The sequence below is a fragment of the Bombina bombina genome, chromosome 2 (genome assembly GCF_027579735.1).
Source record: "Bombina bombina isolate aBomBom1 chromosome 2, aBomBom1.pri, whole genome shotgun sequence".
NCBI classification, from domain to species: Eukaryota; Metazoa; Chordata; class Amphibia; order Anura; family Bombinatoridae; genus Bombina; species Bombina bombina.
Window position 1 is genome coordinate 712,453,241 of NC_069500.1, and position 144,179 is coordinate 712,597,419.

Below are 144,179 nucleotides of genomic sequence, written 5' to 3' on the forward strand. Positions count from 1 at the left end.
CGATAATCGGATTGCAGATGAGTCATCTGTCAATCAACTGAGGACTATGGCAAGCAGAGGAACAGCACTTATCATTCTGGCATTAAAATGTAAAAATCTAAAAAGATTAGGATAAATTTACCAATTTCATGAATCAAAGTCTCACTCATTTTTTAAATTATATCCTATAACTTGAGTGAGTATGCTCAAGTTTACATTCATTTTAAGGTTGCTGATTAGAGCCAAAGATGGGTTAGGGTGAATAGGCCTAGTCTTAGTAAGCCCTCATCCATTAGCATATGGAACGCCCAGAAGAGTAGTTTGCTGTAGGGCTTATTACCTTGATGTCTTAAAGGCGTGAAGTCCCCTTGGTTATATACATAGTAATCTCATAGCAGCGGGAGGTCATGGCCCTATATTTTTTGCGGAGCCCTTAAGGGTGACAGTTGGGTTAATGGGCGGGGTGACATTCCCCGCCCCGAGGGTTTGCTGGCTGAAGATCCCCAGGGCATCTAAATCACTATAGTGGGTGTTAGGCCCCCCAAATAACTTTGCTTCAAGGACCATTGCCTCTAACTATATTGCCGCCATCATAAGTTAAGAAGTCAAGTTTAAATGTTAAAAGTTATTAATTGACATGACCATGATGTGGTTTTATACCCAGCTCTTAGTGTTGTGTATTTATTCAAAGGGTTTTTAAGGGGGAGGTTGTTTATTGTTTTAGGTTTGAAGTTACCACATGAGAGATCAGCACTTATGACTCATTGCACTTCATAAACGCATGTAAAACAATCCACAATTGGAATACATTACTAAGAGGATATTAAAGTTCCACTTTAAGGGCAATAATACCCAAATGTTTAAACACTTGAAAGTGATGCAGCATAGCTCTAAAAAGCTGACTAGAAAATATCACCTGATTATCTCTCTGTAAAAAAGAGAGATATTTTACCTCAAAAGTTCCTCAGTAGCCACATCCCATTGTAAAGGATTTCTAAGCAGCATATTAGTATGTCTGTCCTGGGACAGCTGAAAGGATGAGCCTCGTGCACTCTCATATTTTATTTCCCTATTCAGATTAGGGAAGTTTACAACGAAATCTCATGAGAGTTAAGTCAAATCTCATGAGATCACAGTAAAAGAGTTCATGACCTTAGCACTGCTGATGCTGATTGGCTGCTGTTCATTTCTTCATCTTTTTTTATTTTGTTTTACCTGCAGCTGGGAGCAGGTGAACTATAACTTTTTACACAGAACTTACTCTGCTGAGCTGAGGAGATTGTGAGGTAAAATATCTTCTTTTTTTACATAGAGATGCTCAGGTGATATTTTCCTGTCATCTTTTTACAGTTATACTGCATCAGTTTCAAGTGATTTAGCATATGAGTATTATGTCCCTTTAAGTGTAAAAAAAAAAAAGTTTTATGATTCGGATAGAGTATGTAATTTATTAACCATTCCAATATACTTCCATTATCAGAACTTGCACATTCTTTTTATGAGCACACTTTCTGAGGCTGCAGTTCCTACTGAGCATGTGCAAAAGTGCACAGTATCTATGTATATGCATTTTGTGATTGGCTAATGGCTATCATATGATACGGGGGGGGGGGGATTGGATTAACTTTGCAATTTACCAGAAAATATACTACTGCTCATTTCAAATTCAAAGTAAGTGCTATTGCTTTGTCATTTTATTGTGTATTTTTATCAATTATTCAATTCTTCTGTATTTAGTGGTCCTTAACAGCAGTTACATTTATACTAACCGTTAAACATGCCATATTTACTTCACTGCTACCTTTATCACTTTTTATCACAGTTGTATTTTGGGCATTTCAAAGAGAACATTTTTTTTTGAAGATTAAATATCTACTTCAGATTTTGTAATGTCAGAATTGATATACAACAAGATATGCAAAGCCATAATTACCATTTCCAATACACGTAAATAGGGATAAACCAGATACTTGTCTGTTTCTTTTAACTCCAAGATCCAATTTAGTGAGTGTAAGTATATATTAATATAGAATATAGTGTAGCCCATAAGTACTTTGGGTACTGACACCTTTTTCTCGTTTTCATTCTATTCTCCAGCACATTATCCAATTAACCATTGTTTCAAATCTAAAGTGCAGGCTGTCAACATTAATTTGAGGATAAGAGCATAAAGTTTCATTTAGCTGAGACAGCTATCTTTGGGATCCTTTTGCAGTGCAATATTTTTTCTCTTCTACCTCTAACTCAGTGGGCTGTGGTTTAAAATGCAAAGGGTGAGGGTTCAAGAAGGAAGAGGATAGGAAGAAGAGTTATCTTGAATTGCTTAAAGGGACAGTATACACTCATTTTCATATAACTGCATGTAATAGACACTACTATAAAGAATAAGATGCACAGATACTGATATAAAAATCCAGTATAAAACTGTTTCAAAACTTACTTAGAAGATGTCAGTTTGGCTCTGTTGAAAAGGTAGCTGGAAAGCCCACTGCAAGTGGCAAACAAGACACTCCCCCCTCCCCCTTCTTCTGCATATGAAAAGACCCTTTACACAAACAGGAGCAAGCTGGAGTAGGTAGCTGAGCGTATTCACATAAAACTTTGGGGCTTGGTTAGGAGTCTGAAAATCAGAGCAATGTTATTTAAAAATAAGCAAAACTATACATTAATTAAAAAAAAAAACTTTATGGGCTATATAAATAGATTATCTACAAAACATTTATGCAAAGAAAAAATGAGTGTATAATGTCCCTTTAAGGGACCTCCTAAACACAGTAAAATATCATAATCAATAAATGCATGATAAAGAGACAACACAAAAGCACTTGAATTTTAATTAAGCAGTATTATTATATTATTATTTTTTCTAACATTTCAAAGTTAGTTATATTTTCCTTCCTAATGCATTATGTGACAGCCATCAGCCAATCACAAAATGCACATATGTATATCCTGTGAAATGTGCACATGCTCAGAGCTGGTGCCTCAAAAAGTGTGCACATAAAAATACTGTGCACAATTAGATACTGGAAGCGAATTGGAAAGTTGTTTAAAATTGTGTGCTCTATCTAACTCATAGTTTTATTTTGACTTGACTGGCATTTTAAGACATTCTCAACTCATAAAATGTCCCATTATATTTTGTAATGTTTATTAGCTCACTAGTGCTCATAGGACTTACTATTGTGTTGGTTGGAGGCAATAGAACGAGCAGTTTAGGCAACTCCAACTTGTGATGTCAAGATGTTGCAGTGCAGCACAAACATAATTTTATTGTCACATCAAAATAATAATAAAAAAATGAAGATGCAAGTAATAATTTAGCTTTATCCCCTACCATTGTAAACATTAAACATTATTGTATACACTTTTACAATTGCAAGTATTAGTACCCACAAATTATCTTGTTGTTAAAGAGATTGTAGTGTAGAGAATTTGGCATAAACATTGCTTTTCAATGTCCCTTTCAAATTGTTTATACAGTGATAATTTTACGCAGTTTAATGGTTGTGAAGGTTTCATTAGAGTTCATTGTGAAGGACAGACTTATTCGTTCTTTGTTATTTAAATCCTTCTTTCACGTCTTCCTATTGCCTTAATTATCTCTTCTTGACAGATTGTTTAGAAAAGAATTTGTATGAAGCTATCATAAGTAACAAATTAGGTCCACAAAAAGGCTCATTGAAGGGACAATAGACCCTGTTGTGAAAGCTGAAGGAAAATGGAGGCAAACAAAACAGACACATAAAAAATATTTGTACATAATCAGATGTAACACTTTTTTATTTCTTTTTTATAAAGTTTTTTTTTTCAGTAGATATATTGTAATATATCCCTAGCATATGTTTTGGTTAATAAAAACAGGTAAAAAGTTTTGGAGACCGATTTAGAAAACTCTCCACTTTACAAAATTGTTTTAATTTTTTTATTATTATTTTAAACATGATTGGCAGATGTTTATACAATGAGCTAGATCCTATGTGAACAGTTGCTGATAGCAACAGAGTCGCTGCATAGCAACATCAATGTTGACATCAGTAGCGGTGAGCAGCGATCACGCTCAAACTGCAAAAAGTAAAGCAGTTAAAGTGCAGAGGCAGCTCACAAGTAATAGCTATTCATTTAGCTACACTATCCTATGACTGTTGTTATTATATAGTACCACACTAAAAAAAATTCTGACCATGATCTTGTCCACCTGAAATTCAGATTGGTTAATGTAATTAAAAATTCATGATTGACTAATTTTCCTATATACAGGAGAGAGTCTCTTCTAATTACAAACCCACGGCAGGGATGCCAAAAAAGGATCTGCAGTTGTGTGCTCTTGCAATTACAAGATATTTCTGTTATTCTGATATAGAATAACATATCAGCCAAGTCTTAACATTTTTAAAACAAATTAACATCCTTTTTACTGCAAAAATGTTTCAATAGCAAAACTCCACCCACCATTTGCCTTATTTGTAGAAGCCAATCTGTCAATAAGGATAGCCACTGATATAAAGTTAATATAAATTGCATTGTTTTTCAGTTGTTTTTATCTGGTAAATTCAATTAGGGTCAGGTATGTAGCAGGGTTAACCATGAAAAGTTAGCAGGGTGCATTTAAAGTTCTGATAATTAGAAATTTTTCAATTTTCAGAGCTAAATTTATATGAAAAAGGAGCAAAATAAACAATGAAAATATATTACACAGTTGTTTCATGATGCATAAGTAAAGCTTTTAAATAAAAATATTAGGGTGTTTGCTGTCCCTTTTTAAATGCTGAGGGTAATTGTGATGATGGAATTTTGGAAGAGGGTAATTAGGTTTAGAGCGGTAAATGTGAATGAGGGATCATGTAGAGGAGTTAAAACTGTAAGGAGGCAGGCGGGGCTAGCAACCAGATGTAAGTGGCTACTATTATTTAGTGGCGACCTGAATATAGTGCTATTTCTATAATTGCAGTAATATGCTGATTTGTTTTTCTTTTATTAGCAGCGCCATTATAGCAGCAATGCATAGAATCTAGCCCAATGGTTCTACACAGCTGTTTTGCAGCAGGGGTAACTTTACTCTGAAATGATTGCAATCACCTTTATGCTTTATCTGGGCTGTACCTGTACAAAACATCATTATACCAATATAAAACTATTTTCTCTATATATTGTCTTACGTAGGGCTACAAAAAAAAAGTGTGACTCCAGTGTCCAGTCGTCGCCTTCAGTCCTGACAAAAGAAAAGGAATTGTGTTATATTGAACCTTTGTATAACAAAAATGCAGTAATACAACACAGATAAATGAGTGAAATTCCCCAAATTAGCTCAAATTGGAAATATTTTAATATACCTGTAAAGCAACCTAACCTATGGATACAGTGCAGACGCATGGAGAGAAATAGAGGAAAGAGAGTGGGGGAGAGATTAGTCCTAAACAGGATTATACAGTAAAATAATGTGTCATTTTGTTGCCTCTGGTTCCTGGAGTAATGTGCAGTGTCTGTTTCTGTTTCTTTTCTGAAATCTCTTTGTTTGGCTTCATACACTGCCTTGTTCTTTGTGATTTGTCCTCCTCTGCCCTCCCCCATCCCTGCTTTGTCTTTTAATCCTGCTCTTTTGAACGCTTTTCATTTATCTTCTCTTGTGTCTTCACTGCCACTTTGTATAATGCTCTCATGGCTTTCTCTGACAATTATCTGATAGAAGTCTTGACAAATTACATTACTACCTAAATTGATCTAATAAGCCCTCTGTTGTATTTTTATTTTTCTATATTTTTTTTACATATAATTTAAATTTACAATTCTTCAAAGCAGATACCAGATGAACTGTGTAGCCTGCTTGATACAAACTTTCAGTACAAACTCTTGTAGAAAAAACATATAACTGAAATTAGAATATGTGTAACTTTAATGTAAATATCAAATAGCTGCTGTTATGCACTATACAGGGAGTGCAGAATTATTAGGCAAGTTGTATTTTTGAAGATTAATTTTATTATTGAACAACAACCATGTTCTCAATGAACCCAAAAAACTCATTAATAGCAAAGCTGAATAGTTTTGGAAGTAGTTTTTAGTTTGTTTTTAGTTATAGCTATTTTAGGGGGATATCTGTGTGTGCAGGTGACTATTACTGTGCATAATTATTAGGCAACTTAACAAAAAACAAATATATACCCATTTCAATTATTTATTTTTACCAGTGAAACCAATATAACATCTCAACATTCACAAATATACATTTCTGACATTCAAAAACAAAACAAAAACAAATCAGTGACCAATATAGCCACCTTTCTTTGCAAGGACACTCAAAAGCCTGCCATCCATTGATTCTGTCAGTGTTTTGATCTGTTCACCATCAACATTGTGTGCAGCAGCAACCACAGCCTCCCAGACACTGTTCAGAGAGGTGTACTGTTTTCCCTCCTTGTAAATCTCACATTTGATGATGGACCACAGGTTCTCAATGGGGTTCAGATCAGGTGAACAAGGAGGCCATGTCATTAGATTTTCTTCTTTTATACCCTTTCTTGCCAGCCACGCTGTGGAGTACTTGGACGCGTGTGATGGAGCATTGTCCTGCATGAAAATCATGTTTTTTTGAAGGATGCAGACTTCTTCCTGTACCACTGCTTGAAGAAGGTGTCTTCCAGAAACTGTCAGTAGGACTGGGAGTTGAGCTTGACTCCATCCTCAACCCAAAAAGGCCCCACAAGCTCATCTTTGATGATACCAGCCCAAACCACTACTCCACCTCCACCTTGCTGGCGTCTGAGTCGGACTGGAGCTCTCTGCCCTTTACCAATCCAGCCACGGGCCCATCCATCTGGCCCATCAAGACTCACTCTCATTTCATCAGTCCATAAAACCTTAGAAAAATCAGTCTTGAGATATTTCTTGGCCCAGTCTTGACGTTTCAGCTTGTGTGTCTTGTTCAGTGGTGGTCGTCTTTCAGCCTTTCTTACCTTGGCCATGTCTCTGAGTATTGCACACCTTGTGCTTTTGGGCACTCCAGTGATGTTGCAGCTCTGAAATATGGCCAAACTGGTGGCAAGTGGTATCTTGGCAGCTGCACGCTTGACTTTTCTCAGTTCATGGGCAGTTATTTTGCGCCTTGGTTTTTCCACACGCTTCTTGCGACCCTGTTGACTATTTTGAATGAAACACTTGATTGTTCGATGATCACGCTTCAGAAGCTTTGCAATTTTAAGAGTGCTGCATCCCTCTGCAAGATATTTCACTATTTTTGACTTTTCTGAGCCTGTCAAGTCCTTCTTTTGACCCATTTTGCCAAAGGAAAGGAAGTTGCTTAATATTATGCACACCTGATATAAGGTGTTGATGTCATTAGACCACACCCCTTCTCATTACAGAGATGCACATCACCTAATATGCTTAATTGGTAGTAGGCTTTCGAGCCTATACAGCTTGCAGTAAGACAACATGCATAAAGAGGATGATGTGGTCAAAATACTCATTTGCCTAATAATTCTGCACACAGTGTAGCTTGATTATGATGAAATTATTAAATCTATAGTACAGCAGACCGGTATCAGCACAGGAGAAATTACCATTGGTGCAGTGGTATTGGGACCCAAGTACTGCGGGGGGCATAGCAGCCAGTCTATACATAGGCATAGAATACATACTCATACAGAGCAGTGTACTCATCAGGGTATAGTGTATAGAATCCCACATTATTATATTGCACAGTGTGCCCACTGCCAGTCTATAAATAATCTGTATCATTATAAAGTGCAGTATGTTCATTATCAGTCGTGGTGGTGGTAGTGGGGGGGTTTGCACCAGGACCCTCTGTTGAGTAGGTCTGCTACTGAGTATCAGCAATAGTTAAAAAAACAATATTGACCAATCCCATACAGCAAGATTTCTGGACTCCTATTCATTTGTCCAACCCTGAAATGCTGATTATTGACCATAATAAGACAATAAAAAAAATTTGTACTGTAGATATCCGTGTGTAGTTTAGTTGATGTAAGGACAGTTCTTCATGAGGACTTACTGAACAAATTAGTAATTTGATTAGATAACTGATTCTTAATGGTATTTTAAGTTATCCTTGAAAATGAAAATAAAACTATCGCCTAGATTACGAGTTTGGCGTTAGCCTTAAAAAGCAGCGTTGAGAGGTCCCAACGCTGCTTTTTAACGCCCGCTGGTATTACGAGTCAGGCAGGAAAGGGTCTAGCGCTCACTTTTCTTCCGCGACTCGAGGCTACCGCAAATCCCCTTACGTCAATTGCGTATCCTATCTTTTTAATGGGATTTGCCTAACGCTGGTATTGCGAGTCTTGGAAGAAGTGAGCGGTAGACCCTCTCCTGTCAAGACTTCTACCGCATTTAAAAGTCAGTAGTTAAGAGTTTTATAGGCTAACGCCAGAACATAAAACTCTTAACTAAAGTGCTACAAAGTACACTAACACCCATAAACTACCTTTTAACCCCTAAATCGAGCACCCCCCCACATCGCAAACATTATAATAAAATTATTTAACCCCTAATCTGCCGACCGGACATCCCCGCCACTTTAATAAATGTATTAACCCCTAAACCACCGCACTCCCGCCACGCAAACACTAGTTAAATTTTATTACCCCCTAATCTGCCTGCCCTAACATCGCCGACACCTACCTACATTTATTAACCCCTAATCTGCCACCCCCAACGTCGCCGTTACTATATTAAAGGTATTAACCTCTAAACCTAAGTCTAAACCTAACTCCCCCCTAACTTAAATATAATTTAAATTAAACAAAATAAATTTAACATAATTAAATAAATTAATCCTATTTAAAACTAAATACTTACCGATAAAATAAACCCTAAGCTAGCTACAATATAACTAATAGTTACATTGTAGCTAGCTTAGGATTTATATTTATTTCAAAGGCAACTTTGTATTTATTTTAACTAGGTACAATAGTTATTAAATAGTTATTAACTATTTAATAACTACCTAGCTAAAATAAGTACACAATTACCTGTAAAATAAATCCTAACCTAAGTTACAATTGCACCTAACACTACACTATCATTAAACTAATTACCTAAACTACCTACAATTAATTACAATTAAATTCAATAAACTAAATTGCGGAAAAAAACAAACACTAAATTACTGGGAAAAAAAAATCACAAGAAATTTAAACTAATTACACCTAATCTAAGCGCACTAATAAAATAAAAAAGCCCCCCAAAATAATAAAATGCCCTACCTTATACTAAATTACAAATAGCCCTTAAAAGGGCCTTTTGCGGTGCATTGCCCCAAAGTAATCGGCTCTTTTACCTGTAAAAAAAAAATTACAATACAACCCACCACCCAATTCCCCCTTAAAAAAACCTAACACTACCCCATTGAAGATCACCCTACCTTGAGCCGTCTTCACCCAGCCGGGCACAAGTGGTCATCCGATGGGGCAGAAGAGGACATCCGGACTGGCAGAAGGCTTCATCCAAGCGGCATCTTCTATGTTCTTCCATCCGACGAGTAGCGACTCCATCTTGAAGACATCCAGCACAGAGCATCCTTCCAGCACGACGGACTAAAGACGAATGACGGTTCCTTTAAATGACATCATCCAAGATGGCGTCCCTCGAATTCCGATTGGCTGATAGGATTCTATCAGCCAATCGAAATTAAGGTAGGAAAAATCTGATTGGTTGATTTAATCGACCAATCGGATTTAAGTTCAATCCGATTGGCTGATTGGATCAGCCAATAGAATGTGAGGTCAATTCTATTGGCTGATCCAATCAGCCAATCAGATTGAACTTCAATCCGATTGGCTGATTAAATAGACCAGATTTTTCCTACCTTAATTCCGATTGGCTGATAGAATTCTATCAGCCAATCGGAATTCTAGGGATGCCATCTTGGATGACGTCATTTAAAGGAACCGTCATTCGTCGTTAGTCTGTCGTGCTGGAAGGATGCTCCGCGCTGGATGTCTTCAAGATGGAGTTGCTCCTCGTCGGATGGAAGAAGATAGAAGATGCCGCTTGGATGAAACCTTCTGCCGGTCCGGATGTCCTCTTCTGCTCGGATAGGATGAAGACTTCTGCCGGTCTGGATGTCCTCTTCTGCCCCATCAGATATCCACTTATGCCCGGCTGGGTGAAGACGGCTCAAGGTAGGGTGATCTTCAATGGGGTAGTGTTAGCTTTTTTTAAGGTGGGATTGGGTGGGTTTTAGAGTAAGGGTGTGTGGGTGGTGGTTTGTAATGTTGGGGGGGTATTGTAATTTTTTTTTACAGGTCAAAGAGCTGATTACTTTGGGGCAATGCCCTGCAAAAGGCCCTTTTAAGGGCTATTTGTTATTTAGTATAGGGTAGGGCATTTTATTATTTTGGGGGGCTTTTTTATTTTATTAGTGGGCTTAGATTAGGTGTAATTAGTTTAAACTTCTTGTAAAAAAAAATTCAGTAATTTAGTGTTTTGTTTTTTTTCCGTAATTTAGTTTATTGAATTTAATTGTAATTAATTGTAGGTAGTTTAGGTAATTAGTTTAATGATAGTGTAGTGTTAGGTGTAATTGTAATTTAGGTTAGGATTTATTTTACAGGTAATTTTGTACTTATTTTAGCTAGGCAGTTATTAATTAGTTAATAACTATTTAATAACTATTGTACCTAGTTAAAATAAATACAAAGTTGCCTGTGAAATAAATATAAATCCTAAGCTAGCTACAATGTAACTATTAGTTATATTGTAGCTATCTTAGGGTTTATTTTATAGGTAAGTATTTAGTTTTAAATAGGATTAATTTATTTAATTATGTTAAATTTATTTTGTTTAATTTAAATTATATTTAAGTTGGGGGGGTTAGGGTTAGGTTTAGACTTAGGTTTAGGGGTTAATAACTTTATTATAGTGGCGGCGACAGATTAGGGGTTAATTAATTTAAAATAGTTGCGGCGATGTTGGGGGCAGCAGATTAGGGGTTTATAAGTATAAATTAGGTGGCGGCGGTGTCCGGAGCGGCAGATTAGGGGTTAATAGTATAATGCATGTGACGACGATGTTGGGGGCGGCAGATTAGGGGTTAATAAGTGTAAGATTAGGGGTTCATGTTAGGGTGTTAGGTGCAGACATATTTTTTTATTTTCCCATAGGAAACAATGGGGCTGCGTTAGGAGCTGAACGCTGCTTTTTTGCAGGTGTTAGGTTTTTTTTCAGCCATCTCAGCCCCATTGTTTCCTATGGGGAAATCGTGCACAAGCACGTTTAGCCAGTTTACTGCTACCGTAAGCAACGCTGGTATTGAGGTGAGATGTGGAGCTAAATTCTGCTCTACGCTCACCTTTTTGCGGCTAACGCCAGGTTTAAAAAAACCTGTAATACCAGCGTTGGCTTAAAGGAGCGGTGGAAAAAAAAGGAGCGTTAGAGCCGCAAGCCTTACCGACAAAAACTCGTAATCTAGCAGTATATGATTTAGCAGAAACAGCATTTTGGAATGTGTTAATATAAAGTGTTATATATGAATGAAATTGTGTTGACTCATATCTACACAGGATTGTAGATCAATCAGATTTTATCCACTTGTTTTCATTTTAAAGGGCTATAAAAGTATTTTTATATTTATGCAAAGTGTTTATCAGCTTAACAAAAGATCAGCAAATAAAATGTGTTTTAAAACTATCCTTTTTGATATTACTTTTCTCCTTTGCTGTGACAAAGGAGCTCCTATGTTGTTTAAGCAAGCACTGTGCAGAATGTTTTAGTTCAGCGTTCATAATATTTCTGGATCCACTACAGTCTATACATTTCAGGAAAAGTACATCAAATACATTATTACATTTTTGAATGTCTGTATCTTAGACCAGTATTTCTCAACTGCAGTTGAAAAGTTGCGCTGACAGTTTGGATTTAAAGATCAAGACACAAATGTGATGTGTATCACAAAAAGCAGAATTAATTACACAGAAATACAAAAAAAAAATGTTTAGCACCAAACCAGTTAAAAACCATTATTGTTTGTGTGATTTTGTCAGGGGAAGGCATTATCTGTGCTGAAATGTATACATATACTGTATATGTTACGGGTAAAGTCAGATATCCGGGTAAACTTAGGTAATGTCCATTTTACCTGGATAATCCTAAGTGGCTGTGGGTAAAGCCCGATGTATTGTAATTCCCCCATGTACACTATTTTTTTTGCCTCCACCTCGGGGGTTCAAGGAAGGCAACCCGACGATCCTCTGGCATCCAACTTGGGGAATACGTTTTTTTGCCTCCGCTCCCCTTGAGGCAAAAAAGATAGTGAAGATGGGGGAATTACAGTTCATCGTAGATATATTTTTGATGCAGCGACTCCGCACTCTGAGTGAATTTATGATCTTACATTGGGCTTTACCCACAGCCGCTTGGGTAATGTCCGTTTTATCCGGGTAATCCTAGGATTACACAATATCTGACTTTACCCATTACTATTATTATTATAATTATTTTAGCATTTTGTTATCTGTATTTGCTGACCCTTTAGTCTCGCCTCTGTTTCTCCATCATACTCATATTATATGGTAAGGGTCTGAGGTTGTGAAGGAATATTAGAGCTTACTGAAGTATTCGGCAGTCGTTTGGAATAAAGACCTGTTTTGAATTTTATTCAAACCTCTCTTGTGCTTCTGAAAATGATTTTCACAGACATTAATATTGAAATAAAAAGATTTGACACTATTTCTGGCTCCTATTTTTTGTCTACTCTGTGTTCACAGCCAGCACAATGAATATTGATACAAGTGTTATTTTATAGTTCACTATTTGTTTTGTTTACAGATAACACCTGGCAAGTTATTAAAGGGACACTGAACCCAAATTTTTTTCTTTCATGATTTAGAAATAGCATGCAATTTTAAGCAACTTTCTAATTTACTCCTATTATCAATTTATCTTTGTTCTTTTGCTATCTTTATTTGAGAAAGAAGGCATCTAAGCTAAGGAGCCAACCAATTTTTAGTTCAGACTCTGGACAGCAATTGTTTATTGGTGGGTGAATTCATCCACCAATCAACAAGAACAACCAAGGTTGCTCACAAAAAATGGGCCGGCATCTAAACTTACATTCTTGCTTTTCAAATAAAGATAGCAAGATAATGTAGAACATTTGATATTAGGAGTACATTAGAAAGTTGCTTAAAATTGCATGCTCTATCTGAATCACAAAAGAAAAAAGAATTGGGTTCAGTGTCCCTTTAACTGTTCTTCAGTCTTTATACAGTTACCTTATTAAGCTTTGCTTTCAGAACTCATGTGGTTATTCTTCTTTATCTTGCTGTGCTCTGTGACTCTTATTGTTCCATCAGCATAAGTCTCACCAACCATATTTGTTGCATGACATTGATAAGTGCCCTCATCTTCCTTCATTAGTGGGTTGATCTTAAAAGGAATATAAAAGTGACAATTGAAACTTCCATGGTTCAGAAAGGGTTAAGAAACGGGGTTTTTTCCATTATCAAATTTACTTCATTCTCTTAGTATTCTTAGATGAAAGTTTAAATGAAAAAGACCTGTTTTTTTCTAATGGATTTTATAGACTTAGAGCAACACATTCTGTGACTATAGAACAACATTTTTGTGATGGATTGTCATTTAAAATTGTTAATAATGTCCATCTGTATTCATCACTTCACTCAGGTACTGCAGCCAGGCTTACACTCTACCAGATGCATGTGAAACAGGGTCACCTTTAACCCAAACACATAAGCAAAAGATATAACAATTAGCACCAATGTTATAAAACAATGTAGCTTTATTCAGTCCATTCAGGCACAATTACAAAACATTGGTGCAGTGAAGTATATGTTTTACTTACCTGTATTCATAAGCTAATGCTACTCCTTTTGAAGAAAAAAAAGGCTACATACACAAAAGGTTTTAAAGAAAAAAAAACTCACATCTATGAATGAATCATAACTAAGAATCTATAGTTAATGAAGTTTGACTCACCAGAACCCAGCCAGTAATTTCATGGCGGGATGGACCACCACGGACTTGGACTGCCACATTTACTCTGTCTCCAGGCAACTCCTCAAAGAGCTTTGTTCCTTTGGGAGACTCTGTAACCTTCAGAATGAATAAGTGTTAATTCAGGGCATCTTTAAAGGTTTTCATATGCTGCACATTTTAAACCAAAGTAAAAACCATATTAAATATATTTATTGGCTAAACAACTCGCTTATAGAGATGATAAAATCTAAAGTTTTTCAAAACTGAAATAAAATATTAAATTCAACAAATTCAAAAAGATTTAAATTATTTTAGCTTGTTTAGGAGATCTACTCATTCCCTTTCTTCTGCTTTTCTACACCCATCATGTCACTACTCCCTATAGGAAGCAGATTTTAATCTTAAGCTCCTGATCTTTGATCAAATGAACCACTATTATAAGCAAGCAAAATATTATTTTTTTGTGAGTGTCCTCTTAATTAAAGGGACAGTCCAAAAAAAAACTTTCATGATTTAAATAGGGAATGCAATTTTAAACAACTTTCCAATTTACTTTTACCACCAATTTTGCTTTGTTCTCTTGGTATTCTTAGTTGAAAGCTAAACCTAGGAGGTTCATATGTTAATTTCTTAGACCTTGAAGGCTGCCTGTAATCTGAATGTATTTTTACCACTAGAGGGCATTAGTTAATGTGTTTCTTATAGATAACATTGAGCTCATACACGTGAAGTTACCCTGGAGTGAGCACCGATTGGCTAAAATGCAAGTCTGTCAAAAGAACTGAAATAAGGGGGCAGTTTGCATAGGCTTAGATACAAGGTAATCACAGAGGTAAAAAATGTATTTCTATAACAGTGTTGGTTATGCAAAACTGGAGAATGGGTAATAAAGGGATTATCTTTCTTTTTAAACAACAAAAAATTCTGGTGTTGACTGTCCCTTTAAGACCTGGGCTGCAGGTCCAACTACTTGGGACATTTAAACAAGGAAATAGACAACACAATGATCAGAAAGTCTGTTGTGATCCCAGAGTGGTGCAAGCTGACATCTTAGGTTCTATTTGTGCTCCATTGTTATTCACAGTGAATTACCCTCTGCACGCTCGACTCTTTACCACATAGATCACTGAGGCTTTGTATGTAACTAATTCCCCCCCCCCCCCATTCACCGGGGTAATAAGCGAGTAATCATTACCAAGCTTGCTTGTGAGATCAATGCAGCATGTGTAGTTCTCAAGTGTGTTACTTCATAAGTGTAGGGAGTTATAACAAGGGAGTTAGACAAAGGAGTGTACAACACAGAAACAAGTGCATTTAAATCTCCCTAAATTAACTGCAAACATGCTACACTTTCTAATGTCTGCATTAACCTTTTCCTCCCTTCTCCTTAAAGTCACAGCTCTTCCTTTCATGAACAGCACTCAGACAATTCATATTTCTCCTTCTCTTCTACCTTCCCCCCTCTACAACACACATGAACTCTATTCCTATCTCACATCCCTCAGCCAGCCATGCTTCACTGATTCTAAACTTAAACACTTGCATAAGACAAATTCTCATCTCGTTTCGCGCACCATATTTCTTCTTCTTGCAGCTGGGGATGTCTCACCTAACCCAAGTCTACCCTCTGCTTTCCACAATTCACTACCCCAAATGACACCTCATACACCTTGCGCACGTAACCCTCTAAACCTCAATAACTGCACGCCTGTAAGTACAATTCTCTTGTGCCCAATGGAATTCACGCTCTGTATGCAATAAGCTATTCACAACCTATTTATTTCACATTCACTTAACCTGTTAACCCTCACTGAAACTTGGCTTTTCTTCTCTAACACAATTGCTGTAGCATCTCTGTCCTATGGCGGCCTGCACTTCAGTCACACTCCCAGACCAGGAGACAAACAAGGAGGAGTAGTAGGAATTCTCCTGTCTCCACACAGTACCTTTTACTGCATTCCTTCACCCTCCTCTCTTTCCTTCTCATCTTTTGAAATTCATGCTATCCGCCTCTTCTCCCCTCTAGCTCTTCGTGTTGCAGTTATCTATCGGCTCCCTGGCCCAGCATCACAATTTCTGGACCACTTTGAAGCCTGGCTTCCAAATTTTCTCTCTTGTAATTTCCCTTCTCTCATCTTAGGGGACTTCAACATACCCGTTGATAATCCTAAAATGCCTGCTGCCTCTAAACTTCTATCCCTTACCACCTCTTTAGGCCTGTCCCAGTGGACATCATCTCCAACCCACTGTGAAGGCAACTCCATAGACCTAATCTTCACTAATCTCTGTGCCGTTTCCAACTTCCTTAACCTCCCCTTTCCTCTCTCTGACCAACATCTACTAACTTTCTCTCTTACTCTAGCTACTATATCTTTGCAAGCCCCCAAAACACTGCTACCTTCCAGGAATTTAAATGACTTGGATCTCACAGACTTTTCCACTCAACTGAATCCTCTGCTCTCCAACATTTCATCCCTCTCTTGCCCAAACCTCGTGGCTTTACAGTATAATTCGGCACTAAAATCAACACTTGACAAAGCTGCACCCTCCACTCTTCGACGTATATCAATCACTTGACAGCAACCGTGGCACACCAAACAGACCAAATATCTTCAGCATTGTTCACGGGCTGCTGAACGGCAGTGGAGGAAATCACGCACCTATGCTGATTTCCGCCATTATAAATTCATACTTAAAGGGACACTGTAACCAAAAATTTTCTTTCGTGATTCAGATTGAGCATGACATTTTAAGCAACTTTATAATTTACTCCTATTATGAAATTTTCTTCATTGTCTTGGTATCTTTATTTGAAATGCAAGAATGTAAGTTTAGATGCCGGCCCATTTTTGGTGAACAACCTGGGTTGTCCTTGCTGATTGGTGGATAAATTCATCCACCAATAAAAAAGTGCTGTCCAGAGTACTGAAACCAAAAAAAAGCTTAGATGCCTTCTTTTTAAAATAATGATAGAAAGAGAACGAAGAAAAATTGAAAGTTGCTTAAATTGCATGCTCTTTCTGAATTACAAAAGAAGAAATTTGGGTACAGTGTCCCTTTAAGTCCTACAACTCTGCGCTCAGCCTGGCCACTATACATCCTCCCTTGGAAAACTTATAGCCTACTTTGGATTCCAGTACCACTTATATGCTGATGATACCCACATCTTTCTTTCCTCTCCTGATATCTCTCCCTCTTTACTCAACCTGATTTCCAACTGCCTCTGTGCAATTTCCTCTTGGATGTCTTCACACTACCTCCAACTCAATCTGTCCAAAACTGATCTGCTTCTTATTCCCCCCTCTTCAATACATCCAAAACCTGACATTTCTCTGATGGTTGGAGACTGTATTCTCAACACCTCACCCCAGGTCTGCTGTCTTGGGGTTACACTTGACTCAGAACTCACATTCAACCCACATATACAAGTGCTTACCAAATCATGCCGTTCACACCTACGCAACATTTCCAGAATTCGTCCCTTTCTTACTCAAAAAACACAAAATACTTATTCATTCCCTCATTTTGTCACACATTGATTATTGCAATCTACTTCTTAATGGCCTTCCAAAACACAGCCTCTCCTCCCTCCAATCTATTATGAATGCTTCTGCTAGACTCATCCACCTAAGTTGCCGATCTACAACAGCTGCTCTGGCAGTCTCTACACTGGCTCCCCATACACTCCAGAATACAATTTAAAGTATTAACCTTAACTTACAAAGCACTCAACAGTCTAACTCCCAACTATATTTCTTCTCTCGTTAAATATTCCCCATCCCGTCCTCTTTGATCAACCTCTGACTTACGTCTCTCCACTCCTGTTATTTCTACGTCCCACTCCTGTCTCCAAAACTTTGTACGTGCTGCTCCTGTCCTCTGGAACTCTATACCCCACTCCATAAGACTGTCTCCAACCTCGTATAGCTTCAGACGCACCTTGAAAAACCCACCTATTCAGAGATGCTTACCATCTCTCCTCCATCTCTCATCCTAACCAAACTAATATATGAACTGCCTTATGCACTGCTGCAACTACAACCAATGTGACAAGCTACCCCCAACCTTATGTCTCTGCACCCTAAACCTGTAGACTGTGATCTCTCCTGAGCAGGGCCCTCTTCCTCCTGTAATATATTTGTTTATTTTTATTATGTTTTGTATTTGATCACAAATCCTTTTCATTGTATACCCCATCACTGTACCCAGCACTACGGAATTTGGCGGCACTCTACAAATAAACGATAATAATAATGAAATAATAATTACCGCTATAATCACGCTCACAAATGTGTAATATGTATTCAGCCACATTACCTTCTGCTTTGGAGAGGCAAATCTCAAATATGCTATGTAACCTGCTAATCTCAGTGGACAGTCATCAACTCACGTCACTTTCACTGAGGAGTTGAAAGCTGCTATGGACCCGCTCCAGAATATACGATCGACATGCGAGACCAAGGATTACGACAGCTCCGGTAGCCCAGACACACTACAGCAGTCAGGAGATGTGACTCAAAGTACAGATGAGATTACTGCCAACGCTCACTGTGAGAGGGGAAATCACTCCAGCTGCCCTACTTCTTCAGGCTTGTGGCAAGCCCCAGAAATGCCACACATGGAGGATTTACCTCTCTGGTCTAATCTTGTTTATACAGCCAGAAACCTAACCCTGCCTATAACCTTGACTGGGAACTCTGTTTATGCTGCAATGGGTGTTTGTACGTGGGACAAGCCTGGCTGGCATTTTAAATATCTTCCCTCATACAGGACTATCAGCCATTAGCTAAATCCTATAATGTTAAGGAAGGGGTTTTATAACTGATCTGTCCCTACCTTAGCCCCCTAGCCTACAAGGTGTGACAATCAGAACTAGTCCTTATGCGTCTGAAGTTAAGTTTTCTGTATAAATTATTGTGCTACTTTATTTGCCGAAAGACAATTTATTTTGTTTTCCTTCGAGCACTTATGGTCATGCTTAGCACTACTACTTTCTATACCTAAGTTGCAGGACTGTTTCAAGCACACATTTCACTCATGCTCGCCATAATGTGCAGCACTATATTGTGTTAACCTGTTGTGTCTGTTCTTATTGTATTTTGTACCTGATCTTATAGTATGTGCAGTCAATCCATTAACAGGCTGTTACACATCTTTTCTCTTACAGACAGAGGGAGGTTTTTATTGTAATGTGACAAATTAAACCTTATTATCTCCCTCTATTTACGTATACAAGCATATTTCCTCTCTCTCCCTCAGCCGGCGGGGGAGAGTGTGGACCTGTAGCAGCCAGTAGCAATAGTTAATAGTTTTGACGGCCTACCTGATATTATATAACATTTATTACTGAGCTGATGTTAGATCTATATGGAGGGTCTAGCCAGTTTTGCAATATAAAAACCCTTATACACACAAAATTGGTCATATATCCCTTTTAACTGTTGTCCATATGATGTCCTATAAGAGATATCCCGAATATGCTTGAGTTTTCAGTGAGCAGGTAGGTGGCAATATTCATGGTAATATGTTATGGGTACTCGTCCTCACCTTTTACACATATTTATAGTAGCATATACTCATTTTCTTTATCATACCCAGATGTCACAAGAGTATTTTTAATATGTTAGCTTACTATTCTATCATGGTCCAACAGTGGCCGTATATATCATTGCTATTCCTCTATGAGTGTTTGTTTTTCATGGGTACAAGAGAGACCCGTTATAGCATAAGGGGAATAGTTAAAGGGGAAAAAAGAGGTTCCATCCTAGTAAACTGAGCTGTTATTATTCATACTGTCTATCACAGGCACTTGTCTCTCAAAATATTGGCCATACATAATGTAAATCTTATTTGACATTATTGTTTCATATTGTATTATGCTGTTATGTTTCCAAAAATTATCATTCCTACTTCACTTGTGCATTCTAAATCGTGACCCCCAAATACCATTATTGATAATCCAGCCATAATCAAACTACTATTGTTTTTGTGCCTACTGACCTGTTGAAAGGTTACATGTTGTATCTAAAGCAGAATTTATACAAATTACACATTAATTCTCTACACTCTAATTTAATGAGCTTCTAGTGTGAAATACCTGGCTACCAAGATCTATTTAATCCCTTAATGTATTTATTATTTATACAGCTAACTTTCCTCCCCCATATTACTCATATTAAATTAATTCATTCTCAACATCATGAATAATTTTAGTAACACTCACATGGAATTATTTTTAATTTACTTGCATCATGCTGGAAATATGATACCTAGAATTTGAAGAGAGTTTATACTAGTGATTAATTAGGTGTCACTTCTGCTACCTGTTTCTGATATATTTATCTAGTAAATCTACTTGCAGATAAAATGATGTATGAGATAAAGAATATCTAAATACAGGTAGAAAACCCTTTATCCAAACTGCTCTTGACCAGAAAAGGTTTTGATTTTGGAATATTTGTATATTTGCATCTGTAAAATGGGAATAATTGGAGAGGAGATGGGACCAAGCGTAAACAACATGTGTTAGTTAATATATTATTATTTGTATTTTTCATAGCCATACTTCTATATGTATCCCTTAAAGGGCCATGCTACCCACATTTTTTCTTTCATGATTTAGAAAGATAATGCATTTTTAAACATCTTTCTAATTTATTTCTATTATCTAATTTGTTTTATTCTCTTGATATTCTTTGCTGAAAAGCATATCTAGATATGCTCAGTAGCTGCTGATTGGTTGCTGCACATAGAAGCCTCATGTGATTGGCTCACCCATGTGCATTGCTTTTTCTTCAAATAAGGATATCTAAAAAATGAAGCAAAATAAATAATATAAGTAAATTGTAATGTTGTTTTAATTTGTTCTATCTGAATCATGAAATAAAGATTCTGGGTTTAGTGGCCCTTTAAGGCTTCTAAAATATTTGTTTAGTCCGCTATGTGTTAGGATGTTAGACATCACTGATCTAGAAGAAGAATAAAAATTAGTTTTTTTTTTTTTTTCTTTTTAAAAAAAATGCATGTTCCAGTTCTGAGTAAGTCAGTGCTTTTGTGTTGGGTTTACAAAGGTATATCCTTTTCCACCATCAGTGGGAGATGTCCTTAAGAGACAATGAGCATTATATTAGTTCCAATTTTATTTGACATTTCTACATGCAAATATATATTTCCATCATGTATTATGGCTACTATTTCATATGCATGATAAAACATTTATGAGGACAATTTATATGTAAATATGCAAATGTCTATGCTTATATTTGACCACATTATGGACATGTGCCATAACATACCTTTCTCCAGGTAATGCTGGGAGTTGGAACGGCCTTCACCTCACACGATAGGTACACCTGGGCTCCAGTAGCATTATGAATTTTTTTGGGTGAGACAACAATAACAGGAGCTGCAGGAAGACAGAACATATAGGCATGCATAAGAGGCTAATAACATGGCATTGCACTATATTTTATGTAGAATATATATATATATTATTTTTTTACACACACACACACGTGAAATATGCCGAGACAAGAACACTATAAATTTTGGAGTCACTATATGCAAAACTTTAATACACAACTATGTATGTAGTTAAAATTAATGTCTTTATTGAGACTCCTAACTTATAAATTAAAATAGGAGTATATAGTTGTATTTAGTGCTTTGTTTATTTGATCTGTTGCATTATACAGCTATAAAGAAGCCACCAATCAACAAGCGCTATCCAGTGTACTGAACCAAAAATGGGCTGGCTCCTAAGCTTCCATTCCTGCTTTTTCAAATAAAGATTCAAGAGAATGAAGACACATTGCTAATAGGAGTAAATTATAAAGTTGCTTAAAATGACATGCTCTATCCGAATCATAAAATAAAAAACTTGGGTTTAGTGTCCCTTTAAAGGTTTACTTTTTCACTTTTAAAAGCAGAAAATGATAGAGCATTATGTAGAAACAAGATGTATTAGATAAGTCCCACGCTGTATATAACGTCTGTGATACATTTTTTTATGGACCATGGCTGTTAACAAGCATTTAGTTATGTGTAATACATGATCCTTCCATCAAGAAAATGACAGCTCATTTCTGTTATGTAACAAACAGATTATTTTTTATAGAAACAGGATGTATATATCAGTGATAAACACTTATTGATTATTGATTGTACATCAATGGGTTTTGCACATAGAGGATAAAGTATAGCTAGAGGAGTAAATATAAACTTCTTAGGTAAGGTTATTTTATTCCAAATATCCTTGTACTAAAATAATGTAGTCCATTGGTTCTTAACATTTTTATGATTACAGATCCCAAATGGATTGCCCAATATGTCCACATACCCCCTTTGCCAGACTGTAGAAATAATCATTATTACCAACCAGTCCTATTAGGTATTAGTATAAATTCAATATATATAAATTGCTTCGTTTTATTTTAAATTTGGATTGCGAAGAACAGAACAGCCAAAAGAAAATCATAGGAATTTTATCATATTCAATTTATATAAATATACAAACTATCTAAAATTAGTGGTATTTTTCTTGTTGTTTTGTGCAATACAAATGGAATCAATCAGAGATGCAGTCCTATACCCCAATCATTTGATTTCAATACGCCCAAGTTGTATGGATACCCCTGAGGCAGTCCTTGTTATATAAGAACAATAAATTAGGAATGAAACAAGGCAAAAATATGCATCTCTGTCTCAATCTGTGTGCTTACGAAACGGCAATCTGACATAACCCACTTATTTTAGAGTGAACAACAGCCCTTCTATTATTCCCTATTTTTGTATTATTAATAAAATCAGCAACATTTTAAATATTCTATTGAATATGAATATATCATTAAGACAGATTTTTCTTGGATGGCTCATTATGCATGTGCATGATTATCTGCTGACATTTCTCTGGGGGTTAGTGAAGAACATCTCTGTGGATAAGCAAATTTATAGTTTTAACAACTACCCCAATTTTTAATACTACCTCCAATTTGAAAGATTTATTTCTTCTTTCATATTAGGGCTCTTGTGATGAAAAGGTGTGCAGAGAAAGATACTTATTTTAGGGGACCTCCTACTACTAAGAATCTGGTGTATAATACTCTACGTAATTGCACTTTAGACACTGATGAAGCGCTATTTAGATAAGCAATGTATGCCTCATTTGAAAGAGTAAAGTCTCCTCTTTTAAATAAGTGTCTCATGAGTGTATGGATTTACTTTTGGTTGAGATAGAGGCACAGTTTTAGAAGACTTCATCATTTATCATTCTGTCTATATTATAACCAGAAAGTCAATTGAACACCTTAATTAAAGAGGAGATTGTGCTATTTCCAGTGAAGAGCCATATGTCCATCTAAGTTGCACAAGGTTAAATTAAGATCTTTTATTCTGTCTACCTCCATGATTAGACTTTAGACACGTGCATAAGCCAGAAAGTAATTTGCCTCTCTTTTTGTTCTCTGTTCTTTGCTACACACAAAAGCTAAAGAATACAAAATAAATTTAGTCAAATTAGTATGCAATGTTTAGTAATGATTTTACAGGGATTGTTTTAATACTTTAATAAATCTGTTTCTGTATCTTAGACATCATACTTTACATTTCCCCTTGATATTCAAAGAAATGTAAAATGTCTGTACTAGTAATCCATTGTGGTCATCCATTATATTTGTCAATGTCTTACATGTAGTGCTTAGTTCTGTGAGTGTAGTATATGCACATAGAATAATGAACAGTCTATACAGGAGCCAGGACTCCTGCAGGCAAGAAGACAGCTGGCAGCGGTCACATCATCTCTATGAAATACATCATGAAGAAAGAAAGACCATCTGGTATAGGACAAGCTTTGTGCAAATTTACCATTGAAACAAGTATGTCTGTTTCTGTAAGTGCGTAATTGACTGTTTTGGAAGCTAATGTACCTCACACAAAACCCTCAAATTGTTCCCTTAGGGACAGTGCATTAATACCTGCCAAGGGCCTTCTGCGTCTTATTGTTGTCATGATTATACAACATCAAACAACTCATATAGGCCAAACACCTGAGCTTCTTGCATTTAACAAAATTGTGCCAATTTGTTGTCTTTGAACTTGTGTATTTTTTTTATTTTACATTTGCTTTATCCCATGCAATTGCTTATCATTGTTCAAATAGCTTCTATTATTTGCAATCATCCTTGAATAATCCATTCCTAATATGAGAACGTGTAGGTGTTTTAGAATACAAAAGTGATAGTCATGTTATATAAACCTTTCTACCAAACTCTTTAGATATCAACTATAAAGCAATATAATGAGGCCTACTTATCAAGCCGTCAACTGTGCTGCATTCGACGGCACCAATATGCTCGCCTGACATCGCCTAACATCGCGGCGCTCTCCATATTTAACAAAAAAGCTGTCAAAAAGCTGCACACCAAGTACGGGGCGATGAGCAGCGGACTGTTGTTAATTAACAGTCATCGATCTCGCTGCTATTCGGCTTTTTCACAGCTTTATTTGTATACTGTCACGAAACACCGCCACTATACTAAACGGTTTAACCCCTATCCCGCCGCTCCCGGACCCCGCTGCAACTCTAATAAACTTATTAACCCCTATCCCGCTGCTCCCGGACCCCGCCGCCACCTACATTATGTTCTTAACCCCTAATCTGCCGCCCCCTACACCGCCGCCACCTACATTATGTTCTTAACCCCTAATCTGCCGCCCCCTACACTGCCGCCACTTACATTATGTTCTTAACCCCTAATCTGCCGCCCCCTACACCGCCGCCACCTACATTATGTTCTTAACCCCTAATCTGCCGCCCACTACACCGCCGCCACCTACATTATATTATTAACCCCTATCCCGTCGCTCCCGGAGCCCACCGCAACTAAATAAAGTTATTAACCCCTAAACCGCCAGTCCCCCACATCGCCATAAACTAAATTAAACTATTAACCCCTAAACCTAACAACCTGCTAACTTTATATTAAATATTATATCATCCCTATCTTATAATAAATTTAAACTTACCTTTAAAATTACAATAAACTATATTAAACTAATAATTAACCTACCCTAACTATTATCCTAAAATTACATTAAACTATATTAAACTATTAATTAATCTACCCTAACTGTTATACTAAATTACATTAAACTATATTAAACTAATAATTAATAAACCCTAACTGTTATACTAAAATTACATAAAACTACAAATTAAAATAACTATGTTATATATTTAAACTCCTAACCCTACTCAAATAATTTAAATCTACACTAAAAAATGACTAAGTTACAAAAAACTAACAACTAAGTTACAATAAATAACAAACACTAAGATACAAAAAAAAATAAACACTAAGTTACACAAAATAAAAAATAAATTTTCAAAGATTTAAACTAATTACAACTAATCTAAGAGCCCTATGAAAATAAAAAAGCCCCTCCAAAATAAAAAAAACCCTAGCCTACAATAAACTACAAATAGCCCTTAAATGGGCCTTTTGCGGGGCATTGCCCCAAAGAAATCAGCTCTTTTACCTGTAAATAAAAGATACAAATACCCCCACAACAGTAAATCTCACCACCCACACAACCAACCCCCCAAATAAAAACCTAACTAAAAACCTAAGCTCCCCATTGCCCTGAAAGGGCATTTGGATGGGCATTGGCCTTAAAAGGGCATTTAGCTCTATTGCAGCCCAAACCCCTAATCTAAAAATAAAACCCACCCAATAAACCCTTCAAAAATCCTAACACTAACCCCTGAAGATCCACTTAAAGTTTTGAAGATCCGACATCCATCCTCCAAGAAGCCGGCAGAAGTCTTCATCCAAGCGGCCGAAGTCTTCACCCAGACGGCATTTTCTATCTTCATCCATCCGGCGCGGAGCGGCTCCATCTCCATCTGCAATCAGCCAATAGGATTGAGCTTTCATCCTATTGGCTGATCCAATCAGCCAATAGGATTGAGCTTGCATTCTATTAGGTATTCCAATCAGCCAATAGAATGCGAGCTCAATCCTATTGGCTGATTGGATCAGCCAATAGAATGAAAGCTCAATCCTATTGGCTGATTGCAACAGCCAATAGGATGTTTTCAACCTTAATTCCGATTGGCTGATAGAATTCTATCAGCCAATCGGAATCTAAGGGACGCCATCTTGGATGACGTCATTTAAAGGAACATTAATTCGGGAAGAAGACGTCAAACGAAGAGGATGCTCCTCGTTGGAAGTCTTGAAGATGGAGCTGCTCCGCGCCGGATGGATGAAGATGGAAGATGCCGTCTGGGTGAAGACTTCTGCGGGCTTGGATGAAGACTTCGGCCGCTTGGATGAAGACTTCTGCCGGCTTCTTGGAGGATGGATATCTGATCTTCAAAACTGTAAGTGGATCTTCAGGGGTTAGTGTTAGGATTTTTTAAGGGTTTATTGGGTGGGTTTTATTTTTAGATTAGGGGTTTAGGCTGCAATAGAGCTAAATGCCTTTTTAAGGGCAATGCCCATCCAAATGCATTTTTCAGGGCAATGAGCTTAGTTTTTTTAGTTAGGTTTTTATTTGGGGGGGGTTGGTTGTGTGGGTGGTGGGTTTTACTGTTGGGGGGGGGGGGTTTGTATATTTTATTTACAGGTAAAAGAGCTGATTTCTTTGGGGCAATGCCCTGCAAAAGGCCTTTTATTCTATTTGTAGTTTATTGGGGGGGGGGCTTTTTATTTTCATAGGGCTCTTAGATTAGGTGTAATTAGTTTAAATCTTTGATAATTTATTTTTTATTTTGTGTAACTTAGTGTTCATTTTTTTTGTAACTTAGTGTTTGTTATTTTTTGTAACTTAGTTGTTAGTTTTTTGTACCTTAGTAATTTTTTAGTGTAGATTTAAATTATTTCAGTAGGGTTAGGTGTTTAAATATATAGTTAATTTAATTTTTAGCTTAATGTAATTTTAGTATAACAGGGTAGATTAATTAATAGTTTAATACAGTTTAATGTAATTTTAGTTTAACAGTTAGGGTAGATTAATTAATAGTTAAATATAGTTTAATGTAATTTTAGTATAACAGTTAGGGTAGATTAATTAATAGTTTAATATAGTTTAATGTAATTTTAGTATAACAGTTAGGGTAGATTAATTAATAGTTTAATATAGTTTAATGTAATTTTAGTATACTAGTAAGGGTAGGTTAATTAATAGTTTAATATAGTTAAATGTAATTTAGTATAACAGTTAGGGTAGGTTAATTATTAGTTTAATATAGATTAATTTAAATCTAAAGGTAAGTTTAAATTTATTATAAGATAGGGATGAGTTAATATTTAATATAAAGTTAGCGGGTTGTTAGGTTTAGGGGTTAATAGTTTAATTTATTTTATGGCAATGTGGGGGGCTGGCGGTTTAGGGGTTAATAGGTTTAGTAAGTGGTAGTGATGTAGGAGGCCAGGGGTTTAGGGGTTAATACATTTATTTAGTTGCAGTGGGCTCCGGGAGCGGCAGAATAGTGGTTAATAACTTTATGTAGGTGGCGGCGATGTCGTGAGCAGCAGATTAGGGGTTAATAACTTTTATTTAGGTGGCGGAGGTGTCGGGCGGCAGATTAGGGGTTAATAAGTACAACGTAGGTGGCGGCGGTGTAGGGGGCGGCAGATTAGGGGTGTTTAGACTCAGGGTACATGTTAGGGTGTTAGGTGTAAACATAACTTTTATTCTCCCATAGGAATCAATGGGATATCGGGCAGCAGCGAACATAAGCTTTCGCTGCTTTCAGACTCTCATTGATTCCTATGGCATCCACCGCCTCCAGGGCGTCGGATTGAAAACCAGGTACGCTGGGCCGGAATAGTGGCGAGCGTACCTGGTAGAAATTTGATAACTAGCGAAAGGAGTCAGATAGTGCTTAATTTGTATTCGGAACATCTGTAATGACATAAGCATCTATCTGTGTCGGATTGAGACCGGCGGATCGTATGTTACGTCACAGATTTCTACTTTTGCCTGTCTGTAGGCTTTGATAAATAAGGGGAATTAGGCTCTCCACAATTACGCTGCGGAATTCCAGCGTATTTGCGGTTGATGGCTTCATAAATAGGCCTAAATGACTAGGGATGGGCGAATGTGTTTATATTCTAATTTTAGAACAAATGTTATTGTAGAAATTCGATTTACATAATAGAATGTTGGTAAGAACGAATATTCTTAAAAATTCTATTATCAAATATAATTTACAGTTTTCGAATGTCACATTCAAATATTACATTTATAAAAAAGTTATAGACTAGAAATACTATTTTGAATTCAAATGCTACATTAGAATTCGAATGTGACATTCGAATTCGAATATTACATTTATACAACACAGTTGTAGACTACAAATACTATTTTGAATTTGAATGTAACTTTCAAATTCGAATATTACATTCATAAAAAAAACACAGTATTAGACTAGAAATACTATTTAGAATTTGAATGTGACACTCGAATTCGAATGTAGCATTCAAATTCTAATATTACATTTATTAAACACAGTTGTATACTAGAAATACTATTTCGAATTTTGAATATTACATTTATAAAACACAGAATTAGACTAGGAATACTATTTTGAATTCGAAAGTTACATTTGAATTCAAATGTAGCATTCAAATTTGAATGTAGCATTCAAATTCAAATATTACATGTATTAAACACAGTTGTAGACTAGAAATACTATTTTGAATGTTACATTCGAATTCAAATGCCACATTCGAATTCGAATATTGCTTTCGAAATTGAATGTGATATAAAATACATTGCTAAACATTCTATTATTCGAACGAATATTTTCGAATTTTATTGAAAAATTTGAAAATTCAAATTCAAAAATAGAATGTTAGAATGTTATATAAACATTCGAAATTCGATTCGAATGAATGTATCAAAATTAATGACCTATGTTTAATGTAGAGGTATATGATTGCTATGTAAATAGACAGACATATAGACAGACAGACAGAAAGATATATACCTTTTATTACTGTTACTACTATTTGGACTTGCAATGCTTAGTATACATAAAAATTAGACATGTGCGTCGCTAAACAATTAGTTTCATTTTGTTTCCTTTTCATTAGTTAAATAAATAATTTTGTTTCGGCAAATTAGCTTAGCTAAATTTTTTTAAAAATTGCTAAGTTAGTTAAGTTAATCGTTTTTTCGGATTCGTTTGTTTTTTTCGGATCCATTCTTTATTCATATGCATTATTCTGTTCTAAAATTTAGATCAGAATAATGCATATGAATAAAAAATGGATTTGAAAAAAAACAAAAGGATCTGAAAAAGCAATTTAATTTAACATAACTAATTTGCCGGCGATTGACGAAACAAAATTATCTAAAACCGCCTCCACCCACATCTCGGACACTAAATAAAGCCAAAAAAAACCCATAAACCACACACCCTCCACATCGCCAACACTACCTAAACCTATTAACCCCTAAACCGCACCCCCCACATCGCCGACACTAACTAAATCACTAATAAAGCTATTAATCCCTAAAGCGCTGTTCCCCGACATCGCTGACATTAACTAAACCTATTAACCCCTAAACCGCACCCCCCCCCCAACATCGCCAACACTACCTAAACCTATTAACCCCTAAACCACACACCCCCACATCGCCAACACTAACTAAACCTATTAACCCCTAAACCGCAGTTCCCCGACATTGCCGAAACGAAATAAACCTATTAACCCCTAAACCGCAGTTCCCAAACATCGCCAACACTAACTGAACCTATTAACCCCTAAATCTCTGTTCCCCGACATCGCCGACACTAACTAAACCTATTAATCCCTAAACCACTGGCCCCCACATCACAACAACCTAAATTAAACTATATTAACCCCTAAACCTAACACCCCCTAACTTTAACAAATTAAAATAGACCTAAATTAAAGTTACAATTATTAACTAACTACCTATTTAAAAATAAATACAAACTTACCTGTGAAATAAAAATAAAACCTAAGCTAGCTGCAATATAACTATTTACTAACTACCTAGTTAAAATAAATACAAACTTACCTGTGAAATAAAAATAAAACCTAAACTTACACTAATAAAAGATTACTAAGATTACTAAAAAATTAAAACTACAATTACAAAAAATAAAAAAACTACCATTACAAAAAATAACAAAATGATCAAAAACAATAAAAAAAAAACCACCTCAAAGTAAAAAAAAACCTAATCTATAATAAACTACCAATAGCCCTTAAAAGGGCCTTTTGTAGGGCATCGCCCTAAAGTTAACAGCTCTTTTGCTAAAAAAGAAAAACAAACACCCCTAACATTACAAATCCTCACCCCCAAACCCACAAAATTAAAAAACCTAACTAAAAAAAAAAACAATCTACCTAATCTACTAACCCCAAAATCGGTACTCACAGTTGCTGAAGTCCGGCAAAAGATCTTCAACCCAGCGGTGAAACATCTTCAACCAGGCGGCGAAGCATCTTCATCCATCATGGGACCGGCATCTTCTTCATCCCTGCGGAGGCAGAGCGGTCGATGCGCGGAGGTGGAGGTCCAGGCGGAGGTCCATCGGTCCGACATGCAGGTCTTCTTTATGTGATCGTCCGCCGCACACTGAGGATTTAATGCAAGGCACCCCTTTTAAATTGGGGTAACGTTGCTTTCCTATTGGCTGAAAAAATAAAACCAGCCAATAGGAATTAGAGCTGCTTAAATCCTATTGGCTGATTTAAACAGCCAATAGGATTTAAGCAGCTCTCATTCCTATTGGCTGATTTGAATTCCTGAAAAACCCTTCACATGTGTATATATATATATATATATATATATATATATATATATATATATATATATATATATATATATATATATATATATATATATATATATATTTAGTAGGCAACCCAAAGTATTGCTCTAGGCCCATTTTGGTATATTTCATGCCACCATTTCTCCACCAAATGCGATCAAATAAAAAAATTGTTAACTTTTTAGGTTTCTCACTGAAATTATTTACAAACAGCTTGTGCAATTATGGCACAAATGGTTGTAAATGCTTCTCTGTGATCCCCTTTGTTCAGAAATAGCAGACATATATGGCTTTGGCATTGCTTTTTGGTAATTAGAAGGCCGCTAAATGCTGCTGCACACCACACTTGTATTATGCCCAGCAGTGAAGGGGTTAACTAGGTAGCTTGTAGGGTTAATTTTAGCTTTAGTGTAGAGATCAGCCTCTCACCTGACACATCCCACCCCCTGATCCCTCCCTGACCCCCCTCAAACAGCTCTTTTCCACCCTCCACCCCACTTTGGTCACCCCATCTTAAGTACTGGCAGAAAGTCTGCCAGTACTAAAATAAGTTTTTTTATTAAAAAAAAAAAAAATGATTATACACTTACTGCAGTATAGGATCTCCCCTTACCACCCAACCTCCCTGAGTCCCCCCAAAAAGCTCTCTAACCCTCCCCCCTTTACCTATTGGCCGCCATTTTAGATACTGGCAGCTGTCTGCCAGTACCCACTTTGCAATGAAATTGGGCTGGTTTTTTTGTTTGTTTTTTAAGATAATCCCATTTTTTACGCAGTGTAGCTACCCCCCCCTCATAAGCATACCCCCCATTCCAGATCCCTTTCCACGCACGGATCCCACATAGGATCCCCCTCTCCTCGTACCCCCTCTTCCCTCCTTCCCACTCACTGCCTGTGTTGTAGCGGTCCCACCTGCTCCCGCCCCCCTTCATGCTGGCTTCCCACCCTCCTCCCGTCAACTCCAGTGATGGGCCAAAACCTCCTAGCCCTCCCACACCACCAATGATTGGCACCATCGCTGTGGCCCTCTCTGCATCGGTAGCTGCCTAAAGGGTATTGCACAATGCCTCAATATCGTGGCATCTGCAATACCCTGAGAGCGCTTAGTTTAGCTGAGGACGTGCTATGTACGTCCTTGGTCCTTAACTGTTGTTTTTTTGAGGATGTACATAGCACAGCACATCCTTGGTCCCTAAGAGGTTAAACCCTTAGGGACCAGGAATTTTAGAGAAAAACTTGCCCAAAGTACTAAAGAATGTTTAGCATTTTTGCTATCACTCCATTTAAACAGAAATATAGACTTGTTTTTTTTTTATTTACCTATCAAAACAATTTATATTTTTTTTAGTAGACAACCCAAGATATTGATCTAGGCCCATTTTGGTATATTTCATGCCACTGTTTCACCGCCAAATGCAAATATATTTGTTAACTATTCACAAACTTTGGGTTTCTCACTGAAATTACTTTGACACAACTACTGCAGTAATAAAACAAATGTAAAAGCTTCTCTGGGGTATGCATGGCTTTGCCATTTTTTCGGCAATTAGAAGGCCGCTAATTGCAGCTGCGCACCACACTTCTGAAATTCCCGGCAGTGAAAAGGTTAATCAGGTAGCAGCTAATTAATTCAATATTGATATTGGTTGCCAAATGTGTTATAATGCAGCTTTTTACACTTATTATCAGTATATGTCGCTTATGGAATTAGCTGTTTCTTATAATTTTATAGTCAACACTTCACTGCAAGCGTACATGAACATTATGATTATTAGACTTAATTTAAGTTCAACATCCATAATTTAAATGTATAGTAAACACTGTAAAATCCTATGTAAAATGTTTAATTATACATAGTAAAACAACTTTAATATTTTAATTATTTATTTTGTGCTCTTACCCCTTAAGGACCAGCGACGTACCCTGTATGTCGCTGGCCTTTTTTTGGGACTTTATTGTTTTATAACACAGTCTTGCCACCAGCGTTGAGACTGCTCTATTCCACAAAGTCTGCTGGAGGGAGGGCATTAATAGCGTGTTCTTGCTAGACTTGTGCTATTATGTCCAGAAAAAACCCTTAACGACCAGTGACATACAGGGTACATTGTGGTCATTAAGGGGTTAAACATCGAATTAAGTCTCAAAAATATGGCTTTTCTTGTTTTTTGTCCTATATTTATGGGTGTAAATACCTTATCTTCCTACACATTTTTTGGTTGGGTAAGCAAGCACATTTATTCACTATTTACGCTACTTTTTTTTTGGGGGGGGGGGTAGTATAAATTGATTATTAATGTTGGTCAAATATCTTTCCAAACTATGTAAAAAGAAAAAAAGATGCAATTTTCACAGCGTATCCCAGCTTGCCAATTACATGTTGAATAGAAGACATCTTGAAACTGTAAATCCTGTGTGAGTCTGATAAAGAATATTGGGCATTTTTGATGCATTACATCATTTATGTTATATGACAACAATATAAGTGCACGGTTTCAATTACCATGAATATGCTCAGCTATATTCTAATGTAAATGCGAATACGAGCGATGCTTCTTTATTCTACCACATACTAATGATCTCCAATTAATTGAGGCTTTTCCTCTGGACTTTGGGAATTGGGTTTAAATGAGCATTAATATAAAGCTAATTACCTCCCTATTTAATGCCCCTTGGTGCTGGGCTTTAATTACATGTCAACAGACAAGGGTCATCTATTTCCATGCCAGGAAACATAAGAGCTTAGTTTTGTTGTTATACTGAGCACCTCTGTGGTACAAAAGTAAATGCAATGCATTTTAATTGCATGAAATTAAGTCAGCCAGTCATTGTTATTGTCTGTACCTCCTATATCAAGAATACGCAGCTGTACACAATATATATCATTTAAAAAGAGAATTTCAATAGATTATTATGTAATGAACAAAACCCATAACTGAACACTTTTACATAAGTTTCTTAACAACCTTGATTTACTGGATTTGCTGCAATTGTGAGTGTGCAATAATATATTCTAGAGGCAATACATTTATTAACTGAGGCTGTATAAAATGGTGTACAAAAAATGTGCCTAATAATTATGGTCAAAAAAATTTAAGCCAAATGCTGGTTATCCAACCACCTTAGACCCCAATACCACACCGATATACTAATTAGAGGAGACACTCTGAGATTGTGGGACAATGCTTGGGTACAAATTAATCTGTATCCATCCTTTCTCCCTTTTAATACCCTTGCTGAATAATAAAATTTTCTTATATCATAAATATAAACATATATATTTACTGTTATCTGGGACTACAGTTAAATCACTTGTAGATTTAAAGGCCTCTAGTTATTAAGCTCCGTACGTACCTGCCTTCGCCGGCCCCAATACACTCGCCTAAGCTCGCCTCACATCACCGCCGCGGACCTGAATAAGTTCGCAAAAGTTATCAAAAAAGCTGTCAAAAAGCCGCGCACCAAGTATGGGGCGATGAGCAGCGGACTGTGATAGTTATCACTCATCCAATCTCGCTGCTCTTCGGCTTTTCTACAGCTTTATTGATAAGCTGTCACTAAGCACTCACACTATACTGTACTGTTCTACCCCCTATACCGCGCCCTCGGAGCCCCCCGCAACTAAATAAAGTTATTAACCCCTAATCCGCCGCTCCTAGACCCCGCCGCAACTATAATAAATGTATTAACCCCTAAACCGCCGCTCCAGGACCCCGCCGCAACTTTAATAAATGTATTAACCCCTAAACCACCGCTCCCAGACCCCTCTGCCACCTACATAATACCTATTAACCCCTATCCTGCCCCCCCATACCGCCGCCACCTATAATAAAGTTATTAACCCCTATCCTACCGATCCCGTCCCCCGCCGCAACTAAATAAATTGTTTAACCCCTAAACCGCCGCTCCCAGACCCCGCCGCCACCTATATTAAACTTATTAACCCCTAATCTTCCCCCCCTACACCGTCGCCACCTATAATAAATTTATTAACCCCTGTCCTGCCACCCTATACCACCGCCATCTATATTAAATTAATTAACCCCTAAACCTAAGTCTAACACTAACCCTAACACCCCCTAACTTAAATATTATTTTAATAAATCTAAATAAAAATTACTTTTATTAACTAAATTAATCCTATTTAAAACTAAATACTTACCTATAAAATAAACCCTAAGATAGCTACAATATAACTAATAATTATATTGTAGCTATTTTATGATTTATTTTTATTTTACAGGCAAATTTAAATTTATTTTAACTAGGTACAATAGCTATTAAATAGTTATTAACTATTTAATAGCTACCTAGATAAAATAAAGACAAATTTACCTGTAAAATAAAAACTAACCTAAGTTACAATTACACCTAATACCTACACTATCATTAAATAAATTATTCCTATTTAAAACTAAATACTTACCTGTAAAATAAACCCTAAGATAGCTACAATGTAATTAATAATTACATTGTAGCTATTTTAGGATTTATATTTATTTTACAGGTAACTTTGTATTTATTTTAACTAGGTACAATAGTTATTAAATAGTTATTAACTATATAACTACCTAGCTAAAAGAAATACAAAATTACCTGTAAAATAAATCCTAACCTAAGTTACAATTAAACCTAACACTACACTATCATTAAATTAATTAAATAAATTACTAGCCAATACCTACAATTAAATACAATTAAATAAACTAAACTAAATTACAAAAAAAACAAACACTAAATTACAGAAAATAAAAAAATATTACAAGAATTTTAAACTAATTACACCTAATCTAAGCCCCCTAATAAAATAAAAAAAATAATAATAATAAAAGTCCCTACCCTATTCTACATTAAAAAGTAATCAGCTCTGGTCAGAGACCGGAAGGGGCGGTGACGCACGCATCAGCAGCGTGTGCGGACTCTAGTGGGAGTGAGTGAAGCCGCAGAGAATCTATACACCTGCAGGCAATTCCTTGGGGCCGGCTTTTGCTTTCCAGGGCCCTCGGATATTGGAGCTTCCAACCGGAGCTCGCCTGCATAGTTCCCGGTCAGTCTTACAGGCGTATGGAGGTCCTCGTGCCTGGGACTGTTGTGCTGCATCAGCATTGACAACGGAGGCGAGTAGGAGTTCTTTACCACCGCAGTGTAACACCAGTTAACTGAGGCGCATACAGACCACAGTGGGATGCAGCTGGACTACGGGAGATGTAGTGCTGCATGAGCTAACAGTAACGGTGCCTAACAACAGCGGCAATATCCTTGATCCTTTATATTATTGTGAGATTCCCCCCCGCGACGATTGTGGACTCTGGTAAGATAAACCAGGGTGGGGCATCATTCTACTTGGAAGGCCTGGCAAGGTGAGAGTGATTTGCTGTGCTGTCCCCCGCCGCAAATAAGTGGACTCTGGTAGAGTAAACTAGAAAGGGGTACTAACACTATAGCAAAATAAAGCAAAGTGAACACAGTCTATAAGCTGAACTGCACATACTCAGTTGAACTCTGGGGCCATTTCCCTTTTTTCTTTAACTTTGTCAGTGGCAGAGGAGCCTGATATAAGAGAGGAGTCTATCTGATGATTGGCAGCATAAAACAGTCAAGAGACATTTTCAGCAAAGTAGAAAAAGGTTCAAAAGCGGCTATTGACTTATCTATATAAATCAGTGTCCCTAGCTACCATCTGAGAGTCTCCTTTCTAGGGGAAAAGAGTGGCTAACGGTTAATAACTGATAATACTCTTGCAAGGCACCGCCAAACACTCTCCCCCTTTCATTAACTGGGGCAAAGCAGGACACTGTAGGATACCCACAGCTATAGACACTGCATAAATGGAATAATCTGTGGCTCTTGCTCTCCCTTTTTGATATTTCTTTGACTTTCTTTTTTGCAGTGTTTCATATTTACAGAGGTCTGCTGGATAACTGTTTATTTGCATTGGGTTTTTTTTTTTTCTTGTTATTAGGCAAATTAATATGCAAAACTGATATATGTAATAACAAGTATATATATCTAAGGACAAAGTTAATATTTTTTTTGCTACACGTGACAAACTAGCCTAAGCTTAGATATTCTCTGTTTATGCTGGTTAGTTGCTTGTTGGGCTATTTGTTCTGCTTCTCAACCTAGAGTGCCTAAATAGTGGCTATAAAAGAACTATATTTTGCTAAGTTATCTTAGGATGAATGTTTAGACTGTAGCATTGCAAACCCGACACCAGCCTTCCCTCCCCCTACTGTTGTTGACGATTATATAGTAGATAGTACAGCTTCAATGAGCAGGGGGCGATTACTGTTTAAAAGTAAATAGCACGGCAAAGCACAAAAAAAAAATATATATATATATATAAAAAAAAAAAAAAAAAAATCCTAGTCTAAGTTCAAGGTGATTTTAAGTAGCTGAACTATCCTTGTAAAAGACTTCTTTGCTGGTTTCTCTTCACATTACCACAGGCACGGACAGCTGTCCACTAAATATATCATTAGTATCTATTATCAACATATATATTATTATCTAATTATCTAAGACATCTCTTAATTAAAAAAAAAAAAAAAAAAAGACCCTAACAATTCCCACATATATCTTCACTGTATAGAGTATTTAACACGATCAACTGTTTTTTTTTTTCTCACACTGTTATACGCAATCACACGTCACACGCATCACCTTTTTGCACGCTCTTTTACATGGAGAAATTTATCACTAACTACAAACCACAATCACCAAATATGCCGGCTAAGATAAGAGATAGGAAAAATAGACTTAGCACAGACAACCTAGGGAATATAGCTACAGCAGGTATGAATATAGACACCCATAACATTGATACACATGATATAGTAAAACAGATTGCTGCTATTATGCTACCGCAGTTTGAACAAGTCAAAATGGATATAAACAACCTAACCACAGAAATTAAACAATTCACCCTAAGACTAAACGAGGCAGAACAACGAATCTCGGATTTAGAAGATGCCAAGTTAGTTCAGGAGCAAATAGTAAGGGATCAGGGTGTCCATATAGCAAACTTACAAGATAAACTAAATGACCTAGAAGATCGCACCCGTAGGAATAATGTTAGCCTGCTTGGGATACCTGAGACAAAAGAGTATCAAGATCTAGACAATCTTATGTCAATGGTTATACCACAGAAGTTAGGAATTACATCTGAAATGTTACCATTGGTGATAGAGAGAGTACATCGTATGGGCTCAATTAAAACACTACCAGATGGGTCAGTCAAGAGCAGGCCAATTATAGCCAGGTTTCTTAACTTTAAAGACAAGGTAAAACTAATGCAACAATACAGACAGCATACCCCATTATCACTAGAAGGCAAATCTATATTAATGTTCCAAGATTACTCAGTTGAGACGTCACAAAAACGCAGAGAAATAACACCGATATGTACAAAACTAATCCAGGCAGGTATAAAAGCTACGGTCATTTACCCTGCAAAAATTAAAATCCTAACAGATGGCGAAAATAAGGTTCTCAACTCCCCAGAGGAAGCTAGAGAATTTGCCAAAATGAAATCTATCTCACTGTGAATTGGTATTTGCTGCTTGAGCTGTTTTCTTGAGTTATTTACTAAATTTATGATGATTATGCTGAAACCGACCCATCCTCCGGGTAAATTGTCTGATGTTGCTCAAATATTTTATTTTTACCCCTTAATTTTTTTTTTTTTTTTTTTTTTTTTTTCTCCTTCCCCTCTCACCCCTCCCCTCCCCCATCACCCACTTGCTTCTAGCTACTTATAGAGTTAGCTATGAAAGATATGTCTAGTTCTTTGTATAAAGGGGCGATCCAATTTTTATATATAAATGTGTAATTCAGTTAATTTCGCCTCGTGGAACATAGGGGGAATTTCGTCACCTATAAAACGCAAAAAAATATTAGCCCAGTTAAAAAGGCATAAAATAGACGTAGCATTTATTCAGGAAATGCATCTGAAAGAGGCTGAATTACATAAACTAAGGTGCGATTGGGTGGGAGAAGTAGTGGGCACACCATGTGCCAGTAGGAAAAAGGGAGTAGCAGTTTTGTTTCACAAAAAATTACAGTACAAAATCTTAAGAAAGGAGTTAGATCTAGAAGAAAGATTCTTGATAATACAGCTTGAAATCTCAGGGATAAAGATTACATTGTGTAATATCTATGGTCCTAATAAAGTGGACAAATCATTTTGGGCAAATTTGCAGACCAAGCTACTAGTTAGCTCCACAGAAAATTTAATTATAGCGGGGGATCTTAACTTTGTTAAATACCCCAGTCTGGACAGGCTTAAACCGTCACTAAACAGGAATAGCAAGCAGGAAACTAAATTATTTAAGAACTTTTGTAATCCATTAAATATTAAAGATATTTGGCGGGTGCAAAACCCAGATTTGCGGAAATACACATGCGAGTCACACGCACACTGTACGATGTCTAGGATAGACTATTTCCTGGTAAGCGAGAAATTATTAAGTCTAGAAATGAAGGCTGAGATACAAGAAATAGTTTTATCGGATCATGCAATTATCACACTTAATCTTAAACTAAAAAATGCACAAGAAAGTAATTTAGGTAGGTTTTTTTTCCCTAGGTATCTAATGTCAAACACACAATTCAAGACATGGTTAAGAATTAAATGGACAGATTTTATGCAGATCAACGCAACTCCAGGAATAAAATTGGAAATTGTATGGGAGACCTTTAAGGCTGTGATAAGAGGTGAAATCAAAGCCTACTTGGTAGGACAAAAAAACGGAAATTTATGGCTAGAGATATTGAACTGGCTTCACGATTACGTAATACATACAATTTATATATTAGCAACCCCCTTAGAAAACAATGGGAAATCTATCAAAAAACTAAAAAAGAAAGAGAAATATTTTTAACGCAGAAAACTGCGCAAGATGATCTTAAAAAAAGGCTCTTTTTTTATAGGCATGGCGGAAAAGCTGGAAAATTCCCAGCTAATATAACCAAATCTAAAAAAAAGAGGGATACTATTGGCTCTATTAAGACCCCATCTGGGCGAATTACTAATATTAAAGAAATCCAAAACTTTATATCTCTATATTTCCAGGAGGTCTATGCGGAGACACCAGTCAATACACAAACCAAAAATAATTTCTGGAGCAAATTACAACTGCCAAGGTTAGAGCGAACAAGGTTAGATGAATTAAATTCCCCTATAACAGCCTTGGAAGTCACCAATGCAATTAAAAAATTAGCAGCTAACAAAGCCGCGGGTCCAGACCAGATCCCAGCAGAACTATACAAAATTCTCTCTGAAGACATAACACCCTTACTAACTTCCTTGTTTAACCAATATTTCATTGAAAATATGGTGTGTTCTAAATATTTTGCTGCATCTTTAATAGTGTTGATCTTGAAAAAAAATAAAAATCAAGAAGATGTAGGGTCATATAGACCGATATAACTATTAAACAGTGATTATAAATTATTGATGTCTATAATAGCTCACAGATTTAAGCAATTAATCAGATCACTAATACATAAAGACCAAGTAGGTTTTATGCCGGGCAGAAGCTGTACACGTAATTTACGTAAACTGGAGCTAATACTTAACCTTTTTTAAAAAAAAATAGATATGGGCGATGGTTTATCAGGACCAGACGCAGCATTAATAACAATTGACGCAGAGAAGGCCTTCGACTCCATTATATGGGATCATCTTTTTACAGCACTAAAAAAGTATGGAGTCGAGGGCCCTTTTCTCCAATTCACCTCCTTAATATATAAGTCAGCTACTGCTGCCGTCATAATAAATGATACTCTCTCAAAATATTTCCCTATATACAAAGGGGTTAGACAAGGATGCCCACTGTCTCCCTACTTGTTTAACCTGGCATTAGAACCCCTCGCCATAATTCTGAGAAAAGACCTGGAAGGGATCAAGATAGGTAAAAGGCGGGTAACAACATTATTATATGCTGACGACTTATTAGTTCTAACCGCCAATACAAAAAAATCTATACCAATTTTAAATAAAATATTACAAGATTTTGGCACATTTTCTGGCTACAAAATCAACTCCTTAAAGTCAGAAATCTTCTGGCTATGTAAAAATAAGAATTCAGTGCAATCTTCTCCTTTTAAGGAAGCAAAAGTCTTTTTTACCTACCTTGGTATTAAACTTTCGATTAATTTTAAAGATTGGTATGATCTCAATTACCCACCAATCTTTCTTAAAATAAAACATGATATGGAAAAATGGGCAAAATTTAAACTCACCCTGACCGGTAAAATTAACCTAATCAAAATGTTGCTGTTTCCCAAATTGCTATACTTAATGCAAAATCTACCTATTTTGATTAAAAAAACGGATCTTAAATTATATAAACAAGCGTGTACTCAATTTTTGTGGGCCAAGAAAAGACGGGCTATATCACTTAAAAAACTCTCTTTTTCTAGAAGAGACGGGGGCTGTGCTTTACCAGATATTGAGACTTATAACTTATCCTGTATCGCGAAGATTGCATTGGATTGGCTAGCAAAGACGGACCATTATTCGGTTTCACCTCTGGAAGAGATTTTGGTAGCCCCATACTCTCTCTGCGCTCTGTTGCATACTACTATCGACAAATGTCCTCATAAAATTAAACAGTTCCCGGCCATACAAATGGTAATTAAGGCATGGCAAAAGATTCTTATACAATTAAATATATCAGTAACCTACTCAAAACACCTTCCTATTCAAGGAAACCCTAACTTTACACCGGGAATAGAATCTAAAAATTTTAAAAACTGGGCAGCGAAAGGACTAATTAAGGTAAATCAACTGATAGAGGATGACTTAGAGGTCTGCAAGTCTTTTTCTCAAATACAACAGGAATTTGAGTTATCAAGCAAAGAATTTTATGCATACCTGCAAATAAGACACTATCTCCAGGGAACACTACAGACAAATAGAATGGTAGAGACATGGGATAAAATGGACCCGGCCATAATTCTCTTTAGGGCAGGGAAGTATAGTATTTCAACCATCTACAAAATAATTAATAGCACGTATGGACAGCGTAATATTTAAAGAATAGCAGACAGTTGGCAAGTTTCAACTGAAAAAATACAGACTAGCTTTAATCTGGTAGACAGAGCAACAATTGCTTCTTCGTGGAGAGAATCACATACAAAAATTATAAATCGCATCTATATTACACCTCAAGTAAAGGCTAGATGGGACAAAACATTGGCACGTTGTCATAAATGCAAAACTATTAACGCTGACTTAGATCACTGTTTTTGGAGCTGTACAAAAATTAAAAAATTCTGGTTTAAAGTAACAAATTGGGCAAGCAAAATAAATCAAAGCAAGATACAATTTAATGATAAGAGTATTTTCTTTTTAATAAACCAGGAGGAGTTAGAATATAAAAATATTTGCCAATTAAATACGCTAATCATTACGGGTAGACTACTGATTTTGAAACATTGGAAGTCGCACCAAGTTCCAAGTCTGAAAGAATTTATACAAAAACTCAAAAACCAACTAAGAAGGACTTCCGGTGGGCGGGCTAACAAGCAGCAGCTGTGGTGTGGAGCTCCGTGGTGGCTATCTGGTATACCTGCTGCTTTCTAGGCATCCAGAGCCCGAATTTGTTTGGCCCTTGACGGACAGCGTGTCTGGGCACTATAGGGATTGGAAGATTCCAACTTCCCCCACCGAGGTCCCAAATTGACCTATTTGAAAGTGACAGAGTGATCTCACGGAGATCGCGGCGGCCATCTTGGCGCGAAAACAACAGGAGGAAGGAGTGAAAGAGATTGTGGCGCTCCATGGTTTATTCCCCCTGGCAACTATGGGTTGTGGCTGAACTTCACTTGGACTAACCCTGCATGCCACTCGACTAAGCTCTCTGGGCTCACTGCACTGATTGCAGCGGAAGAAGCGGAGAAACGGACACACGTGGCGCAGTCAACGCGCAAGTAGTGTGAGAGAAGTTGGGACAGCAGCGGTTACGGAGGTATCCGGTGGAGCCGCCTCTTATCTACCGCAATCATCACCCCGCAGTAGCGGTATCCCTGCCAGATACCCAAAGATCCGGTAGTGCGGGTGGCTTGCCCGGCTGACGCTGCTCACGGAGGAGAGGCACTGGTGAGCGGCGGGTCACGGCCATATGTGAATCTGCAGAGGTGGCAGGAGGTTATCCAGGTAACAGGGGCGATTTAACAGATCTGGCACGGAGACATAGTGGGGACCTTGCACCCTTTAACGTTTACAGCTGGCTGGGATTGACTGCGCCTATGACTAGGCATAATACAAACATGGTGGCATGAGACAGTACAGGAGCCTGATACAGGTACGCTCCTACAGTTAGGATCACTGGGACTCGCAGTTTCATAACAAAGTATACCTATGGTGCACAGTGTGACAGGGGTGCACAGGGAAAAGGAATAGAGAAAAGGGGGAACAAACAGTCCCTTATTATTAACTGTGAGACTGATGTTGCTGACCGCAGTGCAGGCTTTATTCAAACCACCCTACTACTGATCTGAGCATATGCAGGACTTTTGCTGCTTCATATGTGCTTATTTTACCTGGACTCACGCAATACCTTAAATAGACCCCAGGACATTGGTGACTCCTTATCTACCTGCATTATTCTCACACTAAACAGCTGTGGGAACTAAAGGCCTAAACCTAACACCTCCTTCCACAGGGCCATTAAACTACCTCCAGCAAAGAGCTTTCCTTTCCACACACAACATCTGTGTCTAGCTCAGATACTGGCTTTTACAGGTTCATACCTGGAAAAGAGACTGCTAAAGGGGAAGGGGAAAGAGAAGGGAAGAGGACATTTTTTTTTTTTTTTATTTTATTTTTTTTTTGCTGTTGTTTTGAAATATGCTCTCTTTGTAAAAATGTGTGCACTGCAAGCTTAAACTAACATCTCTTTTTCACAGGTTTAGCAACACAGGCGCAGAACAGAATTGTAGGGCTTTACAGCTTGTGTATCTATATTTGCATATAATTGTGTCATCTATCAGTCCTGTGTTAGGGGTATATTGTACATTATTGCCCAATTTTGGGAGGTGGTGCTTATATATCTCTTTGTGTTTATTTCTGTTCCTGCCCTGACCTTGGGATACAGTATCAACGGGTGGGGTTGAGTGACTGAACGCATGTTATATGCACTTGCTGCTTAATTTTACAAGAGGTACTTTCAGAGGTGCATGGAGAAATTCCTTGTGCCACCTACAATGGCAAGCCGTAACAAAAATACTGATCGTAGGGCCAAAATTGGATCAGACATTGGTACCCAGGCTTCCTCCCTTGACACCCTGCATGAGGGCCACCCACTCGACCCGCACCCCATAGTCAAACAAATTTCCACCTTGTTCTTGCCTAAAATCGAAAACCTCCAAAAAGGGGTAGACACTTTAGCTGAGGAGGTGAAACAATTTTCAACACGGGTGTCTGAGGTGGAGACTAGAGTCTCCGACCTAGAGGACACCCAAAACACGCACTCTGGTAAAATTGAGGCTTTGGAAAAACAATCCATAATATTGCAGCAAAAATTAGATGACCTAGAGAACAGGTCGAGGCGGAATAATGTCCGTCTACTCGGGTTACCTGAGTCGGTAAGGCCAGCAGAGATTTTGACATTTGTTGAGAAAACTCTCCCCTCCTTGATTAATATTCCCGCTGAGGACCTTGCAAACAGTGTAGAAAGAGCACACAGAGTAGGCCCAGAAAGATCAGCTATGGACCACAGTGCACAGGCACGGCCGGTAATGATTAAATTCCTACACTTTCAGACCAAAATGGCGGTGCTTAGGGCATATCGAAAAATGGGTGAAATATCTTTTGAAAATTCTAGGATTCTCCTATTCCAAGACTATTCTGTTGAACTGATGAAAAGACGTAGGGAATTCTCTGCACTCTGCTCTAGGTTACATAGGGAAGGTAGACAAGCTTTCTTGCTGTACCCAGCTAAGCTTAAAATAGCCACCCCCAGAGACCCTAAATTTTTTGATACACCACAATCTGCACAAGATTTTATAGATGCAGAGATGGGTGCCAGGAGCCCCAGAGGTGCTAGAGGGGGAGAAGGTTAGGTATTTGCGTCACTCTAAGAATAAACATAGGCCTTGATAGCTAACTTTATTGATGGCTTCTATAGCCAGTACTGAGGAAGTATCTCGCTCCAGCAGAGATACCCCCTGCACCTATGCATTGAGCATAGGTCTGTTATTTTGGTTAAAAGTTTTTGTTGAGTTAGGGCATCACGTGTTTAATAAAAAAAACTTAGCAAGGTACTATGCTGCATCCCCCACCTATAATATGAAAGAAGGAATACAATGGCTACATCCTACAAACTTGACAATAGGGGTTCACAGTTCTGTACACAACCCTCTGCTAGGTAAGACATGTAACATGGAGCCCTTTTTGAAGGTAGATATAAAGTTTTACATAAGTTGGTTTCAACTCATAGTTTGGTTGATGTTCTGGAAACTACTAATGTTTGATTGTAAAAATGGAAGAAAACATGTCTGCTGTAATGTGCTATTTTTTAACGGTCATGTTGTAAAATATGTCTTAAAATGGACTCTGATGACAATCTCATGTTTTCCCTCAGCGCAGCAGTTAATCTTACATGGCTGGTGGGGCCTGGCGTGGAGATGGCGCACTATAGGGCTGAACCGGGAGCCTGTACAGGCGCCAAGGAGGTATGTCAAGGAGAGGGTTTTCCTTTTTTTTTTTTTTTTTTTTTTTTCTCCCTTTCATCCCTCTGCGTTGCTTGTCCCCCCCCCCCCTCCCTACTATGTGTCACATACTATGCAAGCCTCCCCATCTTGAATCATGTATGCCCACATAGGTTCTAGCCTAAAAGATAAGATTTAATCTATATTCCTGGAATATAGGGGGAATACATTCCCCTGTTAAGAGGAAGTCAATTCTAACTCACCTTAGGAAAAAGCGCGCAGAGATTGCATTTCTGCAGGAAACACATCTCTCGGATGTGGAACACGATAAGCTGCGGACAGATTGGGTGGGGAGGGTGGAATATGTTTCATACAAATCAGCAAGTAGGGGGGTGGCCATACTTTTTGGTAAACAATTGGAATATGACGTATTGGATGTATTGAAAGACACAGAAGGCAGATATTTAGTTGTTCAGATCCGCGTTCTAGGGAAAATTTACACGTTGTGTAATCTCTATGCCCCGAACCAGAAGGACAGGAAGTTTTGGGACACCATAGTGACCACACTCACACCTTATCTAGGCACACACATCATAATAGGTGGAGATTTCAATCTGGCCCCTAACCCTCACTGTGACAGGCTGAGGGACCCCACTAGATGCACGGACAGGAAACTGCCCAGGGTGTTGGATAAGTTTGAGAAAGACATCTTTGCAAGATTGGGAAACTCTCTGGATGTTCTAGACATCTGGCGACAACTCAATCCGGACGGAAGAGACTACACCTGTGTCTCACGGGCGACCCCTTCCATGTCGCGTATTGACCTCTTTTTGATCTCCAACACGTTAATCCCTCAAGTGATTGATACAAAAATCGGAGATGTTGTCATCTCGGACCATGCCCCCATAGCTCTATTTCTGGACACAAGTCCCCGAATGTCCAACAGGCGTACGTTACGGTTCCCCAAATACTTAATGAACTCCCAAGAATTCCAACATTACCTAGTGCACTGTTGGGATGACTACAGAGCTAACAACATCCAGCATTTAAGTACACCAGAGTTATTCTGGTCGACGGCAAAAGTTGTTCTCGCAGGTAACATCATTGCTTACCTGGCAAGTCGGAAAAAGCAGTGCATGGAGAGAGTAGAGCAGCTGCGAGCCGTCTTAGCAGATGCCTATCGTGACTATCGTTCCAGCCCTTCCACTCAGAAATATCGTAAATATATTAGTGCTAAAGAGGAGTATGATGCGCTTCTTACGCACCGGGCCTCCCAGACGCTCTTACGTACTTGAGGCAAATATAATCGCTATGGCGATAAATCTGGGAAACTTCTAGCAACGTTAGTAAAGTTGCCCACGTCCTCCAGAAGCATTGCTGCGGTGAAAGTGGGGGGCAGGGTTCTGCGAGACTCTGCTTCAATAGCGGAAGCCTTCGCCTCGTATTATTCCTCCCTATACTCAAGTGAGCTCCCCTCTGGAACGGAGACGAGGGACAGATTCTGGGAGACTATCTCCTTCCCTAAGATTTCTGAAGAGCAATTGGCCAACTTAAATGCTCCCATAGAGAGGGAGGAAATTGAGAGAACCATCATGAACATGTCACTGGGCAAGGCACCAGGCCCTGGCGGGCTGCCAATTGAGTTCTACCGTCTGCTTAAATCGCAGATAGCCCTGACTCTTGTAGAGCTGTTCACGGGTTACTCTAAGGAAAACAAGATACCTGCCCCTGAATTCTTAGCAGCCTCTATCACGCTGATTCCAAAGGCGGGAAAGGATAACCTGTTGCCTGAGTCTTATAGGCCAATCTCCTTACTAAACTCGGACTACAAGATCCTCACCAAACTATTTGCAGAGAGACTTAAATTTATCCTACCTAGCATCATCCATGAGGACCAAACAGGCTTTATGCATGCAAGGTCGTCGGTGGTCAACATGCGGAGGGTCCTACAGGTAATCCAACATTTCTGGGCCGGATCTCGTGATACCGGGGTAGTGGATAGACCGGAGGCCTTCCTGCTGTCACTCGACGCGGAGAAGGCCTTCGACCGCGTGGAATGGAGTCATCTACTTGACACCCTGACCCGGGCCAACTTCTCTGGCCCCTTTCTTACCCTTATTCAAAATCTCTATCACTCCCCTCTTGCAAATGTACTGGTGAACAATGTACTGTCATCTAGTTTTCAATTACATAGAGGTACTAGACAGGGGTGTCCGTTATCACCACTGCTCTTTAATATAGCGCTCGAACCTTTGGCTATCAAGCTACGACAAGATTTTCCAGGCATTGACATAGCAGGAGCCCCACAACATCTGGCACTTTATGCGGATGACATGCTTCTCTTTGTACAAGATCCCCAGACGCATCTACCCAATATTGTGACAGACCTAGCCGACTTCGGACTTTTTTCAGGCTACAAAATAAATGTACAAAAGTCGGAAATTCTCTGGCTTAACAAAATACCAGGTACCGATGTTAAGTACCCCTTTACGGTGGCCAAACATGATATTACATACCTAGGCATCAAACTTTCGGCTAACCCCAACAAGCTATATGCCAATAACTTAACCCCTATCTGTGCTAAATTACAGGCCCAAATGAATGGTTGGAAAGCTCTGCCACTTTCTTTGTCTGGGAGAATCAGCCTAATTAAGATGGTGGTTCTCCCGAGGCTACTGTACCCGCTACTCATGCTTCCATTACTTCTGAGTAAATCGGATATCAAACTCTTAAATATTGCGGCAAAAGGTCTCGTTTGGCAAGGGAAGAAACCACGGATTTCGAGGGATAAGCTAAGCATGAATCTCCTCAACGGCGGTTTAGCCCTCCCAGACTTTAGACTATATAACTGGGCCGCGCTGGTCCGCCTGGTGGTGGACTGGCAGGTTGGCACACATCACTTCTGCCGATCGAACTTAGAGCAAGCGATGCTGGGGGGGTGTCCTTGGCTTACCTCCCGCACATTGCGGACACGAAATCCCTGAGGACCCTGGGCCTCAGTGTGATGTTCACAGACCCATTGAAAGCATGGCATCTGGCGCATAGGTACCTGAGTAAGGCCTGTGGTGCCTCATACTACCTACCTATCCGAAAAAACCCAGACTTTCCGGCTGGATCTGAGACCCTACCTTTTAAAGTCTGGGAGGAAAGGGGACTGAGGTCACTCAAACACTTGATGGACCCGCTTACTAGAACAACCAAAACATTCGGAGTCCTACAGAGGGAGTTTGGCTTGCCCAGAACTCACTTTTATGCTTTCCTCCAAGCACGCCATTACATCGGAGAACTGGTGAGAAATAACCCGGATTTCTGGGAAAGCTCACCCTTTCGTCTCACCCAATCACTATATGCGATGGGCAGGTTCTCACTTTCGGAAATATACCAAACACTTCTGCAGCATCGCCTTGTGGGCCTTCAGCCGTCCATATCAACGGGATGGGCCAGAGAGGGACTGGGGGGGGTCACATGGGCAGAGATAAGAAATAGTATGGAAAAAACAAAAAAGGCGACACTATCAGCAATGTATAGGGAATCCCAAATACGCTTCCTACATAAAGCCTACTTCACACCAAGGGTGATGGCAAAATGGATGCCCAATTGCCCGAATAGATGTATTAAGTGTGCAATGGACAATCCGAACCTATTACACTATATATGGGAATGCCCACCGATTAGACAGTACTGGGGTAAAATACAGTTTTGGATGAAGCAAAAATTACAGATACAGCTTAATTTGCAACCTGAAACCGTCATATTTCTGAACTGGGACAACAGCTTTGGGCAATATGACTCACTGCTGAGCTTAGTTATCCTGGTGGCTAGAAAGCACATATTAAAACAATGGATAACGAAAGTGGGACCCTCCTTCAAGGGTTTTAAAAACTTGTTACAAACCCAGTTATTCATAGAACAAATGGATGTTAGATTTGATGTACTACACAGGTTGAGCTTATTTCTACGCAAATGGCGCAGACTTATCCTAACTTTTGAACTAGAGATACAGAGGTTGCTCTTAATGCCATTTAGGGACTCAGTGATATTCATGGAAGACTCCCTAAGGGGGGATTGGGAACACTTGTTTCGTTGAAGAGTCACTAGGTTATCAGCACCCTGCCCCACAACCCCCACCCCCTTTTTTTTTTTTTTTTTTTTTTTTTTTTTCCACTCTCCTTGACCGGGCCCCACAGCCGACAAGAACACAACCGCAAGCAAGACCTCTCGTTGGTACTGCTTCGGTTATGGTTAGTTAGAGTTAGTTAGTTAAAAGTTTTATAGAAAAATGTTAAGAAAATGTTTAGGAGGAAATCGCACTGATAAGAAGTATCCCTCTTTTTTTATGATCTATTCATGTCTATGTTGTAAGATCTCTAAGTAACAAAACAGGCATTACAGTGGCCGTAATTGTATGCAATGTGTATTTCCATTATCCTGTACATCAATGTATATGTGTGCGTTTTTTTTTTTCCTCCTTAATAAAAACGATATTTAAAAAAAAAAAAAAAACAACTAATCCTAGAACAATTGGATACATCAATAGACTCAGAGCATAGAATTAAACAATTTTTCTATAAATGGAAAAGCATAATCTACAGCTTCCCTACAGAAATACAAAAACAAATAATTTCTCCATTTAAGGGCTCTATCTATATGGAAACCGCCATAGCAAACGGCAAATTCCCTGATTAATGTTAAGAGTAGAATTGGGGATGGTGGGAGGTTTAGAGGGGTGTGGAGGCTCGTCTTGTTCGTTTTTTTTTTTTTTTTCGTTTTTTTTTTTTTCTCTTTCTTCTTCTTCTCTTTTGTTATAGTTTTATATATCAAGGAAAATACCATACAGAATGCAAGCTAATGCAAGTTAATGTAAGTTTCTCACAAGTTTATTGGTAATAGTATTTGCTTGTTTTTTTTTTTTTTCTCTTTTTTTTTTTTTCTCATATAAATGTTTATTGAAAGTTGTAACTAACGATAATGCAGGATTTAACTGTATAATTTTTTTGGAACCATTGTGTGATATGGTTTTTCTTTTTTGTTTTACTGTCCTGCCTCTGTGACTTTAAAAGGTATGGAATTGCATTCTGTTATGGTCAATAAAAAGCTATTAAAAAAAAAAACTCTCAACAGGTTGGAAGTCTAGGCATTAATTGTAAGCAACAAAATCTTCATAGAAATATTGAAAAATTATCATGGTATTACAAAATCGTTATATATATATATAATTGGTCATAAAAGTGGTGACGTTTTATGGATTTAATAATGTTTCCTAGAATAAAATGCACACAAATAAAAAGTAATCAGCTCTTTTACCAGCCCTTAAAAGGGCTTTTTGCGGGGCATGCCCCAAAGTAATCAGCTCTTTTGCCTGTAAAAAAAAATACAACCCCCCCAACATTAAAACCCACCACCCACATACCCCTACTCTAACCCACCCAAACCCCCCTTAAATAAACCTAACACTAACCCCCTGAAGATCTCCCTACCTTGAGCCATCTTCACCCAGCTGGGCCGAAGTCTTCATCCGATGGGGCAGAAGAGGACATCCAGACCGGCAGAAGTCTTCATCCTATCCGGGCAGAAAAGGACATCCGGACCGGCAGACATCTTCATCCAAGCGTCATCTTCTATCTTCATCCATCCGATTGGCTGATCCAATGAGCCAATCGGATTGAACTTCAATCTGATTGGCTGATAGCATCAGCCAATCAGATTTTTCCTACCTTAATTCTGATTGGCTGATAGAATCCTATCAGCCAATTGGAATTCGAGGGACACCATCTTGGATGACGTCACTTAAAGGAACCTTCATTCGTCGGGTAGTCATCGGTGAAGAAGGATGTTCCGCGCTGGAGGTCTTGAAGATGGAGCCGCTCCACGTCGGATGGATGAAGATAGAAGATGCCGCTTGGATGAAGATGTCTGCCGGTCCGGATGTCCTCTTCTGCCCGGATAGGATGAAGACTTCTGCCGGTCTGGATGTCCTCTTCTGCCCCATCGGATGAAGACTTTGGCCCGGCTGGGTGAAGATGGCTCAAGGTAGGAAGATCTTCAGGGGGTTAGTGTTGGGTTTATTTAAGGGGGGTTTGGGTGGGTTAGAGTAGGGGTATGTGGGTGGGGGGTTTTAATGTTGGGGGGGTTGTATTTTTTTTTACAGGCAAAAGAGCTGATTACTTTGGGGCATGCCCCGCAAAAAGCCCTTTTAAGGGCTGGTAAAAGAGCTGATTACTTTTTAATGTAGAATAGGGTAGGGACTTTTATTATTTTGTTTTTTTTATTTTATTAGGGGGCTTAGATTAGGTGTAATTAGTTTAAAATTCTTGTAATATTTTTTTATTTTCTGTAATTTAGTGTTTGTTTGGTTTTGTAATTTAGTTTAGTTTATTTAATTGTATTTAATTGTAGGTATTTGTTAGTAATTTATTTAATTAATTTAATGATAGTGTAGTGTTAGGTTTAATTGTAACTTAGGTTAGGATTTATTTTACAGGTAATTTTGTATTTCTTTTAGCTAGGTAGTTATTAAATAGTTAATAACTATTTAATAACTATTGTACCTAGTTAAAATAAATACAAAGTTACCTGTAAAATAAATATAAATCCTAAAATAGCTACAATGTAATTATTAATTACATTGTAGCTATCTTAGGGTTTATTTTACAGGTAAGTATTTAGTTTTAAATAGGAATAATTTATTTAATGATAGTGTAGTGTTAGGTGTAATTGTAACTTAGGTTAGTTTTTATTTTACAGGTAAATTTGTCTTTATTTTATCTAGGTAGCTATTAAATAGTTAATAACTATTTAACAGCTATTGTACCTAGTTAAAATAAATTTAAATTTGGCTGTAAAATAAAAATAAATCCTAAAATAGCTACAATATAATTATTAGTTATATTGTAGCTATATTGGGGTTTATTTTATAGGTAAGTATTTAGTTTTAAATAGGATTAATTTAGTTAATAAGAGTAATTTTTTATTAGATTTATTAAAATAATATTTCAGTTAGGGGGTGTTAGGGTTAGTGTTAGACTTAGGTTTAGGGGTTAATTAGTTTAATATAGATGGCGGCGGTATAGGGGTGGCAGGATAGGGGTTAATAAATTTATTATAGGTGGCGATGGTGTAGGGCGGGCAGATTAGGGGTTAATAAGTTTAATATAGGTGGCGGCGGGGTCTGGGAGCGGCGGTTTAGGGGTTAAACAATTTATTTAGTTGCGGCGGGGTATGGGATCTGCAGGATAGGGGTTAATAAATTTATTATAGGTGGCGGCGGTATGGGGGGGCAGGATAGGGGTTATTAGGTAATATGTAGGTGGCGGCGGGGTACGGGAGTGGCGGTTTAGGGGTTAACATATTTATTATAGTTGCGGCAGGGTCCGGGGCAGCAGTTTAGGGGTTAATAAGTTTATTAGAGTGGTGGTGCGCTCTGGGAGCGGCGGTTTAGGGTTAATAAGTTTATTAGAGTGGCAGTGGGCTCCGGGGGCGGCCGTTTAGGGGGTAATAACTTTATTTAGGTGGCGGCAGTGTAGGGGGGGCAGATTAGGGGTGTTTAGACTCAGGGTATATGTTAGGGTGTTAGGTGCAGACATCTCCCATAGGAATCAATGGGATATCAGGCAGCAGCGAACATGAACTTACGCTATGGTCAGACTCCCATTGATTCCTATGGGATCCACCACCTCCAGGGCAACGAATTGAAAACCAGGTACGCTGGGCCGGAAAAGTGCCGAGCGTACCTGCTAGTCATTTGATAACTTCCAAAAGTAGTCAGATTGTGCCGAACTTGCGTTCGGAACATCTGGAGTGACGTAAGAATCGATCTGTGTCGGACTGAGTCCAGCAGATCGTAGCTTATGTCACAGATTTCTACTTTTGCCGGTGTGTAGGGCTTGATAACTTAGGCGAATCAGCCTCGCCACAAATATGCTGTGGAATTTCAGCGTATTTGAGGTTGACGGCTTGATAACTAGAGGCCAAAGAATGAAATAGGCCCTCCTTTCCATAATTCATTGTCTTATTTTCAAATCCAACACTTTCAGCTAGATTACGAGTTTTGAGCGCTATAGAGAAATTAACAAACGCAACAAAAGTTACAATATTTAATTTTCTATAGCGCTGCTATTACAAGTTCTCAAACATATGCCTTTTGCGTGTGATATTGTTGCGTTGAGCTCCATACTGCACACAATCAGAGCACTGCTGAGACGTGCTCGTGCACGATTTCCCCATAGACATCAATGGGGAGAACCGGCAAAAAAAAAAACTGCGATCCCGGAAACAAAAGTTCCATAACACAGCCCCATTGATGTCTATAGGGAAATTAAAATACTGTTTAAACCTAACACCCTAACATAAACCCTACATCTAAACACCCCTAATCTGCTGCCCCCAACATCGCCGACGCCTGCCTACAGTTATTAACCCCTAATCTGCCGCTCCCGATATCGCCACTACCTAAATAAAATTAATAACCCATAATCTCCCGCTCCCGATATCGCCGCCACTATACTACATTTATTAACCCCTAAACCGCCAGCCCCCCACATCACAACAAGCTAAATTAAACTATATTAACCCCTAAACCTAACCTTAACGTAACCCTAACCTAACACCCCCTAACTTTAACATAATACAAATATAGCTAAATTAAATTTACACTTATTAACTAAATAAACCTATTAACCCCTAAACCGCCAGCCCCCCACATTACAACAAGCTAAATTAAACTATATTAACCCCTAAACCTAACCCTAACGTAACCCTAACACCCCCTAACTTTAATATAATACAAATATAGCTAAATTAAATTTACACTTATTAACTAAATAAACCTATTAACCCCTAAACCGCCAGCCCCCCACATCGCAACAAGCTAAATTAAACTATATTAACCCCTAAACCTAACGTAAAGCTAACCCTAACGTAACCGTAACCTTAACCCTCTAACTTTAACATAATACAAATATAGCTAAATTAAATTTACACCTATTAACTAAATAAACCTATTAACCCCTAAACCCCCAGCCCCCAACATCGCAACAAGCTAAATTTAACTATATTAACCCCTAAACCTAACCCCCTACTAACTTTAACATAATTAAATTAGATCTAAATTAAAACATAATTTATGCTTACCTGAAAATGTATTTCTCTTGTGATGTATCGAGTCCACGGATTCATCCATACTTGTGAGATATTCTCCTTCCCTACAGGAAGTGGCAAAGAGAGCACCCACAGCAGAGCTGTCTATATAGCTCCTCCCTTAGCTCCACCCCCCAGTCATTTGACCAAAGGCTAGGAAGAAAAAGGAGAAACTATAGGGTGCAGTGGTGACTGAAGTTTTTTAAATAAAAATATACTGCCTGTCTGAAATAAACAGGGCGGGTCGTGGACTCGATACATCACAAGAGAAATAAATTTATCAGGTAAGCATAAATTATGTTTTCTCTTGTAAGATGTATCGAGTCCACAGATTCATCCATACTTCTGGGATACCAATACCAAAGCTTTAGGACACGGATGAAGGGAGGGACAAGACAGGTACCTTAAATGGAAGGCACCACTGCTTGTAGAACCTTTCTCCCAAAAATAGCCTCCGAAGAAGCAAAAGTATTGAATTTGTAAAATTTGGAAAAAGTATGAAGTGAAGACCAAGTCGCCGCCTTACAAATCTGTTCAACAAAAGCCTCATTTTTAAAAGCCCATGTGGAAGCCACTGCTCTAGTAGAATGAGCAGTAATTCTTTCAGGAGGCTGCTGGCCAGCAGTCTCATGAGCCAAACGGATAATGCTTTTCAGCCAAAAGGAAAGAGAGGTAGCCGTAGCCTTTTGACCTCTCCGTTTACCAGAATAAACAACAAACAATGAAGATGTTTGACAGAAATCTTTAGTTGCTTATAAGTAGAACTTTAAAGCACGAACCACATCAAGATTGTGCAACAGACGTTCCTTCTTTGATGAAGGATTAGGACACAGTGAAGGAACAACAATCTCCTGATTAATATTCCTATTAAAAACAACCTTAGGAAGAAACCCAGGTTTGGTACGCAAAACCACCTTATCTGCATGGAAAACAAGGTAAGGTGAGTCACACTGTAAAGCAGATAGCTCAGAAACTCTTCAAGCCGAAGAGATAGCTACTAAAAACAAAACTTTCAAGAAAGAAGCTTAATATCTATGGAATGCATAGTTTCAAATGGAACCCCTTGAAGAACTTTAAGAACTAAGTTTAGGCTCCATGGTGGAGCAACAGGTTTAAATACAGGCTTGATCCTGACCAAGGCCTGACTAAATGCTTGAACGTCTGGGACATCTGCCAGACGTTTGTGTAAAAGAATAGACAAAGCAGATATTTGACCTTTTAAGGAACTAGCTGATAATCCCTTCTCCAATCCTTCTTGGATAAAGGACAATATTCTAGGAATCCTAATCTTACTCCATGAGTAACCCTTGGATTCACACCAATAAAAATATTTGCGCCAAATCTTATGATAAATCCTCCTGGTGATAGGCTTTCTAGCTTGAATCAGGGTATCAATGACCGACTCAGAGAAACCACGCTTTGATAGAATCAGGCGTTCAATCTCCAAGCAGTCAGATGCAGAGAAATTAGATTTGGATGCGTGGATGGACCTTGGATTAGAAGGTCCTGCCTCATTGGCAGAGTCCACGGTGGAACTGATGACATGTCCACTAGGTCTGCAAACCAAGTCCTGCGTGGCCACGCAGGTGCTATCAGAATCACTGAAGCTCTCTCCTGCTTGATTCTGGCAACCAGACGTGGGAGGAGAGGAAACGGTGGAAATACATAGGCCAGATTGAAGGACCAGGGCACTGCTAGAGCATCTATCAGTACCGCCTGGGGACCTGGACCCGTAACAAGGAAGTTTGGCATTCTGACGGTATGCCATCAGATCCAATTCTGGTGTGCCCCATAGCTGAGTCAGCTGGGAAAATACCTCCGGATGGAGTTCCCACTCCCCCGGATGAAAAGTCTGACGACTTAGGAAATCCGCCTCCCAGTTCTCTACCCCTGGGATATGGATTGCTGAGAGATGGCAAGAGTGATCCTCCGCCCATCGGATTATTTTGGTTACCTCCATCATCGCTAGAGAACTCCGTGTTCCTCCTTGATGATTGATATAAGCTACAGTCGTGATGTTTTCTGACTGATCTCTGATGAATTTGGCTGCAGCTAGCTGAGACCACGCCTGGAGCGCATTGAATATTGCTCTCAGTTCTAGAATGTTTATCGGGAATAGAGTTTCCTCCCGAGACCATAAGCCCTGTGCTTTCAGAGAGTTCCAGACTGCACCCCAGCCTAGCAGGCTGGCATCTGTCATTACTATGAGCCACTCCGGCCTGCGGAAACATATTCCCTGAGACAGGTGGTCCTGAGACAACCACCAGAGAAGAGAATCTCTGGTCTCCTGGTCCAGATGCAGTTGAGGAGATAAATCTGCATAATCCCCATTCCACTGTTTGAGCATGCATAGTTGCAGTGGTCTGAGGTGTAGGCGGGCAAAAGGAACTATGTCCATTGCCGCTACCATGAGTCCGATTACCTCCATACACTGAGCCACTGATGGCTGAGGAATGGAATGAAGAGCTCGGCAAGTGGTTAAGAGCTTTGATTTTCTGACCTCCGTCAGAAATATTTTCATTTCTACCGAGTCTATCAGAGTCCCTAGGAAGGAAACTCTTGTGAGAGTTTCCACCTTCCCCCGTGAGATCTCAGAAAAGCCAACACAATGTCCGTGTGAGACTTGGCTACCTGGAAAGTTGACGCCTGAATCAAGATGTCGTCTAGATAAGGCGCCACTGCTATGCCCCACGGTCTTAGAGCCGCCAAAAGGGACCCTAGCACCTTTGTGAAAATTCTGGGAGCCGTGGCCAACCCGAAGGGAAGGGCCATAAACTGGTAATGCCTGTCCTGAAAGGCAAATCTGAGGAATTGATGATGATCTCTGTGAATAGGGATGTGTAGATACGCATCCTTTAAGTCCACGGTAGTCATATATTGACCCTCCTGGATCAACGGTAGAATAGTCCGAATAGTCTCCATCTTGAATGATGGTACTCTGAGGAATTTGTTTAGAATTTTGAGATCCAAGATTGGTCTGAAAGTTCCCTCTTTTTTGGGAACCACAAACAGGTTTGAGTTAAACCTTAGCCCTTGTTCCGCTTTTGGAACTGGGAGGATTACTCCCATGGTATGTAGGTCTTCTACACAGCGTAAGAACGCCTCTCTCTTTGTCTGGTTTGCAGACAATTGAGAAATGTGAAATCTCCCCCTTGGGGGAGAGTCTTTGAAGTCCAGAAGATATCCCTGGGACACAATTTCTAAGGCCCAGGAATCGTGAACATCTCTTGCCCAAGCCTGAGCGAAGAGAGAGAGTCTGCCCCCTACTAGATCCAGTCCCGGATCGGGGGCTACCCCTTCATACTGTCTTAGAGGCAGCTGCAGGCTTCTTGGCCTGTTTACCCTTGTTCCAAGCCTGGTTAGGTCTCCAGACTGACTTGGATTGGGCACAGGGGCGTATTAAGGCATAGGCCAACAAGGCCGGTGCCTAGGGCAGCAGATTTTTAAGGGGCAGCAGAATTTTGAGTCCCTAGGGCCACTCTACTGAACTCAGGGCCGGGTGGCTAAATCAAACAATTACTAATGACTTAAATGGCTGACCCGGCTATTGCTATCGTATGGGATTGTATATGGGTGTGCATGACGTAGTGACAGTGGAGGCAGAGCTCACTTGCGCAGCCTGGCCTGGACTGAGAGGGAATGCGGTATTCTTCCTGGCTCCACCGCGTGGTTGAGACTCACACAGACTACACAGTGCAGTGTGCACTACAACGTGACCACTGTGAAACAGCATATGCCTTTCTCCCTTCAATACATCTTCATTAAGCATTAAAATACTTAAACGGATTAGTCACTAAATACCTGTACATTTACTGTTTGTCTATCTGTCATACATGCAAAGAATAAGTATTTATTGCTGAATCTATACAACTATATGACTTAAAACACAACTGAAAAGATGTTGTATGCATTTAATACATTCAGAAACAATACAAGTATATACTTTATTATGATTGTATCATGTGACTTTATCCCCTAGGATACAATTCATAAACCTATCATAACTACTGTTGTATTTTTTAAGTACTTTTAAAGGCCAGTTTGTATATTTATTACATATTTATCCAAGCAGATATTTTGCTTAAATAACTGTCAATCACCAAAGAAGATGTTTAAGGTTAAACAACTACCTACTGACAAACTTTCATACAGTGAAGGATATTTTTTTCTGATATAAACACTTTAATCATCTGAATTGCAAAATAATGTCTTAATATATGTGGGGGTGTGGGGGGTGTGGGGGTGTGTGACCAGAGTGAATGCAAGCCCTGGTGAACATCTACTTAAGACATTATTTTTTTAAATTTTTTACACTACCAAAAATATTATGTCTAAAAAAAGGCCCTAAACCTGGGGTGGGTGGGGGTGGGGGGGAGCAGACTTTTGAGTGCCTAGGGCAGCACATAACCTAAATACGCCCCTGATTGGGCAAAATTCCCCTCTTGCTTTGCAGCAGGGGAAGCTGAAGCGGGACCACCCTTGAAGTTCCGAAAGGAACGAAAATTATTTTTTTTGGTCCTCATTTTATTTGTTCTATCCTGAGGGAGGGCATGGCCTTTCCCTCCAGTGATGTCTGAAATAATCTCTTTCAGTTCAGGCCTGAATAGGGTCTTTCCTTTGAAAGGGATGTTCAAAAGTTTAGATTTTGATGACACATCAGCAGACCAGGACTTAAGCCATAACGCCCTGCGTGCTAAAATGGCAAAACCTGAATTCTTTGCCGCTAATTTAGCCAGTTGGAAAGCGGCATCTGTAATAAAAGAATTAGCCAATTTAAGGGCCTTAATTCTGTCCATAATATCCTCTAATGGAGTCTCCATCTGAAGAGCCTCTTCTAGAGCCTCGAACCGGAAAGCAGCTGCAGTAGTTACAGGAACAATGCACGCAATAGGTTGGAGAAGAAAACCTTGATGAACAAAACATTTCTTCAGGAGACCCTCTAATTTTTTATCCATAGGATCTTTGAAAGCACAACTGTCTTCGATAGGTATAGTTGTATGCTTAGCCAGAGTAGGAATAGCTCCCTCCACCTTAGGAACTGTCTGCCACGAGTCCCGCATGGTGTCAGATATGGGAAACATTTTCTTAAAAACAGGAGGGGGAGCGAAAGGAATACCTGGTCTATCCCACTCCTTAGTAACAATATTCACAATCCTCTTAGGGACTGGAAAAACATCAGTGTAAACAGGAATCTCTAAGTATTTGTCCATTTTACAAAATTTCTCTGGGACCACTATAGGGTCACAATCATCTAGAGTCGCTAATACCTCCCTGAGCAATAAGCGGAGGTGTTCAAGCTTAAATTTAAAGGCCGTCATATCAGAATCTGTCTGAGGGAGCATCTTTCCTGAATCAGAAATTTCTCCCTCAGATAACAAATCCCTTACCCCTACTTCAGAACATTGTGAGGGTATATCGGATACAGCTACTAAAGCGTCAGACGGCTCAGCATTTGTTCTTAACCCAGAGCTGTCACGCTTTCCTTGTAAACCAGGCAGTTTGGATAAAACCCCTGTGAGGGTTGTATTCATAACTGTGGCCATGTCTTGTAAAGTAAATGAATTTGACGCACTAGAGATACTAGGCGTCACTTGTGCGGGCGTTACTGGTTGTGACACTTGGGGAGAGCTAGATGTTAAACCCTCATTTCCTTCTGTCTGAGAATCATCTATTGCAATATTTTTAAGTGCTAAAATATGCTCTTTATAATTTATAGACATATCAGTGCAAGTGGGACACATTCTAAGAGGGGGTTCCACAATGGCTTCTAAACACATTGAACAAGGATTTTCCTTGGTGTCAGACATGTTAAACAGGCTAGTAATGTAACAAGCAAGCTTGGAAAACACTTTAATCAAAGCAAATAAAACTTAGAAAAAAACGGTTCTGTGCCTTTAAGAGACGAAAAGCTGCACAAACTCTGCAAAACAGTGTAAAAAAGCAGTAAACTCAACGAAATTTTTACAGTAGCATCATAAAGCCTTAGTAACTTTGCACAGCTATGCAAATAAACAATTAACCCCTTAATGTAAAAACCGGATTGACAAAACTTCAAAAACCGGTAAAAAAACGTTCAACACCTTGCCACAGCTCTGCTGTGGCGCCTACCTGCCCTTTAGGAACGATTTGTGGGGGAAAAAACTTATTTACAGCCCTCAAACACAGTAGGAACCTCTGGAGAAACAGCTGGATGTCTCTGAGGAAAATAAACTGCGCAACTGAGGCGCAAAAATAGGCCTCTCCCACCTCACTCGATGTTTTGGGGCCTAAAAGAAACACAACAGAGTGTTTCTTAAACTAGCCATGTGGGTTAATAACCCTTAAACATGCCACAATGACCCCTTAAAGTCCCTCAAAAAACGTTATATTTGCATTTTTTATAAATAAACAAAACGTTTTTTCCGATCAGTGTCACCAGTAACTAATGAGCCCTTCATGCAAGCTGGGATTCCTACTAAGTGTCTGAATACAGCTTACCCTTCCCTCATGGGGATATTGCCAGCCTTTTCTAGAATTAACACAGTCTGTCTAGAAAAAAATAGACTGAACATACCTCAATGCAGTTTAGCCTGCAAACCGTTCCCCCAACTGAAGTTTTCCTGTACTCTTCAGCCCTTGTGAGAACAGCAGTGGATCTTAGTTACAAAGTGCTAAGATCATCATCCTTCTTGCAGAAATCTTCATCCCTTTTCTGCCAGAGAGTAAATAGTACACACCGGTACCATTTAAAATAACAAACTTTTGCTTGAGAAAATAAAAACTAACATTTTTGTCCCCACACTCACTTTACCCTTCCTAGTACTTAGAGTAGGCAAAGAGAATGACTGGGGGGTGGAGCTAAAGGAGGAGCTATATAGACAACTCTGCTGTGGGTGCTCTCTTTGCCACTTTCTGTAGGGAAGGAGAATATCCCACAAGTATGGATGAATCCGTGGACTCGATACATCTTACAAGAGAAATATACAATTATTAACTAAATAATTCATATTTAAAACTAAATACATACCTGTGAAATAAAACCTAAGCTAGCTACAATATAACTAATAGTTATATTGTAGCTAGCTTAGGTTTTATTTTTATTTCACAGGTAAGTTTGTATTTATTTTAACTAGGTAGACTAGTTAGTAAATAGTTATTAACTATTTACTAACTACCTAGTTAAAATAAATACAAAGTTACCTGTGAAATAAAACCTAACCTGCCTTACACTAAAACCTAACATTACCAAAAATAAAAAAACGACTATTACAAAAAAAAAAAAAAAAACTATCATTACAAAAAAAACACACAAACGTATATATATTAAAAAAAATCCTATTCTAATACCCTTAAAAAAAAAACACCCCAAAATAAAAAACCCTACTCTAGAATAAACTACCAAGGGCCCTTAAAAGGGCCTTTTGGGGGGGGGGGTTAAAAGGGCCTTTTGTAGGGCATTGCCCTGAGATAACCAACTCTTTTACTTTAAAAAGAATACAAACACCCCCTAACACTATACAAACCCCCACCCCCAAACTACCAAGGGCCCTTAAACGGGCCTTTTGGGGGGCCCTTAAAAGGGTCTTTTGTAGGGCATTGCCCTGAGATAACCAGCTATTTTACTTTAAAAAGAATACAAACACCCCCTAACACTATACAAACCCCCACCCTCCAAGCTACCAAGGGCCCTTAAAAGGGCCTTTTGGGGGGCCCTTAAAAGGGCCTTTTGTAGGGCATTGCCCATAGATAAACAGTTCTTTTACTTAAAAAATATACATAACACAAAATAACAAACAAATTATCAAAAATTAGCCAATAGAATGAGAGCTGCTTAAATACTATTGGCTGATTTAAATAGCCAATAGGATTTCAGCAGCCCTAATTCCTATTGGCTGAGTCAAATCTTTCAGCCAATAGGAATGCAAGGGACGCCATCTTGGATGAAGTCCCTTGCATTGAAGATTCAGTTTACGGCCGCAAACGTAACAAGAGGAGCTCCGCATCGGATGTCTTCAGGATGGACCTGCTCCGCCGGCAGGATGAAGATCGAAGAGGCCGCCAGGATGAAGGCTTCTTGCCACATACATGAAGACTTCGCCGGCTGGATGAAGATAGAAGAGGCCGCCTGGATGAAGACTTCTTGCCACATGGATGAGGACTTCGCCGGCTGGATGGATACTTCAAACGGGACTTCAACAACTGTAAGTGGATCGTCTTGGGGTTAGTGTTAGGCTTTTTTAAAGGTTTTTTTGGGTGGGGTTTTCTTTTTTGTTTAGGGTCTGGGCAGTAAAAGAGCTAAGTGCCCTTTTAAGGGCAATGCCCATACAAATGCCCTTTCCAGGGCAATGGTTAGCTTAGGTTATTTTAGAGTAAGGGTTTTTATTTGGGGGGGTTGGTTGTGGGGGTGGTGGGTTTTACTATTGGGGGGGTGTTTGTATTTTTTTTCCAGGTAAAAGAGCTGATATCTTTGGGGCAATGCCCCACAAAAGGCCCTTTTAAGGGCCATTGGTAGTTTATTGTAGGCTAGGGTTTTTTTATTTTGGGTAGGCTTTTTAATTTTGATAGGGCTATTAGATTAGGTGTAATTCTTTTTTAATTTTGATAATTAGTTTGTTATTTTTTGTAATTTAGTGGGGGGGGTTTGTAATATAGTTAGTTTTTATTTTTTGTAGGTAGATACTTATTGTAATTTTTAGAGTAGTGTTAGGATTTTTTATTAGTAGTTTAGTTTTATTTAATTGGTAGTTAGTTTAATTTTAGTTTAATAATTATAATAGTTTAATTGTTAGTTTCAATTTTTTTTTTATTTGACAGGTAAGTTTAAATTTAATTTAAGCTAGGGAAATTGTAATTTTAATATAAGGTTAGGGGGCGTTAGATTTAGGGGTTATTAGTTTTTTTAGTGGCAGCGATATCGGTAGCGGCAAATTAGGGGTTAATACATTTATTATAGTGTTTGCAATGTGGGAGGGCCTCGGTTTAGGGGTTAATAGGTAGTTTATGGGTGTTTAGTGTACTTTGTAGCAGTTTAGTTATGAGTTTTATGTTACAGCTTTGTAACGTAAAACTCATAACTACTGACTTCAGATGGCGGTACGGATCTTGTGGTTTTAGGCTGTAATGCTCACTTTTTAGCCTCACCGCAAAACTCGTAATAGCAGCGCTATGGGAATCCCATGAAAACACGTAATTTTTACGTCTGCAGGACTGACGTTGCGGTACAGGCTAAAAGGTGTGCGGTACACCTATACCGACAAGACTTGTAATAGCTGCAGTGCTGTTTTAATGCTGAAAATACCATATTTTCAGTGTTACAAGCCGCAGTGCAAAATTTGTAATCTAGCTGATAATTTGTACACATACCAATCATTCTGATATGATTAGATTCTTTACCACTTTTTAACATATCTTTATAGTTCAAGAGAGAGTACAAAGTCCTATTTCACTAATTTGTAAACTAATACAAGCTTAAAACTTCCTGGATATTCCATGTTTTGCATATCAGTGGGAAAAAGAATTAAATGTGAATTTAGCAGATGACTATTGGAAACCCTGCTTTCTTCCATCTTGGCCTCTATTGTCAAGACAAATTATAAATTATTAGCCAGGTGATACCTTACCTCATTAAGGTTATGTAAGATCTTCCTCTTTTCCCTAGATTGCTGCTTGAGCTATGGAGATTTGGGTACACTTGCCCACACCAAACAACTGTACAGCCATATTGGTGTCATTGGATTATATTGAGATATATATATATATATATATTGGTATAAAATTAGATATATATTTTATAACTCTGCTTCTATTTAAGCCTTGTCCTTTCCCTTGTTGATATCATAACAAAATGCTTTATTTGATGCTTAATTGTGTTAAGAGATTGGGAGAATGTATCAGTACCTACCTTTCCCAGGTGTTTACAGAGTTAAAACACATTCTTACATTGGAAAGTATGGTTCATAGCTATAATGGTACGGTGGATCAATTTGCATGCATGTAATGAGATCAACAAGGTATACCCAATCATATTATAATTTTATTTGCACACAAAGCACTGTCATTTATTTATTCATTTTGAAGTTTAGTCTAGCCCGCATTTATGTTTTAATCTTGATATAAAACCGCAACGATCCAATGGTTATGTAATAAAAAAACAAAGCAAAAAACAAGACAAATATCTGCATAATAAATTTACTTAATAGTCACCTAGATTACGAGTTTTGCGTTAGAGGCTGTGCGGTGCTAACGAGCAGTTTTTGTCTCACCGCTCACTTACCTACAGCGTTGGTATTACTAGTTTTTACAAACACGTTGTTAAAAGACAAGAAGTGAGCATTGAGCAAAATTTTGCTCATTACCGCACTCCAATACCAGTCATGCTTAAGTCAGCGGTGAGCTGGTGTAACGTGCTCGTGCACGAATTCCCCATAGGAATCAACGGGGAGAGCCGGTTGAAAAAAAGTCTAACACCTGCCAAAAAGCAGCGTAAAACTCCCTAACGCAGCCCGATTGATTCCTATGGGGAAATAAAATGTATGTTTACACCTAACACCCTAACATGAACCCCGAGTTTAAACACCCCTAATCTGCCGCCCCGACATCGCCGACACCTGCATTATATTATTAACCCCTAATCTGCAGCTCCGGACACCGCCGCCACCTACATTATACTTATGAACCCCTAATCTGCTGCCCCCAACATCGCCGACACCTACATTATATTTATTAACCCCTAATCTGCCGCCCCCAATGTCGCCGCCACCTACCTACACTTATTAACCCCTAATCTGCCGCCCCAACGTCGCCGCCACTATACTAAAGTTATTAACCCCTAAACCTAAGTCTAACCCTAACCCTAACACCCCCTAACTTAAAAATAATTTAAATAAATCTAAATAAAATTCCTACATTAACTAAAGTATTCCTATTTAAAACTAAATACTTACCTGTAAAATAAACCCTAAGATAGCTACAATATAACTAATAGTTACATTGTAGCTAGTTTAGGATTTATTTTTATTTTACAGGCAAGTTTGTATTTATTTTAACTAGGTAGAATAGTTACTAAATAGTTAGCTAAAATAAATACAAAAGTACAGAAATTTAAACTAATTACACCTAATCTAATAGCCCTACTAAAATAAAAAAGCCCCCCCCAAAATAAAAAAACCTCTAGCCTAAACTAAACTATCAATAGCCCTTAAAAGGGGCTTTTGTGGGGCATTGCCCCAAAGTAATCAGCTCTTTTACTTGTAAAAAAAAATACAAACAACTCCCCCAACAGTAAAACCCACCACCCACACAAACAACCCCCCCTAAAAAAACCTAAGCTCCTCATTGCCCTGAAAAGGGCATTTGGATGGGCATTGCCCTTAAAAGAGCAGTTAGCTCTTTTGCCGCTTAAAGTCCCTTTAATCTAAAAATAAAACCCACCCAATACACCCTTAAAAAAACCTAACAGTAACCCCCTGAAGATCGACATACCGGGAGACGTCTTCATCCAAGCCAGGCAGAAGTGGTCCTCCAGACGGGCAGAAGTCTTCATCCAGACAGCATCTTCTATCTTTATTAATCCGGCGCGGAGCGGGTCCATCTTCAAGACATCCGACGCGGAGCATCCTCTTCATCCGACGACTAACACAGAATGAAGGTACCTTTAAGTGACGTCATCCAAGATGGTGTCCCTTAGATTCTGATTGGCTGATAGAATTCTATCAGCCAATCGGAATTAAGGTAGAAAAAATCCTATTGGCTGATGCAATCAGCCAATAGGATTGAAGTTCAATCCTATAGGCTGATCCAATCAGCCAATAGGATTGAGCTCACATTCTATTGGCTGATTGGAACAGCCAATAGAATGCCAGCTCAATCCTATTGGCTGATTGGATCAGCCAATAGGATTGAACTTCAATCCTATTGGCTGATTGCATCAGCCAAAATAATTTTTTCTACCTTAATTCCGATTGGCTGATAGAATTCTATCAGCCAATTGGAATCTAAGGGACGCCATCTTGGATGACGTCACTTAAAGGTACCTTCATTCTGTGTTAGTCGTCGGATGAAGAGGATGCTCCGCGTTGGATGTCTTGAAGATGGACCCGCTCCGCGCCGGATGGATGAAGATAGAAGATGCCGTCTGGATGAAGACTTCTGCCCGTCTGGAGGACCACTTCTGCCCGGCTTGGATGAAGACTTCTGCCCGTCTGGAGACCACTTCGCCCAGCTTGGATGAAGATGTCTCCCAGTAAGTCGATCTTCAGGGGGTTAGTGTTAGGTTTTTTTAAGGGTGAATTGGGTGGGTTTTATTTTTAGGTTAGGGGCTTTGGGCAGCAAAAGAGCTAACTGCCCTTTTAAGGGCAATGCCCATCCAAATGCCCTTTTCAGGGCAATGGGGAGCTTAGGTTTTTTTAGAGGTTTGGGGGGTTGTTTGTGTGGGTGGTGGGTTTTACTGTTGGGGGGGTTGTTTGTATTATTTTTTACAGGTAAAAGAGCTGATTACTTTGGGGCAATGCCCCTGCAAAAGGCCCTTTTAAGGGCAATTGGTAGTTTAGTTTAGGCTTGGGTTTTTTTTTATTTTGGAGGGGCTTTTTTATTTTAATAGGGCTATTAGATTAGGTGTAATTTGTTTAAATTTCTGTAATTTGTTTATTATTTTCTGTAATTTAGTGTTTGTTTGTTTTTGTACTTTAGCTAATTTAATTTAATTTAGGTAATTGTATGTAATTTATTTTATTGTATTTAATTTAGTTAATTTATTTAATTATAGTGTAATGTTAGGTGTAAATGTTAATTAGGTTAGGTTTTATTTTACAGGTACTTTTGTATTTATTTTAGCTAGGTAGTTATTAAATAGTTAATAACTATTTAATAACTATTCTACCTAGTTAAAATAAATACAAACTTGCCTGTAAAATAAAAATAAATCCTAAGATAGCTACAATGTAATTATTAGTTATATTGTAGCTATCTTAGGGTTTATTTTACAGGTAAGTATTTAGTTTTAAATAGGAATAATTTAGCTAATGATAGGAATTTTTAGTTAGATTTCTTTTAATTATATTTAAGTTAGGGGGTGTTAGGGTTAGGGTTAGACTTAGATTTAGGGGTTAATAACTTTAATATAGTGGCAGCGACGTTGGGGGCAGCAGATTAGGGGTTAATAAATGTAGGTAGATGGCGGCGATGTTAGGGACAGCAGATTAGGGGTTAATTATATTTAACTAGTGTTTGCAAGGCGGTAGTGCGGCGGTTTAGGGGTTAATATATTTATTATAGTGGCGGCGATGTCCGGTTCGGCAGATTAGGGGTTAAAAAATTTCTTTTAGTGTTTGCGATGTGGGAAGGCCTCGGTTTAGGGGTTAATAGGTAGTTTATGGGTGTTAGTGTACTTTTTAGCACTTTAGTTAAGAGTTTTATGCTACGGCGTTGTAGTGTAAAACTCTTAACTACTGACTTTAAAATGCGGTACCAGTCTTGACAGGAGAGGGTCTACCGCTCACTTTTTGGCAGACTCGTAATACCGGCACTATGCAAGTCCCATTGAAAAAAGAGGATACACAATTTACGTAAGTGGATTTGCGGTATTTCCAAGTCTGGCCAAAAAAGTGAGCGGTACAGCTGTACCTACAAGACTCGTAATACCAGCGGGCGTTAAAAAGCAGCGTTAGGACCGGCTAACATATATATATAAATACACAAAAAATCCACAATACATTAATTGTATGGAAAAAGGAAAAAAATATATAATTATTTTTCTTTTTGGTAACAGATAATAAGATTTCAAAATTCCCAGAGGACACACTTAGTAATTCCTAGACATCACTGCTAATTATTATTACTAAAAAATAAGAATAACAATAACTAAATAGCAAATATGTCCAAGAAGACTCACAGTGTTTAGCACTCAGGCCTTTTGGCTTTCAGTAAATACCAGCTGCTGAAAAACAATGGCTTATATTATATTATAACCCAACTGGGTTACTCAGCCTTCAAAAGAAGAAAGACTGATTAGGTCCTTCCAGAATTCAGACCTATAACTCGTTTGAACAGATGCTACATGTACTGTAGTTGGGAAGTTAATCCACAGGGTAATGTCACCTGACATCTCTGTATAGTCATAGCATTTCACTATACAATCAACTATAATCTGGTGAACTGAGGCTATAGAGTAACTAAGACACAGCAGGTCAGGAGGCAAAATAGAACATGGCCGTCTTCATCATGCATGCTCTGAGCAAGAAAACTCTGCATCATAAGTGTAAATTTATAACATCTTTTGGTAAAATGAATGATTAATAACAATAAAATAGAGTCTCCTACATTAATCATTCGGATATTAGAAATGTCCAGTTCTCCAGTACATGATTAAATGAAGGAAGAAGGAAGGACTCAATAAAACAATCAATAAATAAGTGGCTCAATCTAAAAATATTGAACCCATCACAAACATGATCAGTTATTTCAAGATCAAATTTAGACAAGAATGTACTAATTTTAGAGGATCAAAAAATAAAGCAGAAGCTGAAATTAATCCCTAGATCCTTTTAAAATGAGTGATGTACTACAAGGGGTTCTTAATAATTCCAAAAGTGTCATCTCTTTAAAAAGAAAATCAGAAAGTATAAAGTAAGACATGAAAATACATTATGGTAAACAGTATTGTTTATCCAAGGGAAATCCATGTCCTATGAAAAAAATCTTAAACTGCTTCTTAAAGTAAGAGACTGACCTGAAAAAACTTGGTAACTTGACTTGAGGAACCTACTTAAATGTCTTGATCAAGACATAAAAGATAATTTGCCAGGACTTGAGTACTTTCTCATGAGAGAAAATAGAGTTTGTCTAGGTGTTTTAAAACCGATCAATTAAAAACAGTTATACCTCCTGTGATATATTTAATTCTATAATTCAGGTTAGGTCTAAAAAATACTCTAAAAAGTAATATTCAGCTACACAGATCCTGATAAATATGTTTCATACTGTTCTGAACAGAAAAGCTACTGAATTAAATTAATGAAATTCATAAAAAATGCAGATAAGCAAGAAAGCCAACTAAACAAATATGAAGAAAATAACATGACCTGAGTAATTCAACACAAATGCAGACCACACTCAGCAGAAATAATAAAATAATAAAATAAAAGTCAAGTCTACCTATAGCAGTCTTTCCATAACATAGAGCAGAAATAGGTACATCTACAAATTGTGCATATTCTCTAGCCTTCCAAAAAGAGTCTTGGCAAAAGATGTAACACCATCTACAGGCATCTTATCTTTGGCCTTGGCTTGAACTATATCCCAAAAATGAAGATTTTAACCACATAGGTGATAGGGAAAATCAATTATCCCCTTAATCAAAGCATTCAAAGTTTTTATTCAAAGTATTGAGGCTATGGCTAGAAAAACTGGCAAAAGCTATCTCAGAAATACAAAATGATCATTTTATAGTAGCAGACAAAATGAAATTCTAGAATCAAACCCATAAACTGTTTAAAAGGAGATCCTAGACACAGAAAAAAAGTCTTGCACCAAATATGACACAATTAGAAGATGAACCACATAATTATAAAAAACCTGTAAGGCATTAAAAACACTTAACATTTTGCTGCCGAAAACTTGATACCTCCCCTTAATAAGCCCCAATAATAAGAAACATACCAATTGAAGGTACTGGAGCATTAGGAGAATACAGGTACAGCTGGGGCACACAGAGCAGGATAAAGATCCAACAGTCTTGTCTATGCCAGTGTTTGCCTGTTAGTGTGGTACAGTGGTGTACTTGTTATATTGTGTATAGTCAAAGAGACACTCATAGAGGATCCCCCAATATTATGTCTCTCTTATTGCTTCGTGACAAGAAATATTGCTATTATAAAATCAATCTACATATAAACCTTGTTTTATTGCGCTTCGCAGATATTGCTCTTTTTTAGCAAATTGAAGGTTTAGTCAGTGTTTAGTCAGGATCAGACTGATATCCAACAGGAAAGTTTTTCTCTGTGAAAGGCACATTTTGAGCAAAAAGAAAGTGGTAACTAGCCATAGAACAAGCTATTATGCTATTGTTCATTCCCAGGTTAAGCGATTCTCTCTTTTAATTTATGAGAAAATATCTATGTCTAGGGTTGCGTTTCATGTGAAGTATTCTTTGAGGAAACAGGTTGTGTGCTCTAAAATGTCTGTTCGGAACAATAGGAAGTCATCAAATTTCCCTAAATATGGATTAAAGGATGTGTTAGGCCATCTGATTTTAGTGAACACTGCCGAGTGGTCTGACCATGCTTATGGGGAAATAATAGAGTTTGTGAGGTTAACCCCATTTGATTGGTGAAAATATATTTGATCCTACTTTAGGAATGGTTAGGGTAAGAGAAAAAGGAAAAACCATTAATGGTAGGGTTTGAACTATCTATTTGTGATATCCCTTAGAGATATCAGAGACTTTCCTAAACATATCTCTATAGAATGGGATATGTTTTGTGTTGGGGGCATAGTAACCGGTCTTCCAAACATAAGACCCGTTATTCCAAGAAATCTACCATTGTCGTCTTTAATCTGATGTTAAAGGCAGAAGGGTATGTCTTTTTTTATTAGGATACTGACTCCATGTCATTTGGATGTGTAAGAGTTATGACAGTGTTGTGTAAAGTGTGGACCAAAATATTTGGGTTCCCTATGTCATCTGAAGTGAGTTTCTTGGAGGAAAAAAACGTCAGTGTGTCTTGATCAGTTAAAGGGACACTGAACCCAAATTTTTTTTTTTTTTTTTGTGATTCAGATAGAGCATGAAATTTTAAGCAACTTTTTCATTTACTCCTATTATCAGATTTTCTTAATTCTCTTGGTATCTTTATTTGAAATGCAAGAATGTAAGTTAAGATGCCGGCCCATTTTTGGTGAACAATGTGGGTTGTTCTTGCTGATTGGTGGATAAATTCGTCCACCAATAAAAAAGTGCTGTCCAGAGTTCTGAACGCAAAAAAAGCTTAGATGCCTTATTTTTCAAATAAAGATAGCAAGAGAACGAAAAAAATGATAATAGGAGTAAATTAGAAAGTTGCTTAAAATTTCATGCTCTATCTGAATCACGAAAGAAAAAAAATTGGGTTCAGTGTCCCTTTAATAGAAAAGAAATTTGGGGAAGAAAGCAGTAGTCTCAAACATAGTAAAGATAATTTTTAACTAACTATATAACATTATGATGCCATACAGCAGTACAATGCATATACTTAGCTTGGTTGAAAGTAGTAACACAAATAAATTATCAGGCAATTGAAAGTCCTCTCTCTTTCTCTGCTGGTGAATGTTCTGGAGATGTTGTTGGGTTGATTTGAAGTTTCCGCAGAGTAGAAGCTTTAGGTAGAGTTTGCTTTCTCTGCATAGGAGGCACAGTTTGCCACTTAGAGTTGTTATGTGTGCGAGAGCACTGGCGGTTCGATGTAGTTGGTTCTTGTTCGAATGGAAGATTTGGAGAGTCCAGTCCCAGAGATTTGCAGAAAGATGGAGTATCATCCAGTGATTTACAACCTCTCACTACCTTGAAGCACAGCTAGCTGTAGCAGAAAACCCAACGATATGGGATTGTTTTCTGTCTCAAAAGGGTGGTGAGTGGTGAAAGTTCCTTGCACCTTTGCAGGGTGCAAGGAGATAGGTTGGCATAAAACTGTAGAACACAGCCTCTGCAGTGTATTTGTTAATTATTTCTTGAGAGTGACATCAGGTTTCTTTGTCCATAAAATGTTTACATTTTATAATAACATTCCTTGGGGGAGCAGTACCGAGAGGTTTGGGACTTAGAGCTCTATGAACCCTATCCCATGGGATGTATGGAGTAGAAGAACTACCTTACATGAGTTGGAAAAGAGCTTGTAAATAAACTGGAAAGTCTTTTGGGAGGATAAACTCCGGCATTCCACGTATTCTCATGTTCTTGCTACAACCATGGTTTTCAAGATCGTCCAGTTTATCTTGAAGTGAGAGTATTGTGAACTCTTGTTGTTCAAGCACTTCTATTGTGATTGTCTCATTCCCCTCTAATGTTTCAACCCTAAATCCTAGGGTGTACATCTCCTGTTTGAGATTTGCCATTTTCTCCCTCATATACACTATGTTAGTTATGTCCTGTTTTGATGCTAGAGATGAGAGAATGGATGTAGGAATCTGAGTAATCTCTGCTGGTGTAGAAGAAGCAGTTAAAGGGACACTCAAGTCAAAATTAAAAAAACTTTCCAATTTACTTCTATTAGCAAAATGTCTTTTTATGTTTACACTTTTTGAGTCACCAGCTCCTACTGTGCATGCGCAAGAATTCACATAATATACGTGTATGCATTTGTGATTGGCTGATAGCTGTCACATGATGCAGTGAGAGTGGAAAGAGACATAACTTTGAGGTTTTACAGGTAGACTTTAAGGTTTAGTAGACTTATCCTGCTTATGATTTCTTTTAGATTTCATACTAATAAGATGCGTTTAAGAAGGCAAAACTAGGTAAACAAGCAGATGAAGGTAAAGGTGTCTCCCCTCAGGGGAGTTGTCTATTCTGGATGATGTGAGGAAAAAGGTACAGGGTAGATGACCCATCCAGACATGATGAAAAGGAAAGGAAGTGGAGAGAAAACCAATACCAAAAAATAAGAAGTGTAGAGTAGCACCAGTGGTTGCAAAAGGTGTGGAAGCAATGCTTCGGTTTTGATTCAGTTTCTATGCAAAGCAGGATGTTTCACTCTGAATCATATGGGACTCAATGTACACCAGTTTGATGTAGGTTGCAGATGTAAGGAAAACAAATGTATAGTTGGGGAGAAAAGACAATCTAGATTAATATGTACACTTTAAAGTGGAGAATTGATACCAGTTATAAAATTCTTCACAACATCCACACAATAGTTCCCGGCCACTATATGAAGAGAGTCGCTCCCCAGGATTGAGTAAGTATTGTAAAACTGAGCGAGATCTAAAACCCGCTCTATGTGTGCTGCAGTATCAGGAGCTGAGAAATAGTAATGGCAGGCATTGGGCATTCAGCTGGTGTCTCATGAGTGCTCACCTCCCAATTGCCACCTATCTCTCCATAAGCGATGTCTCCGGTGTCTCGTAAGGATAGGTTGCCTTGTGGTGAAGTTGCATGAATCCAGCCACAGGGCCACACCCTTCAGAGTGTTGGGTGGTACTGGTCTTGTGGGAGCCACATGGTCAATCTGCGGCTTAGATGTTGTAACAATTGAAGCTTCTCTGTAGGTCACATCGGGCTGTGCTTCCTCTCTGAGAGGGTATAGCAGTCATTAGATAGGGTCTGTGTTCTGCGGCGATGTACAGGATCAACAGTGCTGTCTATATACAAGGTTTAACTGCAGGCCGACAATATGGCGATCGGCACTCTCTGTACTTTTATTTTGCTAGACCTCCAAAACAGTCCAGCATTGTTGTATGATAGCATCCCACATCAGTAGGTGTTTAATTAGTCAGGATATGTGTTTAGCCATTGAAAAGGAAAGGTATTGCCACTATATTGCAGTGATATGTTAGAGACTGCCACGGAGTTCCAGAGTTATCCAGACATCTTAGCCGTCTCTGCCCCCCTATGCAATATTTTTAACACAATTTTTATCAGACAGTGTTATTATGGTTTTAGCTGTACTTTTAAATGTGTTTTGATGGGGGTTTCTTCCACTTTTTTGTCAAGCATAACAGTTATCCAGAGCTCTGAAGTTGCACTATCCTGACGCACGTTAAATTAAATTGAGCTCAAGCCAAAGATTTTACTTTCAACTCGTAATACACGCGCTACTTCTGACGCGTGCAAAGAGCTGCGATATACCCCTTTTCGGTCACGCGCAGCTGTTATTGCACCACTCGTAATCTATCCCTTAAAAAGTTAATATTTAATACCCCATGCATATGTTTTTTCCCATTTGCCCACTTTAACATACAGCAATGCTAATATTCTAAGCATTGCTAGGTTGTATTAGCAAATGCGGGAACTTACAATCAGGGGTGAAACTACAGGGGGTGCAGAGGTTGCAGGTGTGACTGGGCCCTTGAGGGTGGGGGCCCAGCTTTAAAAAAAAAATATTTATTTTATTTTTATTTTTTTTTATAATTTATTTTTTTATATATATATAAAAAACATTAACCTACCACTGCCTGCACTGATATCATGTGAGTGTGACATGACTACAGGGGTTAGTGTTTCTGTTTTACCCTTTGGTGTTTATGTTGTGTGTATGTGTGTATGTATGTATGTGACTGTGTGTGTATTTATGCATGTATGTGTGTGTGTGTGTATGTTTGTGGAACCAGCAAATTACAGACCTTGTAACTACAGCATGGGGGGGGGGCAGGGGGTAAACAGTGTCACTATACAGTACCACTATATACAGTATGGGGGGGGTGGACCATGTCACTGACTACTGTGGTCACTTTATAAAGTACTGGGCAGGTAGGGTCAGGCCATCTCTCTCACCGGCAGATTACAGACTGTGTCACTAACTTACTATATACAGTACTGGGGGGTTAAATAGTGTCACTATATATATACAGTAATAGGGGGTCAGACCATCTCACAGACTGTGGGCACAGGGTACCTCCTTTTGCAGACATGTAATCTGATTCACATTTTTTTTCTGTGTTAAATGTAAAAAAAAAATGATATGCAGTAAATTCACATTTTTTTGGAGGGGGGAGGGGCGGTGGGGGGCCCCTTCTTAGATTCTTGCACCTGGGCCCTGTGGTTTCCAGTTACGCCTCTGCTTACAATCAAGATGCAGTATCTTTTTGTGGAATAAATATATCATCACTGCTAATATTTGTCAGCAACAGAGTCCAGTTATGCTAAGCTACATTGCTATTCTAGATATATGACCTTATCCTGTGGACATAACAACACAATATGCAAAGCAACCAATCTGGAAACACAACAGCATGAATACTAACTCCTTAGTTATCAGCAGGAACAGAATTATTGCTGTCCTGCCCCATTTTTATATTTTTTTCACAATACAAATTATTTAAGCAATTTGGAAAAAAACACACACAACGATCTGATACAAAAATATTTAAAACAGTTCCTTATGTTTGGGCATTATGGGCTAGATTACAAGTGGTGCGCTAACTGTTGCATACAAGTAATATAGTTGTTTTGGGTGCAACAGAAATAGCACTAGTATTAGAGGTTGGAAGTAAACACGACCACAAGAGCACAATTATGATTTAAGCTCGTCGGGTCAGCGCAACTGAAAACTTCACGTAAAGGGTAGTGCGTTAAAAAAGTTGCACTAAACACATTGGCCCCTATTTATCAACCCGTCAACTTACTTGCATTCACCGGCACCAATACGCTCGCCTAAGATCGCCTAACATCGCTGCTGCAGACCTGAATACGTTCTCCAAAGTAACCAAAAAAGCTGTTAAAAAGCCACGCACCAAGTACGGGCGATGAGCAGCGGACTGTTGTTAACTAACAGTCATCGATCTCGCTGCTCTTCGGCTTTTTCCCAGCTTTATTGGTATACTGTCACTAAACACCCACACTATACTAAACTGTTTTACCCCTTTCCCGCTGCTCCTGGACCCCGCCGTAACTAAATAAAGTTATTAACCCCTAAACTGCCGCTCCCAGAGCCCACCGCCACCTACATTATACTTATTAACCCCTAATCTGCCGCCCCATACACTGCCGCCACCTACATTATGTTATTAACCTCTAATACTACTACTACTACCCCTACACCGCCGCCACCTACATAATACTTATTAACCCCTAATCTGCCGTCCCCAATGTCGCCGCCACTATATTAAATTTATTAACCCCTAAACCTAAGTCCTGTAATTTAGTTAAAACAGGAATGTTACAGCCCTGAAAGGCATCCCATTGCAGTGTTAGGACCAGTCAACATTGGGACACCTGGATATTTCTCACGACGGAGAAAGTTTATACCAAGACAGAAAAAGTACTCCAAGAGGCCAACCACTAATCCACAGGAAGCTCAAGGGATACATCTACCATCAGAGGCACATCCCTGCATACTCCAGGAGGCTAACGAAAACCAAAACAGCCATCTCACTGGATACAAGGAGAAGATCTAACTATCTACACATACCCCCAGTGCGGCATACTTACCTCATCAGATTGGGGTAATATCTAGTAAGGGTATTATATACCATCCATTACTACATATCATCTGTATGTTGGAGATATACCAAGGACTAAATACATTTGCTTGCTGTATTGATTCTCTGTAAAAGTAAGATTGTCTGTTTAAGTATAATAGTTAGCTAACCAAGGTAGTTAGGCAAACAAGGATTTGGAGTAACCAAGGAGAAATATAATTATTTTATATTTTTAAGTTAAACCTTTTAGTAAGAATGTGTGAGAATCTCATTCAGTGTACAGTTTGCCACATGTTTGCATCACTGGAGCAGCCGCCTCTGGGATTATATGTTTGTGGCAATTGTGAGCATATTGTCGCTTTAGAAACTCGTATTGGAGATCTGGAGGAATGAATTGCTACACTGCATGAAATTCAGACACTTGAAAGGTAATTGGATAGGACTGAGCTGGTTGTTAATGGTTCTAGCAGTGGGAATGGGGATGATTCAGATGAGGAGACTCCAGGATGTAGCTGGGTCACAGTTAGAGGGTGAAGTAAAGGTAAGTGGAAGAGACAGGACAGTTCTGAGCTGGTACACCCCAATAGATTTGCCAGAATAAGTGAAGATGTTGGGGATATCAGTTCGGGGTGGCAGTGTCAGAGAGGGCTGGTTTGCCTAGTATAGTGAACAGTCCTTTAGTTGTGGAAGAGCAGCATACTATGGTGGGCAGTCCTCTAAACATGGTAGAGGGGCATACTATAGTTAACAGTCCTTCAGTTATGGAAGAGGGGCATACAAGTAAGGGCCTGAGGCAGATGTTGGTGGTAGGAGACTCCATTATTAGGAAGGTTGATAGGGTAATTTGTCAGCCAGACCCTTTAAATAGAACAGTTTGCTGTCTTCCAAGGGCTCGTGTTAGGCATATTGTGGAGCGTATTGATAGATTGTTAGATGGATGTGGGTCTGATCCTGCAGTCATGGTGCATATTGGTACTAATGAAGGAATCGGCGGGAGATGGAAAGTCCTAAAAAATGACTTCAGGGAGTTAGGTAGCAAGCTTAAAGCAAGGACCGTCAAAGTAATATTTTCTGAGATATTACCAGTGCCGTGTGCTAACTCAGTAAGGCAGAAGGAGCTAAGGTCTGTTAATTCATGGTTAAAAACATGGTGTAAAAATGAGTGGTTTGACTTTTTAAAGCACTGGGCTGATTTTTCATTAGGGTACAATTCGTACAGTAAGAATGGATTGCACCTGAATGACATGGGTGCAGGTGTGTTGGGGGAAAGGATGGTAGCACGCTTAGAGAACCTTTTAAACTAGGCAAAGGGGGGAGGGTCAGTTAGAACACAATAGAACAGAGAGATAAGTCTGTGAATATGTCACTCCCTTAATATCTCAAGGAAGGGGTGACTTAAGAAATGTCACATTAGAAAGTATGGAGGAAAGTACACCAAGTAGCAGCAGAAAGCACATGAAAAGTAAATGTATGACAACAAATGCAAGAAGCATGACAGGTAAAATGGGGTAGCTGACGCTCTTAGTTGCAGAAGAGGACTATGATGTTATCAGTATAACTGAAACTTGGTGGGATGATTCACATGACTGGGCAGTTAACTTAGAGGGGTATACTTTATTTAGGAGGGACAGGAATAATAAAAGGGGTGGAGGAATCTGCATGTATATATTAAACCTAACCTTAAACCCACAATAAGGGAAGATATTTATGATACAAGTGACAATGTAGAGACCCTGTGGGTTGAAATAAAGAGTGGGGGGGAAATCCTAAAAAAATATTACTAGGAACATGCTACAAGCCCCCTAACATTAGTGACCTGGAGGAAACTCAACTACTACTGCAAATAGGTAAGGCTGCTAATAACAGTGCTGTAATTATGGGATATTTTAACTACCCTGATATAAACTGGGCCAATGAAACTAGTAATTCAGCTAAGGGGGATAGATTTTTAAATGTTCTCAGGGATAACTTCTTGTCACAATTAATAGAGGAGCCAACTAGGAGTAAAGCTATATTGGATTTAGTGCTAGCAAACAATACAGATATAATATCAAACATAGAAGTCAAAGAACATTTGGGTAACATTGATCATAACATGGTCACATTTGAAATCTCTTTTCATATGCAGTGTCTTAAAGGTTTAACTAAGACTTTTAACTTCAAAAAAGCAAATTTCAACAATTTAAGGAAATCATTAAATAATATAAGTTGGGACAATGTATTCTCTAATAAAAATACAGAGGATAAATGGATAATATTTAAAACTTTGTTAAATAAATAAACATATCAACAAATACCATATGGTTATAAAAATAAAAATCAAAGCCGTTGTGGATAAATAAAAATGTGTTAAGAGAAATTTGGAAAAAACGTAGGGCATTTAAATTATTCAAAGACAATAGTACAGACTCAACATACAATATTTATAAGGAATGTAACAATGCATGTAAAAAAGTAATCAAATTAGCCAAAAATGAAAATGAAAAATTAATTGCAAAGGATTCTAAGTCTAACCCTAAAAGGTTCTTTAAGTACATAAATAGCAAAAAATCTAAGAAGGATAATATAGGTACATTAAAATGCGTGGAGGGTAGCATGATAAATAATGACAGGGAGAAGGCTGAGGTACTAAACCAGTTTTTTTCTTCAGTATACACAAGAGAGGAACCATTGGATGATACTTTGGAACAAAATAGAACATGCCAGTCCATACCATTAACTGGGTTATGTTTAGAGGATATCAGGAAAAAACTGGATAATATTAAGATAAATAAAACTCCAGGCCCAGATGGAATACACCCAAGGGTGTTAAGGGAACTTAGCATTGTTATAGACAAACCTCTACTCTTAATTTTTCAAGACTCATTATCCTCAGAGATGGTACCTCAGGATTGGTGTAAAACTGATGTGGTGCTACTCTTCAAAAAGGGAAGCAGGGATGATCCAGGAAGCTATAGACCAGTTAGTCTGACATCAATAGTGGGGAACATATTTGAAGGGATTATAAGGGATTATATTGATGAGCATATTCGTGTAAACAAGATTATGAGTTCTAATCAGCATGGTTTTAGGAGAAATAGATCATGTCAAACTAATCTAATTAGATTCTATGAGGAAGTAAGTAAATATATAGATAAAGGGGAATCAGTTGATGTGATATACTTAGATTTTGCATAGGCATTTGATAAAAGTGCCACATGAGAGATTAATGCACAAAATTAAGGGACTGGGAATAGCTGAAAATGTTAGCTCATGGATAAATAACTGGATAAAAGATAGGAAGCAACGAGTAGTAGTAAATGGATCATACTCAGATTGGACAAAGGTAATCAGTGGAATCCCCCAGGGATCAGTACTGGACCCCGTTCTCTTTAATATTTTTATAAATGACTTGGAGCAAGGATTAAATAGCGACATCTCTATTTTTTGCAGATGATACTAAGTTAAGTAAGGTCATTAGGTCAGAGCAGGATGAACTTTTATTACAAAGGGATCTGCAAAAATTAGAAGTATGGGCAAGTAAATGGAAAATGAGATTTAATACGTAAAAATGCAAGGTTCTACATTTATGGAAGTAAAAATAAGCAGGCAACATATTTTTAAATGGGACAAGACTTAGCCAAACAGAGGAGGAAAGGGATTTGGGAGTAGTAATAGATAACAAGCTAAAGATTGGTGCACGATGCAGGGCAGCGGCTTCAAAGGCTAATAAGATACTACATGTATTAAAAGAGGCATTGATTCAAGGGAGGAAAGAATAATTCTGTCACTATATAAAGCCCTGGTAAGACCTCACCTTGAGTATGGAGTGCTGTTCTGGGGATGGATCGCAAAAAAAGATATTGCAGAACTAGAAAAAGTTCAGAGAAGGGCCACAAAGCTAATAAGGGGATTGGAGAAATTAACCTATGAGGAGAGGCTAGCCAAACTGAGTATGTTTTCTTTAGAAAAAAGGCACTTGAGAGGTGACATGATTACTTTATATAAATATATTCAAGGCCCATATTCAGAGATGGCAGAAGCTCTGTTTATTCCTAGAAAATTGATTCTGACAAGAGGTCCCAATTTAAGGTTGGAGGAAAGGAGATTTAATCTCCTGCAAGGGAAATGTTTTTTTCACTGTAAGAGCAATAAAATTGTGGAACTCATTACCAAAGGAGGCAGTGAATGCCAATACCCTAGATACATTTAAAACTAGTCTGAATACATTTCTGTATATAAACAAAATTCATGGATATGATTGATAGTATTAAATGAGTCACCATTTTGTGGGGTTATTTAAGCTTAAAGGGACAGTCTACCATATAATTGTTATTGTTTAAAAAGATAGATAATCCCTTTATTATCCATTCCCCAGTTTTGCATAACAAACACAGTTATATTAATATACTTTTTACCTCTGTGATTACCTTGTATCTAGGAACCTTCATCCAGCCCCCTGATCACATGACTGTGACTGTTTATTATCTATTGTCTTAAATTTAGCATTGCTTTGTGCTAAATCTTCAATAACCCCCTGTGCCTGAACACAGTGTTATCTATATGTCCCACGTGTACTTTCTGTCTCTTTGTGTTTAAAAGAGATTTTAAAAGCATGTGATAAGAGGCAGCCTTCAAAGGCTTAGGAATTATCTTATGAGCCTACCTAGGGTTAGTTTAAACTAAGAATACCAAGAGAAAGAAGCAAATTTGATGATAAAAGTAAATTAGAAAGTTGATTAAAATTAAAAGTCCTATATGAATAATAAAAGCTTAATTTATACTAGACTGTCCCTTTAACTGGAGCTTTTTGTAAGTTTTTTAGATTTGTATAGGTTGAACTCGATGGACTTTAGTTTTTTTTCAACCTTATCTTATCTACTATGTTATTATTTTGCAATATTTTATATTTAATATTAAAAAATGCGCTTTGAGATGAGTAACTCTACATGTGTGTTAACCGGAAACCGCGTTAGCTCTAAATTGCAAAACAAAAATCGCAATACGCATATTTTATATTCCTATGCTCTTTGCATCTTTTTTATATATATATATATATATATATATATATATATATATATATATATATATATATATATATATATATAATGGCCTTATTAGGATATGAGTGAAACAGCTTCAAACTTGCTACCAAACTGTATTAAGCTGTAATGCTGCTGCATCAAAATAACAGACCACAATATTATGAGAAGCAAAGTGTGGAAAACAGCACCAACAGATATGTGGCTTGTGGGGCACGGAACCCAGGATCTGCCTTATCCTGCAAATACTTCAAGTAGCAAAAAAGATTTGTTCCAGCCACCAATAGTTAAAAAACCTTTATTCCTTCATATAGGGTCTTTTGACAAACATACGTTTCAGACCTGCTATAGGTCCTTAGTCATGTATACTGAACATACACTGATTCATCATTTAAATACTTTACACCTGGTCAATATCATTTAAATACTTTACACCTGGTCAATATACCTGCATTTCTTTAATCTAAAATAATTTTCTAACAACCCCTTTTAATGGGCTGAGTAAAATTGAAGGGAGATTTTTTTGAAAAAAAAATTTTTTTACAAAAATTATCTTTACACATAAAAAGACTAAAGAGAAAAGTAAAAGATTATTTTCAAAATAGGCCTACAGTGTTCAAATTGACAGTAATCCATATAATCTTTAGCAGCAATTTTTTGAAATCAACTCTAAAATGAAAGAGTCCAAATTAACATTTAAATAACAAGTAAACAGCAATGGCATATCTGCATATTGTGCGTAAGATTTCTTCTATTTTAATTTTGTACATATGATTTTATCTATTAACATTGTTTGATACTTAAACCTTTTCAATGTGACTATTCAGAATGCTTTTTTTCAATAGGAATATATATGTTAGATGGCCACAAGATGGCAGTGATACAATAATGAGTAGTCACATGACAACAGGTGAACAATTGACCAGGTGTAAAGTATTTAAATGATGAATCAGTGTATGTTCAGTATACATGACTAAGGACCTATAGCAGGTCTGAAACGTTGTATGTTTGTCAAAAGACCCTATATGAAGGAATAAAGGTTTTTTAACTATTGGTGGCTGGAACAAATCTTTTTTGCTACTCACAATATTATGAGACACAGTACCACCTGCCATTGAGTTAAGAAAGTTTGGGGTCATTTTTATTTTTTGGTCTCAATATTGTCATGGAATTATCCTGCAGATTCTAATATTGCAACACACATAGTGGAATGGAATCTCAGGGCCATATTTACATTAGTATCAAGATTAAGGGCGGGATAGACATTATCACAGATGCTATACCTTCTCTCCCAATTCATCTGGACACTTTTGGGTGGAGCTACATTATTTAAAGTTAAAGGGATATGAAACCCAAATGTTTTATTTCATGATTCAGATTGAGAATGCAATTTTAAACAACTTTCCAATTTACTTCTATTATCTAGTTTGTTTCATTCTCTTTGTATCCTTTGTTGAAAAACATACCTAGGTAGGCTCCGGAGCTGCTGATTGGTGGCTGAACATATCTGCCTTAAGTTATTGGCTTACCCATATGCATTGCTGTTTCTTCAACAAAGTATACTAAGAGAATGAAGCACAATTTGATATGTAAATCTGAAAATTGTTTAAAAATGTATTCTCCATCTAAAAGAAAAATTGTGTGTTTCATCTCCCTTTAAGGACACCATTAATTTTGCGGTGTGCATAACAGTAGACTACAGTGCAGGCCATTTTCTGTTCTTAGCAGACGGAGGAACAATTTTTCAATTGTTACTTAACATTTCAACATCCTTGTCTGCATTATGTACTTAAGTCAACCTGGCATAGGTTTGTCATTATATGTATGTTTTTATAGTAGTCGTATAACCATGCGCTATAGGAAGCTTAAAATATTATATATAATATGTCCATTAAAAATGCAATAGAGAAAAAATTATTCCACTGTAACACAAATGCAAGTAATAACCAAACCAGAACCAGGTGCACATGGTAATTTATGTGTGTTTGCAAAAAGCAGAGCTCAGAACTGTTCTGCTCAATTGCATTTCAAAGACACAGACGGCCGCTATTCAGAAGTGGATCAGCTACAAAATAATACAGCTAGATGTCTCCTTGGTTTACACAGACACACAGACTGACCAAAGCTTTTCTTAATCCCCTCATGATCTGAGTCAGCTTTAGGAATAAAATGAGTGTGAAAATAATTGATACGGATGGAAGGAGACAAATATTCAAATTCAGTAATACAATACGAGCGAATAATCTTTGTCTGTAAACACAGAGTTCCTGACATTCCTTCTCTCTGTGGGGACATCCAGACATTATTTCCATAATCAATGTGTACAAATATTGTGCAAGTATAGGTTTCTTTCAAGCAAGCACTGCACAGAGCAAATAAGAAACATTAAACAACATATTGTTAAAATATTTTCTATAATTCATATGAAAGAACAGCAATTAAATGTATGTAAAAGGTTAACTAAAGTAAAACTAACGGGAAGTGCAAGATTGTGTAGATGAGTCCTGAAATGCAAACGTTCAGTGACTGATAGGGACACCTATACTGGTTTTATATTGGATTCAGTATCTGTGCAAATTCTTCTTTATAATAGTGTCTATTACATGCACTTATATGGAAATTGGTGTATACTGTCTCTTTAAGTATTTAGCTTTGGCATACAAATGCAGATAAGGAAGCATTTGTGAGTTTAGAAAGAGATAAAAAAAAAAAAGGAGATATGATTTCCCTGCAAGTTTATCCCATTTGAATGACTTGTGGTGTAAAAAAACACAAAAAAACAAAGCCAGCTGTTTCATATACAAAAATAAACTGAAAGTAGCAATTTCTCCTATATTTTATACTGTGCTGCTAGTATAACAAGTAATTGGAAACCAATTTTAGAGCACTGTCCCCAGCATTGTATAAGTGAATAAAAACATTAATTAAAAAGTCTACTTGCACGATTCTCTAGATGGATAAGTAAGATTTACTCGATAAAGTATACTAGACAAATTAAACACCTTTCCTTTGTCATTTTTATATATAAATTAATTGTGTATTTTTGCACACTGGAGTCCTATTGGTTCTCCCTATCGACAGCTCCACTTAAAGTTCTGGCTTCTCCTTACATTAGTTTCCCAATTATACCCATACATTCAATCAAATGTGTGTTAAGCCAGGAACAAAATACTAAACTACTGTCTTTTTTCTCTGTTATGATTAATGTTTGTAAAAGCTTGTACAGAAAAAGGAAGACTTGATTTTCAATTTAATAATCGGCAATGATGATGATGAAAATTTGTCAACAAATGAGGAATAAATGTTTTCACATTTAAACTATGTAAATGTGAGCTGGCATGCAGGCCAGTTATTCTCCTTCTCAGAGTATTGTTGCCTGTTAATAACTGCTCGGATTTCCTTTTACTGGATCCCTTCAATTTTGCATGGTTACATTCAATGATAGGCTGATTTCCTTAATCATTTTAGATTTCTTCTTACAATGGGGTTGATCACAATCTTTAGGAAAGTTTATCAAATTATTTATCTGCAAAATGTTTTGCAGGTTTCAACAGGAAAATTAGAAATGATCAACTAGATATAACCAATTTCTATACCTTCGCCCATATCCCAAGATAATACTTACAAGTGACACACTTCCAACTCCTAGCAGTGTCCATCCAGACTGAGAAAGGGCCAGGTCCTAGTTAGTATTATCCAAGAATATGGGCCAAGATATAGAAATTTGTTATAGTTGATCATTTCTAATGATCTTGGCCCTCACTGGTACAATACTTACCAGTGAGATGATTAATAATCAGTAAAATTTCCATGGGTGGGTATAAATGACAACCAATACCACAATTCTGCAAAACCAATACAAATATTTATTTAGAAAGAAAATAAGACAATAGTTTTCTGCCTAAAATAGCAGAAGAAGATTGGCAAACATTAAATTTGTAGTAAGTCACAAAATTGTGAGGAGTTTTCCAGAAAGCCGCTTAGCAAATCTCAGATGGAGCATCATCAGCCTCATATGCCCAAGTTGTCGTCATAGCCCTAGTAGAATGAATGAGCCTTTAAACCCTATGGCACAGGTTGAGATTTTTGTTTAGAAGCCCTGTAAATGGTCTGGATAATCCAACTTGAGATGGTAGTTATGGCTAGAGCCTGTCCTTGACGGGATCTTCTCAAAAGAATAGTCAATCTGATTTACGTATGGATTGTGTTCTATTCTCATAGATGTGTAAACAACAGACTACATCAAGTTAGTATAAAAGTTTTAAATATCTTTCCTTTTTGTCTGAGCAGTATGATGGTAACACAATATCATGTGATCTGTAACAACCTTTGGAAAAAATTCAGGGTCTGTGCTCAATACAACATTATCTTTGTGGAACAATATATAAGGTTTTTTACAGTGTTTTTACAGAGTGCTTGAAGTTCAGAGACTCAGCATTCAGAAGTAATTGCCACCAAAAAGATTGTTTTCAAACTTAGAAACCACTAGTAAACTTCTCGTAAATGCTCAATAGGAGCGCCAATAAGAGTCCCAAGTAATAAAGGCAAATCCCACATAGGCACAGTACACCTGACAACTGGAAGGATATGGGCCAAAGCTTGAAAAGGCTGAAGGCTTATGAGTCCATGTAATACCAGAAATTGAGAAAACTTTCATTTTTCGTACTCAGGCTCTGAGACCCTTAAAAAAAAATTGATGAAGGAAAACCTTTTAAAAAGACTAAGTGAAATCTCTCTGCAGAATGATCTGTTGTGGATTTGATAGAGGCAGACCCTTTAAAAGATTTTTTTCTGAATTCACCAAGGAAGATGGTTGCAAAGAGAACATGAAAATTTTATTTGATGAGTTAATGCCTTATTCTTGTGCCAATGACTGAGAAAATGAAACTGGAAGGGACGCATCATCCACCTTGCCCACTTTATTAAATAATTCAAGGACACCAAGTGACCTAGAATGTTCATTCAATTGCGTACTGAATGAAACTTGGCGCAAAACAGATTTTTTTAAGAACACAGTCAATTATAGTGGACATTGAGACAGTAGGGAGAACAGATCTCCCTCTGTTTTGCGCTGCACTCTAAATCAAATCAATATTTGGTGTGACCATCTTTTGCAGGTAGGTTGTTCCAAACCATAGTTCTTCTGTGGATTTAAGCAGCCTCAATTGCTTCTGTCTCTACATATAATCCCAGACAGACTTGATGATGTTGAGCTCAGGGCTCTGTTGGGCTATACAGTAGTGGACCTACTCAACAGTGGGTGCCGGTGCAAATTATTTTTTTGGGCCCCCAAAGTTAACTAAAGCAATAGTAATAATATACATGCTGTTCTGAATAATGATTTTGAGGATAGATAGATAGATAGATAGATAGATGATAGATAGCAGTAGCATTATACACATTCACACATTGCACATCCCTATGTATAGATTGGCTGCTATGCACCTGCTGCACCAGTGGTAGTCCTGCCCCTGGGGTCATGCCAACACTTCCAGGACTCCTTGTTCCTATTTACATTGAAGATAGTTTTTAATTACTTTGGCTGTATGTTTGGGGATGTTATCATGCAGAATAAATGTGGGTCAAATCAGATGCCTTCCTGATGATATTGCATGACAGATAAGTATTTTCTCTGTACTTCCCAGCATTGAGGAAACCATTAATTCTGCCCAAATCCTTAACTCCATATGCAGAAATGTAGACCCAAAGTTTCAAAGAACTTCCACCATGCTTCACTGTTGTCTGCAGACACTCATTCTTGCACCATTCTGCAGCCCTTTGGTGACCAAACTGCCTTCTTCTACATCCAAATATTTCAGATTTTGACTCATCAGTCTAGAGCACCTGCTGCCATTTTTCTGCACCCCAGTTACTGTGTTGTCATGCCTCGTTGAGTCATTTGGCTTTCTTTCCACATCACAGTTATGACTTTTTGGCTGAAAGTCTTCCATGTAGACCACTTATGACCAGACTTCTCCAGACAGTAGATGGGTGTACCAAGATCCCACTGGTTTCTGCCAATTCTAAGCTGATGACACTGCTGGACATCTTCCGATTGCAAAGGGAAGTAAGCATGATGTGCCTTTCTTCTGCTGCACTAACTTTCCTTGGCAGACCACTGTGCTTACAATCTTCAATGTTGCTCCTTTCTTTGTGTTTCTTCAGAAAAAACTTTAACAGAAAATCTAGAAACCCCTGGCTGCAATGAATGTTTTGACTGGGAGGCCAGACCTTGTTGATGAAGTATGACTACCATGTGTCTTGCCATGGTGTATGACTTTGACATTAAATTGTCTTCAGCAACCTCACTTTGGCTGTTCCTCACACAGTTTTATTCCTCCTACACAGCAGTTTTATTCCTCCTACACTGTCCAATTAAGCTTGATAACAGTGGACTTACACACAAACCTTGTACTCCTGTCTTGACCAAAATAATATGCTGATACTGCATGTAACTGGAAGGACAGAACTAGGAGTAGGAAGGGGTGGAGTAGTTTAGGCAACTTTTAAAGGGTTATAAAGGGGAGTGGTCAGTTTTGCCCACACCTCTCCAAAGAGGGTGTCTCACTGGTAAGTATAACAGGAAGGGCAAACATAAGCAGCTTTTCCAAATGACAAAATAAATGTTAAACAATTGAATACACTCCAAAACGTAAAATGGATCATTGAAAACACAATAAATGGGAGAAAAAGTAAAAGTACACTCCCCCTTTAAGCTTGATAACAGTGAATTTCCACCCACTTGTACTTCTGCCTTGACCTAAATAATATGATTTATTTTCATTAACAAGGTTTCTGTGATACATCCCACATCTGCTTTAATATTGTAATCCAAATGGCCATTTTATCCTAGTCAATCTTGAAATACACAACATAAGTGTGATATAATAATCAAGATCAGAGTACTTGAGCTGCATATTTAGTCTATGATATCTGGAAATTAATATCACATAGTAAAGGCTTCTTTTCATTCTTAGCTCCATTTATTTTATATATGAAACTATCTCAGTATTTCTCTTTTATATCAAGCTGTGGAATGATGTTGTTGTACTTGTAAGATATAGGATGTGTTTTACTTGTAACTATCCTCTATAGAATAACCTGTAAATTATTGTAAAGATCCCATTACCATTCAGAACACACATATGATCATGCTCTGGGTGGTTATAATGCATGCAACATGCAAGAGCCAGTGAAATTCACTTGCTTTTTAATTGAAATTTCTAATATGTATGAGATGTGTAGTTGAGATAGCAAAGATGGTTTGAAAAGGAGAAATACCTTTCAAGTCAAACTCTTAAGACTTAAAGGGGCATGAAACCCAAACTTTTTTTCATGATTCAGATATAGGGGCCTATTTATCAAGCCGTCAACCGCAAATACGCTGGAATTCCGCAGCGTAATTGTAGAGAGCTTGATTTGCCTTATTTATCAAAGGCTACAAACTGGCAAAAGTAGAATTTTGTGACGTAACATACGATCCACCGGTCTCAGTCCAACACAGATCGATGCTTACGTCACTACAGATGTTCCAAATGCAAATTTGGCACTATCTGACTACTTTTACAAGTTATCAAAAATATACCAGGTACGCTCGCCACTATTCTGGCCCAGCGTACCTGGTTTTCAATCCGCCGCCCTAGGAATCAATGGGAGTCTGAAAGCAGCGAAAGCTTATGTTCGCTGCTGCCCGATATCCCATTGATTCCTATGGGGGAATAAAGTAACGTTTACACCTAACACCCTAACATGTACCCCAAGTCTAAACACCCCTAATCTGCCGCCGCTAACCTTACATTAAATATTAACTCATCCCTATCTTATAATAAATTTAAACTTACCTTTAGATTTAAATTAAACTATATTAAACTATTAATTAATCTACCCTAACAGTTATACTAAATTTATATTAAACTAATTAATTTAATCTGCCCTAACTATTATACTAAAATTACAATAAACTATATTAAACTAATAATTAATCTACCCTAACTTTTATACTAAAATTACATAAAACTACAAATTAAAATAAATATATTATATATTTAAACACCTAACCCTACTCAAATAATTTAAATCTACACTAAAAAATTACTAAGTTACCAAAAATTAACAACTAAGTTACAAAAAATAACAAACACTAAGTTACACAAAAAAATAAACACTAAGTTACAAAAAATAAAAAAAGAAATTATCAAAGCTTTAAACGAATTACACCTAATATTAGGGCCCTATGAAAAAAAAAAAAAACCCTAGCCTACAATAAACTACCAATAGCCCTTAAAAGGGCCTTTTGCGGGGCATTTCCCCAAAGTAATAAGCTCTTTTACCTGTAAAAAAAAATACAAATACCCCCCAACAGTAAAACCCACCACCCACACAAACAACCCCCCAAATAAAAACCTAAGCTCCCCAATCAGCCAATAGGATTGAGCTTGCATTCTATTGGCTGATTGGATCAGCCAATAGGATGAAAGCTCAATCCTATTGGCTGATTGTAGCAGCCAATAGGATTTTTTCAACCTTAATTCCGATTGGCTGATAGAATTCTATCAGCCAATCGGAATCTAAGGGACGCCATCTTGGAGGACGTAATTTAAAGGAACCTTCATTCGTCGGTCGGATGTCTTGAAGATGGAGCTGCTCCGCGCCGGATGGATGAAGATAGAAGATGCGATCTGGATGAAGACTTCTGCGGGCTTGGATGAAGACTTCGGCCGCTTCGTTGAGGACTTCTCCCGGCTTCTTGGAGGATGGATGTCGGATCTTCAAAACTGTAAGTAAATCTTCTGGGGTTAGTATAAGGATTTTTTAAGGGTTTATTGGGTGGGTTTTAGTTTTAGATTAGGACTTGGGCTGCAATAGAGCTAAATGCCCTTTTCAGGGCAATGGGGAGCTTAGTTTTTTTTTAGTTAGCTTTTTATTTGGGGGGTTGGTTGTGTGGGTGGTGGGTTTTACTGTTGGGGGTATTTGTATTTTTTTTTACAGGTAAAAGAGCTGATTACTTTGGGGCAATGCCCCGCAAAAGACCCTTTTAAGGGCTATTGGAAGTTTATTGTAGGCTGGGGGGGGTTATTTTAGGGGGCTTTTTTATTTTCATAGGGCCCTTAGATTAGGTGTAATTAGTTTAAAGATTTGATAATTTCTTTTTTATTTTTTGTAACTTAGTGTTTATTTTTTTGTGTAACTTAGTGTTTGTTATTTTTTGTAACTTAGTTGTTAGTTTTTGGTAACAGTAATTTTTTAGTGTAGATTTAAATTATTTGAGATTCCAGACCCCTCTCAAAATTGTCATAAGTAACACCTAATACATTATTTTTAAAGCTTTGAAATGAAGACTTTAAATGCGAAACAGCATTATTAACCTAATAAAATAGATTGTGTCATCATCAAACTAAGTTTAATAAACAAAAACATTTGCTAAACCGCACCTAATAAAATTATCACACAAACACAGACTGTATCATCATCAATCTAAGTTTAATGTACAAAAACAAAATAATCACACAACAGACTGTATCATCATCAATCTAAGTTTAATGTACAAAAACAAAATAATCACACAACAGACTGTATCATCATTAAACTAAGTTTAATGAAGAAAAACATTTTTTTACTTGCATTTTTCTGCAGCTAAGGGAAGTGGCTGCTAGATCTTGTTCCTTTAAAAACGGCTCCATTGCTCAGGTCTGGTTATACACTGATTTCAGCCTGCCTGTGTTTAATCACACAATAGACTATCATCATCAAACTAAGTTTAATGAACAAAAACGTTTTTTTACTTGCCTTTTTCTGCAAACAGTTCTCTGCATTGAGTCTGCAGCTAAGGGAAGTGGCTGCTAGATCTTGTTCCTTTGAAAGCTGATCCATTGATCACATCTGGCTTGCTTTTCTTTGCATGTGTTTGCTGCAACACAAGCGGACAGCTCCACCTACTGGCTATTTTAATGTATGCATGTGCTAATGCTTTCAATAGCAGTCAATGCTTTTCAATAGCAAAAAAAAGGGCGTTATTCTGAAACGGCGCAAATTGAACCGTCGTAAACCGAGGGCCACCTGTAATTAATTTAAATCTAAAGGTAAGTTTAAATTTATTATAAGATAGGGATGAGTTAATATTTAATTTAAAGTTAGTGTGTTGTTAGGTTTAGGGGTTAATAGGTTAATTTAGTTTATGGCGATGTGGGGGCTGGCGGTTTAGGGGTTAATACATTTATTTTGTTGCGGTGAGCTCAGGGAGCGGCAAGATAGGGGTTAATAACTTTATTTAGTTGCGGCAGGGTCCGGGAGCGGCGGGATAGGGGTTAATAACTTTATTAGAGTGGCGGCGGTGTAGGAGGCAGCAGATTAGGGGTTAATAACATAATGTAGGTTGCGGCAATATAGGGGGTGGCAGATTAGGGTTTAATAACATAATGTAGGTGGCAGCGGTATAGGGGGTGGCAGATTAGGGGGTATTAACATAATGTAGGTGGCGGTGGGCTCCGGGAGCGGAGGAATAGGGGTTAATAACTTTATTAGAGTGGCGGCGGGGTCCGGGAGCAGCGGGATAGGGGTTAAACAGTTTAGTATAGTGTGGGTGTTTAGTGACAGTATACAAATAAAGCTGTGAAAAAGCCAAAGAGCAGCGAGATCGATGACTGTTAGTTAACAACAGTCCGCTGCTCATCGCCCCGTACTTGGTGCGTGGCTTTTTGACAGCTTTTTTGTTAAATATGGAGAACGTATTCAGGTCCGCAGCAGCGAAGTTAGTCGATGTCAGGCGAGCGTATTGGTGCCGGCGAATGCAGCACAGTTGACTGCTTGATAAGTAGGCCTCATGGAATGCAATTTTTAAAAAAAATCCAATTGACTTCTATCAAATTCATTCTCTTGTTATTCTTTGTTGAAGAGATATCTAGATTGAAAGCATGCATGTGTATGGAGAACTACATGACAGGAAATAGTGTTGCCATCTAGTGATCTTGTTAATGTATAACATTGTTATAAAACTGCTGCCATATAGTGCTGCAGACACGTACACTCTCCTGAACTTACCTTCCTGTTTTTAAACAAAGGATAACAAGAAAATGAAGAAAAAATGATATTAGAAGTAAATTGGAAAGTTGTTTAAAATTGTATGTTCTATCAGAATCATGAAAGAAAAAATGTCGGTTTTATGTCCCTTTAATCTGATTAGGTCACATGACTTATATTTGGGTGTAAATTTTTCATGGATATGTTATAGATTTAGGAGACACATTGCCACTCGTCAGCACAACGAGGTCCAGCCCACTTTTTTTAGAATATGTTGACAGACTGAGGGGCTGCGAGCCTGGCGAACCCAAACAGGCAATTTATCATTAGTCTGTCCATGATTTGAATAGCGGGGGCCTCTGAAAGAGCTAATCAGGAACCTGCAAATAAAGCGTTCTAAGAGTTCTTTAAGGAAGCAGACGTTTTCTTAATGTATGCATCACCCCTACTAATACATTCTGTTCTGATGGGAGAAATGATTCTGTAAACTGTATGTGAATACCAGATGGAATTCTAAGTGGTGACTCATGTCTTGAGTAAAGAGCATACAATTTTAAACAAGTTTACATTATGTATATATTTACACATTTTTAAGAATTATTTTTTGGAATTAACTAACTGAATGACAGAACTGAGAGAATACTTCTAAAGAATTATGTTAAAAGGACCACAAGACTTCCAAGTCACCTCCCCAGTTAGGAATTATTCAAAACTACTTATGATCATGGACAGACATTGGAGTCATAGATTAAGTTTATATCAGAAAGCTCTCAATATGGATGTGAGCTAACCACGACTGATGTTACGGGCAATTACTATAATAATGGTGGGATGTGACTGATCTGCTGGGTGGCAATTACTGGAATTCAGATGGAATGGCTTTGTGCGCAGGAAAATTATTAGAATGAAAAATAATATTACATTTAAAAAAAAAAAGAAGATAAAGGTAAGGAAGACAAACAGCAATGTAAGTCCATCTGAAGGAATTAGAAAAACTACTACAAAGAGACAGGTAAAGGGAAGAAAATAAATGAAATATAAAACAGAAATTTTTAATTTTTTTAAGATTTATTTTTTATATACTATAATTCCACTTTTTCAAGCCAAGACTATACCAACCTCTGCTGGCTTTAGAAAGGAAGCATCATCCTCTGAGCAGCACGCCGGGCGGAAGGAGTTAAAAATACAATCTAGCTACGCAAGTTGCGCAGTACTACACAACGTGTGTAGGGAGATTGTAATTGAACTCCTCCTCCATAGGTTTTCACTGAAGTCCAGCCAGGCACTGTTGGGAGTTACGGCGCAACGTGGGTAACACCATCAGAGGAGATTAATTCCTGCTTGATGGTGTCACGGACCACCAACATCTTCTCGCAAACCACCGGTTGGCGACCGCTGTTATAGAAAATAAGTTGTTATATTTCAGAATATTCTGCTAAATATCAATATCATCTATAGGTTACTAGGACCAAGGTACAGGTCAGTAGCAGTGCCAGAATCTATCATTGTTCTCTCTATGTTGTGCAAGTAGATGTTACTCAACATAAATATGAGTAAAAAAACACACAAGTTTTATCATTTTGGAAAAAGTTTAGTATCAGACACTGGTAAACCTTATAGGTAAAGGGGGTATGAAACTGCAGTTGCCACCTCAGCTGTGTTTTCCTAGACACTTATGAGTTATACATGCTGCAGGGTGTGCAGGGAGGAACACAAATAGTAATACTGAACAGTGCATGGTCCCCTCTGCACACCCTGCAGCATGTATAACTCATAAGTGTCCAGGTGAAACCCCTATATGAAACCCAAACATTTTCTTTTTAGATTCAGACAAAACACACAATTTAAAAAAAATGTTTCCGACTTACTTCTATTATCAAATGTTCTTTGTTCCTTTGGTATTCTTTGTTGAAGCTGTCTGGAGCATTATATGGCATTAAACAGTGCTGCCATCTAGTGCTCTTGCAAAGGATAACATTCTTGCAAAACTGCTGCCATATAATGCTGCAAACGTGCATGCTCCTGAGCTTATGTGCCGGCTGCATTCAACAAAAGATAGAAAAAAGAGAACAAAGCAAATTTGATAATATAAGTAAACTAGAAAATGGTTAAGAATGTTATGTTCTTTCTGAATCATGAAAGAAAAATGTTGAGTTCCTTTAAAGTTACATAAAACCCAATGATTCAAATAGAGCATAGATTATTTCTTTTAAATGTTCCAATTTATTTCTATTATTAAATATACTTTGTTCTCTTGGTCTCCTTTTGTTGAAGAGCATACATAGGAAGGCTAAGGAGCATGTACGTATGAGGAGCACTATATGACAGCTGCTTTGCATCAATGCTTTTAACAACATTATACACTATAAGCTGGATGCCATAGAGCTTATTTGCTACCATACAGTGCTTCAGACACATGCATGCTCTTGAGCTTACCTAGGTATGCTCTTCAACAAAGAATACCAAGTGAATGAGATACATTTGATAATAGAAGTACATTTTAGATATGTGCATTCATGCAACAAAAGGAGCTGAATGTGGCTGCCTTCTTTGACATTCATTAGCTCACAAAGTGCACAAATCTATAAATTACAAATAGTTGTTTTTATTTAATTGTATTCTGTCTGACTCATCAAAGAGTTTTTTCAAATCTATGTCCATTTCAGGTTTGATTGATTACTGTCTGATAAGCGATGATCCTACTGTTTGTTGGGCATTAACTTGCCTCAGAAGCAAAAACTGTTTGCTTATTTTTTTTTCTAAGTACCGGAACTTCTGTTAAAAAATAATATATTGTATTATTATTATCGGTTATTTGTAGAGCGCCAACAGATTCCGCAGCGCTAAATTCTATTACATTTTTTTGAATAAAAAAATCAAAACAAAATCTTCTTTAAAACCTGAAAAATAAGCTTTGGTAATTTAAAACCCTGGGTCTCTTTTATGGTGATTTTCAGTTTTTCAGTAAATTATCTAAGGCAATCAATCAATGGTCGTCTACAAAACAAGTTAGAATCCCTTTTACAGTGCAATATAACAAGCAGTAGCCTTTACAGGAACAAAATCATAATATAATTAGATAAATCTCCCAGGAGGTTGGAGCATCACTTATTAAACATAAATTAGATGGGAGTGTCAGGTGAACGGGTTATTGTTATTGTAAGTACTAACAAGGTGGCAGATGGCACTAATGGGCTTATATACTGTGTCCTTTCCATACCTCCTACAGGGTGCTACTGAAAATACGCTGCTCATTAAATTAGAATACATTAGCATCTTTTTGTGTCTATTTATATCAACACAGAAAGAAAAGTAACACATCTACCAGATTCAAGGATGATGGTTATTAAAAAAGTAATTTAAAATAAGATGTCAGATTTATTTTGACCCAGTGCTGAAGATTAGTTTAAACCCTCTAATGTCAAAGGTTACATTTAAATAACTAGTATATAAATCAATACATCATAACAACAATGAAAACAAATGCCAGCTTGTAAGTTTTCCTCCTAATAAAACAAATAATTACACCTGCTTATCTAGAACATATACATTTAGCAACATTCAAATGTTTCATTGCATTATTTTTATTTATTATTTTAGGGAGCAGACATTTACTGGCTTTTTTGGTTTGACTGAAAACTCTGGCATTAATTAAAGTGTTTTGCCTTTGAATTTACATAATTCATTTTTATTTTTAAGCCTTTTCATGTACAGGGTATGATACCCTTAAAGGGACATTGTACACAAGATTTTTCTTTGCATAAATGTGTTGTAGATGATCCATTTATATAGCCCATCTGGGAGTGTTTTTGTAAAAAAAAAAAAACATAATTTATGTAAGAACTTACCTGATAAATTCATTTCTTTCATATTGGCAAGAGTCCATGAGCTAGTGACATATGGGATATACAATCCTACCAGGAGGGGCAAAGTTTCCCAAACCTCAAAATGCCTATAAATACACCCCTCACCACACCCACAATTCAGTTTAACGAATAGCCAGGCAGTGGGGTGATAAAGAAAGGAGTAGAAAGCATAAACAAAGGAAATTTGGAAATAATTGTGCTATATACAAAAAATCATAACCACCATTGGACTCTTGCCAATATGAAAGAAATGAATTTATCAGGTAAGTTCTTACATAAATTTATGTTTTCTTTTATGTAATTGGCAAGAGTCCATGAGCTAGTGACATATTGGATATCAATACCCAAGATGCGGAGTTTTCCACTCAAGAGTCACTAGAGAGGGAGGGAATAAAAATAAAAACAGCCATATTCCGCTGAAAAAATTAATCCACAACCCAAAAAAAATAAGTTTATTTTCATTTTTGAAAGAAAAAAACTTAAATCAAAAGCAGAAGAATCAAACTGAAACAGCTGCCTGAAGAACTTTTCTACCAAAAACTGCTTCCGTAGAAGCAAATACATCAAAACGGTAGAATTTAGTAAATGTATGCAAAGAGGAGCAAGTTGCCGCTTTGCAAATCTGATCAACTGAAGCTTCATTCTTAAAAGCCCACGAAGTGGAGACTGATCTAGTAGAATGAGCTGTAATTCTCTTAGGCGGGGCCTGACCCGACTCCAAATAAGCTTGATGAATCAAAAGTTTCAACCAAGAAGCCAAGGAAATAACAGAAGCCTTCTGACCTTTCCTAGGACCAGAAAATAAAACAAATAGACTGGAAGTCTTCCTGAAATCTTTAGTAGCTTCCACATAATATTTCAAAGCTCTTACCACATCCAAAGAATGTAAGAATCTCTCCAAAGAATTCTTAGGATTAGGACATAAGGAAGGGACAACAATTTCTCTACTAATGTTGTTAGAATTCACAACCTTAGGTAAAAATTGAAAAGAAGTCCGCAAAACTGCCTTATCCTGATGAAAAATCAGAAAAGGAGACTCACAAGAAAGAGCAGATAACTCAGAAACTCTTCTAGCAGAAGAGATGGCCAAAAGAAACAACACTTTCCAAGAAAGTAGTATAATGTCTAAAGAATGCATAGGTTCAAAAGGAGGAGCCTGTAATGCCTTCAAAACCAAATTAAGACTCCAAGGAGGAGAAATTGACTTAATGACAGGCTTAATACGAATTAAAGCCTGTACAAAACAGTGTATATTAGGAAGTATAGCAATCTTTCTGTGAAATAAAATAGAAAGAGCAGAGATGTGTCCTTTCAAGGAACTTGCAGACAAACCCTTATCCAAACCATCCTGAAGAAACTGTAAAATTCTAGGAATTCTAAAAGAATGCCAGGAGAATTTATGAGAAGAACACCATGAAATGTAAGTCTTCCAAACTCTATAATAAATCTTTCTAGAGACAGATTTACGAGCTTGTAACATAGTATTAATCACTGAGTCAGAGAAACCTCTATGACTTAGAACTAAGCGTTCAATTTCCATACCTTCAAATTTAATGATTTGAGATCCTTGATGGAAAAACGGACCTTGAGATAGTAGGTCCGGCCGTAACGGAAGTGGCCAAGGCGGGCAACTGGACATCCGAACCAGATCCGCATACCAAAACCTGTGTGGCCATGCTGGAGCCACCAGCAACACAAAAGACTGTTCCATGATGATTTTGGAGATCACTCTTGGAAGGAGAACTAGAGGCGGGAAGATGTAAGCAGGATGATAACACCAAGGAAGTGTCAGCGCATCCACTGAAAACAAATGAACGGTTCTCTCTTTAGCAGAGGCCAGAACTGAAGAGCCCTGAGAATTGCACAGAGTTCTAAAATATTTATTGGTAATCTCGCCTCTTGAGATTTCCAAACCCCTTGTGCTGTCAGAGATCCCCAAACAGCTCCCCAACCTGAAAAGACTTGCATCTGTTGAGATCACAGTCCAGGTTGGATGAACAAAAGAAGCCCCTTGAACCAAATGATGGTGATCTATCCACCATGTCAGAGAGTGTCGTACATTGTGATTCAAGGATATTAATTGTGATATCTTTGTATAATCCCTGCACCATTGATTCAGCATACAAAGCTGTAGAGGTCTCATGTGAAAACGAGCAAAGGGGATTGCATCCGATGCTGCAGTCATGAGACCTAAAACTTCCATGCACATAGCCACTGAAGGGAATGACTGAGACTGAAGGTGCCAGCATGCTGCGACCAATTTTAAACGTCTCTTGTCTGTTATAGACAGAGTCATGGACACTGAATATATCTGGAAGTCTAAAAAGGTGACCCTTGTCTGAGGAATCAAGACACTTTTTGGTAAATTGATCCTCCAACCATGTTTCCGAAGAAACAACACTAGTTGATTTGTGTGAGATTCTGCAGTACGTAAAGACTGAGCTAGTACCAAGATATCGTCCAAATAAGGAAACACCGCAATACCCTGTTCTCTGATTACAGATAGTAGGGCACCCAGAACCTTTGAAAAGATTCTTGGAGCTGTTGCTAGGCCAAATGGAAGAGCAACAAATTGGTAATGCTTGTCTAGAAAAAAGAATCTCAGAAACTGATAGTGTTCTGGATGAATCGGAATATGAAGGTATGCATCCTGCAAGTCTATTGTGGACAGATAATGTCCTTGCTGAACAAAAGGCACAATAGTCCTTATAGTCACCATCTTGAATGTTGGTACTCATACATAACGATTCAAAATTTTCAGATCCAGAACTGGTCTGAATAAATTTTCTTTCTTTGGTACAATGAATAGGTTTGAATAAAACCCAAACCTTGTTCCTGAGGAGGAACTGGCATGATTACCCCTGAAGACTCCAGGTCTGAAACACACTTCAGAAAAGCCTGAGCTTTTACTGGATTTACAGAAAAAAATCTTCTCACAGGAGGTCTTACTTTGAATCCTATTCGATACCCTTGAGAGACAATGCTCTGAATCCAATGATTTTGGACAGATTTTATCCAAAAATCCTTGAAAAACCTTAATCTGCCCCATACCAGCTGAGCTGGAATGAGGGCCGCGCCTTCATGCGGACTTAGGGGCTGACTTTGGTTTCCTAAATGGCTTGGATTTATTCCAATTTGAGGAAGGCTTCCAATTGGAAGCAGATTCCTTGGGAGGAGGATTGAGTTTTTGTTCCTTATTCTGACGAAAGGAATGAAAACGGTTAGAAGCCTTAGATTTACTCTTAGGTTTTTTATCCTGAGGCAGAAAAACTCCTTTTCCTCCAGTGATAGTTGAAATAATAGAATCCAACTGAGAACAAAATAAATTATTACCTTGGAAAGAAAGAGATAGTAATCTAGATTTAGATGTCATATCAGCATTCCAAGATTTAAGCCACAAAGCTCTTCTAGCTAATACAGCTAAAGACATGGATCTAACATCAATTTTGATAATATCAAAAATGGCATCACAAATAAAATGATTAGCATGTTGCAGTAAGTGAATAATGCTAGATATGTCAGAATCCAATTCTTGTTGCGCTAAATTCTCCAACCAGAAAGTTGATGCAGCCGCAACATCAGCCAAAGAAATAGCAGGTCTGAGAAGATGACCTGAATATAAATAGGCCTTCCTTAGATAAGATTCAAGCTTCCTATCTAAAGGATCCTTAAAGGAAGTACTATCTTCCATAGGAATAATGGTACGTTTAGCAAGAGTAGAAATAGCCCCATCAACTTTGGGGATTTTTTCCCAAAACTCTATAGATTTTGCTGGTAAAGGATACAATTTTTTAAACCTTGAAGAAGGAATAAAAGAAGTACATGGCTTATTCCATTCCCTAGAAATCATATCAGAAATAGCCTCAGGAATAGGAAAAACCCCTGGAGAAACCACAGGAGGTTTAAAAAACAGCATTTAAATGTTTATTAGACTGAACGTCAATAAGACTGGTTACCTCAATATCCAAAGTAATTAACACTTCTTTTAATAAAAAACGCATATACTCTATTTTAAATAAATAAGTAGATTTGTCAGTGTCAATGTCTGAGGAAGGATCTTCTGTCTCAGATAGATCCTCATCAGAAGAGGATAAATTATTATGTTGTTGGCCATTTGAAATTTCATCAGCTAAATGAGAAGTTTTAATAGACCTTTTACGTTTATTAGAAGGTGGAAATGCAGACAAAGCCTTCAGAATAGAATCAGAAACAAATTATTTAAAATTTACAGGTATATCATGCACATTAGAAGTTGAAGGAACTGCAACTGGCAATGTACTATTACTGATGGAAACACTATCTGCATGTAAAAGTTTATCATGACAACTATTACAAATGACATTCGGTGAAATAATTTCTACAATTTTACAACAAATGCACTTAGCTTTGGTAGAACCGATGTCAGGCAGTAATGTTCCAGCAGAAACTTCTGAGACAGGATCAGATTGGGACATCTTGCACAATGTAAGAGAAAAAACAACATATAAAGCAAAATTATCTATTTCCTTATATAACAGTTCAGGAATGGGAAAAAAATGCAATAGCATAGGCCTCTGATAGAGAAAAAAGCAAGAGGCAAACATACAAGGGGTATTGAAATAATGAAAAAGTTTGGAGCCAAGTATGACGCACAACGTAACGTAAACTTTTTTGGTGCCAAATAATAACCGGAAATGACACACTCGCGTCCCTAATGACGCCGCCGTGTGAAAGTTGCGTCATAAACGTATTTTTTTGCGCCAAAAATATTTTCGCACCAAGAATGACGCAATAAAGTTTAGCATTTGACGCACCCGCGGGCCTAATACCCCTAATTGGAAGAAGTAGTCAATTGAAAAAAAAGACTAAACCCAGGTAAGAAATAAATTTCTTAAAATGTTTATATTCCCCAAATATGAAACTGACAGTCTGCAGAAGGAAATGCATGAACCTGACTCATGGCAAATATAAGTACAATACATATATTTAGAACTTTATATAAATGCATAAAGTGCCAAACCATAGCTGAGAGTGTCTTAAGTAATGAAAACATACTTACCAAAAGACACCCATCCACATATAGTAGATAGCCAAACCAGTACTAAAACAGTTATTAGTAGAGGTAATGGTAAATTGAGAGTATATCGTCGATCTGAAAAGGGAGGTAGGAGATGAATCTCTACGACCGATAACAGAGAACCTATGAAATAGACCCCCGTTAGGGAAATCATTGTATTCATTAAGTGATACTCCCTTCACATCCCTCTGACATTCGCTGTACTCTGAGAGGAATCGGCTTCAACAATGCTGAGAAGCGCATATCAACGTAGAAATCTTAGCACAAACTTACTTCACCACCTCCGTAGGAGGCAAAGTTTGTAAAACTGAATTGTGGGTGTGGTGAGGGGTGTATTTATAGGCATTTTGAGGTTTGGGAAACTTTGCCCCTCCTGGTAGGATTGTATATCCCATATGTCACTAGCTCATGGACTCTTGCCAATTACATGAAAGAAATTATAGTTTTGCTTTTTTTTTTTTTAAATAACATTGTGCTGATTTTCAGATTTCAACCAAGCCCTAAAGTTTTAGATGTAAACTGAAGTCTACAGATCCTAGCTGCTATTGTTTGTGTAATCTGTCATTTCATATGCGGGGAGGGGGAGTGTCTGCTGTTCCTGTTTCCCCCGCCCCTTTCAGTAGATGTCCCAGACTAACCATTACCAGTGCTAAACTAGGAGCTTCAAAGTACATTTTTAAAAGGTTTTATACTAGAGTTTTAGTACAGTCTCTGTGCATATTCTTCTATATAGTAGTGTCTATTATATGCAGTTATATAAAAATCTGTGTATACTGTCCCTTTAAATATGGTTTAAAAAGCAGAACTGAGAACCTATAAAATATAAAAATAAAGCTTTCCTATTAACAAAACCTAATCAATCACTGAATTCAATAATAATCTGATAAAAAGGCAATGGCATGTGTAGCAATCAAACATCATTAGTTTTACTAAATCCCAAATGAGTAAGACAATGCAATAAAACAGTTTTGCACACTGTGCATGCTGCCATTTAGCAAATAAAAATGAGCTATCTACATAAAAAAATCTCACCAAAAACTGATATTGTGCCAACAAAAGCCCCTCAGTCCTAACACCTTGTTAAATGTAAATAAGGATATGAATACATGTGGCAATAGTTTACATGTTCAATTAAGTTTATTTTCCCGATGGAAACAGAAGGTTGTTTATCGTTAAGTATTTCTCTTAGCCTAAAACCTGTGCTGGTAGATTTGCTTCTTATTTTATAGGTAACTTTGGACATACCTATCTTTATCTATATATTTGAACCAATATACTGTATATATATATATTATATATAATCCCTTTAATACCCATTTCCCAATTTTGCATAACTAACACAGTGATATTAATATACTTTTTACCTATGTGATTACCTTGTATCAAAGCCTCTGCAGACTGCCCCCTTATTTCAGTTCTTTTGGCAGACATGCATTTTAGCCAATCAGTGCCCTCTCATAAGTAACTCCAAGGGCGTGAGCACAATGTTATCTATATGGCCCGCATGAACTAGTGCTGTCTAGCTGTGAAAAACTGTAAAAATGCACTGAGATAAGAGGTGGCTTTCAAGGGCTTAGAATTTAGCATATGAGACTACCTAGGTTTAGCTTTTAACAAAGAAATACCAATTGAACAAAGCAAATTTGATGATAAAAGTAAATTGGAAAGTTGTTTAAAATTGCATGCCCTATCTGACTCATGAAAGTTTAATTTTGACTAGACTGTCCTTTTAAACTATCACAGATTTTGGTCATTCAATTTAATCTGCATTGTTATGACTCATGTACTATATGTACCGTTTTTCAGAAATACAGAAAATGCATGATAATTCATATGTATTTGTAAACTTGTTTCTATTCACAGAAAAACTCACCAGTACACTAAGGGGCTGATTTATTAAAGTGCAGACGGACATGATACAATGCAGCGTAATAATGTCTGCCCGCACATCAATAAATGCTGCAGCATTTATCATTGCACAAGCAGTTCTTGTGAACTGCTTGTGCAATCCTACCCCCTGCAGGGGGTGTCAATCAGCCTGATCGTATAGGATCGGGCGGATTGAAGACCGCAGTCTCAGAGGCAGCCGATCAGTTATGGAGCAACGGTCTTTAGACCGTTGCTTCATAACTGCTGTTTCCGGCGAGCCTGAAGACTCGCGCAGAAACAGGGGCATCAAGCTCCATTCGGAGCTTGATAATTCACCCCCTTAATGTTAAAGAAAGACAGAAACCTAAATTATTTCATGTTTTACTAGTTTGGCACTAGTGGAATGTCCAGTTATAGATATATAGATGATAGACTCATTACCCTACAATTACCCCTCATTGTAATATATTTGTTTGTAACACTTAAAAATAACTGTGTAAACTGGAGTATTAACATACAGGATACTAAAGTGCAGATATTACATTTTTAAAAATTTGAAATATCACTTTTAGGTTATATTTTTGATCTGTAGTATTTACTTTAATTTGTTATTGATAACTATTTTTAATTTTCTTCATCTAAGATTCTAAGAGCAAGTCCCAATAAGTACTAAATGATAGTTTGGTCATACTGTGTATATACACTGTGTATATATATATATATATATATATATATATATATATATAGAGAGAGAGAGAGAGAGAGAGAGAGAGAGAGAGAGAGAGAGAGAGAGAGAGAGAGAGAGAGAGAGAGAGAGAGAGAGAAATATACTTCAAAATAAAGTAGTCTCTAATTAAATTATGTACACTTTTGTTTTATTCATAATAAATTAAATAACTTATGATGCCATATAATCTTACTAAAACTATGGCGTGAATAGTACTAATAATTTCTTATGAAACTCTTACCATACTTGCACTCTCCATCATGCACCTTATGGATGGAGCCTTTGCCAGCGTGCAGCATCTTCCAGCTGTGTAGGCGAAGGGCACAAGCACTAGAGTGGGTCTTCCCATCTGATCCACACACAGCCCCATCCTCTTCACATAAACATGCCCCAGTCCCATCAGAATATGAAGACGATTCCCTGCCCATGCTGGGTCGGCTCACACAGACCATGCCAGGGGCACAGCGTGCCCTGCCCTCATCCCGTCCTCCGCAGGGCTCTCCTTCTACACTGAGGCAACTGTCACAGCAGTCACACTCATCTCTGGTCAGCAACTCAGGGGCTGCACAAGTAACAGACCTGCAGATGTCCCTATCACAAGGTCCACAGGCAGAAGCGGTAGCAGCAGCACCAACCCCTGGGATCTGCTGCAGCCCAAGACATAGGGGTATAATGATTAAGAAAGGCTGCATTTCCCTTGCTCCCTGCTTGCAGTGACTGTGGTAGAACTTAGCAACTCTCCAGCATTAACTGTGTTTGCTTTGACTCTCAACCTAAATAGTGCGGGTGTTAATTCTCTGACAGCAAAGACATGGACAGCTGCAGCTTGCTGGCCACTCCTCCTCACTGAAAGTGCCAAAGAACTTTGTAAAGAGAGCAGATATTTACATCATTCATTCAGCTGGTGCACTTCCATTGTGTCTGCGAGCACATTCAGAGATTACACAAAATTGCCATCCCTGTAAGTGCACCAGGGCTGTCTAACTGCCTATCAAATTCAATAAAAGTTACCTTGTCTATATTGATTGCATGTGAAACTCTGCTATCTTTGTCATCGTTTAACTGACTGTGTAGTTTCTCTCTGTATTCTTGTGAGAAAATGCTTCGAAGCAAATCAACCTTCTTTCTCTTCAATGAATTGGAGCAGAGATCAGACAATGAGTCTCACAAAGGAAAGTGTCAAACACTGAACAGAATTCTTCCTGGGCAGTAGACAATCAATAGCTGCACAAAAAAAAAGCTATTTAAGCGCTGATCACTATCTTCTTCACATTGTGTATTTTCCAGAACTCGATAGGTGTATTAAAAAAATAAATGACTTACATTTGGCGACTTTTTCCAAATATTCAATCAATAAGTTATTTTGCACATCTGTTGACTTATTTATCATATACGCAGCTGTGGAATGATCACATTTGTTACAACAGAAACTTAACAAACCGTAACAATTTAATCTTTTACATTTTCAAAGATTACATTTGTTACAATAGATATGTTGATTATTGAAAATAAAAAAAAATGTTTAATTACTCAACTATTTTAACAGAAATCACAAAATATTTAATCGCACAAATTATTCAAATTTACCAGAAAATAAAACTATGTTTATTAACTATTAAAAAAAACTGTAACCCAACCATTTTTAGATAAAAGTCATTAAAAAAAAATACATGAAAAATGAAAATAAAGAATAACATATATTTATTTATAGAAATAGATGATGGGAAGAAATGAGAAATATGATATTGGACATTAGAAGAGATACAAATGGAACCCTCTCAATCTATCCATCAGACTTGTTCCCCAAGGAACATATTTCCATAATCAGACTCTCCAAAATCTTCTGGGATCCAACTTAATTATTTATACATAGAGTTGTTTAGAGGCTTTGTATGGCTGTGACGTTATTAATGAGTTCTGCTCAGAGATTCTACTTCAGATTTATTATGTATAGTATAGTCATTATTATGGTTAATTTATATTAATTGATATGACATATCTAAATAGTATTACCTAACCACTTATGCTTCAGGTAACCATTGGCATATTTTTTTCACATTTTTGCCTTTGAATACTAATTTCAGTAAATATGCCATGGTACCCTGAATGATACTCACTGGTTTAAAGGGACACTAAACCTAAATTTTTACTTTCATGATTCAGATAGAGAAAGCAATTTTAAGCAACTTTCTAATGTACTCCTATTATCAATTTTCTCTGTTCTCTTGCTATCTTTATTTAAAAAGCAGGAATGTAAAGCTTAGGAGCTGGTCCATTTTTGGTTCAGAACCTGGGTTATGCTTGCTTATTGGTTTACTAAATGTAGCCACCAATAAGCAAGCACTATCCAGGGCGTTGAACCTAAAATGGACCAGCTTGCAAGCTTTACATTCCTGCTTTTTAAATAAAGATAGAAAGAGAACGAAAAAAGTTGCTTAAAATTGCCTGCTCTATCTGAATCATGAAAGAAAAAAATTGGGTTTAGTGTCCCTTTAAAATCACAGTAAAACTAAATGGGGAAAAAATGTATCAGTGCATAAATTGTTGCAGAAGAACAAACTGGTTCTAGAAATTCTAGTTGATTTATATATTTGATTGAGGATAGTCTATTTGTTTCTCCTTATGTCTCTGTTGTAGCCCAGTTTACCTGTTCTCTCGGATCTTTATCATTATATTCATAGAGACATAGAAAGATATGTTTTGACTGCATATTAGAATTAGAAGACCCACCTAGTCTGCTTCTATACCTATATGAGATGTAAATCTAATTAATCCTCAGGATAGCTCTGTGCTTTGAATTCCCTAACTGTATTTGTTACCACCACTTCCATTAGAAGTCTATTCCAAGTGTTACAATGATGTGTTAATAAACGGTTTTATTAGCATATATATCACCCTCTTTTTATTATTTATTTATTTTGGAGTTCCTTTTTTTCCCTGAATTACTTACTAGGTACACAGAGGAAATAAATACATTTTTTTACATATATGTTAGAAGAGAATGTTGAGAAAGGTTTTGTGCTATATTGTGGTTTCATACCCTGCATTACACATATGTGATTAAAAATGAGGCGTTAGCTCTTTTTCTTGCTGAAAAAGCCACTTTTTGTTTCAGTGCTATCACAACAGTGCATTTTTCAGCTATTTTCCACAGTTGATTTTGGCTCACAGAGAAAAGCCCTACTTTTAATATGTAGCCCAAAACTTCTCAGTGATCACAATCCATTTTCAAAATAATTTTCAGATGCTTTTCGAGACCATATTTGTCTTTTCTAGTTCAACACTTCAAGGCACTGGGGAATGGGTAATAAAGGGATTATTGATCTTGTTAAACAATGAAAATTCTGGAGTAGACTGTCCCTTTACAGGGTCACTCAAGTCAAAATGAAACATTCATGATTCAGATAGAGCATGTCAATTTAAACAACTTTCCAATTACTTCTATTAACAAAATGTGCACAGTCTTTTTATATTTACACTTTTTGAGTCACCAGCTCCTACTGAGCATGTGCAATAATTCACAGAATATACGTATATGCATTTGTGATTGGCTGATGGCTGTCACGTGACAAGGGGGGGAGTAAAAATAGAAATAACTTTGAAATTTGTCAGAAAAAAATCTACTACTCTTTTGAAGTTCAGACTTAGGGGCCGATTTATCAAGCTGCTCCATAACTTGTGCGCCTGCTCTACAGCCACGGACAGAAATCAACCCAATCGAATACGATCGGGTTGATTGGCACCCCTTGCTAGCGGCCGATTGGCTGCGAATCTACAGGGGGTGGCATTGCACCAGCAGTTCACATGAACTGCTGGTGCAATGATAAAAGCTGACAGCGTATGCTGTCGGCATTTATCGATGTGCAGCGGACATGATACGCTACATTGTATCATGTCCGATCGCACTGTCTTTATCATACATTTGTTATTATGCAAATCTACTGTATTTACTGGTCCTTTAATAAAGCCCCAAAAAGGCCTTTTGCACATCTTTGCAAGTATTCCAAGACTATTTGGAATCATTCTATTTCAGCTATCTCTACCTAATTTTAAGGTGGCAAGATTTACTCCATATTTAAGGGAAGGTATAGAATATAGTCAACTCACAGTATCGTCTGCACTTTGCAGCCTATATAATTGCAGTAACTTGTAGAAGTGACGTTACAATGATATTTTATACATACCGTTAAGCGCATTACCAGGGCCGTCTTTAACACAGGGCAAAAGGGGCAGCTGCCCAGGGCCCAGTCTTTGTTGTGGGGCCCAAGAGTCCTAAAAAACAAAAAAAAATGTTTTGTTTTTTTTTTTGGTTCATGCCAGACTGCTGATGTCAGTCCTAATACTGTCACAGTCAAAAGTTCTCTGCTTATATTTATTTGTGAGAAACTGTGCTGGGATCATGTGACATGCCAAGCTAGTGCCATGTGCTGTTTTAGGTGTGCACTGTGCAGCACTGAATGCTAAGCCCTAATTTGGCATCCAACCAATCATACTGTATAAGTAAAGGTCCTACTGGGGTTACCACTTTTACCAGGTAACTGCTCTGGTGGTGGGGATTGTTTCTGGGTAGGGCTGACTGTAGGCGCATGCAGCAGAAAGCTGGAGCGGCAGGCATGTGAGGATTTGAACATCTGTGCAGCTGCAGACACTGCTCTCTTCCGCCTTGAGGCACACATACATTGTATTTTTAATATTGGATTATATAGAGTGTGTACATAAATTTGTGTGTGCTCTGTAGTGTGTGTTTGTATGTACATGTGTATGCTCTGGAGAGTGTGTTTGTGTGTACATGTGTATGCTCTGGAGAGTGTGTGTTTTTGTGTACATGTATATGTGTATGCTCTGGAGTGTGTGTTTGTGTGTACATGTATATGTGTATGCTCTGGAGAGTGTGTTTGTGTGTATATGTGTATGCTCTGTAGTGTGTGTTTGTATGTACATTTATATGTCTATGCTCTGGAGAGTGTGTGTTTGTGTGTATATGTGTATGCTCTGGAGAGTGTGTGTTTGTGTGTACATGTATATGTCTATGCTCTGGAGAGTGTGTGTTTGTGTGTACATGTATATGTCTATGCTCTGGAGAGTGTGTGTTTGTGTGTATATGTGTATGCTCTGGAGAGTGTGTGTTTATGTATATGTCTATGCTCTGGAGAGTGTGTTTGTGTGTATATGTGTATGCTCTGTAGTGTGTGTTTGTATGTACATTTATATGTCTATACTCTGGAGAGTGTGTGTTTGTGTGTATATGTGTATGCTCTGGAGAGTGTGTGTTTGTGTGTACATGTATATGTCTATGCTCTGGAGAGTGTGTGTTTGTGTGTATATGTGTATGCTCTGGAGAGTGTGTGTTTGTATGTACATGTATATGTCTATGCTCTGGAGAGTGTGTGTTTGTGTGTATATGTGTATGCTCTGGAGAGTGTGTGTTTGTGTGTACATGTATATGTGTATGCTCTGGAGAGTGTGTGTTTGTATGTACATGTATATGTGTATGCTCTGGAGAGTGTGTGTTTGTGTGTACATGTATATGTGTATGCTCTGGAGAGTGTGTGTTTGTATGTACATGTATATGTGTATGCTCTGGAGAGTGTGTGTTTGTATGTACATGTATATTATGTATGCTCTGGAGTGTGTGTGTATATGGGTTAGGGGAGTTTGTTATGTTAGGCATTCCCTTGGTATTCATGAAAGTGGTAATTTTGCTGTACAGTGGCTGTCTAAACAATAAATATGTAGTGAATATCCCAAAACTGGTGAGATGCTTTTAGGGGGGCCCAAAATAAATTCTTGCACCGGGGCCCTGTAGACATTAGGTCCGACACTGATTTTTACTGTGGAAATTAAAAAACAACATTTAATTAATTAATTAGTAAATATTTTAAATGAATCGGCAGTGCAGGAATTTATATATTTATTTACTTATTAGTACTGCTTTGGTCCAGTTTCACATATTGCAATTTATTTCATTTTTTTTTTGAAAATGATTAGCTCAACAGTGGATGATCCACTGCTGGGCTAATCATTTAAAAAAAAATATATCAAATAAATTGATTTAGTTGTTTTTTGGGGTGTTGGGGTGGAGAGCGAAATTGCATGGGCGGGGGGGGGGGGGGGGGGGCAGGGGAGTGTTTGCCCAGGGCCAAGTCAATATTAAAGACGGCCCAGCGTATTACTATAGACATCTCAAGTGGTCAACATATGAGTTGTAAATGCTTGCAGCAGCATCAGACATGGGAATTTAAACATTTGTTTACAATAATACCTGTTGCAGACAACACAAATTAAGTTAATATATCCACAGCAATTGCTTGCAGTCAGGACACAGAAGATACTGACTATCTCTGTGTTATGTTTAACCCATGAGTATAAATAACTTGTGATACTATAACCACACAATCCATAAGCACTAAACCGTTATACCAGAGCATCAGCATTTATAAGTTATTGGGAATGTGTCGCAGTTCAATTCTAGTAGTATCGTAAAACATAATTTATGTAAGAACTTACCTGATAAATTCATTTCTTTCATATTAGCAAGAGTCCAGCAATCTACTTAACTGTGTATTTATACTTTCTTTATAGTGTAGTTCATGCTGATTGCTACAATTATATAGATTACAAAGTAGAAACGATGCTCAATGTTAACTTAATTCTATATTAACCTTTAAAGGGACACTAAACCCAAAAAAATTCTTTCATGATTCAAGTACAGAATACAATTTTAAACAACATTCCAATGTACTTCTATTATGTAGTTTGCTTCATTATTTAGCTATCCTTTGTCGAAGAAATAGCAATGTACATGGGTGAGCCAATCATATGAGGCATCTATGTACAGCAACCAATCAGCAGATACTGAGCATATCTAGATATGCTTTTCAGCACAATATATCAAGAGAATAAAGCAAATTAGTTAATAGAAGTAAATTAGAAAGTTGTTTAAAATTGCATGCTCTTTCTAAATCCTAAAAGAAAAAAATGTGGGTTTCATGTCCCTTTAAGTGTTAGGTAAATGTTTTCACTTTGTAAATTGAGTCAAGATGGCTAAAATGTATTTCTTTCATGTAATTAGCAAGAGTCCATGAGCTAGTGACGTATGGGATATACATTCCTACCAGGAGGGGCAAAGTTTCCCAAACCTTAAAATGCCTATAAATACACCCCTCACCACACCCACAATTCAGTTTAACGAATAGCCAAGAAGTGGGGTGATAAGAAAGGAGCGAAAGCATCAAAAAATAAGGAATTGGAAAAATTGTGCTTTATACAAAAAAATCATAACCACCACAAAAAAGGGTGGGCCTCATGGACTCTTGCTAATATGAAAGAAATGAATTTATCAGGTAAGTTCTTACATAAATTATGTTTTCTTTCATGTAATTAGCAAGAGTCCATGAGCTAGTGACGTATGGGATATAAATACCCAAGATGTGGAACTTCCACGCAAGAGTCACTAGAGAGGGAGGGATAAAATAAAGACAGCCAATTCCGCTGAAAAATTAATCCACTACCCAAATCAAAAAAGTTTCAATTTTTATAATGAAAAAAACTGAAATTATAAGCAGAAGAATCAAACTGAAACAGCTGCCTGAAGTACCATTCTACCAAAACTGCTTCTAAAGAAGAGAAAACATCAAAATGGTAGAACATAGTAAAAGTATGCAAAGAAGACCAAGTCATTGCTTTGCAAATCTGATCAACAGAAGCTTCATTCTTAAAAAGCCCAGGAAGTAGAAACTTACCTAGTAGAATGAGCCGTAATCCTCCGAGGCGGGAATCCACCCGACTCCAAATAAGCATGATGAATCAAAAGTCTAAGCAAGATGCCAAATAAACAGCAGAAGCCTTTTGACCTTCCTAAAACCAGAAAAGATAACAAATAGACTAGAAGTCTATCTGAAATCTGAATAGCTTCAACAGAGAATTTCAAAAACTCTTACCATATCCAAAGAAAGTAAGAACCTCACCAAAGAAGTCTTAGGAAAACAATAATTCCTCCCTAATGTTGTTAGAATTTACAACTTTAGGTAAGAATTGAAATGAGGACAGCAAAAACCACCTTATCCTGATGAAAAAATCAGAAAAAAGAGATTCACAAGAAAGAACAGATAATTCAAAAACTGTTCTAGCTGAAGAAATGTCCAAAAAGAACAATACTTTCCATGAAAGTAAATAATGTCCAGAGCAAGCATATGCTCAAATAGAAGAGCCTGAAAAGCCTTCAGAACCAAATTAAGACTCCAAGGAGGAGAAGTTGGCTTAATGACAGGTTTGATACGAATCAAAACCTGAACAAAATGATGAATATCAGGAAGTAACACTGCCTTATCCTGATGAAAAATCAGAAAAGGATATTCACAAAAAAGAGCAGATAACTCAAATACTCTTCTAGCAGAAGAAATAACCAAAAGGAACAATACTTTTCCAAGAAAGTAATTTAATGTTCAGAGAATGCATAGTTTCAAACGGAGGAGCCTATAAAGCCCTCAGCACCAAATTGAGACTCCAAAGAGGAGAGATTGAATTAATGACAGGTTTGATACGGACCAAAGCCTGTACAAAACAATGAATATCAGGATGATTAGCAATCTTTCTGTGAAAAAAGAACAGAAAGAGTAGAGATTTGTCCTATCAAAGAACTAAAGACAAAACCTTATCCAAACCAACCTGAAAAATAATAAAATTCTATGAATTTTAAAAGAATGCCAAGAAAAGTAGGTCTTCCAGACTCAATAATAAATCTTTCTAGAGACAGATTTACGAGCCTGAAACATAGTAATAATCAATGAGTCAGAGAAACCTCTATGACTAAAAATCAAGTGTTCAATCTCCATCCCTTCAAATTTAATGATTTGAGATCCTGATGGAAAAAATGGGCCTTGAGAAAGAAGGTCTGGTTTAAACGGAAGTGTCCAAGGTTGGCAACTGGCCATCCGAATGAGATCCGCATACCAAAACCTGAGAGGCCATGCTGGAGCCACCAGCAGAACAAACAAATACTCCATAAGAATTTTGGAAATCAATTTGGAAGAAGAACTAGAGGCGGAAGAAATAGGCAAAAAGATAATTCGAAAGAAATGTCAATGCATACACTACTTCCGCCTGAGGATCCCCAGACCTGAATAGGCCCCTGGGAAGTTCTTATTCAGATGAGATGCCAACAGATCTATTTCTAGAAATGCTCACATCTGAAAAATTGAAAAATATATCTGGGTATGAGAGACCATTCTCCCGGATGTAAAGCTTGATTAACAGAGATAATCCGCTTCCCAAATATCTATACCTGGGAAAAAAAACCACAGAATTTAGATAGGAGCTGGATTTAGCCCAAGCTAATATCCGAGACACTTCTGTCACAGCCTAAGGACTGATAGACCCACCCTGATGATTGACATATACCATAGTTGTGATATTGTCTGAAGAACAATAAACGTCTCTTCTTCAAAAAGAAACTAACTGAAAAACTCTGAGAATGCACAGAGTTCTCGCCTCCTGAGATTTCCAAACCCCTTGTGCTGACAGAGAACCTCAGACAGCCTCCCAACCAAAAAGACTCACATCTGTAGAGATCATGGTCCAGGTTGAAAGAAACGAAGAGACCTGTAGAACTTAATGATGGTGATCTTAACCACCAAATCAAGAGAGATAAATATTAGGATTCGAAGATTTAAATGTGAAATCCTAGAATCCCTGCACCATAATTCAGCATAAAAAACTGGAAAGATACTTTCTATTGAAAATGAGCAAAGGGAATTTAATCCAATGCTGTGGCCATAAGACCTAAAACTTCTATGCCTATATAGCAACTGAAGGAAATAATAGAGACTAAAGGTACCGACAGACGGAACCCAATAAAATTGTCCCTTGTCTGATAGAGACAAAGATAGTGACACAAACTATCTGGAAACCTAAAAAAGGTGACCCTTGTATGAGGAATCAAGAGCTTTTGAAAAAAAGATCCTCTAACTATGTCCTGGAAGAACAAAGTGAAACATATGAGATTCCGCATCCTCAGAAAATAATCTGAATGAAAACAGAAAAATGAAAATATGCATTTATTGTATCTAATGAAAACAAATTATGCTATCACTGACCAAAAAAGGCAGAATAGTTGAATAAAACTCCAAAACCCAGTTCCTAAAAATGGAACTGGAAGAAATACCCCAGAAGATTCCAGGTCTGAGCAGCGCTTGAACCCCACGGGTGATCAGCCATGCTTCAACAGTACCCAAAATATATAGGACCGAAACACACTTAAAGAAAGTGTTAGCCTTACTGGAATAGCTGGAATATAATAGAGAAAAAAGACTTCTCACAGACGGGTTATTCTGAACTTATTCTGTACCCAAAATCAAAGAAATTTGGACCGAATAGAACCAAATAAATTTCAAAAAAGTCTTAACCTGCCCCTTACCAGCCGAGCTGGAATACGGCACGTACATCGCAATTTTAGGGAGCTGATCTTGAACTGAAACATTTCCAATTAAAAACATGTTACTTGGGAAAGAATTCAGGAATTTGTTCCTTAATAAGAACAACCAAACTAATATAAGCTTAAAGTTTTAGTCTTAGAACTCAATCTTGAAGCCCAGAGTAACAGTTAAGAATTGAATCCAATTATAAAACAAATAATTGAATATCTTAGAACAAAAGAAATATGGATTTTAAGAAATCACAAAATTCTACTAGCTAAAACAGCTAAAGACATAGATTAAACCTCATTTGCGAAAATATTCAATAAAATGAAGACACAAATGAAATTATTAGTATGATAGTCCAGTTAAAGGACCAGTCAATACACTGGACTTGCATAATCAATAAATGCAAAACAACAAGACAAATGCAACAGCACCTAGTCTAGTAAATTTTGTCCCTTTAAAAATGCTAAAATAAATCATAATCTGATACTTGATCTTAAAGTAAACAGAAAAAAATGAAGCAATTGCAACATTATCCAAATAAATCACAGCTCCAAGAAAAGTACCTGAAACTAAATAATTTTCCATAAATAAGATACAACCATCTAAAGGAAAATAAATACTATTTTGCTATAGAAACAATAGCATCATTAGTAGGAGTAGAGATAGCCCCAATAAATTGGAGAACCCTACAAATTGAATTTAACTGCCGGCAAAGAATATAGTTTAAAACCTTTAAAGAAGGAATAAAAGAAAATTCTCAGCCTATTCCATTCCCTAGTATGAGGAACTGGAAAAAAACCTCTGAAAACAAAGAAGAATAAATAAGCAGAAATAAAATGTTAGCTAGTCTTGAAAAAGAACTAGTTACCTTAATATCCAAAATAATCAACACCTTTTCAACAAAGAACAAATGTACTTTAATAAAAAAAAAAAAAAAAAAAGTAGATTTGTTAGTGTCAATATCTGATGAAGAAAATTCTGAATGAGAAAACACATCATCAGAGACGGATAAATCAGTATGTTGTTGGTCATTTGAAACTTCAATAATTAAAAAAGAAGTTTGAAAGATAAACATTCATAACATTTAAAATAAATGAACTTAGCTTTGGTAGGACTGAACTCAGTCAACAGGAATCCCTTAGATCGTTTTGAAACAGGAACAGTGAAATCTTGCAATATGTAATAGAAAAAAACAATATTTAAAGAAAAAATATCAAATTCCTTAAATGATAGTTTCAGGAATGGGAAAAAAAATGCCAATGAACAAGCCTCTAGCAACCAGAAGCAATGAAGAATGAGACTGAAACAATGTGAAAAAAAGGTGGAGACAAGAATAACGCCCACATTTTTTAGCGCCAAAAAAGACGCCCACATTATTGGCGCCTAAAATGTTTTGGCGCCAAGAATGACGCCACATCCGGTGACGCCGACATTTTTAGCGCAAAACGTCAAAAAATGACGCAAAAACGAACGCCGGAAATGACAAACAGAATTTTTTGCGCCAAAAAAGTCTGCGCCAAGAATGACGCAATAAATTGAAGCATTTTCAGCCCCCGCGAGCCTAACAGCCCACAGGGAAAAAAGTAAATAGAAACAATTTTAAGGTAAGAAAAAAACTGATTATTCAAATGCATTATCCCAAATAATGAAACTGACTGTCTGAAATAAGGAATATTGATCATCCTGAATCATGGCAAATATAAGTTTAAAGACAAATATTTAGAACTTTATAAATAAAGTGCCCAACCATAGCTTAGAGTGTCACAAAAAATAAGACTTACTCACCCCCGGACACTCATCTACATGTTGTAGAAAGCCAAACCAGTACTGAAACGAGAATCAGTAGAGGTAATGGTACATAAGAGTATATCGTCGATCTGAAAAGGGAGGTAAGAGATGAATCTCTATGACCGATAACAGAGAACCTATGAAATAGACCCCTTAGAAGGAGATCATTGAATTCAAATAGGCAATACTCTCTTCACATCCCTCTGACATTCACTGCACGCTGAGAGGAAAACCGGGCTCCAACCTGCTGCGAAGCGCATATCAACGTAGAATCTAGCACAAACTTACTTCACCACCTCCACGGGAGGCAAAGTTTGTAAAACTGAATTGTGGGTGTGGTGAGGGGTGTATTTATAGGCATTTTAAGGTTTGGGAAACTTTGCCCCTCCTGGTAGGAATGTATATCCCATACGTCACTAGCTCATGGACTCTTGCTAATTACATGAAAGAAATAAATTTTAGCCATCTTGACTCAATTTACAAAGTGAAAACATTTACCTAACACTTAAAGGGACATGAAACCCACATTTTTTTCTTTTAGGATTTAGAAAGAGCATGCAATTTTAAACAACTTTCTAATTTACTTCTATTAACTAATTTGCTTTATTCTCTTGATATATTGTGCTGAAAAGCATATCTAGATATGCTCAGTATCTGCTGATTGGTTGCTGTACATAGATGCCTCATATGATTGGCTCACCCATGTACATTGCTATTTCTTCGACAAAGGATAGCTAAATAATGAAGCTAAATAATGAACATTGGAATGTTGTTTAAAATTGTATTCTGTACTTGAATCATGAAAGAATTTTTTTGGGTTTAGTGTCCCTTTAAGGGTTAATATAGAATTAAGTTAACATTGAGCATCGTTTCTACTTTGTAATCTATATAATTGTAGCAATCAGCATGAACTACACTATAAAGAAAGTATAAATACACAGTTAAGTAGATTGCTAAAGATAGCATAAGCGGTCAATATATGTTTCACAACCACCTACAGCAGCAATATATGTGGGATTCTAAACATCTGTTTATTAAAATTGAGAGTTAATATTAGTTACTGTCAGTGCAAATCAAACCAATATATTCACAATAAGTGGTTAACATATTATTTGCAACTGCTTGCAGCAGCTACATTTGAGGAATTTTAAGCATTTGTTAACAAAAACTGAAAACCAATACCAGTTACTGATAGTGCAAATAAACGTATTTACAGCAGTTGTCTTGCAGTCTGGACACAGAAGATAGGGATCCTCTCTGTGTTAGGTTTACCTATATGTATAAATAATTTTAGATACCATAAACCATTATTATTTTGATACATGGATATGCACATCTCAAAATTCTCTTATATTAATTGACTGCTGCTATCAACCATTATATGAACTCTATGATTATACAAAGTAATTTGTTGCAACTAGTCACTATATCTAACCTATTTATACATTTAGTATCCAATATAAGAGTACACTACAATACAGGTGTACTTTTATTGTTTACCAAGTTTATATTATATTATATCTGAGAGCAATCTTCAATTGTCAATTGCATTCCCTTCTCCCACTTTTTTTTTTAATTATATGACTTACAACACTCCTTTACAATATTCTAAGGTGTTATTGACATTCAAACATGGATTAATACATCCTAGGTCGATTGCACATCCCCTTATAACAGTATCTGCGCTAACCACTTCAACCTGGGAAGCCGCAAAGGCGTTTCTTAGGGGGGAGATAAAGGCCTATATGGTCAAAAGGAAAAGAAAGATAAAAGCAAGGGAACTCCAACTCACGAATGCATTGAAAAATAAATTTATAAGATATATTGATAATTCTAGTAGAGAGAATTGGACCATCTATCAGAAGGTAAAAAAAGAGAGGGAAATATTTTTGACACAAAATCAGTTACAAGACGAACTCAAAAACAAAGCGCTATTTGGTACTGCCTCTCCAAGGCCTAGATTTGGAATTCGGCGGTAGCCGTCAAAACCAGCGTTAGAGGCTCCTAACGCTGGTTTTGGGCGCCCGCTGGTATTTGGAGTCAGTGATTAAAGGGTCTAACGCTCACTTTTCAGCCGCGACTTTTCCATACCGCAGATCCCCCTACGCCATTTGCGTAGCCTATCTTTTCAATGGGATCTTTCTAACGCTGGTATTTAGAGTCGTTTCTGAAGTGAGCGTTAGAGCTCTAACGACAAGATTCCAGCCGCCTGAAAATAGCAGGAGTTAAGAGCTTTCTGGCTAACGCCGGTTTATAAAGCTCTTAACTACTGTACCCTAAAGTACACTAACACCCATAAACTACCTATGTACCCCTAAACCGAGCTCCCCCCACACCGCCGCCACTCGATTAAAATTTTTAACCCCTAATCTGCCGACCGCCACCTACGTTATATTTATGTACCCCTAATCTGCTGCCCCTAACCCCGCCGACCCCTGTATTATATTTATTAACCCCTAACTTGCCCCCCACAACGTCGCCGCCAGCTACTTACAATAATTAACCCCTAATCTTCCGACCGCAAATCGCCGCCACCTACGTTATCCCTATGTACCCCTAATCTGCTGCCCCTAACATCGCCGACCCCTATATTATATTTATTAACCCCTAATCTGCCCCCCTCAACGTCGCCGACACCTGCCTACACTTATTAACCCCTAATCTGCCGAGCGGACCTGAGCGCTACTATAATAAAGTTATTAACCCCTAATCCGCCTCACTAACCCTATCATAAATAGTATTAACCCCTAATCTGCCCTCCCTAACATCGCCGACACCTAACTTCAATTATTAACCCCTAATCTGCCGACCGGAGCTCACCGCTATTCTAATAAATGTATTAACCCCTAAAGCTAAGTCTAACCCTAACACTAACACCCCCCTAAGTTAAATATAATTTTTATCTAACGAAATAAATTAACTCTTATTAAATAAATTATTCCTATTTAAAGCTAAATACTTACCTGTAAAATAAATCCTAATATAGCTACAATATAAATTATAATTATATTATAGCTATTTTAGGATTAATATTTATTTTACAGGCAACTTTGTAATTATTTTAACCAGGTACAATAGCTATTAAATAGTTAAGAACTATTTAATAGTTACCTAGTTAAAATAATAACAAATTTACCTGTAAAATAAATCCTAACCTAAGTTATAATTAAACCTAACACTACCCTATCAATAAAATAATTAAATAAACTACCTACAATTACCTACAATTAACCTAACACTACACTATCAATAAATTAATTAAACACAATTGCTACAAATAAATACAATTAAATAAACTAGCTAAAGTACAAAAAATAAAAAAGAACTATTGGCTGTTCCGATCAGCCAATAGAATGCGAGCTCAATCTGATTGGCTGATTGGATCAGCCAATCGGATTGAACTTGATTCTGATTGGCTGATTCCATCAGCCAATCAGAAAATTCCTACCTTAATTCCGATTGGCTGATAGAATCCTATCAGCCAATCGGAATTCGAGGGACGCCATCTTGGATGACGTCCCTTAAAGGAACCGTCATTAGTCGGGAGACATCGGAAGAAGAGGATGGATCCGCGTCGCCTGCTTCAAGATGGACCCGCTCCGCACCGGATGGAAGAAGATCGAAGATGCCGCTTGGAGAAGATGTTTGCCGGTCCGGATGTCCTCTTCTTGCCGGATAGGAGGAAGACTTTGGAGCACCGGATTATGGATCGCCAACCCCCGCTTGGGTTGGATGAAGATCTTGGAGCCAGGACGGATCGGTGATACCTGGATGGTGAAGACAAGGTAGGAAGATCTTCAGGGGATTAGTGTTAGGTTTATTTAAGGGGGGTTTGGGTTAGATTAGGGGTATGTGGGTGGTGGGTTGTAATGTTGGGGGGGGGGGTATTGTATGTTTTTTTACAGGCAAAAGAGCTGAAATTCTTGGGGCATGCCCCGCAAAGGGCCCTGTTCAGGGCTGGTAAGGTAAAAGAGCTTGTAACTTTTTTAATTTAGAATAGGGTAGGGAATTTTTTATTTTGGGGGGCTTTGTTATTTTATTAGGGGGCTTAGAGTAGGTGTAATTAGTTTAAAATTGTTGTAATATTTTTCTTATGTTTGTAAATATTTTTTTTTTTTCTGTAACTTAGTTCTTTTTTATTTTTTGTACTTTAGCTAGTTTATTTAATTGTATTTATTTGTAGGAATTGTGTTTAATTAATTTATTGATAGTGTAGTGTTAGGTTAATTGTAGGTAATTGTAGGTAGTTTATTAATTATTTTATTGATAGGGTAGTGTTAGGTTTAATTATAACTTAGGTTAGGATTTATTTTACAGGTAAATTTGTTATTATTTTAACTAGGTAACTATTAAATAGTTCTTAACTATTTAATAGCTATTGTACCTGGTTAAAATAATTACAAAGTTGCCTGTAAAATAAATATTAATCCTAAAATAGCTATAATATAATTATAATTTATATTGTAGCTATATTAGGGTTTATTTTACAGGTAAGTATTTAGCTTTAAATAGGAATAATTTATTTAATAAGAGTTAATTTATTTCGTTAGATAAAAATTATATTTAACTTAGGGGGTGTTAGTGTTAGGGTTAGACTTAGCTTTAGGGGTTAATACATTTATTAGAATAGCGGTGAGCTCCGGTCGGCAGATTAGGGGTTAATAATTGAAGTTAGGTGTCGGCGATGTTAGGGAGGGCAGATAGGGGTTAATACTATTTATGATAGGGTTAGTGAGGCGGATTAGGGGTTAATAACTTTATTATAGTAGCGCTCAGGTCCGCTCGGCAGATTAGGGGTTAATAAGTGTAGGTAGGTGTCGGCGACGTTGTGGGGGGCAGATTAGGGGTTAATAAATATAACATAGGGGTCGGCGATGTTAGGGCAGCAGATTAGGGGTACATAGGGATAACGTAGGTGGCGGCGTTTTACGGAGCGGCAGATTAGGGGTTAAAAGTGTAATGCAGGGGTCAGCGATGGCGGGGCGGCAGATTAGGGGTTAATTAGTGTAAGGCTAGGGGTGTTTAGACTCGGGGTACATGTTAGAGTGTTAGGTGCAGACGTAGGAAGTGTTTCCCCATAGCAAACAATGGGGCTGCGTTAGGAGCTGAACGCTGCTTTTTTGCAGGTGTTAGTTTTTTTTTCAGCTCAAACAGTCCCATTGTTTCCTATGGGAGAATCGTGCACGAGCACGTTTTTGAGGCCGGCCGCGTCCGTAAGCAACTCTGGTATCGAGAGTTGCATTTGCGGTAAAAATGCTCTACGCTCCTTTTTTGGAGCCTAACGCAGCATTTGTTTTAACTCTCGATACCAGAGTTAAATTTATGGTGCGGCCAGAAAAAAGCCCGCGGAGCGTTAACAGCCCTTTTACCGCCGAACTCCAAATCTAGGCCCAAGAATGGCAAAAATGCTTGTTAATGTCTCGAAAAGCAAAAGGAAAAATAATTATATAGGATCAATAGTATCTGAAGGTCAAAAATTTAACTCTCCAAAGGATATCAATAGGCAATTCTTTTTATTTTTTCAGAAGTTATACGCCCCTGCTGAAGTTAATCAAGAAACGAAAAATAGGTTCTGGAATAGCATTAAGATCCCAAAAATTTCCGAAATACAGCTAAATACAATAAATAAAGAGATAACAGTGGAGGAGGTGTCAAAAGTTATTAAGGAGTCAACTTTAGGGAAGGCGCCAGGCCCGGATCAATTGCCTATTGAATTCTACAAAGTACTCAAGGATGAGATTGTTCCTACGCTGACTAAGCTGTTTAATAACTACTTTTTGGCACATAGTAAACCCTCCCAAATTTTTACGGCTTCTAATATCACACTTATTTTAAAAAAGGATAAGGACCCCAACTCACTTGACGCATATAGGCCTATTTCACTCCTCAACAATGATTACAAAGTCTTAGCAACTATATTAGCCTCTCGCCTTAAAAAAGTTATCGGAGACATTGTTCATCCGGATCAAACCGGTTTTATACCAGGCAGAACAGCACAGAAGAACATAAGAAAGGCGATGTTATTGATTGAACATATATTAGCATCCCATAGGGCAGGGTCAGATATAAAGCACGATTTTGCCTTAATGACAGTAGACGCTGAAAAGGCTTTTGACTCTGTCCTATGGGATCATTTATTTACAACATTAAACAAATTTGGTTTCTCAGGACACTTTTTTACATACATTTCTCTACTCTATCAGAATCCCATTTCATATCTTAGCATAAATAACGTTCTCTCCCCTCCAATAACCCTCTGCAAAGGAACAAGACAGGGGTGTCCCCTTTCACCCCTATTGTTCGATCTGGCAATAGAGCCCTTAGCTATAAAAAGCAGAGAAATACTCGAGGGTATCAAGTTAAAAAAACATAAGGTAACGCTATCCCTATATGCGGATGATATCTTATTTTACATAAGAAATTCTTCGAAAAATATCCCAATCTTAGTAGATCTACTAGCGGAATTTAGTAATTTCACCGGCTATAAAGTAAATCTATTCAAATCTGAGATTCTCTGGATAATTAAAAATAAAAATAGCCTTTTGGAAAATCCATTCAAATTAACCGATAACTATATCAAATACTTAGGAATTAATATATCTAGAAATCCAGAAAAATGGTACGACTTAAACTTTACTCCTATATGGAGGAAATGTCTCTCTGAGATGCAGAAGTGGAAAAGACTACCGCTATCAGTTTCTGCAAGGATTGCATTAATTAAAATCCGAATTCTCCCAAGAATTTTATTTATTATTCAGAATGTTCCTGTATTTTTACGGAAAGTCGATGTTCAAAAATTTAATACAGGTTGCTCCCACTTTCTCTGGGCCCCCAAAAAACCCCGTATTGCATTAGCTAGACTAATGCATCCAAAAGAAATGGGCGGTTTTGCATTACCGAATTTGGTAAACTATAATCTAGCCTGCTTCGCTAGAATTGCTTTTGATTGGTTAACTAAAGCTAAGTATATTACCAGTCCTGAGATTGAGGAGCATATTGTATCCCCTTACGCGCTCGAAGCATTACTACATCTTTCACACCACTCAAAGGCTCGAAAGTATACAATAAAATTTACAATACATAATGTAATTATAGCTTGGCATAAAATCTGTAAAAATTTGGAGATTAGGCATACCCTCTCTAAATATCTACCTATTAGAGGAAATCCGGATTTTGAAAGTGGCTGTACGTTCTCTGCTTTTGGGAAATGGTCAGCAAATAATCTTATCTTCCTACGTCAGATGGTGGAGCCACTCTCTAGCCATGTAAAATCTTTTGATTCTCTAATGAGAGAGTTCAGCTTAGATAGGAGATCATTTTTTGCCTATCTCCAAATTAGGCACTTTCTATATAATCGGGAGACTTTGGAGGGGGATGTCTGGTCACTGGGCCCATTAGATTCGATTATAAATTTATTCTCCACTGGGAATCACTCTATCTCATATACATATCGATTACTTGGCTCCAAGGATGCAGAGGCAAGAGTAAATAGTCTTTTTTGTATATGGCAACAAGACTTCCCCGAAATAGATCGAGAAATTTTCTAGCAATATGGCAATAAGAGAATCGCATTTGAAGCTCTTAAATAGAGCGTATCTTACCCCCAGTAGACTAGCTAAATGGAAAGGAAATACGGCCTGTCTGAGATGTAGATTTCCCTATGCTGATCTCTTTCATGTCTTTTATGCCTGCCCTAAAATCGTTAAGCTATGGAAACAGGTAGAATTCTGGCTGAATAGATTTCTGCCAGATAGGATAACACTTAAGTCTATAGATATATTCTTTCTGATACAGGATCAGGTACAAAATAAATCCCTGATAAACACAATAATTTTATTAGTGAGACAGATGATCTTAAGAATGTGGAAGGATAGAAATGTTCCAAGTATAGCCTCCGTCACTTGCAATATTCACTATCAAATGCTACTAGAACAGCACGAACCACAAATATTTGAGGAAAATAGGATTAAAAAGTTTTTAGCAAAATGGGACAAAGTCATCTTAGGCCAATCCAAGGAAGTTCAGCTACAAGTACTAAGCTTTTTTAGTAAGTCATCAGAATTTCTACAACTTATACTCTCAGATAGCTATCCTGAATTCTGGAGACAATCTCTTTCCTAGGTGTGAGAGGGGGAGGGGGTGGAGGATCGGGAGAGGAAAAATATTCCCTTTTTGTGTTTTTCTTTTTTTTTTTCTTTTTTTTTTTTCCCCTCTCCTTTCTTTCTTCTTTCTCTCTTTTTCTTTTTTTTCTTATTTCGTTTCTTATACTATGTTGTTTTTATAGCATATAATAAAATATTATTCATGTAGGGAAGGAATTATTGTACTTCTGTGTTATCAAGGAAGGTATGGGATTTGAAGGATTGAGTTAGCACTTAATGTTTTTACGCAAATTTATGGTTAATTGGCTGGAGTATAACTTAGCAGAAATGGTCTATGTTATTATGTTACTAGCCAAAAAATGTTTATTTATAATCCTCAAACATGTATATTTGTCATGCAAAATACCCTCCTTGTTTATTTCTTTAGTCCCATTTCTTTTTTCTGTACCCCTCATGGATTATACCAATAAATATATATTTAAAAAAAAAAAACCAAAAAAAAAACCACTTCAACCTGCCAATCCCCCTGTGTTCTTAATATATGTATGTTTGCATGTGGATATTTTTAATTATTGCCAATAAAGGTTATATTTTAAGTTATCAGTGAATATCACTCCCCTGTATTAGTCTTATGAGGAATGTTCTAATTGACAGCCCCCCTCTTTTCTTAGGATTGCAGGGCTAAACAGATGTACAGACCCTCAATCTTCGGATTCATATTTTTTTCATTCTATTATGTTGCACATGCAAAACAATCTGTAATGGTCACAGGATACATTTTAGAGGTGTATTAGCATAACAGAAGTGGAAACGTGTTTAAAATGTCATGCTCTATACAATCTGTTGGAGTTTAAAGGATCACTAAATACAGTACAATAGCATAATTAGCAAGTGCATAATAAAAAGACAATGCAATGACACCTACACTGAATTTCAAATAGGCAGTAGATTTTTTTTTCTGGCAACCTTATTTTTTCTCCCATTTTTCAGCTCCCTGTGACAGACATCAGCCAATCATAGACATAGTAACATAGTAGATGAGGATGAAAAAAGACAGAAGTACATCAAGTTCAACCTATACAAATCTTAATCTACTTACAATAAAAGCTCCAGTTGAGTTTAAATTAATCCAATTAAAAAAGGTGACCTATTTAACACAAGCAATCATTTCCCTAAATTTTGTTTCTAGCCAGAAATGTATCTAAACCATTTTTAAATGTATCTAAGTTAATGGCATTTACTACCTCCTTAGGTAATGAGTTCGACAATTTTATTGTTCTTACAGTAAAAAAAAAGTTTACATTGCAGGAGAGTAAATATTCCTTCCTCCAACCTTATATTGTGACATCTTGTGACAATTTTTTTGGAATAAACAGAGCTTCCCCCATCTCTGTATATGGGCCTTGAATATATTTATATAAAGTAATTATGTCACCTCTCAAGTGCCTTTTTTTCTAGAGAAAACAGACCCAGTTTGGCTAACCTCTCCTCATAGCTTTAATTCTCCATTTCCCTTATTAGCTTTTTTTTTTCTAGATCGGTCCCCAGAACTGCACTTCATATTCAAGGTGGGGGTCTAACCAGGGATTTATATAGTGACAGAAGTATGCTTTCCTCCCTTGCATTAATAACCTCTTTTAATACAGGCAGGTATCTTATTAGCCCCTAGAAGCTGCTGCCCTGCATTGAGCACCCATCTTTAGCTTATTATCTATACGTACTCCCAAATCCCTTTACTCATCTGTTTGGCTAAGTCTTGTGCCATTTAAATAGTAGGTTCCCTGCTTATTTTTACATCCATAATGTAGAACGTTGCATTTTCCAGTATTAAATCTCATTTTCCATTTACCTGCCCGTTCTTCTAAGTTTTGTAGATTCCCTTGTAAAGTAATTTCATCCTGCACTGACCTAATGACCTTACACAACTTTGTACCAACTGCAAAAATAGAGATGCTGCTATTTAATCCTTCTAAGATAGTAAAATATTTTTTGAAATACCTGCTTTTGTTTGCTGTTACAAATACCCATTTCCATATTTTCTAGACGTGTCGCCACTCGAACACACTCCCTTATGTGCAGGGTGCATGCTCCGGCCCCCGTGGTGACATAACCACAACTGTGAACACAGACGTGCGCTCAATAAAAGCCTGTCCGTGTTAAGCGGTGAGTATCTTGTTTGTTCTCATTGCTGGTGCACACAAGTAGCGCTGTCAATGCAATTGTTCTTCTGCTTACCTGTAATTCCGGATTTCTGTTCCACTTGCCATTTCATTCTTGATTCTACTGATTTTTTATAAAGATAATCAATCTTTGTTTTGGAGCATTCGATTGGGTATTAGTAAATAATATTTTTCTTTTTATTTACTTTATTTACGAATATATTAGTGATGTCCTGGAAAATGAAACCAAATAGTCTATTGTCTCATAATTAAAGGGACATAATACTCATATGCTAAATTACTTGAAACTGATACAGTATAACTGTAAAAAGCTGACAGGTAAATATCACCTGAAGATCTCTATGTAAAAAAGGAAGATATTTTATGTCACAATTTCCTTGGCTCACCAGAGTAAGTGCTGTGTAAGAAGTTATTCTTCAGCTGCTGTACAGCTGCAGGTAAAAAAAAAAAATGAAGAAATGAACAGCAGCCAATCAGCATCAACAGTGCTGAGGTCATGAACTCTTTTACTGTGATCTCATGAGATGTGACTTAACTCTCATGAGATTTCATAGTAAACTTCCTTAAACTGAACAGGGAAATAACATGAGTGTGCATGAGACTCACTCCCTTGTGTGTCCCCGGACAGACATACTGATTTGCAGCTTAAAGTCCTTTGCAATGGGGTGTGAATACTTAGGACATTTTGAGGTAAAATATCTTTCTTTTTTACATAGAGATGCTCAGGTGATATTTTCTAGTCAGCTTTTTACAGCTATGCTGCATCACTTTCAAGTGTTTCAACATTTGGGTATCATGGCCCTTTAATAAGCGCTACTAGTGTTTTTTGCAAATCAATAATTTAAGAAACTTAAATATATTTTCTAGATTGAAGAATTATTATAAATTAAAGTAATATATTTGCAATTAAAATATATTTTATTAGCATTTTTTGCAATCTATTACAAAATGCTAAAATTACTTTGGAATTTCTAATTAAATCTTTTAATAACAAGCTGGCCATCAGCAAAAACTCTGAATATTAGGGCTTCAGCTTGTGGCACAGACATTGACTGTGACACTATTGCTTCCATCCACCAATAGCTACAAACGTTGTCATTAGTCAGCGAAGCGCACTTACGTGAATGTACGCAGGCTAATGATGTATAGGTTGCGTGCGTCAGTCGTGTATTGCGCATTTGCTACAACAGCGTTCTTACATACAGTCAGTTGTTTCTAGCTTTATGATTGGTCATTGGGCGGGCTACAATGGCACTGTTGCCCAGCCCTTTCATCGGGGTATGCCATGCAACAACAAGGAAAACTAATCTAAAATGTACGTACAAAAGGTAAAAATATATATATAGTCATGTTTTTGCATTACTCGACTGAATTAGTTTATACCTTATAACTGCTGCAACACAATATATATAAACTTTTCACACTTGATAGGCTTTCTAGGGCTGCATTTACACTCCACACCTGCTATTTTACTTAGGTATTCCCAGCGCCACCCCTATACACATCTTTTATACTATATATATATATATTAGTACAAGTGTTTGTAGAGCGCTTGATAGGAAAATATCTAAAAATATCTAAAATCTCTTGTTTTGAGAGTATGTGGATATGTGATACACAAAACTGTGCAAATATTAATTTTATGTCCCTGTTAATTGACACACTTCAATATATAAAACATATACATAAGTAGCTGTATGAACGTACCAATAAAAGTATGGATATATAAATATACGAATAAAAAGTAAAAATGTTAAAAAAATCTTCTATAATATGTAAAAGTTCCTTAAATATGTAGATGTTCCTTAAATATCTTCCTTAAATATCTTCACAGTCTTAATCAAAATCCAAGAGGAAACCATAATTTGATATTTTGATACATGTATTGAGGTTGATAATAATAACACACACCTAGGCCTCCATTACATATGCAGCGTCGCCCGCAAAAGCCGGCAACGCCGGTTTTTATGCGATTTTGGTATCCTATATACAGCGCCGCATATAAATGCGGCACGTATATTTCACCTGTCCCCCGCAATTTTTACTTCCATAAGCTAACATGGGACCGCGTTGTAAATCGGTATCCAATATCCAGCGCAAGGACTTACATGGCGAAAATGGAGAAATCTTACTCCATTTTTACCTCGCCATAAAAGGCAGCCATAGCAAGCCTTGCACTGAGTATGGGAGCACCGTAACTCCCGAAAATGCCTGCAAAAAATCAACTAACACCTAACGCATGCGCAATGTCTATCTACCTGTCAACAGTAACCCCCCACCGCAATAACTAATAAAGTCTATTAACCCCTATATCCGCCATCAAACCCACACCGCAAGTAATAACTAAATTATTAACCCCTAAACCGCCATAGCCCACAACGCAATTAACCTATTCAAGTATTAACCTCTAAACCGCCATAGCCCACATAGCCTATTAAATGTATTAACCCCTAATCTGCTGCCGCCAACGTCGCCGCCACTATAATAAAGTTATTAACCCCTAAAACTAAGTCTAACCCTAACCCTAACACCACCCTAACTTAAATATTATTTAAAGGGACATAATACTCATATGCTAAATCACTTGAAACTGATGCAGTATAACTGTAAAAAGCTGATAGGAAAATATCCCCTGAGCATCTCTATGTAAAAAAGGAAGATATTATATCTCACAATCTCCTCAGCTCAGCAGAGTAAGTTCTGTGTAAAAAGTTATACTCAGCTGTTCCCAGCTGCAGGTAAAAAAAAAAAATGAAGAAATGAACAGCAGCCAATCAGCATCAGCAGTGCTGAGGTCATAAACTCTTTTACTGTGATCTCATGAGATTTGACTTAACTCTCATGAGATTTCATAGTAAGCTGAATAGGGAAATAATATGAGAGTGCACGAGGCTCATCCCCTAAGCTGTCCTAGGACAGACACACTAAAATGCTGCTTAGAAATCCTTTACAATTGGAGGTGGCTACTGAGGAACTTTTGAGGTAAAATATCTTTCTTTTTTACATAGAGATGTTCAGGAGATATTTTCTAGTCAGCTTTTAACAGCTATGCTGCATCACTTTCAAGTGTTTAAACATTTGGGTATTATGGCCCTTTAAATAAATCTAAATAAATTTACTATTATTTACTCAATTATTCCTATTTAAAACTAAATACTTACCTATAAAATAAACCCTAAGATAGCTACAATATAATTAATAATTACATTGTAGCTATTTTAGGATTTATTTATTTTTTACAGGCAAGTTTGTATTTATTTTAAAGGGACAGTCTAGTCCAAAAAAACTTTCATGATTCAGATTTCCAATTTACTTTTATCACCAATTTTTCTTTGTTCTCTTGGTATTCTTAGTTGAAAGCTTAACTTAGGAGGTTCACATGCTAATTTCTTAGACCTTGAAGGCCGCCTCTTAAGAATGCATTTTAACAGGTTTTTCACCACTAGAGGGTGTTAGTTCATGTTTTTCATATAGATAACACTGTGCTTGTGCACGTGAAGTTACCTGGGATTGGCTAAACTGCAAGTCTGTCAAAAGAACAAATAAAGGGGCAGTCTGCAGAGGCTTAGATACAAGATAATCACAGAGGTAAAAAATATATAAATATAATTGTGTTGGTTATGCAAAACTAGGGAATGGGTAAACAAGGGATTATCTATCTTTTAAAACAATAACAATTCTGGTGTAGACTGTCCCTTTAACTAGGTACAATAGTTATTAAATAATTATTAACTATTTATTAGCTACCTAGTTAAAATAAATACAAATTTACCTGTAAAATAAATCCTAACCTAAGTTGCAATTACACGTAACACTACACTATCATTAAATAAATTAAATTAATTAACTACAATTACCTAAAATTAAATACAATTAAATAAAATAAACTAAAGTACAAAAATAAAACACTAAATTACAGAAAATAAAAAAAATTACAAGAAGTTTAAACTAATTACACCTAATCTCAGCCCCCTAATAAAATAAAAAAGCCCCCCAAAATAATAAAATTCCCTACCCTATACTAAATTACAAATAGCCCTTAAAAAGGCTTTTTGCGGGGCATTGCCCCAAAGTAATCAGCTCTTTTACCTGTAAAAAAAAATACAATACCCCCTCCCCAACATTAAAACCCACCACCCACACACCCAACCCTACTCTAAAACCCATCTAATTCCCCCTTAAAAAACCTAACACTAACCCCTTGAAGATCACCCTACCTTGAGCCGTCTTCACCCAGCCGTGCACAAGTGGACCTCCGATCCGGGCAGAAGTCTTCATCCGATCCGGGCAGAAGAGGACATCCAGATGGGCAGAAGTCTTCATCCAGCCGGCATCTTCTATCTTCATCCATCCGGAGCGGAGCGGGTCCATCTTCAATCCAGCCGACGCGGAGCATCCTTCCAGCACGACGACTACCCGACGAATGAATATTTCTTTAAATGACGTCATCCAAGATGGCGTTCCTTGAATGCAATCAGCCAATCGGATTGAAGTTCAATCCGATTGGCTGATCCAATCAACCAATAGGATTGACCTCGCATTCTATTGGCTGTTCCAATCAGCCAATAGAATGCAAGCTCAATCCGAATGGCTGATTGCATCAGCCAATAGGATTTGTCCTACCTTAATTCCGATTGGCTGATAGAATAAAATCAGCCAATCGGAATTCAAGGGACACCATCTTGGATGATGTCATTTAAAGGAATATTCATTCGTCGGGTAGTCGTCGTGCTGGAAGGATGCTCCGCGTCGGCTGGATTGAAGATGGACCCGCTCCGCTCCGGATGAATGAAGATAGAAGATGCTGGCTGGATGAAGACTTCTGCCCATCTGGATGTGGATGTGGGTGGTGGGTTTTAATGTTGGGGGGTATTGTATTTTTTTTACAGGTAAAATAGCTGATTACTTTGGGGCAATGCCCTGCAAAAAGCCCTTTTAATGGCTATTTGTAATTTAGTATAGGGTAGGGAATTTTATTATTTTGGGGGGCTTTTTTATTTTATTAGGGGGCTTAGATTAGGTGTAATTAGTTTAAACTTCTTGTAAAAAAAATTTATTTTCTGTCATTTAGTGGAGTTTTTTTGTACTTTAGTGTATTTTATTTAATTGTATTTAATTTTAGGTAATTGTAGTTAATTAATTTAATTTATTTAATGATAGTGTAGTGTTAGGTGTAATTGTAACTTAGATTAGGATTTATTTTACAGGTAAATGTGTATTTATTTTAACTAGGTAGCTATTAAATAGTTAATAACTATTTAATAACTATTGTACCTAGTTAAAATAAATACAAACTTGCCTGTAAAATAAAAATAAATCCTAAAATAGCTACAATGTAATTATTAATTATATTGTAGCTATCTTAGGGTTTATTTTATAGGTAAGTATTTCATTTTAAATAGGAATAATTGAGTTGATAATAGTAAATTTATTTAGATGTATTTAAATAATATTTAAGTTAGGGGGTGTTAGGGTTAGGGTTAAACTTAGGTTTAGGGTTTAATAACTTTATTATAGTGGCGGCGACGTTGGCGGTGGCAGATTAGGGGTTAATACATTTACTAGGCTATGTGGGCTATGGTGGTTTAGGGGTTAATACTTGAATAGGTTAATGGCGTTGTGGGCTATGGCGGTTTAGGGGTTAATAATTGAGTTATTACTTGTGGTGTGGGTTTGATGGCGGATATAGGGGTTAATAGTTTAAATAGGCATATTGTGGGGGGTTGTCGGTCTAGGGGTTAATACATTTATTATTAGTAGTGAGAGGGGGGATTGCGGATATAGGGGTATACGTGTCGGGTTTATTTTTTGGAGGCGTGTTAGACTGTTACGGGAGATTTAAAATTATCTTTACTTTTCTTAGGCGCCAGCAGTTTCTAAAGTGCCGTAAGTCACTGGCGACTCTAGAAATTTGAATTTACTCTTATTTCTGGACATTGCTAGTTTATCCGACTTACGCCACTTAGGAAATGCCGGAGCCATATATGTAATACCCCGATGTGCAAGGTGAAATTACGGGTGGCGCAAGTTTCCACGCTTGCGCCGAAACCTGCGCAGTAGATTAAGAGTTTTCCGTTAGCCTTAAAAAGCAGCGTTGAGGGGTCCTAACGCTGCTTTTTAACGCCTGCTGGTATTACGAGTCTGACAGGTACAGGTGTACCGCTCACTTTTTTTCCGCAATTGTAGCATACCGCAAATCCCCTTATGTCAATTGCGTACCCTATCTTTTTAATGGGATTTTCCTAACGCCGGTATTACGTGTCTTGGAAAAAGTGAGCGGTACACCCTCTCCTGTCAAAACTCCTACCGCATTTAAAAGTCAGTAGTTAAGAGTTTTATGGGCTAACGCTGTAACATAGATCTCTTAACTAAAATGCTAAAAAGTACACTAACACACATAAACTACCTATTAACCTCTAAACCGAGCCCCCCCCCCCTACATCGCAAACACTAAAATAAAAATTTTAACCCCTAATCTACCGACCGGACATTGCCGCCACTAATAAATATATTAACCCCTAAACCACCGCAATCCCGCCTCGCAAACACTAGTTACATTTTATTAACCCCAATCTGCTGTCCCTAACATCGCCGACACCTACCTACATTTATTAACCCCTAATCTGCCGCCCCCAACGTTGACGACACTATATTAAATGTATTAACCCCTAAACCTAAGTCTAACCCTAAACCTAACCCCCCTAACTTAAATATTATTTAAATAAAACAAAATAAAATTACTACAATTAAATAAATTATTCCTATTTAAAACTAAATACTTACCTGTTAAATAAACCCTAAGCTAGCTACAATATAACTAATAGTAACATTGTAGCTAGCTTAGGATTTATTTTTATTTTACAGGCAAGTTTGTATTTATTTTAACTAGGTACAATAGTTATTAAATAGTTATTAACTATTTAATAACTACCTAGCTAAAATAAGTACAAATTTACCTGTAAAATAAAACCTAACCTAAGTTACAATTACACCTAAAATAATTATAATTTTTTTAAACTAATTACACCTAATCTAATCCCCCTAATAAAATAAAAAAGCCCCCCAAAATAATAAAAAGCCCTAACCTATACTAAATTACAAATAGCCCTTAAAAGGGCTTTTTGCCAGGCATTGCCCCAAAGTAATCAGCTCTTTTACCTGTAAAAAAAATACAATACCCCCCAACATTAAAACCCACCACCCACACACCCAACCCTACCCTAAAACCCACCCAACCCCCCCTAAATAAAACCTAACACTACCCCCTTGAAGATCACCCTACCTTGAGACGTCTTCACCCAGCTGGGCACAAGTGGTCCTCCAGACGGCCAGAAGTCTTCATCCAATCCGGGCAGAAGAGGACCTCCAGACGGGCAGAAGTCTTCATCCAGACGGCATCTTCTATCTTCTTCCATCCGGAGCGGAGCGGGTCCATCTTGAAGACATCCGACGCGGAGCATCCTTTTCTTCAGACGGCGACTGGAACAATGACGAGTCCTTTAAATGACGTCATCCAAAATGGCGTCCCTTCAATTCCGATTGGCTTATAGAATTCTATCAGCCAATCGGAATTAAGGTAGAAAAAATCCTATTGGCTGATCCAATAAGCCAATAGGATTGAAGTTCAATCATATTGGCTGATTAGAACAGCCAATAGGATTGAGCTTGCATACTATTGGCTGATTGGAACAGCCAATAGAATGCAAGCTCAATCCTATTGGCTTATTGGATCAGCCAATAGGATTTTTTCTACCTTAATTCCGATTGGCTAATAGAATTCTATCAGCCAATCGGAATTGAAGGGACGCCATCTTGGATGACGTCATTTAAATGACCCGTCATTGTTCCAGTCGCCGTCGGAAGAAGAGGATGCTCTGCGTCGTATGTCTTCAAGATGGACCCGCTCCGCTCCGGATGGAAGAAGATAGAAGATGCCGCCTGGATGAAGACTTCTGCCCATCTGGAGGTCCTCTTCTGCCTGGATAGGATGAAGACTTTGGACCGTCTGGAGGACCACTTGTGCCCGGCTGGGTGAAGATGTCTCAAGGTAGGGTGATCTTCAAGGGGGTAGTGTTAGGTTTTATTAAAGGGGATTGGGTGGGTTTTAGAGTAGGGTTGGGTGTGTGGGTGGTTGGTTTTAATGTTGGGGGGGTATTGTATTTTTTTTTACAGGTAAAAGTGCTGATTACTTTGGGGCAATGCCCCGCAAAAGGCCCTTTTAAGGGCTATTTGTAATTTAGTATAGGGTAGGGATTTTTATTATTTTGGGGGGCTTTTTTATTTTATTAGGGGGATTAGATTAGGTGTAATTAGTTTAAAAAAATTGTAATTATTTTATTATTTTCTGTAATTTAGTGTTTTTTCCCCCCGTAATTTAGTTTATTTAATTTAATTGTAATTAATTGTATTTAGTTTAGGTAATTAATTGAATTATAGTGTAGTGTTAGGTGTAATTGTAACTCAGGTTAGGGTTTATTTTACAGGTAAATTTGTACTTATTTTAGCTAGGTAGTTATTAAATAGTTAATAGCTATTTAATAACTATTGTACCTAGTTAAAATAAATACAAAGTTGCCTGTAAAATAAAAATAAACCCTAAGATAGATACAAATGTAACTATTAGTTATATTGTAGCTAGCTTAGGGTTTATTTTATAGGTAAGTATTTAGTTTTAAATAGGAATAATTTATTTAATTGTAGTTATTTTATTTAGATTTATTTAAATTATATTTAAGTTAGGGGGGTGTTAGGGTTAGGGTTAGACTTAGGTTTAGGGGTTAATAACTTTATTATAGTGGCAGCGACGTTGGGGGCGGCAGATTAGGGGTTAATAAGTGTAGTTAGGTTGCGGCGACGTTGGGGGGGCAGATTAGGTGTTAATACATATAATGTAGGGTTCGGCGATGTTAGGGGCAGCATATTAGGGGTTCATAGGTATAATGTAGGTGGCGGTAGATTAGGGGTTAATAATATAATGCAGGAGGCGACGATGTTGGGGGCGGCAGATTAGGGGTTAATAAGTGTAAGAATAGCGGTATTTAGACTCGGGGTTCATGTTAGGGTGTTAGGTGTAAACATAAAATGTGTTTCCCCATAGGAATCAATGGGGCTGCATTAAGAGCTGAACGCTGCTTTTTTGCAGGTGTTATTTTTTTTTTCAGCCGGCTCAGCCTCATTGTTTCCTATGGGGAAATCGTGCACGAGCACGTTTAGCCAGCTTACCGCTACCGTAAGCAGCGCTGGTATTGAGGTGAGATGTGGAGCAAAATTTTGCTCAACGCTCACTTTTCTGAGGCTAACGCAGCCTTTCAGAAAACTCGTAATACCAGCATTGTCTTAAGTGAGTGGTGAGAAAAAAAGGAGCGTTAGCACCGCACACCATTACCGACAAAAACTCGTAATCTACCCGACAGTTTCTCAAATTATACGAAGTACATGCAGTAAAATACGAAGATACGAAGTACATGCAGTAAAAAGAAAAATCAAAAGATAGTGCAATATTGTACTTTTATTTGTATAACAAAGACAAACACTCTAAAAATTGGCTGCTTACAGTATTCAACCTCAATCTAATATTAGGTAATGGGAAAGCATTGATTAGAAACCAAGTTTTAATCGTTTGGTTAGTCCTTCATACGAAAATCGATGCACTGTCATCAAAGTATAAGAACAGCCATTCTGTAAATAGTCCTTATGCGTTTCGAAGGCATATGACCATCTGGTCCCTTCTTCATCAGAGGAGGACTAACCAAACGATTAAAACTTGGTTTCTAATCAATGCTTTCACATTACCTCATATTAGATTGAGGTTGAACACTGTAAGCAGCCAATTTTTAGAGTGTATTTTTTTTTTTTTTTACTGCATGTACTTCGTATCTTTGCACTCCGGAGATTACTCTACCAACTCCAAGCAGCAGAGAAGAGGGGATTTTGGAGGCTAGTCGTGGATCATCCTTCTAACTGTGTGGCACTTACCTCAGAAGATTTGGGGTAAGAAAAGTAAGTAGGAACCCCGACGGGGTCGGCCATTCTTTTCCCTCTTACTCTGGAATAATTTGAGAAACTGTGTTATTTTTATCAACCTCAATACATGTATCAAAATAACAAATTCTGGTTTCCTCTTGGATTTTGATTAAGACTGTGAAGATATTTAAGGAAGATATTTAAGGAACTTCTACATATTTAAGGGACTTCTACATATTATAGAAGATTTTTTTAACTTTTTTTAACATTTTTACTTTTTATTCATATATTTATATATCCATACTTTTATTGGTACGTTCATACAGCTACTTATGTATATGTTTTATATATTGAAGTGTGTCAATTAACTGGGACATAAAATTAATATTTGCACAGTTTTGTGTATCACATATCCACATACTCTCAAAACAAGAGATTTTAGATATGTTTTGATATTTTCCTATCAAGTGCTCTACAAACACTTGTACTAATATTTTATGTTAGTATTGATTGTACTATAGAGGGCAGGTACATATCATACTTTTTAGGTAGTAGCTGCTGTGGGGAAATACCACCCGTTCAATTACTGTATTACTAAGATAATGACTGCCTAGTGCTTTTAAACTCCCCCCCCCTTTTCTAATATATATATATATATATATATATATATATATATATATATATATATATATATATATATATAGAGAGAGAGAGAGAGAGAGAGAGAGAGAGAGAGAGAGAGAGAGAGAGAGAGAGAGTGTGAACTGGTCCTTTAATCTCTCATGTAGCAATGAATCAAACTCCTTCGCAAAACTCAAGTATTTCACATCAACGGAATGCCCTTTATCTATATTTCTACTTACTCGTAGAATTGAATTCGATTAGTTTGACATAATCTATTTTTCATAAAACCATGCTGATTTGAACTCATAATCTTGTTTACACAAATATACTCATCAATATATCTAGAGATAACCCAGTTAATGGTATGGGATTGTATATTCTAGTTTGTTTCAAAGTATCTCCCATTGGTTCCGCTCTTGTGTATACTGGAGAAAATAACTGGTTTAGTGCCTCAGCTTTCTCCCTGTCACTGTTAATCATGCTACTTTTCACATATTTTATTGTGCTTATATTTTCCTTCTTAGTTTTCTTTTCTTTATTATTTTAATTAGGTTTCTTTTTTACATTAAAATAACAATTACATTAAGTCCCAAATGGACTGAAATTGATGAACAATAGCAATACATTTATTTATAGAGAATGTCCTTGTATATTCCTACAATTATGATGATATGACATCATATCTAAATATACAAAGTCTTTCAAGTAGATTCACATCATATTGAGCCCATTGCCATGCCTTTTCGGGGAGCTCATTGACTACTATTTATAGCAGTCAAATAGAACAAAATGCAATGGAGTTCTAGTATTCAACATCAAAAATGTGCAATTACATCTGTGTGAGACAACAGAATATTTGAACAACAATTAAACAGTTTAACATAATTTCCTAACGTTTAACAAAACAAAATAGTGAAGAAAAAATTCCCTCTTTATATATGGTGTAAGATAATAAGGTATACATAGTACAATTGGCATAGTCAAGTTTAGTTTTTCTGACCTATATATGAATCCCAATAGAATTTTATTTCGCGATAGAAGTCTAGCTGGCCTTTTTTTAAATAGTGATATCTTTCCAATACCAAGGATTTATGCATGCTTGATTCCCATACCTGTAAGGAAGGAGTATTTTTGTTTCCAATAGATTGCAATTAAATGCCTGGCGGTATTTAATAAAATTTGACCTAGAGATCTTCTTATTTTACATTTAATTCCACTCAGGTTATTGAATAGACAGACATATAATGTTGATTGTAGGTCACTGTCAAGGATTGTATTAATTTTTTCAATTATCTGTGCCCAATCGGTTTGAATAATATCACTAGACCACCATATATGGAGCATACGTCCTTTTTCTGTTTTGCATCTCCAGCACTTATCTGACGCATCAGGGAAGATATGTTTGATTCTCATTGGCGTGAGATACCAGCGAAGCAATATCTTGGTATTGGTTTCTAACATATGTACGGGGTGTGCTGAGTGTGCTATGCTATAAAAATTTTGCTTCCATGTAGGAGTAGGTATAATCTCTCCTATTTCCTTTTTCCAAGCTTTTACATAGTTATGGGGATCTGGGGTAGATGCATTTAATAACAATTTATAACAATTAGATATACTTTTATGGCCTGGGTTTTTAGCCAGGCAAAGCTTCTCAAAGGTTGAGAGTTGTCTGGTAAGATCATCTCTCTGTTTGTGAGTGAATAGAAAATGATGGACCTGGTGGTACCTGAACAATGAGTTAAAAAAATCAGATCCTGAAGTTTCCAATGTAGGTTTAGGTTTTAATTTTTTTACTATCAAGTATCGTGGTGATAGGGATTGTGTCCATTATGTAATGGTTTTCCTTTAATAACTATTTAAGGCCAGCTGGGAAGTCTTGATTTTGAAAAAGAGGTATGAGGGGTAAGATGAAGGCGGATATACCCTTATAATGTAAAACAATGTATCTCCAATCTTTAAGTGTTTCTGATATGGTAGGTATGTCTTTTCTTTGCAGGGATTCCATTTGGCCTGGAAATGTTACCTATACATATGTTACCTATACATGTGGATCCTGCAATGTCATGTTCTAGAAATACCCAGCTTTTGTAACTCGGTATGGAGTGTTGACACCATGCTATTATTCTTTGAAGTGATGTTGCCCTTTTATATAGCATTAAATTAGGTACCCCTAACCCTCCTGACTCTTTGGGAGAATATATAGTAGCTTTGGTAATCCTAGGAGGTCTGCAGTTCCATATATAATTATTTATAGATTTTTGCATTTTAATTAAATAAGTAGAGGTTTGTGGTATCTGCATAAGATATAATATTTTGGGAAGTAGGGTCATCTTCACTGTGTTAATACGGCCTGTCCAGAAAAACTGTTTAGTTTTCCAAGTGGATGCATTCAGTCAGCATTCTGCCATAGTTCAGTTGTAGGAGCTTATCTTTAAATGGGGAAATATGGATTCCAAGATATTTTAAAGAATGCTTCTGTATTCTAAATGAGCAAGTCCTATTTAGGGTTAGAAAGTCAAATGGCGAGAGGGCGAGAGGCTAATCGGAAAGGGCCTCTGACTTGGTCATGTTTATTAAGAAATTTGACTCTTCGCCATATCTATTAAGTTCAGTCTGTACCGTGGAGAGAGAAGACAAGGGGCTTGTTAGGGTTAGAAGGATATCATCTGCAAACATAGCCAATTTATAGATATTGTTATTTACTGTTATGCCTTTGATGTTTGGATGATAACGTATCTCTGAAGCAAGTGGTTCTAGGGATAAGATAAAAAGTAGTGGGGATAGTGGCAACCCTGCCTGGTGCCATTTCTTATTTCAAATTGGTCTGATAAAGTTCCATTAATCCTAACTTGGGCTGTAGGGAAAGAATATAAAGAAAAAATACGCTGAGTGAACAACTGTGGGAAGCCAAATTTCTGTAGTGTAGCTTCTAGAAAAGGACCAGTCTAGTCTGTCGAAAGCTTTTTCTGCATCCGTAGATACCAGAATAGCTGGGGTTTCGTTGTGTTGTATGTGATATAGTAGATCTAGGATTTTTGGGGTGTTATCTTTTGCCTCCCTCCGCGGTACAAAACCTACTTGATCCAGAGAGATTAGGTCTGGGAGGAATTTGTTAAGTCTAGCTGCTAGAATCTTTGCGTATAGTTTGAGGTCATTATTTAATAATGAGAATGGGTGGTAGTTCATAGGTATATCCGTTTGTTTCCCTGGTTTGGGAAGTACCATTATATGGGCTTGTAAAATAGTGTCTGGGAAGTTTCCGCCATTATTTAAGTGTTGGTATAAGGTATGTAAATGTGGTATTAATTGCTAAATAAATATTTTATAATAAAGGTCAGAAAATTCATCAGGGTCTGGGGCTTTATTGGGTTTCAGTGTTGATATTGCTCTTTTATTTTGTCCCTAATAATTGGGGCTTCTAATGTGTCTTGTGACTCTTTAGATAAAGATGGTAATATAATATGTTCTAAGTATTCTTTACACTTGTTAAAATGTATAGATGGCACACGCGAAGGGACCAAGTTATATAGGCTATGGTAATAGTCTTTAAATATCTCAGCTATTTTTAAGGTGTCTTCCACTGCTGTACTTTTTGAGTTTTTAACTAAGTGTATATAGTTTTTTGATTGTCTGGGTTTTAATGCCCTAGCTAAAAGCTTGCCTGGTTTGTTCGCCTCCTTATACATGTTTTGTTGGAGAAGATGTAGATGGGCGTTTAGTTTTTCCCTATAAAAAGTTAATTGTTCTGCAATGTTCTTATTGAGGGGATGTAGTTTATGCAGATAATCAAATCTGGAAACTTCTGCCAAAATGTGCTTATATTCTTCTCGTTCTAGTTTATATTTAGCTGCCTTCATTTTAATTAATTTTCCTCTAATATAGCTTTTATGGGCTTCCCAGATTGTAGCAAATGATAGGTCTGGGGTACAGTTTATGTCAAAATATTCTACTATTGCTTTCTCTATTTCTATTTTTAGATGTGGTGACCTTAAAGGGATAGTAAACACCAAAACACCAAAACTGTTATTGTTTAAAAAGATAGATAATCCCTTTATTTCAGTGTCCCTTTAAACATAATATCAGTTGACCACAATGCAATGATTGAAGCGGAAAACAACAAGATTGAAAATAAATATGCACTACCGAAACCTCCATTTTTACATTTTATAAGAGCTCTCATGGATGACTAATGAGCAGGCTACTTATGGACCCTTTGATGTAGGGAAAAAAAGATCTAGTGAAACATGATAGTCATATTTGTGACCCTAATGGGTCGACTGAATCGTAGAGGATAGGAACATGTATTTGTAATTATAATAATAATGTATATACTTGTGTTCTAATCAGCGGGTAAGCACCACTTTTTAACAATATAAAATAACAATATAAAATAAGATGGGGGGTGGGAGTCATAGACTAGCTAGTGATATAAATGGTTACTTTGGGCCTGACCTAACTTATGTGTCTAATGAGGGGAGAGGCTAGCAGCTAGACTATACAAGTGGTACATAATTTCCACATCTAAGTCATAATATAAACAAACATGTCCTGTAAACCCTCAACATAAACTGACTTTGCATGTGAAACACAAGGATGGCCATTCTAGGACTGTCAAAATAACAAAAATTCACCATAGTAAATTTGTTTTCATATATATAAAGCAAATGTGAGAGAGGTCTCTGTCTTGATGATTACATATCCATAGAGTATATTGGTGTATGCAAAGAGATTTGGGTCAGGGGAATCAAGATAAAAACAAGGGCAACTATAATTATGAAGTATGGTGTGTTTCACCTAATATGAGAGTGAATAAAATAAAGGAGTGTATACATCTCAAGCTTAGGCCCTCTGTGCTAAGTTAAATTAAAGTCCCCTGCCAAGAAGTGTATGTGAAACTTGGAAATATGGATTTTAGCTAGACGGCCCACTATAACTACTACAGTATCACTGTGAATCACCTAACAACATCCAATAAGTATCAAAAGGGATATACATAACTAGTGCTGTGAAAAATTTGCAGCAAAATGCTGAGATAAATAGCGTATGATAACATATACAATCTAAATATAATGCTGAAGAAGCAATGTAATGATGAAATACAGTAAAACCGGATCTATAAAATGAGAAGTAGTTAGACATAGGTGGTAGTTGTAATGTATGGAGATAATGATGTATCATCCCCCAAAAGATTCCCATCAAAAAAGGGAGGGGTAATATTTAGACCTTCATTAGCCTATAATCGCAAGTAGATAACCTAAAGTTATACTAAGATGTGCAAAGAAATCTAGAATTATATTATAAGCTAAACAGACTGTTAGAGATTCCCAGTCTCCAACAGCATGTCAATAAGTGTATATCTTCTTGCTAATAGGAGAGAAGTCTCCAACCTACAATAGTATTTGTTAGACATAAGAAAACAATAGGTATATAGGCCTAAAGCCCCTCTCCACTAAGGCAACGATCTGCAGGTTCTGGGGATAAGTAACTTGGCAACTGTTTAAAAAAATAGAGAGAAACACAACAACAACCAAACAAATATAAATTCTGAGGATTGCAGGATAACATAATTTCTCATAGGTTAACATGTAACTTTAGACTGTAAAATCAGCACGTATATGAGATGGAATAAGGCAATCATATGGATATATGTCCCACGTAGAAGGGCAGCATAGATCTGCTACCTTACCCGATGCCAGATCTAAAAAGCAGCGTGGTAATACACAAGTCCAGACCAAGCAGATCCTGTTGTATGAATTTGGAGCAGCAGTATTTCTCTGAGAGAGACTCACCACAAAACTGTGACATAATTTCCTCCCACCAGCTGGTGGCTAATCCAAGGCCCTACGGAATGAATGGGGTTGGTCTGAACATGATATCTCTACATTTAGTAAGGAACCCATAATGAAAGTACCGCTAACCAGCACTGTCTCCTCAATGAGGTCATCGAGAGTATCTCTACCCTCTGGCTTGTTAACATCACAAGATGAGTTAATTTTGAGATGATCGTATCACTGTCCTCAACTCTCACCTCAGGCCCCTCCACTTTGCTCTTAGAGATATTAAAGGCATCTTTTATCTCCTGTTTAAGGGGATATGTGTGGCTATCCAGTGAGGGAATTAGTGTTTGCAGCATACAGATTAGCTGTGAATCCATGTTGAAGTGACAACAAAGCCCGTTATGAACAATTTGTTATTGAATTTTAAGTTGTGATTGTAAGAAACTGCTTTTCCTCAGGTGTAACTGTCCATAAAACCCTCCTCTGCTCATAAGTATGAATGATGTGGCTAGGATGTTGTTCCGTGTGATATTAACGGGGTGAGTGAAGGCAGGGTCGTACTATGTTGAGCAGCCTGCATGTGGGTGTAATCAGCTCCATTAAAAACTGGTGTTTTTCAGACCTCTGATTGGGTTTGTGTTATTGTGGCTCACTTTTGTTCTGTGAGCAGTAGATATAAGGTTTACAATTCTCACCTCTGTAATGTGACTGTAATGTGACTTGCAGGCCAGGCTAATATGGCGGCCGTTCACGCCGAAACTTCTATGCGCAGCACATCCAACCAGCTTGTAATCTGCCTCATATGACTTAATTCCTAAAGTTTCGTTAACTGCCAGGTATAGTCCGGTACCTGTTTTAGCACTATCTTTAATGTTCTGGCACGCCAGCGTCGAACAAGCCAGGCTGCTCTTTTCAGCTCTGCGTTTCCAGCTGCTTAGTTACGCTGGCTCTATAAAGGCTGCAGTTTTTAGCTGCCGTGCAAGAGGTGCAGAATATCTTCTGATTCAAGCTGTTTTTCTGTTGTCTGATTAGATTTAATCAGCTAAATTGGTGCAATTTTGCTCAGGAGCTCTCTTACTCCACATCTTCACTCATCCCCAGTTAGCTACGCCCCTCCATCTCAGATCTTTTGACAGACTTGC

At 37.4% G+C, this 144,179-nt stretch overlaps 1 protein-coding gene across 1 annotated transcript; it reads right to left on the minus strand.

Moving 5' to 3' along the window:
• Positions 1–3,731: 3,731 nt before the first annotated feature.
• On the minus strand, positions 3,732–104,942 carry IGFBPL1 (insulin like growth factor binding protein like 1). The gene is made up of 5 exons (XM_053700636.1): positions 104,424–104,942; positions 21,231–21,340; positions 13,936–14,052; positions 13,212–13,365; positions 3,732–5,191 (listed from the first exon to the last, which is right to left on the minus strand). The coding sequence occupies exons 1-4, from the start codon at positions 104,872–104,874 to the stop codon at positions 13,216–13,218; spliced, it is 828 nt and encodes a 275-aa protein (XP_053556611.1). The 5' UTR covers positions 104,875–104,942; the 3' UTR covers positions 3,732–5,191; positions 13,212–13,215.
• Between the last annotated feature and the right edge of the window lie 39,237 nt (positions 104,943–144,179).

Coding starts and splice junctions, on each gene's coding strand:
- IGFBPL1 (XM_053700636.1), bottom strand. CDS start 104,874: ATGCAGCCTTTCTTAATCATTATACCCCTATGTCTTGGGCTGCAGCAG. Junction 21,341..104,423: donor TGATGGAGAGTGCAAGTATG/GTAAGAGTTTCA, acceptor GTCTTCCTGCAG/CTCCTGTTATTGTTGTCTCA. Junction 13,366..13,935: donor AAATTACTGGCTGGGTTCTG/GTGAGTCAAACT, acceptor ATTCCTTTTAAG/ATCAACCCACTAATGAAGGA.